The sequence below is a fragment of the Pyrus communis genome, chromosome 4 (assembly GCF_041283825.1).
Source record: "Pyrus communis isolate YQ-2024b chromosome 4, ASM4128382v1, whole genome shotgun sequence".
Classification (NCBI taxonomy): Eukaryota; Viridiplantae; Streptophyta; class Magnoliopsida; order Rosales; family Rosaceae; genus Pyrus; species Pyrus communis.
In genome coordinates this window covers 17741989-17849949 of record NC_142568.1, presented here as the reverse complement: position 1 = coordinate 17849949, position 107961 = coordinate 17741989, and the positions used below count along the sequence as shown (strand labels likewise).

At 36.7% G+C, this 107961-nt stretch overlaps 15 protein-coding genes and 2 pseudogenes across 31 annotated transcripts; 6 read left to right on the top strand and 11 right to left on the bottom strand.

Moving 5' to 3' along the window:
* The first annotated feature begins 4830 nt into the window (after positions 1-4830).
* On the top strand, positions 4831-9767 carry PHT4;2 (phosphate transporter 4;2). Its single transcript, XM_068462764.2, has 8 exons — positions 4831-5559; positions 7538-7764; positions 8018-8366; positions 8453-8497; positions 8691-8837; positions 8979-9116; positions 9267-9300; positions 9411-9767. The coding sequence occupies exons 1-8, from the start codon at positions 5107-5109 to the stop codon at positions 9578-9580; spliced, it is 1563 nt and encodes a 520-aa protein (XP_068318865.2). The 5' UTR covers positions 4831-5106; the 3' UTR covers positions 9581-9767.
* Positions 9768-15045: 5278 nt separating this feature from the next.
* LOC137723599 (uncharacterized) lies at positions 15046-16020 on the top strand. The gene has a single exon (XM_068462796.2). It carries the CDS (start codon positions 15425-15427, stop codon positions 15749-15751), a length of 327 nt encoding a protein of 108 aa, XP_068318897.1. The 5' UTR covers positions 15046-15424; the 3' UTR covers positions 15752-16020.
* Positions 16021-17029: 1009 nt separating this feature from the next.
* LOC137722373 (protein DEFECTIVE IN EXINE FORMATION 1) lies at positions 17030-22630 on the bottom strand. Its single transcript, XM_068461358.2, has 13 exons — positions 22033-22630; positions 21775-21885; positions 21556-21638; positions 21348-21465; positions 21080-21234; positions 20298-20875; positions 20088-20158; positions 19152-19411; positions 18803-18984; positions 18281-18564; positions 18069-18186; positions 17762-17944; positions 17030-17617 (listed from the first exon to the last, which is right to left on the bottom strand). The coding sequence occupies exons 1-13, from the start codon at positions 22170-22172 to the stop codon at positions 17303-17305; spliced, it is 2598 nt and encodes an 865-aa protein (XP_068317459.1). The 5' UTR covers positions 22173-22630; the 3' UTR covers positions 17030-17302.
* Positions 22631-23378: 748 nt separating this feature from the next.
* On the bottom strand, positions 23379-31767 carry LOC137722820 (uncharacterized). Of its 6 annotated transcripts, none has more exons than XR_011066798.2 (18): positions 31413-31721; positions 30727-30972; positions 29889-30024; positions 29112-29263; positions 28751-28834; positions 28602-28664; positions 28289-28420; positions 27973-28182; positions 27540-27662; positions 27329-27378; positions 26439-26601; positions 26178-26315; positions 25430-25552; positions 25239-25337; positions 24980-25069; positions 24632-24827; positions 24044-24174; positions 23379-23959 (listed from the first exon to the last, which is right to left on the bottom strand). XR_011066798.2 is itself a non-coding variant. In XM_068461915.2 (18 exons), exons 2-18 carry the CDS (start codon positions 30850-30852, stop codon positions 23813-23815), a joined length of 2052 nt encoding a protein of 683 aa, XP_068318016.1. In that variant the 5' UTR covers positions 30853-30972; positions 31413-31767; the 3' UTR covers positions 23379-23812. The 6 variants fall into 6 exon arrangements, 4 of the variants coding, with proteins under 4 accessions (XP_068318016.1, XP_068318018.1, XP_088548837.1 ...); XR_015961726.1 differs by having other exon boundaries at positions 30727-30867; XM_068461915.2 differs by having other exon boundaries at positions 24743-24827; positions 31413-31767.
* Positions 31768-39033: 7266 nt separating this feature from the next.
* On the top strand, positions 39034-39985 carry DET2 (3-oxo-5-alpha-steroid 4-dehydrogenase family protein). The gene has a single exon (XM_068462747.2). It carries the CDS (start codon positions 39148-39150, stop codon positions 39931-39933), a length of 786 nt encoding a protein of 261 aa, XP_068318848.2. The 5' UTR covers positions 39034-39147; the 3' UTR covers positions 39934-39985.
* A 1252-nt stretch (positions 39986-41237) lies between these two features.
* Positions 41238-46402, bottom strand: LOC137722480 (acetyl-coenzyme A carboxylase carboxyl transferase subunit alpha, chloroplastic). The gene is made up of 12 exons (XM_068461489.2): positions 46077-46402; positions 45333-45740; positions 45165-45239; positions 44936-45043; positions 44625-44785; positions 44400-44514; positions 44156-44310; positions 43758-43809; positions 43611-43679; positions 43061-43138; positions 41850-42987; positions 41238-41627 (listed from the first exon to the last, which is right to left on the bottom strand). Exons 2-11 carry the CDS (start codon positions 45657-45659, stop codon positions 41851-41853), a joined length of 2277 nt encoding a protein of 758 aa, XP_068317590.2. The 5' UTR covers positions 45660-45740; positions 46077-46402; the 3' UTR covers positions 41238-41627; position 41850.
* A 1722-nt stretch (positions 46403-48124) lies between these two features.
* LOC137722960 (Cysteine proteinases superfamily protein) lies at positions 48125-50569 on the top strand. The gene is made up of 7 exons (XM_068462095.2): positions 48125-48354; positions 48467-48554; positions 48761-48824; positions 49086-49191; positions 49486-49540; positions 49882-49935; positions 50279-50569. The coding sequence occupies exons 1-7, from the start codon at positions 48194-48196 to the stop codon at positions 50420-50422; spliced, it is 672 nt and encodes a 223-aa protein (XP_068318196.2). The 5' UTR covers positions 48125-48193; the 3' UTR covers positions 50423-50569.
* A 1056-nt stretch (positions 50570-51625) lies between these two features.
* LOC137723126 (ataxin-3 homolog) lies at positions 51626-55126 on the top strand. The gene is made up of 2 exons (XM_068462295.2): positions 51626-52068; positions 53955-55126. Exons 1-2 carry the CDS (start codon positions 51823-51825, stop codon positions 54915-54917), a joined length of 1209 nt encoding a protein of 402 aa, XP_068318396.2. The 5' UTR covers positions 51626-51822; the 3' UTR covers positions 54918-55126.
* Positions 55127-56306: 1180 nt separating this feature from the next.
* On the top strand, positions 56307-58128 carry LOC137723659 (reticulon-like protein B12). 2 transcript variants are annotated; one of them, XM_088692710.1, is made up of 4 exons: positions 56307-56498; positions 56765-56968; positions 57294-57505; positions 57602-58122. In XM_088692710.1, the coding sequence occupies exons 1-4, from the start codon at positions 56428-56430 to the stop codon at positions 57769-57771; spliced, it is 657 nt and encodes a 218-aa protein (XP_088548836.1). In that variant the 5' UTR covers positions 56307-56427; the 3' UTR covers positions 57772-58122. The 2 variants fall into 2 exon arrangements, with proteins under 2 accessions (XP_088548836.1, XP_068318959.2); XM_068462858.2 differs by having other exon boundaries at positions 56328-56494; positions 56788-56968; positions 57602-58128.
* A 1578-nt stretch (positions 58129-59706) lies between these two features.
* Positions 59707-62924, bottom strand: LOC137723271 (putative F-box/FBD/LRR-repeat protein At4g03220). 2 transcript variants are annotated; one of them, XM_068462428.2, is made up of 4 exons: positions 62750-62924; positions 61476-62528; positions 61007-61186; positions 59707-60238 (listed from the first exon to the last, which is right to left on the bottom strand). In XM_068462428.2, exons 2-4 carry the CDS (start codon positions 62514-62516, stop codon positions 59867-59869), a joined length of 1593 nt encoding a protein of 530 aa, XP_068318529.2. In that variant the 5' UTR covers positions 62517-62528; positions 62750-62924; the 3' UTR covers positions 59707-59866. The 2 variants fall into 2 exon arrangements, with proteins under 2 accessions (XP_068318529.2, XP_088548835.1); XM_088692709.1 differs by having other exon boundaries at positions 62667-62836.
* A 2624-nt stretch (positions 62925-65548) lies between these two features.
* On the bottom strand, positions 65549-68886 carry LOC137722070 (F-box/LRR-repeat protein At3g26922-like). Of its 2 annotated transcripts, XM_088692012.1 has the most exons (4): positions 68757-68886; positions 67368-68482; positions 66997-67176; positions 65549-66118 (listed from the first exon to the last, which is right to left on the bottom strand). In XM_088692012.1, the coding sequence occupies exons 2-4, from the start codon at positions 68430-68432 to the stop codon at positions 65756-65758; spliced, it is 1608 nt and encodes a 535-aa protein (XP_088548138.1). In that variant the 5' UTR covers positions 68433-68482; positions 68757-68886; the 3' UTR covers positions 65549-65755. The 2 variants fall into 2 exon arrangements, with proteins under 2 accessions (XP_088548138.1, XP_068317159.1); XM_068461058.2 differs by lacking the exon at positions 68757-68886 and having other exon boundaries at positions 67368-68528.
* Positions 68887-70998: 2112 nt separating this feature from the next.
* Positions 70999-73768, bottom strand: LOC137722069 (putative F-box/LRR-repeat protein At4g13960; annotated as a pseudogene).
* Positions 73769-75739: 1971 nt separating this feature from the next.
* Positions 75740-78336, bottom strand: LOC148697565 (uncharacterized). Its single transcript, XM_088692708.1, has 4 exons — positions 78126-78336; positions 77575-77873; positions 77173-77352; positions 75740-76323 (listed from the first exon to the last, which is right to left on the bottom strand). Exons 2-4 carry the CDS (start codon positions 77827-77829, stop codon positions 76072-76074), a joined length of 687 nt encoding a protein of 228 aa, XP_088548834.1. The 5' UTR covers positions 77830-77873; positions 78126-78336; the 3' UTR covers positions 75740-76071.
* A 697-nt stretch (positions 78337-79033) lies between these two features.
* Positions 79034-90054, bottom strand: LOC137722742 (F-box/LRR-repeat protein At3g26922). Of its 8 annotated transcripts, none has more exons than XM_088692706.1 (6): positions 89867-90006; positions 88938-89774; positions 88570-88832; positions 88124-88303; positions 87626-87691; positions 86058-86588 (listed from the first exon to the last, which is right to left on the bottom strand). In XM_088692706.1, the coding sequence occupies exons 2-6, from the start codon at positions 89614-89616 to the stop codon at positions 86244-86246; spliced, it is 1533 nt and encodes a 510-aa protein (XP_088548832.1). In that variant the 5' UTR covers positions 89617-89774; positions 89867-90006; the 3' UTR covers positions 86058-86243. The 8 variants fall into 8 exon arrangements, 7 of the variants coding, with proteins under 7 accessions (XP_068317923.1, XP_088548832.1, XP_088548831.1 ...); XM_088692705.1 differs by having other exon boundaries at positions 88938-89777; positions 89867-89999; XM_068461822.2 differs by lacking the exon at positions 86058-86588 and adding an exon at positions 79034-79213 and having other exon boundaries at positions 88570-89777; positions 89867-89999.
* LOC137722743 (F-box/LRR-repeat protein 25-like) lies at positions 80517-81599 on the bottom strand (annotated as a pseudogene).
* Positions 90055-92051: 1997 nt separating the features above from the next.
* On the bottom strand, positions 92052-95291 carry LOC137723162 (E3 ubiquitin-protein ligase HAKAI homolog). Of its 2 annotated transcripts, none has more exons than XM_068462336.2 (5): positions 95125-95291; positions 94957-95049; positions 93906-94269; positions 93663-93721; positions 92052-93337 (listed from the first exon to the last, which is right to left on the bottom strand). In XM_068462336.2, the coding sequence occupies exons 3-5, from the start codon at positions 94155-94157 to the stop codon at positions 92230-92232; spliced, it is 1419 nt and encodes a 472-aa protein (XP_068318437.1). In that variant the 5' UTR covers positions 94158-94269; positions 94957-95049; positions 95125-95291; the 3' UTR covers positions 92052-92229. The 2 variants fall into 2 exon arrangements, with proteins under 2 accessions (XP_068318437.1, XP_068318438.1); XM_068462337.2 differs by having other exon boundaries at positions 94957-95010; positions 95125-95226.
* Positions 95292-95884: 593 nt separating this feature from the next.
* LOC137722954 (mitochondrial uncoupling protein 1) lies at positions 95885-99469 on the bottom strand. Its single transcript, XM_068462087.2, has 9 exons — positions 99179-99469; positions 98450-98668; positions 98252-98333; positions 97830-97963; positions 97622-97720; positions 97435-97539; positions 96850-96924; positions 96371-96457; positions 95885-96148 (listed from the first exon to the last, which is right to left on the bottom strand). Exons 1-9 carry the CDS (start codon positions 99260-99262, stop codon positions 96113-96115), a joined length of 921 nt encoding a protein of 306 aa, XP_068318188.1. The 5' UTR covers positions 99263-99469; the 3' UTR covers positions 95885-96112.
* Positions 99470-107961: the final 8492 nt, after the last annotated feature.

Sequence of the window (107961 nt, the reverse complement as noted above, 5' to 3'; positions counted from 1 at the left end):
ACCCAAATCAAATATTAGAAATAGAACTGGAATGTATCTATAAACAAGTAATCTACTAAAATAAGTAGCAGAAGAATACGTGTACAAAATAAATTTTTGAACTAATAAATATTTAGGGTTACAACTTATGTGGTTTATTCTCTTACAAGAATATTCTTCTGATTCGATTTCCAAGGTAGAATTTGATTCAAGGGTGATGAATACTTGGTCTTGAATTAGGCTTGTCGTTTCTTCAAGGGATGGTGGGACTTGATCTTGAATGAAACTAGACCACGTGTGGTGTCATGTGGTGGGTTATAACCTCTGAGTACAAGACTTTATCCTCTGATTCGATCTCCAAATATACAAAGTGTGCATATAGGGGTGGTTGATCTAAGAGTCATAGAAACTTGATCTTGAATCAACGGCCACTGCAAGAGTTTAGCTTGTGATGTGTAGAATGTTGGCTTGTAGTGATGGAGGAACAAGGTGGTGCTTGGTGGTTATTCACGAAAGCAATGACGAAGGCAAAGAGTTTTTTTTAGTCTTTTGAGTGTTTAGTGTGTCTAAGTGTTTAGTGTGTTTGAGAGTTTGAACGTCTGAGGATTCCTTTCTTCGTCTTGGAGCCTTGTATTTATTGGCCTCACTATAACTTTTTGCATTGAATCAATTTATTTGCTAAGCCTTGATTTATAGAATTTGTCTCCATGATTTGTCTTGATTGGAGCCTGATTTGGTATTAAGTTGAACCAAATCAATTAATTTGTCCATTTGACCACATTATTTAATTGGTCTACCGTTTTTTTAAGTCCTAAAAAGTATAAATTCAGCAGATGACACTTTACCACAGTGACGTAAAATAATTATGTCTATGCACCTGGGCATGGGTTCAATCCTTCCATCGATTCTTCTCTCCCTTAACAACTAATTATTTAACCAAATAACGATATTGCTCTACTAAAGAAAAATACAAATTTCAAAATACATTGGATTTTTTTAGCTTAAACAACAATGTTCGACATCATGTTCAAATAAAAAGGATATAATGATTAAGGAGACAAAAAAGGACTCTCTCCACATATATTAATAGTATTGCCGTTAGCAGTATTACTCTTCAATTAAAAATGAGAAGTCTTAAATTTGAATTATAAATGACTAATTTTGTACTTAATTATCATGGTTTACTTATTATGCAGCTTACCAAATCTCTCTCTACTAAAAGTAGAAAATCTTTAGGGAACAATTTGAAAACAAATTTAAAATGAATTGGAATACAATTTGCATCCGGAAGAATTTTGGATTAGAATCTGAAGCCCTTAATTCCGATATAATCTGTTAGAAACTTCAAAAATATCATTCATGCATATATTACCAAGTGGTATCGTCTTCACTTATAAGATCTCTTACTAAAAACGATACCACTAAGAGTGGTATCATCCCCCGCCCTCCCTTTCCCTTAATGTAAATAATATAGTTCGTTCAAAAAAAAAAGAATCAACTAGAGGGGCTAGCTAAATCGATTCCCTCTTTCCCATTTATAAGTTCTCATATTCCTTCCTTCTCCAATTTCTTTTGACTAAGTAAACAACCCCCATATGCAATTGGAAAGTGTGGTCATTTATTGCATAGGAATCAAACTTTTAACTTATAAGTTTAATATATTGAACTCGTAACTCGCATTACCAGCTTATAGCAAAATCTAGCTAGGCCCAGTTGCGTGGTGAAATCTTTCTCTAATACAAATGATTAAGAGCCCATGAATAGAATTTGTCTTTAAAACCGACTCTTAAAATATGCTATTTTTCCGATGTCCAACAATTGAAACCTAACAGTGACTCCCAACCGGCCAGCTAGAACCTTTGAATCCTGAGCCTCGGCAGCATCCGAATCCATCAACTTCATCAGTTCCCCACACAACTCCCCTACTTCTTTAACCAGTCGGCGGTCCCATCATCGCCTATCGTTATCATCCTCGGAAACCGTAGGCTCATGAGCTGCATGTTATATCATCACCAACCATGCACGTGATATCCAACAAAATGCAAAGTAAAGTTCAATATTAGAGCAACTTAAATCTATTATTTTGTTATCCGTACGTTCATATGCACACATCTATTAAGATAACTAGAAGATAAACTCAGCAGCCGCTACAAGACACTTTGGGGGACAAACTGTAAAATTCAAAGAACAATGAAGTATGGTTTGCATCTTCGTGCTTCATCACCTCTTTGTACAAGGTGGACTCTCAGGCCAACTTGATGCACGGTTTAGGGGTATTCAATCAAAATTATAGTGTTTACAAAAGTGTATAAAAATTTAGGTGTATTTTATCAAGATTCTTAAAGAGTCTATGACTACCACCGTCATGTTTCATCCCACTAGTATAAGATCATGTGTAGAAAGTTTATACACATGATTTTGTATTAATGGCTCGAGACACTACAGTTGCGGTGAACTAATTCTATGAAAGTTTATCTCTTATAAAAGTCTATGTATATTCCGTTAGGATCTGACTTTAAATAATTTTAAAAAGTGATAGATTTTGGAAGATTTGGAGAGATTCTCATTGTGTACGTTGGGCCTTATCAAAGTTCTGCCTCTTTCTCTAAAATATTAAAAGAATCCACTCAATTTTACATGGAGCCTAGGAAGTCCATTAAACTTTCGTCAAATCCTCTAAATTTATAACTCCATTAAAATCTTTTAAAAATCTCAATCGAATCTATCAAACTTGAATATATCTATTACAAAATATAATCTAATTATGAAATATTCTCTTCTTACACAAAAATAGTCTAATTATTGGAGTTGGCATTGTTCTCAGAAATTCCACAGGTGAAAGGTGCTTGGATTGCAGGTTTTTGTGCCAACCTTGATCGAGGTGAGATTTTTTATGCTGAAAGAAATATCATGTGCGTTTATTGGTTTGCAATTTGCACGAAATAAAGGTTTTGAAAAGATTTTGGTTGAATCTGATTCAGCCCTAAAATTAATACTTGAAATCGCCTAAGACCATCTTCAACCCTTGGAGTAAAACTTAAAAATGTTAACCCATAAATAGCTTTTTTACTCCAACCCTTCTAACCTAAAATTTTAGCCCTAGATTATTAAAGAATGAATATCACCCGTTAGATTTAAAGGAGATGGAAATATATGCCGTTTGATAGAAATAAAGGAGATGAGATTGCATATGGGTGGCTGACAACCCCATCAGGTTGGGCCCCACTTCCCTTCAAAGTATCCCATTTTCCTTGCTTTTAGCGCGTTAACTAGCGCGGTTTTTCCTTTTTTTGCAGCACGTTTATGCACACAGTGGGCCAGGATATTTAGCCCAGGCCGGTTTTTTGGCTGGTATTTGAGTTTTTTTTTTTTAGTTTTAGCACTTAACCCAATTTTAGAACAAGAGTTGGAATGAAATGGAAGGGAAGAATGGAAAGGAAATTTTAGAACTTACTCCAAGGATTGGAGTTAGTCTAAGAAACGCACAATAAATACTTGAAATCTTGAAGTTTTGGTTAGACAATTAGAATAATATTTTTCACAACTCTACCATTCACGTGAGGAAGCAAATGAAGGGTTGGTGCGTTTATACTTGAGCATGACCTTACATGGTCCATGGCTCACATTATAATAATATTCTGTATTTATTTGTCGACCGTCGAAGTCCAAATCGATTGCTTTCAACGTCTTTGTTGTTGGTGTTGCATAATTTTCTTCTATAAATTGCGGGTAAGTGAATGCACCACCTAAACTTAAATTTTTGGTTTGAATTATGACCAACTTGTTTGAGTGGAAGACGTAGGTGTGTCGTTTCTAAGTTTTTGGGTCTTTGGGCATTATAACAAGAGACTCAATACGATGAATTTGTGGTGAGCATCGCCATTGAAATAATGTTTGTGATTGGTCGACTTGTTTCCTGTTTTATTTGGAATTGCAATTACGATTTTACTCATTAGCATTTTTTGTGAAAGAATAACGTCAAAAATTGCCAAATACAATTGTTTTGTATGACATGGGAACAATTTTCCTTTGCAATATCAAAATGACAAGATCGCAGTAAGAAATTGTTCTGTATGGCATGAGATTATCGGACAAAATTAAAAAGTAAATACTCAATAGGTTGTTAAACGATCTTCAACTTGATTGATTCTTGTCACAGAAAACCGGTAAACGACGACGAATAAAAGAAACATTTTTTAAACATGTGTAGCCTAAACAGTCGCTAATCACAACATGGTAAACAAGTGAATCCAAGCATTGTTCAATAAATTAATGAGGCACTCCCATGTGTAATATATGAGTTACACACTCAATGTTTAAAAAATGGGTATCGGTGGAAATATCGATATGTAAATTTATTGAAATATCAATGGATATATCAATATTGATATTTGTTACCTTCGATGGAAATGATGAAAATTTGCTCAAAAATATGAAAATTTAAAATGAAACTTCAGGGAATATCATATGACAATTTGTCAATATTTAACTTATATATCGAAAAATATCGACGAAATCTATCGATTTTAGCTAAAATTTAACTGTTTTTCCAATGTGGGTGAAGTTACTTCACTCTCCCGCCTTCTATATCTTTTACTAATTTTTTCAATACCTCTACAAAAATATTCGCATCAAAAAAATTCCGGTTACACCTAACTTGGGACTTCCTAAGAAATGTGGCATCTCCTATGCATGACACATGATATGTGGTTTGGTTGCCACTTACCACCACCAAAAGCAGAGCCGTACGTGTTGCCACGTATGATTTTATCGACGTGGACGACACCATCGGGTGACACGTCACCCATATTTTCCCTTGACAAAATTTCCATACTGGGACCGAGTCCAAGTGCCATTCTCGATCTCAATTCCCACCAACCCCCCCAAACCAAACCAAAACAAAACAATCTTCTCCTTCACCTTAAATTTCTCTATTTTTCAATTCTTTAAAATGCCAAAATCTTCCCACGATTCATATAAAAACTACGTAGCTAGAAAATGTAAGATAATCCCACTTGATCGTTTCTCTTATTTAAACAGCATACAAAGTCGGTCATTGTTTGAAATATTGTATATCAATATGCACTGTTTTATTTAATCTCTCTCTCTCCTCTCTGTCTCTCTCTCATGGCGGCTGCAACTCCCATTAAATCTCAGCTGCATTCTGACCCTTCTTCTCGATTGTTGAAAACCCAATCGAGTTTGATCAGCACAAAGAAAACCCAGCTGGGATTTGAGCCCAAAAAATGGGATCAGCTGGTTATTGGGTTTGGAAAAAACCGAGGAGGATGGAGAAGAAGAACGGACGAGGCTCAGAGGGGGCGCCGACGGGGGGTGGCGGTGACGTGTACGGCGGAGGGGATAGAGAGAGGAATACTGATGGGGAAAAACAGAGGAGGAGGAGGAGCGAGAGAGGTAGCGGCTGAGGAAATAGTGAGCGTGCCGGAGAGATTCAAGGTGGCGGCGTTGGTGGCGTGCGTGATGTGTTTGTGTAATGCCGATAGGGTCGTCATGTCGGTGGCCATCGTCCCTCTTGCTGCTAAAAATGGCTGGTCCAGTTCTTTCCTGGGCGTCGTTCAGGTCCGTTACTCTCAACTTCAAACTTTAAACCCGTCTTCTCTATGCTTTCTTTGAGCGCAAAAACCTAGGGCGTGTTTGGGAATGCTAGTAGAGCCAAAATCACTTTTTTATAAAAAAAAATAGGCTTATGTCAGAGCTTGTTTGTGACCGCATATGTAAGAAGCACTACTAACTTGACGCTTTTAAGTTCAGGAACGCTTTTGATCATTCGAAGTAATTTTAGCTATTTTAAAAGCAATCGTAAATATTATCTTAGGAAGCCTTTTAATTTTAATCAAAAGATGTGAGAAGCTTATGAGATTTAGCTCTTCTCCCTTCTGGTCAATTTCATCTTTTTGTTTGTTTGTTTGTTTGTTTTTGTTAAAAATTTGACATTTTATTTGGAACATCGAAATTAACGGCGATGATAGGATTACCAAAAGGTCCATAGCATCCAAACTAGCGCACACACAGTTTGGTTAGTGTTTGGAATGTGTTTTTGGGAGTGTAGGTATAAATTTTCTTTGCGTGCTGTGCCTCTATGCGCAAATAACTTAACAAGATTGTTAAGCGTTCAAGGATGAGTACCGTTGTAACATTTATTGCGGAGTGTTATTATCAGTTGTGCTTCATTGTTGTCATCTGTTCATAAAAATGAGTTAATAAGAGATGCCTCTAGTGGAAGGGAATTGGATCTCATCCGGATCCACTTGTGGGGTCTTAGGGATTCTCATATTTTAGTCATTCATCGTGTATTGTACGGTCAGAAATCATTTGATTTTTTTATTTAAAATTAAACACATATAGTATCTAATGAAAACTGATCGCATGATGTACGATTAACGGTTAGGATGTGGGGATTCCTAGGATCTCTACAAAGTAAATCCAGAATGGACCCTCCTCCTAATGGAAAGATGTGAAGTTTCCATCTTTGCACCTATTTTTCACATTTTTTTGGAGGTAGGGCCTGCCAAATAAAGAGATAAAAGTAAATGAAATATCAAGTTTACATTATTTTAAAATGTTTTTAAAATGACTACAAGCGCTTTTGGTGAAATTGTTTTGGGTTCTAAAAATACTTGAAGTGCTTTCTGTAGGAAGTTTTTCTACAGGAAGCGCTATGCGCTATTTCAAGATTCACCTTGTGCTTTTTCAGAATTCATTTTGTACTTCTTGCATGATTCACTTGCATTTTTACTAAAGATTGGTTTTTAAAGTACACTTTCATCAAAAGTTTTTTCAATCATTTTAAAAATAATTTCCAACAAGCATCTAGTTTTTATATCTCAAATTTGCTTCTCACATCATCAATCATCTGTCACTTATTGGAGAGATTTTTCAGTGTGATCGAAAAAATAAAAATTATGGGATATGTGTTAACAAGTTAATAATTTAAAAAATAAAATTTATCATCACTTATATAGAAACACGTGATGTACCATCCGTGTTCCGATCACAATAAAAATTTTCTTTCTTCTTGTGCTGTTGTGGAAAAAAGCTTGCCCCTTATTCGTACCCACATCAGATTACACTGCTGAAATATGTCACCCAACCTCATCTCAAGTTGGTTCAATTGTGTAAGTACAAATTGGGCTTGGATGGGGCTCTCAAATAAAAGTTCTAATTTTTGGATTTTATTGCTAGAAAATCTTCTTGCACAAATGTTTGATTTTAGCAAAGTTTTTGTAATTAGTTGCAAATGGGGAGGGCAATGGATCCCCGTTTACACTCAAGTTCAAACCTCCCTACTCGTAGACTAGAATAGTTAAGAATGTATATTGAAAAAAATTATTTTTATCAGTTGGTAAGTGTGGTAGACAAAATAATCTATTACACGGCTCTTTCTAATGAGTTGTAGGGAAAACAGACATAACAGAAAAATTAAAACTAGAAATTAAAAATGAAAAGGTTACAAAATGGGCAATTTGTTTTTATTGTTTGGCATTTTTTTTCCTTCTCATTGTTGACAATTTAGAATTTCGAATGATTCATTTTGCAGTCATCCTTTCTATGGGGATACATATTCTCATCAGTGATTGGAGGTGCCTTGGTAGACAGATATGGAGGAAAGAGAGTGATGGCATGGGGTGTGGCCATGTGGTCTTTGGCAACTCTCCTCACTCCCTGGGCTGCCAACCATTCCACCACCAGCCTCTTGGCCGTCCGTGCCTTCTTTGGTCTCTCTGAAGGTGTAGCCCTCCCGTCCATGAGCACCCTCTTATCAAGGTAATATAATGTCTCCCCAATCCTTGCTCATAATTATTCATTAGACCTCTAACTGTAGTTACAATAATGCTTGGGTCACCTAATTTGTTAGCAAATGATGTATCAGTGTACTTGTTTTTGGTAACTTGCAGAGCAAGTAAATCTATAGCAGAATTTAGAGAGTTCTTGTAAACAACCTATCAGACACGTTCAACTTACAATACTTAAAAATTTTAGCTGAAGTCAATACTCATGTCGCTTGTAATATGAGCAGGTGGTTTCCGAGCCATGAAAGAGCAAGTGCAGTTGGAATCTCTATGGCTGGATTTCACCTCGGCAATGTCGTTGGCTTACTACTAACTCCAATTATGTTGTCAACAATGGGACTTTCCGGTCCCTTTATTCTCTTCTCCTCCATTGGACTGCTTTGGCTGACAATATGGGCATACACAGTCACAAATGATCCAAGTGAGAGTCGTTACATCAGCAACTCGGAGATCCGAATGATCCAAGCTGGTAAATCTGATTCTCCCAAAAAAGGTGGAAAGCTCCCATCTATGCGGCTCCTGTTTTCAAAATTACCAACTTGGGCCATTATTTGTGCCAACGTAACTAATAACTGGGTGAGTTTTTCTAATATCTTTTACTGTGGATTTCATCCTTTCTTTTCCGCTGCGCAATTGATTCTTAATCATGGTCTACCTTACAGGGGTACTTTGTTCTGCTCTCATGGATGCCAGTTTATTTTAAGACGGTAGGTTCATTTTTCCTAGATCTTTGTTTACATTAACACCATTAATAGCGTAAAAATTGATTGATCGCAAATAAATTTATCATGTTACTGGTTTAGTATTTGTGTGCAAATACGTGTTCACATTGAATTACCAATAGTGGTTTGTGGCAGTGTGCTCTAGGAAATGACGATTTCTATTTTTCTATTGTTATAGGTATTTGGTGTAAACTTGAAGCAAGCTGCATGGTTTAGTGCTGTTCCATGGGGATCAATGGCAATTTCCAGCTACATTGCTGGTGCAGCATCGGATTCATTAATCAAGGCAGGCTACTCGTTGACTACAGTTCGAAAGATCATGCAGGTAGCCCTTGAATTGCCGTCTGTCTCTATAAGAACTTATATAATTCAATCAAATCAAATTAAAATTCAGCTGCACTTACCCGAACATTGTAGTATATTTTTGTAACAAATCACTATACTGAAAAATATTTGTGCGTAACAGTCTATTGGTTTTATCGGCCCTGGAGTGTCATTGCTCGGCCTAAACTATGCCAAAACACCCGAGGCTGCAGCGGTACTCCTCACAGCAGCCTTGTGTTTGAGCTCTTTCAGTCAAGCCGGCTTTCTCCTTAATATCCAAGTAAGTTCCACCCATATAAGCATATGACAGAACTGTCAAACTAAACTAATGGAGCAGATAGTTAATTACCAAATAATCCAATCATAGCCATTAGATGTTGGACATTTGATTTCCAATCTGATCTTAGCTTCTGCTGTTTTATTTGATCAGGATATAGCGCCACAATCCGCGGGATTTCTCCATGGTGCGTTATTTCCCATTAGCCCGCCACGAAGGGACTGTTTATATTATGTTTTCTTATCTGTTAAATTGGTTAGCTGACTACAATGATTCAATTACATTCTTTGTCAACAGGGATTACAAATTCAGCCGGGACAGTGGCGGCGATAATCAGCACGATAGGAACTGGTTATTTTGTACAATGGTTAGGATCGTTTCAGGCATTCCTAACGGTCACTGCAGGGCTATATTTCGCGACGACAATCTTTTGGAACCTATTTGCTACCGGAGAGCGCGTCTTCTAGACCGAAATTTCCATCAGTTTGCGCAAGTAAATCATTAGCTTACGTTTGTTGGTAAATGTCCGATGTTTATGTTAGGCTAGGAAAATGATGAACATAATATATTCACTTGGGAGTTCAAAATTAGGGTCATTCGATCATTTGATCATGTAGAGAGTTCAACTTTTGATATGCAAAATGTTTGTCTGAAGTGCTTCTGTATTGCATTTGTTATTTTCCATTGCTCTTAAGTTGTATATTTGTAGGTAGTACTATCCACAGACTCATTTTTACTTCTCACACATTCTCTCAATTTTTGGTTGCTGGATTGATGTATTGAAGAAGATTAATAGAAAAAAATTAACAAAAGTATTGAAAGGTAAAAAGAGATGTGCGGATAGCACTACCTTACTTTAAATTCATTTGTAGGTGGAAATATATCATTATTTTGTTAATTCTCAATGTGAAATATTTTTTTTTCCGTTAAAATTCTCAATGAGAAAGTGAATATTAACAAACGGTTAGTTCACCGACCAAAAACTATGTTGAGCCACTATTTATATGAACCATTACAAATATATATATCGTCATCACATTTATACAAATCGAGACATGCTGGCCAATAATTTTGCAAGTTTTTTATTCACTCATAACATTTATTTTTCTATTTTATAATTTTTTTTTTTTAATCCTTAATTTTCTTTGTTGAGTCCTCCAATGGATTCCAAGCATATGTTACGGGTGGGCCAATAGGAAAACAGTGGCATTTCACAATCAGATGAATGTGACATTCAGACTGACATGGTGCTGCTGATATTATTGGGTGTGAATAACTATTATAAATTAATAGTCTTGTGGTCAAGAAAAAATTATTAATTTAGTAAATATTAGAAAATTGATAAATTATAAGTTTCTAATTTATCAAATGAATTAATAACTTATTAATTTATCAAGGAATTCCGTACTTTCTTATATGTTTTATATTGTATTAGTTTATCGTTTTACGAATTAATAATTGTATGTATTTGATTAACCAAGTAAATTCATGGATCTACTTTTTTTTATTTTTTATAAACATTTAACCAAGCAAAAATTCTAGTTAAATAAACAAATGTCATTGTAAATGGGAATTATTAATTTATATATTACATAGGACCTATATAAAAAAATTTATAATGTATTATCTTATAAATTTAGCTAATTATTAATTTAACATATTATCTCGAGTTGGGATCGGCCAAAAGTATTGTTATTAATTTATCAGATATTCAATTCACGAAGTTCTACTTTATCTTCTATTTGAATTCTCTGGAGATATATATATAACTGTATGAGTTCTTCCAACCGGAAGACTAAATTTGAGATCCTTTTTTGGCAATCTCACCTTTAAAGACAAAATTTATACATTTCAATCAAGATGAGTATTTCACGTCCTTTTAAAATTTGTTTGCTGAAGACTTCTCGGCCAACAATAGTTATAAAATGCCTATTCCAAAGCATTCTCATCTCCGAATCCAGCTTTCTTGGTCACTTCGTAGTGAGCAAAGATTTGTGATCACGGGCCCTTGAATTGATCTTAAAGGTTTTGATTTAAACATCAAAAGCACATCGATTAAATCTCTACCTTTTATATCAAATCGATGGTTAAGGTGGTCAATGACACACCCCGACCCAGAATGTCCACTAAAACTCCGAATCGAGCTGTGCTGGCCGACACCTAGGAGATGATGAAGCCATAAAGTGTGATGATGTGGAAAAATGTGAATAAATTTAAACCTAAGAGTGCCTAAATACCAGAGTGCGATGGTGAGCAGGAATGAACCAACTTCACACGTGACGTTAGAGCATAAGTAAGTACAGTGGAGTGGATAAGAATTATACCCTCAAAAGTAACCACCTATCCTGAGATTGGCCAAGAATCCTTGTCGATACGAACTTCAGCAATTAAAACCTGGAGGGGCGCAAAACAGAAAGTGTGAGTGGACAAAAACAAAGCTTTTTAAAAACCATTTCAATTATCAAAGGCAGTAACCCCTTGTCGTAAAACCTATATAATTTCCCAGAAAATAGAATATATACATATATCGAAACCATACTCAAATTAGCAAAATCCACATATATGCCATGTCAAATATTTCAGCATAAAATATGTAAGTCGGGTGATATCAATCAATGCAAATGATATGTTAGCCAGAGTCACCTAACGTGACCTGTATGGCTGAATCTAGAGCTCATCCATCTAGCTGGAGTCACCTAACGTGACATGTACGGCTCAAATTCACATCTCAACAAATATACCTACACACGAGTCGGAACCACCTAAAGCGGTCTGTACGACAGGACTAGGTGTAAAGAAATACGCTCAAGTGCTACGATCACGTGAAGACTGTGCGGATAATTGTGGGTCACCTACGAGTCGGAACTACCTATAGTGGTATGTACGATAGGACTGTGCACCTAACTTGGATTCAAGATGAGCGTATGGTGCAGGAGGTGAACATCACGTGAAGGACTGTGCCCTAACTACGGGCGGGAGCACTAACACCGGGGTGCAGGTTTATGAGCTCTCAATGCATCTCAACATACTCATCAACTCACATTAACAATCTATAACTCACCTGGTACTTATCTGAGCGTCCACATCGTCAAATCACAATATGCATACTATACTAACTCATAATCCAAGTATAAATCATGAGGCATGGCATTTCAAAACATAATTACATTTAAACGCATTTTCTGGGAAAAATACCAAGCATACATATATACACTAAAAACAAAAGCCCACTCACCTGGAGTTCACGCTACAACTCCCTAGCACAACCATAGAGGCATCACGAACAATTGGCGCCTAGAACAATTATCAAATCACAACTCAGAATTCTTATCAATAAAATATGTAACTTACATAACGCACATCCGTAAGTAGTTCGATTCGAAAGATCTGCATCACGGATCTCCAATCCCTTACTTCCAAAGATCCACGTTATACTTCTAGACAACATCCTAAAGTTCCATTACGATCCAACGGTCAGATGCCAAAACCAAGTGGCGGTTAATATTTTATTTTATGAACTTACCAATCCAATTCGGGAAGATCCGTAAGTTCCTATGGTCCTCAAATATTACATAATATAATGTATTAAAGTTTGGTGACAATCCAACGATCGGATCGTCAATTCACATCTTTACCGAGTAACGTATCTTAATGAATTTAGGTCCAAACGATCAACCTACGTTATAAAATTACCAAAACTGAACTCAAGACATCTAATTTAGCCTAAGAATAACATCGACAACCCCTAGCCACGTGCCACCGTGGGTGGCGGTCAGTCGCCCCGACTCGTGGGAAAATCCAACTATTTTAAAAAATTACCAAAATTTAGTGGAATGAAGATCTCAATTAGTAGAGTAAACATTATACCTGCGCCCAAGTCTAATTTGGCCGGGAAAAGCTCCCATTTTGCTCAAACCCGCCGGAACCCTAGAAAATGGTGGTTGTCGATTCATCGTCTCCGAAGATCCACCGCCCCAACCACTGGTTGGGTCTTATTCGTGGGTCCAAGGGAAGGTTAACTGTGGTGGTAATCGAAGGAAATGGTTGTATGAATGGCGGATTCGCCGTCGTGCAACCATCGGGTTCCCAGTTTGATTTCTACGAATTGGAGCCCCAATTGACTCAGGTTTTTGGTAGAAATAGGAAAGTAGAGGTTGTGAACAAGTTCCCAGGTGAAAGCTCGATGAATTTCGCATGAAAAATTGCTAGAGGACCCTAGAATTTGGATTGGAGTCGTCGGGTCTACATGCGGGTCTTGGTCCGAAACGGGTCAAGGAGAAAGGGTTCTTGATCCCCTATGCTTCGTTCCATCTTTGGCCCTCTCTTCCAACCTCCCGATTGGCCATCTCCTCACATCCTTCTTCTGGTTAGTCACTCACTCCCTCTTCTTTCTGATTGGGCAGTAGCCCTTCTTTCTTCTCTTCTCCCGTTCCCCACTTCTTCTTTCTCTTCTTCTTCAACTTAAAAAAATAACCAAATGATAAATAAATATAAACATTATAAAAATATATAAATAATGGCTAAAACAAAAGTACTTCTCGAGTTTACCATTTCGTAAAACTTTAACCGTAACCCCAAATCCTCTTCTGTTTGTGCCTACGAGTCTGTAATGTTGAGTACTTCAGGAATACGCTAAAGGATTAATTCATACACCTCACTATACGTTGATCAACGAAAGTCAAAACCCCCGCCTCTACGGGCATTTTTGTAAAATCATGCTTTTAAAATTTGTAAAAACATAAAATTAGGGACGGATCGTCACAGCCAAGCATCTCTCTTTGGGCTGGTTTGATATTGATGTGCTTTGAAAAAAAAAAACTGATTATGTTGTGCTATGAAAATAAGCAGCCGTGAATTAAAGCAATAGAGTGTTTGGTAAACTTTTTTGTAAAAGTGCTTTTGGAAAAAAAAAAAAAAAAAAAAAACAATATTATAGTGTTTGGTAAACTTTTATGTAAAACAATTGTGACTGTGTGAAATGACCAAAAAGAGTATAATACTAGATGTGTCATTAATTTAATTTTCTTAACAAATAAAGGTGAATTACTAAATATACTTTATTTTTAAAAGAAAAATATTTATAAACTTTATCTTAAACATATATCCAACGTTTAACAAGAAATCATAATCCAACATTTATGCTGCTTCACGTTTTCAATTTTTTTCAAAGCTCTTTTTTGCTACTTCACATTTTCAGCTTTTTTCACCCAAAATTGTGAAAATAAGCTATTTTTAAATGTTTACCGAACACCTTTTTTAGCTCAGCTTTTTTTTTTTATACCCACTTTTTATAAAAGTACCTCATTACCAAATCAGTACTTTATCAGTTGGTAGAGAACATTTTTGTTTCATCTCTTATTCATGGTTAAGGTGACAAAGCATATCAGCATCAATGAAATGAAGACGATTTCCACGATATCCTTCTTTTTAACATTGTGGTTTCATGATCTAATACGACAATATCACGTGTAAGTTTATCTTCACATTGCACTGTATTTTGACGGTACACCGTAAACTACAATGTCCATCCTATGCAAATTCTCGAAATGAAATATCAATTTGGATTTAACAAACTCTTCAATCCCCCTTGTTCTTTTCAATTGATCAACATGTTAAATCCAAGAAAAAAAAAACAAAAAACCGGATGATAACTACAAAGTCGCTGCCGTGGAGAAGACTTTAATGGATTTGGATCCTCTCGGGATCTCTTCCTCGGGGATCCCGGGGATCAAGACACAAGGATCGTTCATCAAAGATTGTGCAGTCATAATTAAATGTTTTTTACGTAAAACGAGATTACTTTACTTTTAAAAATATAAAACAATTTAATTATGACCGTACGATCATTGATGAACGGTACTTGTACCTTGATCCCCGAGATCCCCAGGGAGGGGATCCGGAGAAGATCCAAATCCGACTTTAATATAACCTACTTGCATTATTCAGACCACACACAACGCACACACAGCAACTGTTCACCTTCTCATACTTTTCACCCTGCTCTGTTTCATCCTCCCACAAACACCAACCACACAGCGGATAAAACTAAGATCCATCACCCAAAACTCCAGATTTATATTTTCATCCCATCCTCAACCTCAAGATTCCCCCCACACAAAATTTAATTCAACTCCCAAAAAATTATCCAAATTCAGATTAGATACCAGCTTCTTTTTCTACTTTTATTTTTCTGGGTTTAATCTCAAAGCTTCCAAAATCTTTCCCGAATCCGAATTCTGATCATTTTCCCACTTGGGTGCTCACAAAAACCAGAATCCTGAACTGGGTTGCTCTTACTTTCACTCCAAGATATGAAATTCAGGAGCTTGGAGGAGTTCTGGGCCTTCTACATGAGCCAGCACTCAAAGCCATCGACGCGGCGCTGGCATTTTGCAGGAACCCTGGCTTCTCTCTCCTTCCTCCTCTACTCGCTGCTGTTCGATTGGCGGTTTCTGGTTTGTGTGCCTCTCTCTGGGTACGGACTCGCGTGGTACAGCCATTTTTTCGTGGAGGGGAATATTCCGGCGACATTCGGGCATCCGTTTTGGTCTCTGTTTTGCGACTACAAGATGTTTGCTTTGATGCTTTCTGGTAATATGGACAGAGAGATTAAGAGGCTCGGAAAGAGGCCTATCTAGCATCTCTTTTTGCGCTCTCGTTTTTTCCCAGAGAGCTCCGAAGTGATCTTCGCACTCTCATTTTCTATTATGTTTGTTCTAGTCTTCGGATAGAAATAAAATGCGAGTGCAAAAGAAGAAAACGAGAGCGTCACAATCACTACTGTATCATGTGATCGTATTCCATTCTGCATATTGGACCTGTATTTCTATTTTTGGTCTGTATTTCGAACATGTTTATTTACTTTTAAGCATTATTGAGATATAAATGGATTAGTTTTGTGGGATTATATAGCTTTGGCTTAAATCTTTGATAACTTTTTGCATCAAATTAGGAGTCTGTTCATATTTGGACCGAAGCTTATAGTACAATGTATTCTATCTTAGGAATGGAAAAATATTATATCTGAAACCATTCACTTTAGGGCATGTTTACTTACACGAAAACGGTATTAGTAGAATGAGAGTCATTCATATTCCGAATTACTCCGCTGTTTACAAAACCAAGGGGAACGAAGTGTAGCGCGGGCCTCACATATAATCAGGAGTCTGATTCCTGATTCTGAGGGAATCGAAATCTGGAGGGGGAGGTAGTATGAATAACAACTGCGAATAAAAACTGCCTTGCATATTAGCTACAAGGTGGTTCTACTCCGTCCGTTTTTAGTCTGGTAGTATGAATCCAACGGGAGTATGTATTTGGGGAGGACTTTCATGTCATGTCGTTGTGGCGTCTCGTGTCAATAATATAAAGATATGTGTAAATTTATGTTCACATGCTATTGTATCATTACTATAGAACGCCAGAGTAGCAGTGTATCTGTGTTATGTAAGTTGCTCTTGTAAATGAAACACGAGAGCAAACCCATTTATGGTAATTTAACTTAGGATGGCCAAAGTTATGAACTGATACAGCTAGGTATAGTAAAGACGGAAGGAATAAATTTGGGATCAACTAGTCATCCTAATTCTTTTCTTTTTTTCAAACAAGAAAATCCTAACCTAGAGACGAAACTGATACCGAGCAAACAGACAAACAAAAACTGATACTCATCAAAAGCAGATTCAACCCTATATGATCAAACCTGCTCTGATGCCAAGTTGAATATCAAAGTACGCGACGAACAAAATTACAAAATAATAAGAATATATTAAACAAAAAAGAATACCGCAACGGCTAATAATTTGATATGTTTTAGTAAACAGATAGAAAGTCGACGAGTCGAAATAATTTCAATACCAATTCTTTTCTAGTAAGCATGTCTAGTGATCCAAACTTGGAGAGGCCTACTGAAAGTATTAAGGGGTTGAATGAAAACTGAGATTGCCAATTTATAGAGATACATATAGAATCATCCTCTAAACAATTATCATTGAAAAACTTGGATTTGGTACTCGTTCCTTGACTCATATTCAACTATGTTACAAGTTCCGACATCTATCTTAGCTTGATCATAAAAAATAGAGCGCACATTGTTGTCATATCCGCCACGGTTTCTGGACTTTTTCGGGTGAGAATGGCCGTCACAATTCGTGAGCCTTAGCATCTTTGTATTGATAAAGGTTGAACGTTTAGTCGGTGTTTCGCGAAAATGATGGCAAAGGCACAGCTTCTTGTGGACGAAGGATTACAAGCACGCCAAACATTCCAAGCATTGGTAGGACAAGCAGCCACTTGAGGAGTCTATAGTAATACATGTGGAATGTGAGGGAGAAATCGTCTGAAAAGTAGAGTCCGTTCTTGTCAACCATCTCCACCAAAACAGTACCCGTAGTCCTTACACCAACTGTCGGAAGCTTCATACGATGCTTTCCAGGACGATTGAAGGTCTCGTTTATTCTTATCCTTCTCTCTCCTTGGTAATTACCTGGCACTAACAGCGTTGCCTGCATAGTTCAAAAAATATATATATTGACTGAGTTTTGTATATTAGACTCACAAGCTACTTGCGTGTGTATACAAGAAACAGAGGGAGAGAGGGCCATGTAGTTGACTTTGGCCAAAATAATCGGAAGGAATGAGCAACTTACTGTCACATTATATGGTGCTTGCAACCCAGATGGGTATCTATAGCTATCTATAATCTCAATCTCCACCCAAAAGTTCTTGCCCTCTTCATCACGGAAAGCTCTTGATGAATGCGAAACAAAGATACCTTCACGGTTATACCTATTTGCAACATGGTTTCTCCCTTGATTTGGTGATCTCCATGCCTGCGAAAGGATACACAACAAAGAAGATTAAAAACAAAATATTATCACCCAACAAAAAGCAAAAAATAAAAACTGAAGACAACAGAAGAAACTATCAACAGATCAAGCTTGAGATCTATCATGCCTTGAGGGGATGCTGCGAAGCAGGAGTCGAGAAGCAAAAGACATTGCCATTCATGGTTGAAACAATAAGATCAAGATCATCCCCACCATCAACATTGTCTGCTAAGACCATGCTATATCTGTCATGCAGGGATTAATGTTTCAGGTAAACCATGGAAAGGGGGAGAACTAATTAAAGATGTAGGGACATTGAAGAATTTAAAAACATCTTACGAGGTTTCACCAATATCGACCACATCGGCGCATGATGTTGGTCCATCAATTACATACAGGTAACCATCAAACGAAGTTGTAACAAGGCTAAGTCCCTTCTTTTTATCTCCTTTTTTACTTAAATCAACTAGAAGAACTTGATTCATAACTCTCCCGTGAGTTCTATATGGATAAGGACGAACAATTGACCCATCTTTGCCACTAAGAACGTATATGTTCCCGGATAACGTTGGAACCACAACATCAGTATGGCCGTCCCCATCAACATCACCAATAGTAGGACCCTGAGGAACAAAACTCTGCATCAGATTCGCTAGGAATTATACAAGCCAAGTTGAAATTTACCGGGTTCTTGAAGAATGACAAGCAAAAATTTGTGCATGCAAGTTTAAAATTGCTAATCTCTCCAGAAAATGGTAGACTAATCTCACCAGGTCCAGAGCAGAAAAAGAAATCAGTAAACGACTGAACCAACTATTGTACTAGTACACAACTTAATATCAAATCAAACATTTAACGTACCTGGGGAACTAGACTCTTAAGATGCCTTTCCCAAATTTCTACTCCTTTAGTAGTCCATGCAGCAACATTTCCATGAGCATCAGCGGTCACTAGTTCAATTTTTCCATCATCATTGATATCAGCAGCAACAACAGCTCCTTGAATTTCAGCCATTTCAAGAGGAAATTTTTCCCTGATCTTGCCTGAACAAAAGAAACCATTCAATTTCCATATCACTAAACAGAATGCATTCTATGTAACATCAAAGATGATTCAGCGTCTTGTATGCCAGGGAACTTAAAGCAACTCATGCACTCTGAGGTAAAAATGTCAGCAAACGTAGCAATGAGAGCAAGAAAAATTAATTCACCATGATGGTCCAAGACATAGAACAAGCCAAAGGAAGTTCCAACAAGAATGTCCAGATTCCCATCACCATCCAAATCCACCACAGTTGGAGAAGAATATATATGAGCATGGAACTTCTCAGTCTCTGTACTCAGATCTAGTTCCGCAGTCCACTTAACTTGCTTTGTGTCGAGATTAAAAACAACTACTGAGCCAGCAACATATTTTGTAAGATCAATGTCACCCAGTTCCTTCCGATGATCTTCATTGGACTCGTAATACCTGCGAACGTACAAGGTAGGAATTTACTTTCAAGCCATTAATTACTAAGCAAACTCCAACACACAGTTCACATGGTTCACATTTCAATCTTGGATGATGCTGCACAACAAATGATAAAGAAAATGCACCAAATTGATTTTGCGGGAAGTGTAACTTAAAGGGTTATTACAATTTATTGTATGGATGAAGGAAGAAACCAAGAGCACAGTAAATTTCTAGATCAAACAGAATCTACCTACAACTTAAAATAATCCTTCTATTTCATTTACATCATATCTACTGATCTCGTGAGTGTCTCCTGGTCAACACAAATAGTGCTATAGTTTTGAGATCATTGGCGGCCATACCAGGTCATTACAACTACTCCAAATGCAGATATAACTCCTACAGTCCAGATTGTATACTGCTTGCAGTATTTACATGAAATATATACATATGGTACTTATTTGTCAAACTTACAGAAATAAGTTAAAAGATATGCTTGCTTTGATAAATCCTATAGTGTACACCATGCCTAGAAAATACTTGCTTTATCAGAGTCTAAACTGTATAAATCCTCTAAAATAAGAAGGTAGACACCTTCAATGGGAATTTAAAGTGAAACTTGATGTGATTTCATTCCACTCCAAAAATATTAATAAATAAGTGAAATTTGACACTATGGAAGAGAGCTCACTCGTGATCAAAGAAGTAAGATACAGCAACAACCATTTCTGATACTCCATCATTATCAATGTCCGCTATGACCTGACAGAAAAAAGAAATCATCAACCAAATATAACTTGCGTATGGCAAAGGAGTGAATAAGTATCATGCCTACATACATAAATCCATGTGCAGTGTGCCCATACATGTGTATAGAAGAAACATTAAAGTTAGAACTCACAGGAGTGCAGAGGATGTGTGCATCAACATTGACATAATCCTCCATTTTCTCGTGCTGCCCTTCAGCCCATTCCTCATCTCCCCACATTGATTCATCAACATAATCATCGTAGTCATAACTATACTCATCGGCAAGTTCCTCACTGTCACGGAACAACTCAAACGATGAATCAGCATCTGCTTCCAAGCTTCCCTCATTTTGTACAGTTGCAACAGGAACATCCTCCTTATTATTCTCTTTGGATCCAGAACCACCATCCTGTGATTCGCTTGAATTTTTATCTTCTAAAAGCCGTCTACCAGATCTAGTTCCATTCACTACATTAACAGTTTCCTCTGACACATTTTTTACAGCAGAATTGTCCGTGCCCGTAGGCAGCTTGATGACTGTTTCCACCTGACTTGAATTTGTTTCCCCTTTATTCTCTGGATTTGATGCATTTACCATGCCAAGGTTGCTCTCTTTTGAAATAGTTGTTGAATTGTTTAAATCAGGAGTTGAAATAGTAGCTGAAGTGTTGGAATCGGGAGTTGAAATAGAAGCAGAATTGTTTAACTTAGCTGTACTTCCATTTGTTTCTACAAAAATAACCAACAGTTGCAAACATGATTAATTCCCGTTAAACTTAAAAGGAATACTTTCACAATCATATAACGTCAGAACTGTGTCAGGTGACTCAGCATGCTCTTCCTAAAGGTCTACTAAAGTGGATTATATGAATAAGGACACTCAAAAACAATAGCAGTAGCAAGAAAAACTACTTTAACGTGTAAATGGCTTACGATGAGCTGATTCCATAGCCTCCATGACAAGAGAATCATCATGGACATCTGGATGAGTCCGATCCACGGGATCCGAATGCAAACCCCCATACCAGTTCTTTTTAACTTTCCTACGAGGTACTACAAGTTTATCTACCATCATGTAACCTGAGACCCTAAAAGAACACAAAAACTTTTATGAGCTTGTGGATGCTGATATAGGATTGCAGACAAGAAAACAAATTGTAAAATATTTAGTAACATCACACGGGCAATGTAACTGAATTACCTGAAAAATAAAACTTCCCCATTGTAGGTTGCCAAAGTTATTTCTCTCACACCATCCTTGTCAATATCATACAGGAGAGGACTAGCATGTACCGTTGACTGGTGGAATGCAGGCCAACCTGATGAATCATCAAGCAGGTACTTAGAAAATCACTTCAAGAAAATTCAAGACAGCTTAATGTAATGAAAGAAATGAAATTGGGTCATACCTGGATGTTTGTCTCCATCAGCACCTTCAAGAACTTCAAGATAGTGAACGAAAGAAGGAACCACGATCTCAAGCTTTCCATCACTGTAATAAGCGAAAACGAATACCCGAAAAAAAGGCCCCAAAAATCAATGCTGGACACAAACTTGATCTCTTGGTAATCTCAAAATGCACAAGTAAATACACAGAATTTCCATCCAAAGCACAATCTTTTTCGTACCTATTGATATCGGCGATCAAGGGTGTAGCATATATACTGGAACTAACTTCCGTTTGCCATCGGAGCTCCAATTTCGCGGGGCACCGCGAATTCAACAAGGCATCCTCATCTCTAACCAAACGCACACATCCAACAACAGAAACCCATTAATCAAATGCAAAAACTCCGAACAGAATTAAGTAAACATTTACACAAATCCCAGCGATTATACACTAATCAAGGCAAATAAGACGGATTAAGAAAAACGAATATGCATACATGTTCGGATATCCAAGGGCGTCGTCGCTGGCCTCTCGTTCTCGGAACTTATTCTTCGCCGGCTCCTCGCCATGAACGAAGCTCGAACCGGCGCAGAGAATTAGACAGATCAGAAAAGCCCTAATCGCTGCGGATTCCATATGATCCGGTTTGCTTCAATCGGATTGGGGAAGAAATTGCGGGGTAGAAGATAAACCCCAGCTAGGGTTCTAAAAACGTCTCGGCGGTGTGGATTTAGGACATGGATGGCTGCGCGGAGTCAACAGTCGAGGACTGCGATTGGAAATGCCACTCGGGTTTGAGAAAATTACGATTACGTGCGAGAAGTGTGAAGGGAGCTGTTTTATAACTTAGCAGAAGATGAATTGAACGCCGATGATGTTTGAGGATTCTGGGTCCGGTGACCGGTGTGTGGGTATCACGCGCGAAATGAGACGTCTACGGAGTGAGACAGTTAATCGTGATCCTTGGAGACTACCAGTGTGGCAGTGTCTGCTCTCTGCTGCCTCTGGTCATTGAAGGGACCTGCATCCCAATCCAACTTAACTAGGACTCGTGCTTGAGAGCTCTTTGGCAAGTGCTTTTATACGATTAAAATAGTTTTTTAGAATTTAAAAATATTTTTTTTTAAAAACGCTTTAAATTGTTTAAAAGCATTTGTCGAACAAGTAATTTAAAAGCACTTGTCAAGCGGGCCTTAATATTTTGCTACCAGAACGTTTGATAACCATTTCGTTTTTAATTTTTAGTTTTAAAACCAGTTTTGTAATTACATTTTCAATTTCAAAAAAGAGTGAATTATAAGAAAAATTGAAAACAAAATGGTTCTCAAAAAGTCTTTAGGATGATGGTTCGGGCAATGAAATTACACTAGAAAGTGAGCCGAAATAAAATGATGTTGTGCCACGTTATTTACTAAGAAAAATAATTTCCGCACCATTCTGACCTTATACGCTCTTTTGCTCAATCTTGTTCGTTGATTTCCTTTTTATTCAACACATTAGCACTAGGGCATAAAACTAAAATCACACGAGCTTAAAATGCCTCCAGAGTAGTGAAGTCTTGTACGCCAAACAACGCTAGGAGAACCGAAAGGTCACCAAGGAGCCCACAACAATAAGCATGCAGTTTACGGACTTGATCACATTGAACTAGGAGATGCATCATCTCTAAAACAATAATTAGCAAAAAAAATCTCTCAAGTAATCATATGAAGCCCGATGCTAATAGACGGTGACGAATTGCGCATCTACGGACAGACGACTGCCAAATCTACGGTTAAGAGGACAAGTAGGCAGCATGTCTCAAACAAATACAACGTGGAAAACACAGAAAGTAAACCAGGATTTGGGGAGAAAAGGGTGTTTACCTGTTCCCAAAGTTGTCTATTCACATGAAAAGGGTAAGGCAAAACCTAAAAAATGCCTACCTTTTTAAACAAGTTAACAACATAATTCATCATAATATACAGATCTGACTCTAACCCTACTCCTCTTCATCTGACCTACCATCAGAACCAAATAAATGTGACAGTAATCCCGGGGACTATCTGGCGGCGTATCAAACTGGACCAAACAACTCACCAGCACAGCACTCAGTACGAATTATAGCCAGGATTAGGAAGTTACACAGTAAATATGTGATTCATCAGCTGATACGCCCAAATTATACCCAGCTTCGAGCAAAGAGAACTCTGAACGACTTGCCAAGCAGGTGTCTCTGGGCACTACTATCAGCAAACCTCTGCAAGAAAACCCGGTGATGATAAAACCTCCGCAAGTCACCTCCTTCGTGCTGCATTTGCATGCTGCTGGGCTGCTTTGCTATCATTCCGTATCCTATCAGCATACATAGGCAGACGAATGATCTCATAGATCTCATTCAACAAGATGTCCTGCGTGATATTGTCTTTTATGCTTCGCATGACCTGTTTTTCAAGTCAGCAATCAATGAGCCCAAAGTGGGATTAAACAAAAAAATACTAATTTATTTAAAATATGTGGAGAAGGACCTTCTTGTAGGTATTGATATCATTTGGAGTTGATTTGTCAGTCCTGATGCGCATAAGGACCCATTCTTGTTCTTCACCATCCCAAGAACACTCGATTATTTTTCCGGAATAAGATGAGGGGTCTTCGCCATCTGCTACATAGGAATACAATAAAAATAAAAAAAATAAAAGCATTTAGGTTAAACGCAACAGGATCATACCAAATCACACCCAGCGAAACATAATACTAGATGTTAGTGCAAATTAGATTGTGGAAGATGATATGATGAAGTAACCATTATTTTATCTAGGTTTCCCAGAACACTTCAAGCAATAAAGGGAAGCTATAAAAACAACAAAAGTTCTCATCCATCAATTTCTAACATTCCCTTTTTTGGGATCAATCCACATGTGTATGCATGCAAGTCCTTCACAGGTTTAAACAAAAAGAAACAAAATAAATGTTCTTATAAAGTTGGGGCCTATTGAGACTGCTTCAGGAAGGGCAAAAAGTGCTTTCTGAAAACCACAATACTTCTATATATATTTGACAAAAAATAAAACTTCAAAAATGCTTATGGGTCATAGAAATGCTTTCTGGAGAAGCACCTGCCAGGTTCTTCTTCAGGAAGCACCCCAATGCAAAACTTCGGCTGTACCAACAATGATAAAAACAGAGTCACGTTTTAAACAGAAAAATCTAAAGATATTCATGTCGACCTTTAAACGCAACTCTATTTCCATCCATTAGTTTCTTCTTTCCACGTTCAAACAGATAAAGATGCTGCCGATCATCACTGGTTACCTGTCCACACAAGCAACTTCATATGAGAAAACAAGCACGGAACAAATTTAAGGTAGATATGGAAGGGAAATGAGAGATTCAGAAAACAATAGCTTAAGTGACACAATAGAGTTTTTATAACAAAAATAACTACATAAAGTTCATAGCACAACCTCAAAGAGAAAATCAACCGAGTTCATATGAGAATATTTCCACTTTAGAAGTCCTGCATGTGTGCGGGGAACATATGGATCATCCCAACCCTAGCATATCAAAAATATACATTATTATTCTATGCAAACAAATCAGAGAGAGGACTGCTAATTTAGAACCAATAATAGGACCTGACATGGCAATAAACAAATTCTATTGCCAGCTAACCAAGTAATTTGATACCAATAAAAAAGTTCAAATGATATTTTATAGAACTACCTGAAAGATAAGACCATCAGCATCATGTGAAAGCCTTGGAATAAATTCCTTCAAAAGCTTGTTTACTGTAGAGAGCAACCAAAAGTCCTTCCTCCTCACCTGATTGAACACACTGAGAAAATTAATCTCGGCAAAAAAGTAAACAGTGGAATGAAGTTCAATGCCAGAACACAGATCTTATTGATACATACCCTGAATGGTTCCAAGTCATATCTATAGTAAGGATTCCTACTTTGGTAAATATTGTGGCGCTCATGATTCCGGGGTTCAATGACTTCTTTCTCAAGCATCTTCCACCGTTCATAAAAAGGCCGCTGCAACAATTCTAAAAGATTAGATTGTATAATGGGTAGCTTAACATTACCGAAAAAAATTAGGGATAAAATTGTAACCAAATATGATAACAATTCTATAAAAAATCAAAGGCAAGTGATAACCTATGCACTCATATGGTTTGATTAGGCCAACATAATATACTAACGCAATTTACAACCTTGACACACCATCACAATGCATATATTGAAGTTGGATCCAACTGTTATTTTACAATTTAAGACAATATAATCTTGCAGATACCACAAATTATGATTATATGGGTGTCATAAAATCACAGTGCAGATACCTCTTCAAGTTGATTGTACCATACCTAACAAAACAAGAAGCCTACAAACAGTTTTGTGCACATTCCCAATACTCAAAATCTAGGTCTCCCTTTATTTCTGAAAATTCACTCCCTATGTTCGGTTTACAGTGTGTTACCAGTCACCAAATGACTTACATTGGCTTGCACAAAAATCTAGCCCAAGTTTGAAAAATGAATTAAATGATATAGTTGTTATACCTTGTGATTATAAATACAATATCTTAAATTCTGAAGTTTGTGCAACATAATTTAAGGGGTAGATCACCCAACAAGGGACAGATAAAGGGCAAACCCACCTCTATGATAGGAACGTGGTTGATTGCCATCATATCATAGATCAGGTATCTTCTCTCCTGCTTCTTTGAATCAGGCACGGTATCAATTACCATCTCCCCATCCAATAACGTGTAGTGGTGAGTCTTCTCGGCTAAACCCTTAAAGACAAAAAAAGAAAAATAAATAAACAGAGAGAAACAAGGTCACTCCAAGTTGTCAAGGATGCGCTACATGAAATCTTCCTGATATCATTAACCTTCCAAAAGTAAGTGCATACATACATCATTTGTGTGTTTGCAGGGAAACCTCATTTGGACCCTTCTAAAATTAAAATTTCTATCAACCAAGTAACACCCATCCATGGTTATTAACATCATATATCGTGTTCCATCAGCCTTCCATGTAGCATAATAATAACGTTGCCTCAACAGCTGTAAGTTGTCCCTGCATGAATGAGAAGGAAGTCCATTCAGATGACAATATCAAGATGAAGAAGTATGCAACATGTATAAAGCAGTATATGAGAATAGAGCAAATATGTGATATGCAGTACACGAGGAGTCTTTACAGATGCACAAGTAACTTGTCATCTACCAGCCAACAATTATTAAGAAACCAAGCACGTTACACCACCAAAGGTCTAATAAGATGCAATCAAATTTCATGCCACACTGGGTCTCTTTTAAAACTAACACATTATTACGGGACATGATAGTGAAAAAATAACCAGACAAAGCTAAGCTTCAACAGTGCTCTAAATATATCTTTCTTAAGCAGAAAACAAACACAAACTGTGCTTACATACAAAAGTTCAAATATCAATTCGAGAAGCATCCACCAATATCAATAGATTCATTGTCGATAATGCCAACGACTTTGAGTTACCATTTCAGTTATCATTCCAAATGAAAAATTGTGTGATGAATGCCCACCAAACTTTTCTTTCAGATCAAATGTTCCCACTTGCTAAATTACACAGCAAAAAACATGTTAACAAATGAGAGTTCATTTCAAGATATTGTTCGCCAAGTTATGTTGAAATTTTACAGCTTATTGCATATATCAATACTGAGTCAAACAAAGTTACAATTGGTAAATATGATGAAATTTTATATGCTCAAACTATTAGAAAAAAAATGCAACCCAAACCAAAACAAGGAACAAGGAGCACCTGTCAAGAGAAACTGGGTGCGACCCCGGGAATTGTGAATTTCCTCTAGGCTGAAATGAAAGAAAATAAAAAAGTAAGATGTTATGCAAGTAGGAAATAAACTAAAATATGTGACTGAAAATCAAAACAGGCTAACTCAAGATCTCAGGTATCTGTGGATTTAGAAGCAAAAGCCAAAAACCATCAAGAATATAGGTCTCAACATGTCTACCCCAACATTAACCAGCTTAAGAGTTTGATAGCAGAACTGCCGCATTGCCTCCTGCTGGTCCCAAGGTATCTCATCGCCCAAGATATCATCATTTGTCATTACTCCACTTGTATCCAGACTCTCCTGAAATGGCAGAGGTATGTCAAACTACAGTGAGGACAACATAAAAAAAACAGGCATGTATGAAGATACAGAAGCAAAAGGTCATTTGTTTCAGTTACATGATCAAAACAGAAATACGAGGTGGATTACAAATAATGAAACAACATTACAAAAAGTTTCTTGAGCAAAAAAATTACTCCTCCATCAATGCCATGCAAAAAAAATCAAAAGACCACTTGTCCTTTGCTAGACTGTTCTATCTTCGAGTCATTCATTTGGCAAAGAAATACATATCCAATTAAAACAGTTCCACTATAAAAATTATGCATACATTATTTACAGGAGCAGCAGGACCTCCATCATCGTCATCGTCGTCTGCAACTGCTTCGCCATTAAGATCAAATTCTGAAGTCTTCCATTCAGGAGTTGAGGGACAGACAACCATATCAGGCTTTTTTTCATGATAGAATGAGTATAAAGCATCAATATAGTCAGGTTTGTAGATTCCTGGAGGACGTGCATCCGCAAAAAATTTTATTGCCTGTGTAATACAATGCAGCATCAGAAAAATAATAAGAATAAGAAAATAAATTAAAAGCAGGCTGATTTACTCTACATTTAGACAGTTAAAATAAGCTCATAATTACCTGAGTGACAGAAATTGGTAATGAGCGCATTAGGTAGTGGATGATCATATACCCTGTGCGATTGTGCCCATGTGTACAATGCACAAGAATATATTTCTTCGAATGCTTTTGACGTGACAGGAACTGTATAACCTGAAATGAGAATAATTAATAAAGTATCATAACCAGAAATATTTTACGTACATACACCATATGAGTATATATGATATCTAGAATAAATAAATAAAATCTGTCTTCCTCATATTTAAATAGGCAAGCCACTGGCTAAAATGAACATATAACTTAAGAGGCAAGTGTCAAGTATGAAACAAACCTCATATACAAACTGATTTACGGAAAGGTTGTCTGGCACAGAATCCCGCCCCTTGCACGCAATCTACATTATCGAACAGGATTCCATAAATAATAAAATACAGGCAAAAGCACCAAGGAATACAAATTGTACAATAATCTAGTACTCACCTTGACATGCTTAATACCCTCTTTCTTCAAATCTGATGTTAGATAATAGCGAGAAGTATTCGTCAAATCAATCACCAAACCTAGCTGAAAATGAATGAAGATGATCTTAAAATCATTTCAACCGTTGAACAAGACAGAATGACTCTCATAGAGTTACTATTTAGTCCGTTGTCCAAAAAGAATTATACACATACAATAGCCAAGCTTTGACAGCCAGTGCATGTAACAAAAACTACGCTTCAGTTATCAAGAGAAATTTGTCTGAGTGTTCGTATGGTAGATATTAAATTTCAATCCAGAGAAATTAAAAAATAATAAAATAAGACTAGAAGAAAAAAGAGCATAATTTCAGCGGGCTTACTTTTCTTCCCAAAACTCTTTGCTGATGAATCACTTGTTTAAATGAGTATCTTTTACCAGGAGGAACACAATCATTGTAGGATTCACCAAGTGGCACCTTAGAAGGTATCATGCAATATATTTCTTGACCAGCTGCTGGGCAATCCAACCAACCTGCATTATGAAGAGAAATGTGACCAATGATGACAGAAGTTAAGCTCTAAGAAAATGGCAATTGAAGCTAAAAACTAAAACACATAACTCTTTAGATGCAAATTCAGGAAACAAACTAGGGTTCTTAAAACTAGTCAACTTCAAGATAATATAACAATTATAAAAACAAAAATAGTACCAAATATGCACACTCCTGAGTTGTATCAGTGCCACAGACAGAAACCTATTTCCCCAGATAAAGGTCTACAATCCCTTATCCATACTAGTATATAAAGGGAACACCAGTTTTTTAGAGCCACGGTCTTCAAGATGAAGAAAATTTTATTTATTCCAAAATTCAAATACATACTTCCCTTCCACATCATCCCAAAACTATGGAAGAACTAAATGATAGGGATAGCTAGGTAAGCAAACTATCAAACTCATCCAGAGGCAGTTAACCAATTACTTTAATTTCATCCTTATAAAAAATGTAACAGAACATGTAAATGGTAATAATTCAGTTAATGCTTAACATGGAATTGATCAAAATGCAGTTCTATAAATAACTCTACCAATAAATGCAACTTATGGAAATGAAAACGCATTAGCAAACCTAATAACATGCTACAAACAGCATACTTACCATTGGGAAGCCTAGATTTGTCATAAACTTTGGGGTTTTTTGTTTGATATGAATCGTATGCAGGGGGTTGAGAAACATGCACTGGTTTTTCATCTGGGCGTTCTCGTTTCAATCGCTTACGTCTTTCTTCACGCTCCTAATACAAGAAAAACACAAGATCAGCAGCCAGGCACTTAAAAATGTTGAGAACAACATATATACATATTATATAAAAGAAAATGAAAAGATTTCACGGCTAATCTTTGTGTATGTGAACCGGTGTGTATGTGCTCCCAGGTGTATGCATGGGGGACTCTCTGTGCACACACATGAGAGAGAGAGAGAGAGAGAGAGAGAGAGAGAGAGAGAGAGAGTTGTAATACTTCTGAAGGCATAATATTCCCCATATATGATATATTAATAAGCTAAGTGGACCAAAAAAAAAAAGAAAAAACCTGTTTGCCCCACAGCAAGGAAGAAGCAACTTATTAATTTCAAAAAATTCTAGATGCAGTTGAATATAGCAGCATAAAGTATTTTCTCTCTTCTGTTATTCTAAATTTCTAAATCCTCGTCTTTCCACCAAGTTTTTGGTTTCCATACAACCGTTTGCAGACAAAATAATATCCATCAATTCCAAAGGCCATGGAAGGATAGAAGCTTAAGCAGTAATGAATGCCCCAAACTACAATGGATCAAAACAATGCAAAATGCCCTGTAATGATTTCAATCTCATTGGAGATCCAGGACAAACGCGTATATGGCCAGACCAATAACTACACAAACAAAAGAAATGAGTTGATCCAGTTGCCACTAAACGAGCAGGAGATAGGGCATTTAAACGAGAAAGAAATAGTACCCGGCGTGCTATATCAGCTCCACTCTCTATGCGTTCTTCTGGTGCAATGTATTCTATATGATTCTCAAAAATATCTTCATCTTCTTCAGGTACTGGCGAGGCATTCAAGTCCATGACAGCAATCATTCATAATCCACTACACTACATTACCAACACACAATCTCAAATGGTCAGGGGGCTATCTCTCTCTCGATAACTTGTAAGAACTAAACAACCTTTCATTCAAACATTGCTTCAAACTGTCCGCTGCACAAATACGCACATTGTCAATAAATAATCCATTTATGCAACTAACAGCTAATAAGAAACATATAGTTTACAAACCGATACAACTACATCCACGTAGAACTTTAAGTGTATAAACCCAAAACACAAAAATGCAGACTACGGCCCAAAGACGGCATTTGCCTTGTATGGGAAAGCAGAGCTAAAGTGTAAAATGTAATGTACTCCTAATCAACTTAATCTAACTACAAATTAGCTTAAATTTGCTTCACCCAAAGCCCTAGCGAAATAAAACACCCTCCATTTTGTTCATCTCCCCTCCAATTTCTACCCGGCACCCAAATTAGCAACCCAAAACCACAAACCCTAAACCACAAATTTCCCATAAAATTTTCAAATCCCGAGACCCCAAGAGCTTCACAGTTTCAAAAACCCAAAACACAATCGAGAAGAGCTCAAACCTCACGAAACTCCAATCGGAAGCCAATTCACCGTCCCCGTAGCCGTAACAAATTAACACTTCCACGATCAGCGCAAACGCAGCGGCTTCCTCCGGAAGTCGAAAGACAACCCTAACGATTGTTTATCTTGCTCCTCGCAACTGGGAAGCTCTCTGCGAAACCCTAAGAGAGAGAAAGTCCGGGGTGCGTAGGTTTAGAGAGAGAAGTAAAAAAATTAAAGACGGTTTGTCATGAGAGAGAAGAACACGAACGGAGGAGAGAGAGAAAGAGGAACTATTCAGTCTGGAGAATCGAATAAACAATGCAGATAAAACCCTCCGGGACAACGATGAATTTATAACAAGCGTATGACTCTGAATTTAAAAAAGAAAAAAAATATTATATTATTTTTTACTATTTATATACGTGTGAAACTTGAAGAAAATGACCCAAGAGTAAATTATCAAAAACCGGATAATTACTTGTTTGACCATAAAAAAAAAAAAAGGAAAATTAGTTGTTGTGAAAATTACTTTTATGGGTTTTAGGGACGGCCACGTGAGAACAGGCACAAGCGGCCTGTGAGCAAAAGGAAAATGTGGTTACTGTGTCGGGTGTCCTGATTTTTTTAGTAGGTTTTCAATATCAATTTTACTTTGGTTTGCTAGTCACGTAATAAGTGAGATACTTATATGAGAATATATGTCGGGTAATGATGTGGAATCTCTCCGTGGCTAATGAATGGTAAAGTTATGCAAAAAGAAGTTTGGAACATAATTTGAGAAGTAATCAAATAAAAAATGATTGAAACAAGAAAAGTATTTTAAGAAAAATTTTAGTGTACGTACATCAAATGTGTGTCACATTATTTGGTGCACAAATTTAATGTGTGTAGCACCGCTCTTTAAATATAAAGAGAAAGAAAACTTGGTAAGTATATTGAAGCACTCATGTGGTTAGCCTAGGTTTTGAGTACATCGATATTTTTACATTAAAGGGATGGAGAGTTCGGCTATGCCACACAATGGGTAGCCTAATTTAGTATCAAATTCATCATCCACGAGATTCGAACCTAAGACATCTCACTTCCAAGTGAAGAGAAATACCACCGAACCATAGTACTGAGTGACTAACTTAGGTTTTAAGTACCTTTTCTTTTTCCAAATCAAAATAGTTTTTGGTGCTTAGTTAATAAAATTTGTAATGCATCCTTAAAACAATTAAGCCCATCAAACCATTTTAGGGTGCAACTCATTTGGGAACAAAAAAAGGTTGGAAACTTGTGAGCCATTTTCTTTTGAGAGCTACAAAACTACTTACTTGTCACTAGAAAAAAGAATTACATGATAGAACACTGCTACAGTGACGTTTTGTGTTAATAATATAAATACATACGTAAGTTTTCGTCCATATTGTGTTATATTATGGACACAAACGTTACAACAACAGTGTAACCGTGACATATAAATTGTTCCCGTCACGAGAATATACTTCTTTTATACATATCTAAATTGAGTGAATAATTAAGGTTAAGGTAATTGTAAGAAAATATATCCGATGCAGGTAAGTCTTTTTCAAAATTAAATTAGTGTTGGTAAAAAGGTTAAGGGATCACATGATGACAGTAAAAAGGAATGTGAAAATTGGAAAGAAGAAAAGGACGGGGGAGTGGAGTGTGAGACATGCTTTGTGTGCCCAGGATTGGCAAAATCAGGAAAACGACAAAAGAAAACGTGGCTAAAGGTCCAAAAATAGGATCCCATAAAGTGGTATGGAGAGTTCAACTCTTCGGAAAGCAAAGATCCTCCCTTCCCCAACTTCCCTCCACCACAACCCGCCACGTGGGTTCACTTGGTTGGTATGTTTTTCAGAAGATACCTGGCCAGTTTGATACTCTTCTCTTCTGGGTGGGGGCTTCTTGATCCTTCTTCTGTCCTTTTCAGTTCCCCGAATGAAGATCGTGAATGTTAAGATGACCAAAAGGTTATGTTACGATCAATCACTTACTACTGTATATGTGATTTTTGAGTGTTATTGTGAAACACATACTTTATTACGTAAACTCTGGTTTATATAACATCAAAGTTGGTTCATTTGTAACCATAATAAAGTTCTCGTATGTTTTGTGTGTGTGTAACATCTCACATCGTCCAGGGAAGTGATCTTTAAATGTATATTCTCATCTCTACCTAGCACGAGGCCTTTTGGGAGCTCACTAGCTTCGGGTTCCATCGAAACTCCGAAGTTAAGCGAGTAGTGCGTGAGAACACTCCCATGATGGGTGACCCACTGGGAAGTTCTCGTGTGAGTTCCCAGAAACAAAACCGTAAGGGCATGGTCGGGGCCCAAAGCGGACAATATCGTGCTACGGTGGAGTCGGGCCCGGAAAGTGGTCCTGCCCAGGGCGGGATGTGACAGTGTGTGTGTGTATGTATGTATGTATAATTAAGAAAGTATACAATTATAGATGGCTAAAACTCTCTAGGTTCATAGGGAAGTTATTGAAGTTATGTTTGACGAAATTTCAAGCTTAAATGTGAATAAGTTTAATTAGGTAATGTGAAATATGTGTATTTACTAAACTTTACACGTGAACAACCTGCTCCTTGACGTCGTACAAAAAAGTTAAGATTCGAGTACAAGCACTCTCAATCTCAAAACAAAGTTAAATACCAGGTGGAGTTGAAATGATATAATTCTAGTACATAACCTAGAACTCAACCGAACTGTCGTGGATAATGGTCCAACGTACTAGTAGTGTCATATAAAATAGGCCATTCGTTAAGGAACATTCGGCTCAAAAGATCTAATAGTGTCATATAAAATGGTAAGTTTTGGATCGATCGTCACATTAGGTTGTCACATTTGATCAAAAGTTGTAATGTAGGTAAAAAAAGGTATGAATCATAAATGCGTTGGTAATTTCTGACCATTGAGACATGTAAGCTCGATCAAGTATGTGAGTTTAGTTAGATTTTAATTATATGCAAGTGCATGATACGCATGATTGACGATGGCTAAAAATTTTCTGGTAGTCAATTCGATCAAGATTCATCTAAATCCAAAATTGGTAAGGTTTATGCTACAAGCAATCATTTGTGCACGTGATAGTGATTTTTGACTATTAATGCATGTGTAATCGATTATAGTTTATTACATATATGTATGTGAATAACGTTAGTAAAATTCTTTCAGAATGTCAATAGAATGCACAATCGATGGATAACTAGCAGTAAAAAACAACAAATAACAAATCTACATCACAATATGACACTAGATTTAAAAGTTAGTTGATAACCATTGGTTGTTCGTTGTTCGAACTGGACCCTTAAATGACAACAAAATTGATGAGTTACTAGTTACTCCCAACATTGAGAAAGAAATGCCACTAGATCAAAAATTAGTTGATAACCAATAGTTCTTGAACTCAAAGGCCCTGTTTGGTACACCGTATAAGGCACCGGATAGGACAAATAATACGGTGTACTGTGTTTGGTGACCGTTTGGATTAAATAAGCACCGGATTAAATAATCCGGGCCCACCTTTTTTATCCGATGCTTACCTGCTTAGTAATACCGTGCAAATACACGGTACAAATTAGTCGGGCTTCGGTTGGAAAGAGCAGTCTTCCTCACCATCTCTTCCTCTACAGGTGCTCTCCAGTGCTCTCCAGGTGCTCTTTCTTCCTCTCCAGGCACTCTTTCTTCCTCTCATCCCAGGTTCGTCTTCTCAACTTCTTCTTCTTCTTCGTTTGAATCACAGTACTTTTCAGATTTCTTCTTCTAGGATTCCGCCCCTCCCTCTATTCTTCCCCCTCCTCCTATTTTTCTTGCAATTTTCTTTCAATTGATTGAATCTAGTTATCATTTTCTCTCTAATTATGCAATTGATTATGTAATTTTGTGTTTTAATTAGAATTTTTGAAATTTAGGGTTTTCTATTGGGGTCGAATTTAGGGTTTGTTGTTGGTGTTGAACTTACAATTTTAACTCTGTGTGTGTGTGTGTGTGTGTGCGCTTGCAATGTGCGCAGATAGTGTGTGTGTGTGCAGGGTGTGTGTGTGTCTGTGCTTGCAATGTGCGCAGATAGTGTGTGCAGCGTGTGTTTGTGCAACGTGTGTGTGTGTGCAGCGATGTGCCCAGATAGTGTGTGTAGCGTGTGTGTTTGTGCAGCGTGTGTGTGTGCAGGGTGTGTGTGTGTGTGTGTGTGTGCAGGATGTGTGTGTGTGTGTGTGCAGGGTGTGGGTGGGTGTGTGTGTGTGTGTGTGTGTGTGTGTGTGTGTGCAGGGTGTGTGTGCAGGGTGTGGGTGTGTGTGTGTGTGCGCGCGCGTGCGCGTGTGTGTGTGCGGGCTTGCAATGCTAGAGAAAACCAAGGGCAGCATGTGTTTGTGTCTGTGCTTGCAATGTGCGCAGATTGTGTGTGTGTGTGTGCTCGCTTGCAATGCAAGAGAAAACCAAGGGCAGTGTGTGTGTGTGTGTGTCTGTGCTTGCAATGTGCACAGATTGTGTGTGTGTGTGTGTGTGTGTGCTTCCAATGCAAGAGAAAACCAAGGGCAGCGTGTGTGTGTGTGCTTGCAATGTGCGCAGATTGTGTGTGTGCGTGTGTGTGCAGCGTGTGTGTGTGTGTGTGTGCAGATTGTGTGTGTGTGTGCAGCGTGTGTGTGTGTGCAGCGTGTGTGTGTGCAGATTGTGTGTGTGTGCAGCGTGTGTGTGTGCAGATTGTGCAGATTGTGTGTGTGTGCAGATTGTGCGTGTGTGCGCAGATTGTGTGTGTGTGTGTGTGCAGATTATGTGTGTGCAGCGTGTGTGTGTGCAGATTATGTGTGTGCAGCGTGTGTGTGTGCAGATTGTGCGTGTGTGTGTGTTAACATGCTTCCTTCCGTTTTCAGTGTTATTATGCATTCATGCTCCATTTACTTAATTTTTTGCCACTATCTAATAATGTTATTTTATATTATCACTAGACATGGATCAAAGAAAGATTGTGGCATGCTTCATTTCTTCTTTGGACGGTGCAATGAAAAAAGGAGTGGATCCAAAACCTGAGATTGTTTCAGAATTGTCAAAGATGGATTTGTCTATTGAGGATCAATGAAAAAGCCACAGAATGAGAGGACATTCTCGTCTTTGGATGGTGCAATGAAAAAAGCCTTTGTAGTCATGTTACTTGGACAAAGTAACCCCAATTGTATATTTTATGAACTTGGATATGTGGTTGGATTATATATCGTAACGATTGTAGTTGTTTTTTGTGAACCTTTTTTTATGTTATTAGAAAATATTTTGAATTTGATGTATGAAATTTACTATTTTTCTTTGTTATTTGAAAATTTATGTGGTTTTCAATAGGAATAAATATGAGAAAAGTTCAACAAATAAAGAAAGATTTGTTAAATTTTTTTTTTCTTTTGTCCTATCCGGTTCAGTACCAAACACAGTATAAATAATACGGTCATTAATCCGATACTGCACCAAACGCCCGACTAATTTAGTCAGTACTATCCGGTGGCTATTTATCCTATCCGACAGAAATAGTCAGTACAGTCCGAGCTGCCAAACGAGGCCAAATGGCAACAAAATTGATGCACTACTAGTTCCTACTCACTAAGTGATGGATTTCCACGCAAATTCAATTATACGTATGAAAATTTTGAGTAGGAACACTTCAATCACAATATTCGTAAGACCTTTCTAAATAACATACATTTTTGTCCCATCAGTAGAACCAAATGTAAGAACTGCTTTAATAAAACAGTTCAATTACCCACCTACACTTGTGTAAATATCATCAAACTAAGGGCTGATTTGATATTGCTGTGCTTTGAAAAAAAAAACTACTTATGTTGTGCTGTGAGAATAAGTAGCTGTGAAATAAAGCAGCAGAGTATTTGGTAAACTTTTTTGTAAAAGTGCTTTTGGAAAAAAAAAAAAAAAACAGTATTTTAGTGTTTGGTAAACTTTTATGTAAAATATTTGTGACTGTGTAAAATGACCAAAAAGGGTATACTACTAAATGTGTCATTAATTTAATTTTCTTAACAAATATAGGTGAATTGCTAAATATACTTGCTTGATCTTAATGTACTCTTTTTCCCTACGATTAGGAGCATTTTTCCCACTAAATTTTTGCTACGTAACGAGATTTTGTTATTTTTTAATCCTTTTATTAGTATTTTATTATTATTAATTTAGATATTTTCCCCCATTAAAACCCTTTGCACCAAACTCATTGAAAAAGTCCAACTCCTAGAGAGTTCCCCATGAACGTGCATCTCTCCACTCTCCCTAAAAACCTCACCGACTTCACCAAAAAAATATGATTTTTTTTGTCCATCAATTTGCGTCCAAATCAAGGCACGAACCAACTACAAAGCCCACACTCTGCTGCTGCTACACACATCGAATTAGACACAGTCAAACCCAAATCATCAAATCTGCAACCTCTAGTTTAAAGCCATACCTGCAATCTCTGCCATCGAACCTAAATGAAGCTCGAATCGAATAAAGCCTGAATTGCTTGCAACTGCACCACGAATCTGAATCTCACAAACCTAGTTCGCATTCTAACGAAGTCCCAATTGGAGTTGCGGAGGCATATGCTTAGAGACGACGAGGTGTTGGAGACGGTCATGGAAGTTGGGTCACTATCGCCCACTCCGACGGTCGTGGATCGCCGTGTCAAGTTGAAAACGGGCGTTGACGATTTTGTCAATTTGCCCAATTTGATCTCCATGAGTCAGTTGATTTCAGGTCCTTTCCTTGGATGGTAACAATTACTAATTTGGTTTTTCGGGAACAAAAATTGCTGCTTTTATGTTTTTAATTAATTTATTTATCTTTTGAAGTTTGAGAATTTGGAACTGGTATGCAGGATGATTCGATCTTCAAACCCAGTAAGAAGGAGAAACGGAGGAGGGTATTTTTGAGATTGTGAAAGTTTCATTAAAATTCTACTGTTCACCTGCCTCTTGAAAAAAAAAAAAGCCGGTTTTGAGAAGCAACATTCTGCCACTTTTCAGCTTAAAATGACAGTGATTTTGAAAATAAGCAGAGTTACCAAACACAAATTTTGCTCAAACTTTTTTTCATTCCTATTTTTTTTTTAAGCACCTCAATGCTAAACTAGGACTAAGTTTTAGGTGAAAGTTGCCTGTAAGAATCAACCATGCGGAGTTATTCAAAAACATCTTACATAGTGTGCAGCCCATAACGTGTACGCGTAGCATATAATTCCTTCCCTATTCACCCAATTTTTGGTTTTGGGCCCAAAATCCAAGAAAGGTGTGCATCCAGAAGAACAATCCCCTCCAAAAGACCCACCAACCTAGGCGATGTACTTGCCAAAGTCAAATCATCATTATTTGATAATCACATCGTCACAAAATCACTCTCAAAATTTAATCTATGCTAAAACCCAAAATACTTTGAAACACGAGAAATTTTTCGGTGTGATTAAAAACAGATTGTACATTATGTGTTATTATACAAATAGTAGAATATGTATGTTAAAAAATTAATAACTTAAAAATAAAAGTTCTCACAACTTGTATGAAAACATATAATGTATCATCCGTATTCCGGTCGTAATAAAAAATTTCTCCCCATAAGCACAGTGTGCTTCCTGTTTTACCCCTGCTAGGTTTGCACATGAAGAGGGGCTCATGTTAGCAAACAAATCTTATCTTAATCCAAACCCATCTGCCTTCTTATCCCTTCTCCCACTTCACTGCAATTCCTGATCCTCCTCCATTTTCCAATGGCATCATCAGATCAGACCTTCTTCCACAACTGCCTTATAGCTCTCTACCTCATAGCTCCCCCAACCTTCATCTCCCTCCGCTTCCTCCAAGCACCCTACGGCAAGCACCGCCGCCCGGGGTGGGGCCCCACAATGTCCCCGCCCCTCGCCTGGTTCCTCATGGAATCCCCAACTCTCTGGCTAACCCTCCTCCTCTTCCCCTCCGGCCGCCACTCCTCCAACCCAAAAGCCCTTTTGCTCATCACCCCCTTTCTCTTCCACTATTTCCACCGCACCTGCCTTTACCCCCTCCGCCTCCACCGCAACACCGCCAGTTCCAAATCCTCCGCCGGCGGTTTTCCGGTGAGTGTGGCGGCAATGGCATTTGGTTTCAACCTTTTGAATGCGTATCTACAGGGCAGGTGGGTTTCTGAGTACAAAGATTATGAATCTGACGGGTGGTTTTGGTGGCGGTTTATGGGTGGGTTGGCGGTGTTTGGTTATGGCATGGGTGTAAATATATGGTCTGATAGCGTCCTTGTGGGGTTGAAAAAAGAGGGTGGGGGGTATAAAGTGCCGAAAGGAGGGTGGTTTGAGTTGGTGAGCTGCCCAAACTACTCTGGGGAGATAGTGGAGTGGGTAGGATGGGCAGTGATGACGTGGTCCTGGGTAGGGCTGGGGTTTTTTCTTTACACGTGTGCAAACTTGGTGCCTAGGGCACGTGCGAATCACCGGTGGTATTTGGAGAAGTTTGGGGAGGATTATCCCAAGGGTAGAAAAGCTGTCATCCCATTCTTGTATTGAAAGGCCTTTGAGTTGATCTAAAAAACTAATTGAAGGGCTTTTTTTTCGCTTATTGGTATTATTGTTGTACTTTCTTTGTCAATGTGAATGCGTTCAAGCGTTAATTAGTTAATAGGACTCTAATAATTTGTTGGCGCTCACTTTCTAGTACATCTCACGTATAGAATCGATCATTTTTTAGATCACCATTCAAATAAAATCCCAACAAAAGTTCGCTCAAATTGAAATGGGGACGGACACAATCTTGAAAATAACAAAATGTTCACATCAATGAATAAATGACTGAACGATTTTTAATTTGGGAGGAGATTTATGAGGATGATATCGGATGAAACCTGAAGAAAAAAAAAAATTAACAGTTTAAATCATGAGGTTAGAATGTGGACTTGGCACAAACAATGATTGACAGTAGTCACTAAAATTAGTTGTACGAAATGAGATTGATAAAGGGTGGATATTGCCTTTACCAATCTCACTAGTCACTTAGAGATCTTTATTCACCTTATTCTGTACAACTAATGTTAATGACTTTGTCAACTTTCTTATAGTGATTTGAAGTGGTAATCAAAATGAATGATAATCCACAATATTCCTTCTTCAGTGACAAAATTGGATATAAAGGTAAGTTACTAAGGCATTTCGGAATAATTTGAGTAAGTGTCGGAATCAAATAACCTGAATTTGATATGTATAACACTATTAGTACACTAATGTGAGTTCAATATATTGATCACTCGCATGAGTTTAATATACCACTCATGAGTTCAATGTTGGTATCACACTCAAATTTTCCTACCCATGTAAGAGTGTGATTTCTATGAATTCAATATGTTAGTATCTCACTCACTTTTTCATTTATCCGGCCTATTGTAAAAGGGCTAAAAACACAATATCTTGTAAGTTTTTTTACGGTAAAAATGTGGAAAGTAAAATTCATCTCCAACCAACAAAACGTTGACGGGAAAAAGAGGAATCAAACCATCTTGGACATGGATGTATGACTGAATGCGATATTTCGAGAGAATAAACTCAAATTGATCTGAGTCAAACGAAACTTGGTTCTCAAGCAATCAGATAGCAGCCTACGTATGCTTCGGAACAAGAATTTCGCTGCGGCCAATATGTATGGTGACCGTGATCCGCTTCTGCCGTCACAATATTGACCAGAGCGAGATTCTTGTTCCGAAGAACAGAGTAGAAGAGTTCAATGAAAGAAAATCTTGAACAGCAAAAGATCTATTCAGCACTGCAACTCAGGCATATTGCCTTGAAGATAAAAGCAGGAGGGGTTAAAGAAAGAGAAGTATCGAAAACGATTTATTAGCCTCCCCACACAATCTATACAGAGCGATCCGAATCTATAAAAAGAGAAACTCAAATTATTTGGTGTCTATTTATAGAAACAGAAATTGCACTTAATTGAAAAAAATAGAGGGAAAAAAAAAAAAAAAACAAATAGATTATAGAAACCTAATATAAAAGTTCAGGCAGAAAACTATGGAGCTAAGATGTGTCTCCTTGTTCCTCGAAAAGGCAAAACTTTTACGCTATTGCAAGATGTCAACAGATGCTAAAAGGCAGTTCACAACAGCTTAAGGTTACCCCATTTGTCCACGTTTGGCACTTCCATCTGTTTCGAACAAGATCCTCTTCCGGGCACCATATCAGCAAACAAGCCGACTAAAAGAGAAGTACTGCAGAAAATCATAAGCTAATGAGTGTAAATCGAAAAGGCAGACTCCCCAATAAAGAACATGTCGAACTACAACTGAAACAGTATAATCCACTCAGTTCTGATCATGCATACCCTTAAAAATTGTTATTTCATAATTCAGAGAGGAAACATATCAAATGATAAGCATAAAGGAAAATGTAGTGCCTCACTCATTAAAGAATGGGAAAGTAGATGAACTCACATTAACTGAAGGTGCGATTTGCACCCACTACTCTAGATGCATCGAAGGAGAAAGAATCTTCATCGTCCTTCTTCAGACTTCCATTCGATCCAACACTTTGGGAAATCTCGGCCTTCAGCTTCTCATGCTTCTCTTTTAAATTTGAAGATTCCACAGCTGCTGCTAAGCTTTGTTTGATTTGTTGCTCCAATGCCACGATTCTATTTTTGGCTGCTGAATCGGGTGTTTTCCCTGCCTTTGCTATCTCTAACTTCAGTAGCTCAATTTTGTCCTTCAGGTCTGTCGAATTGACAACACTTTCAATTCTCTCATTAATCTCTCCATTCAATTCTTCGATCTTGTTCTTAACTTCTGAGGGCAAAGTTTGCTCAACTGGGTCTTTTGCTTTTAATTCAACATCCAAACCCAATGACTTGAGGACATCAATAAATTCAAACTCCAACTCTTTCTTCAATTCCACGATTTTCTCCTTCAGGCTGGAATCCAAATCATCAAATTTAGACACCCCAGAGTTTTCAACCTCAAACCTAAGTGCCACAACCTGCTCCTTAACATCTTCCTGATCCATGATCTCGCTGAATTTCTTGTTAACTTCCTGCTTCAGTTTTGCAGCCTTCTTGTTGCTCTCTGCAAGATCATATGCTTTTGATAATTCCTTCAACATGTCGAGTTTATATTTTAGGTCTTCATAATTAGGAGCCGTCAGCAGCCCCTTGTTGAATTCCTCCCTAAGCTTATCAAGCTTTGCTTTTAGAGCTGGATGCAGGAGTTGGTTCTGTGCATTTACTTTTGCAAATTCTTCTCGCAATGTGGCAAACCTCTCTTTCAAGCCCAAGGCTTTAACAGCCTCAGAAAATTCAGTATCCACCTCCTTTCTCAGTTTTTCTATCGTCTTAGTCAGTGGCACCAATGGAGGCTCATTAGAAGATTCCTTGGCTTTCAAGATTTGCTGTTTTACCTTTTCAACCTCACCCTCCAAATCTACAACCGGAGTCTTCACATGGACAGGCTCCTCTTTTGGTTTCATGTTCTTTTTCTTCTTTGGATCTATAGGAATTCCTTCTTGGAACCCACCAATTTTCCGGAACTTCATCATGCGATGCTTTAGTAATGCTTCTGTGTCCAACTTATGGAGCTCCTGAACATAACCAAAGACATAAGTTAGAATATGATAGTGTAAATTTAGTTTTTGTCGAAGAGAAGTCACTTACATCCATTTCTTTGTTAATTGCATTTTTGATCTGTTGAGAGGTCCATGCAGGATCCGCATGCGCGCCGCCAAGCGGCTCCTGTTAAAGGGAAACAAAATTGAATCTTTAGATACCACATTAGCAACACATAAAATTTGCATAAATCAGGGAATGTTCTTTCTTGGAATGTCAATGTTTCCAATGAGATAGGGTAAGCTGGGATAAAGAAACAAAGAAAACAAGTGAATTTGAGTAAAAGAATCTGTATCAGGTTCCCGCCAAAGGCAAAATAATAGAAAAGTTTATGCCAGACTGACAAAATTGAACAAAGATTAACAAGAAAAGAAAATTCATAGCTAGGAATGACCTTTTCTAATATATCAACGATTCCAATGACAAGGACGAGTTTGATAAAGGAACAAAGGAATATTATCAAGCACACCCCAAAGAACACCGCAGAATTTTTTTAAACAACAATGTCATCAAGCTACCATGTTTCTTCGAGATATCCGCATTCTTAAAATAAAAGAAACATATAGCAAGCTAAAATGGTGGGATTTGCAAAACATACAGGGATGATTCCATCTGCAATTTGCAGCTTGCACAACTCAGTTGCAGTAATTTTCAGCTTTTCAGCAGCCTACAGAAAAACGTAAGTTTTAATAGTCTATAATCAACTAATCAATTAAAGATAGCCAATGGTAAATTTTGCGTAGACCTTTGGAGAAGCTTTAGAACTCTTCCACAAGATTGCTGCGCATGCTTCTGGACTAAAAATAAGAAGAAAAGAGAAAACCCAAAAAGACAATAAGTTATTTTGATGCTTAATGGAACGTAAAAAGAAAAACAAGCCGTAAATAAATCGCTAATCTCCTTATATATAGAACTCAATATATCTCAGATTAATCTGGATATATGGCATGCCTACAGTCTTTGCCTCCTTCCAGGGAAGTGACCCCTTTAGAGATATATCTTACACAGTTAGTATACCTAGTACTCTGTACACCACCACATGAGAATCATCTGGTGACTCAAACAATGAAGAAAAGACGAGCAGATTTCAATTTGAACAACTTCCCCAAGAAACTGAACCAGACAAAACCAAATCCAAATTACCTGGCAACATAGAAAACTGCATTTTCAAGCATTAGTAATGTATTAGCACAGCCAATGGCAAGGGCACCACCAGAGCCACCTTCTCCCATGACAATAGAGACAATAGGTACTTTCAGACCAAACATAGTCCGCAAGTTGTGAGCTATGGCTTCACCCTGAATGTTTGTAAAACAAACAAATTATATGACCTAGTACAAAATCTAAATACAAACCATTTGGAATTTAAAGTACAACTATGACATACTTGGCCCAGTTCCTCAGATTTAAGGTCTGCATATGCACCAGGGGTATCGATGAAAGTAACAATTGGGAAACCATGGTGATCTGCATAGTACATCATGCGCAAAGCTTTCCGGTAACTGCATGTTGATAGCATTCCAAATATTAAACTTCGTAAAGCAGATTAAGTTGGACATGAAAGCTAATTTTATATCTTATCAAATGCACAATTATCTGTCATTTTGCGTACCCGTGAGGAGTAGGCATCCCAAAGTTACGCATAATATTCTCCTTCGTATTTCTACCTTTCTGGTGACCCATGAACATATACCTTCTACCATCTATAGTTCCTATACCAGTGACAATAGCAGGATCATCATACCCTGCTCGGTCCCCATGAAGCTCTACAAACTGTATAAGTTAAAATAAAGAAACCATTTAGTGTGCAATTATTTCCACCACTTGCAAGCCCACTAATTGACTCATTTTTTCAAAAAGGGAAGTTTAGGATCAAATTGTATACAGAAAGTCCGTAAGCATGTAAAGAAATCAGTATCAGACCTTATCAGTAATGTTAAACACATGGTCAAGGAAAGTTGGCCTGTTAGGATGTCGTGCAATATTCACGCGTTGTATAGGAGTCAGATTCGTATATAAATCCTTTAAAGCCTGAAATCAAAAGATGTAGGTCCGGAGAAAACATCAGAACCAGAACCGGACAGGAATCAAAATATGTACATTAGCTACTAATTCTATAACTGAACAAGAACCATGCATTTATTCATCAAACCTGGTTGTATTTATTCTCCAGTGAAATAATTTGATCACTGAAGTCCAGCCCAGTTTCGTTCGCCATCTTCCGCACCTGTGATCAATAAATGTCTCATTAAAACAAAGCTTCCAAAGCATGACAATTTGTCAAACAAACAAAAAAACTTAAACCAGCTAGAAGGCTTACATCAATGATCTTCTTTTCGATATCAACAAGCGGCTTCTCAAACGGCAAAGTAACCGGCTTGGGCTTCTCCTTCAACGGCTTGAAGTGAGAGAGATGAGTGAGGACTCCACCTTTGACATTCGGATCGGGATCCTCGGGCCAGGGGTACTCGTGCTTCTTCACCTTCCTGAGCTTGGCGGCCAACACAACGTTCCTCCTCATGCCCATCCGCACCTTCCCTAAAGCTCTCAACGGAACACCGCTGACGCCATTACTGGAGCTCCGGAAAAGATCCGAAGCGGTGCTTGTTCCAGCAAACGCCAGTGGAGAATGAGATATCGAAGCCATTCTCCGAACCCGAAGGCTAATTCCTCCAAGTTACACACTGATCTCGCCAATAAGATCAACGATTTCCAAATCCAAGATTATCTAGAACAAAAAGTACCAATCCATAGTTTCTGATTCTAATTAGCAGCTCCCCGCCAAAACAAAATCCACATAATTAAACTTAAAAAACTTTAAAATCGAACTAATTGAGCTGATTTTCCATGATTTCAATGGCAAGATACAAACCTTCTCCCCCAAAACCCAATCATTCCTCCATTTTCCAGTAATCAAGCAGAAAAAAAATAATCGAAAACGAAAAAAGTGAACCAAATATTCAACATGCATGAAACAAAAAACCCAATTCAAGTGTTCCAATTGATAGAGATAGTGAGAAATGAAACAAACAGCTAAAATTTTCTCGGGAGAATCGAACTTTACCGGAAAGTAGCTGATTGGAGATCGCGCAGAGAGAGGATGATCTGAAAGAGAATGGGGGCGGAGAAAGATGAACGAGTGTTATTATTGGCAATGCGAGGGAGGAGAGAGAGAGAGAGAGGAGAGAGAAATGGCGCTTCGTGGAGATCGCCAAGGAGAGCGACGCAGTTTTCGTTTGGGATTTTCTTAAGAGCCGAGCGTGCGTGTGTGAATTGGGCGATACTTCTTAAGACTTCCGAGTTGGGAGTGAGTTGACTCAGTGGGGGAGGGACCTGGTTCGAGTTAGGAAAATTATAAATAAATAGCCAGCATTTTTCGGTTTGGCCGTTGAGGGGAGAGAGGATTCTGAGGCAAGTGTGGTTCTGGCTCTTGCGCACGTGACTTGGGGCTCGATGCCGTCAATGTTCAAACTCCTAGGGCTACACTCCTGAGTTCGGTTAAACCACATGATGGGTAGTCTAATTTAGTATCGAATTTGACATTCACGAAATTCAAATCTAAGACATCTCACTTTCAAGTGAAGATGAATATTTAGAAGAACGGTACAATGGATACATGAAAGAATCTATTGTGCATTCCTTTTACCCTTGGCCCTTGGGCGTATGATAATAGTAAATGTGAAGGCGATGGTCAAGACTTTGTATATGTAAAACTATTTTTCACACGTTCAAAATAGATGAAAACTAAATATCAATTTTATTTTAAAAACGATTGTGATTTTTATTTTATAGGTGATGCACATTTATCATATTATGTGATCACATATACCCACAATGTGTTACTAACCTTTTGACTCGTTTAGTAGTGCTTCTGTAATGATAAAGATGTCATTGTTTGATATAAAGAGTTCATAAGGTGTTTAGATTCTAAAGGCACATTAGTGTTTAGATTCCAATAACAAATAAAATGCATGTTTGAATCCAACAACAACATGCTTCTAATAAAAACATTTTCTCCATAACGCTCTGTGTCTAAAAGTGCTTTGTGGGCGAGTATTCACAAAGCCACCCTAAATAGTGTAAATTAAGACATAAAACAAAGACAAGAAGATGGACCAGATATTGCCAGCCGGCCCCTCCAAATTCCAAATGAGCAGGAAATGGCGTGACGTGAGTGGAAAATATTGGAACCTCCCTCTCTAATTCTTATCGTTGTTAGGTTATAGGTTGTTGGTTGGTGGGCGGTCCCATGCTATTGGTGTTAACAATTAACAAGCATCAAATTTCTCCTCATACACAACAAGAACTTCTACAATATCATGGCATAGAAATGAAGCTCGAAAGGAAAAGCAAATGGAGGGTTATATATAAGTGAAGAAAAAAAAAAATGAGAATACGAGGATGTCAAAACCAACTAAAAATTGGAGTTCATCATGAAAGATGAGATAAATGGTAATTGTTAACTTGTTATCATAGTGAATGAAATAATCTATAATTTGATTAATTTTTTGTAAGGATGGTTTTTTATTCTTTATTTTGTTACATTGGAGGTTTCGAATCCTGATTCTAGCATACTCTTACTTATTACCTAACTCATTCTCACCACTACGCTAACCTCAATGACTTTAGCAGCTTGACTCCTAACTGGCTTATTGCATTGCACATTGTTGGGCTAGTTGAGATGTAGGTTTCGTTGAGCAGCGCTGAGTTTAGCTAATATGACGGTGTATGAGTGGTAATTAGATTGTATTTGTCGTCATGCTGCATTGAATTGTCAGCTCATACCCCATTTTAGTAATGCATCAAAAAAAGTTTTGTACGCGTCATGGGTTGGGCTACCTACTGAAAATGAATGTTGCCTCTCATCGTCCCCCGCGGTACCGGCGTCAAAGAGGAATGCTACCTGAAGCATGAGGTTTACCATGCATGCACAAATACTTTCCTCAAAGAGGAGAGAAGGAAAATGAGGGATAAAATGGAAAACGATTAAAAAGCCCAGGCCCAATCTGTTTATAGGCGGGACTGGGCTACGTGAGCGTAGGAAATTAAAAAGCCAAGGCCCAAACTACAAACGGCTTCGTCTCACAGACTACGACGCCGTTTCAACCCCCACGCATTTGCTTTATCCTGTCTCAGCCTTCACATCCATCCACTGGTCGTCGTCCCGGAGCAGCTTTCTCCATGGCAGAGTCAATTCTCGAGCAGCTAAGGAATGGAACTGCTCGGTTCGAGCTCGCCGCCTCCCCCGTCCTTTCAATTTCAACTTCCAATTCTCCGGGGAAACCAACGGCGTCGTTCGGGGACCACAGCCACCGGTTCTTCGCTAGAATTGGAGCGCCACTGTTAATTTCCCACTCTATTTTTCAGCATTTCGTCGTTTTTAGATTTTCGTTTAATTTTGTTTGACTTCATAAGAATTAAACCCTAAAGTTCGTACCTTTTCGTTTTTTACAGAGGCAGAGGATCGTCGGCGATGAAGAAAGTTGAACGTTTTTCGGTTCAGAAGGTTACCGGCGACGGACGCTGTTTATTTCGTGCTCTGGTATTTTCTGATTTTTTTACATTTCAGACTTACAACCAGTAAAAGTAAATTTCTTCACTGTCTATATTTTAGACTACTCTAATGTGCTGGAAGGGGATTCAAACTTAGGTGGGGGCGGGCGCATTATCCTGAACGTCCGCTAAAAGCCTAAAACTAGTAAATTTTGAGCTCTATCCCTTTCTCTCAAAGTTCTAAAATTTATTCAGGTGAAAGGAATGGCTTTGAATAAAGGGGTTCCTCTTAGCCCAAGGCAAGAGAAAGATGATGCAGGTATATGCTGGATTTTTACACAAAACTTCTCAATTTCAATGTGGATTTCAAGGATTTTGAACTTATCCGATGAACGTCAAGAAAAGAATTGTCGAATTTGTTTGAATTTATTATATCAAACAAAATGCTCGATAAATTGGTTGCAAGGAGAATGTTTAGGACTGGTATAGGTTGCACTAATGTTTGGTTTGGAATTTTATTCTTATTATTTTTGGTGGGCAAACTGGCAATTGAGAATGACCAAGTATTGTGAATTCATAGACGAACTACGGATGGCTGTGAAAGAGGTTATATGCGAAGATGAGGAAGAGCGTGTTAAGTATGAACCTGCTCTGGTTGCAATCACCGTCGATGAGTCCTTAAAGCGGTAAATCTCTATCATTTTTTTTTCACTACAGAAGCGGTTTCAGGTTTTGTTGTTCTGGCAGGTGCCTTAGCATGTCGTTATAATGGAAATGGGGTGTGCTATTCACACACTCCTTTTTACTTTTCACACACCTCTTGTTAATTTCTGTCCTTTGATCTTCTTCAATTCATTCAATCCGACGGCCAAAAATTAGAAGGGTGTGTGAGAAGTGAAAAGGGATGTGTGAAAAGGGATGTGTGAAAATCACACCCCAATGGAAATTAATCTCCTATATTTGTAAATGTCTTTCCGCAGTTACTGCCAGCGCATCAATAGACCAGATTTCTGGGGAGGAGAGTCCGAGCTGCTGGTCAGTCAGATTTCTTGATCAGACTATTTCATTTCTAACACTTTGTCGCTGTGTGTGTATTATAGAAATAGTATCATTGATTGTCAGCTGTACATATTATCAATCAAGTTTTGTTTTAGGTGGTATCTGAAGTTATCTAATCATTGTAATTTAGCCTTCAATTAAAGGCTTATATTCCCCAATAGATGGAGGGAGTTGATGTTTTAAACCAAATGCTATTATTCATATTTGTTGCTGTAATTCGTTTCTCGCAGTTGTTTATGTGAATGTTGAGTTCTCTTTCTCTCTCTCACTCTATCCTGCGTGTTTTGTGTGACCTATCACCCTCTTCAATACTGCAGGTTCTGTCAAAGTTATGTAGGCAGCCAATCACTGTTTACATACCGGAGCATGAGGTATATTTCTCACTTAAAATTCTTATCTTTATTGATGCCAATGTGTCTTTTATAGTTTTGGAGATAACTCAAAACTAACATAAGAAAAGATCCAAATCATCGACTTGCTAACTATTTGTGCACAGAGCATCTTCATTCATTTCTTTCCCCACCTTATAACCCAATATATAATCTTCTTACGTTGGCATTTGGATATTGTTATAAGGTTGGACATCGTTGGCATTGCACATTTTCTTAGCGTGTGTTTATATATCTATTCTAGCAGCGCGTTTTCTCTTCAATTAATCGTATTGTGACATTTACTGTGTTTTAGTTGTGATCCGTTGGTTCAAATAACTTGCAGCATACAAGTGGTGGACGGGGTTCTGGTTTCATTCCGATTGCAGAATATGGAAGCGAGTTTACTAAAGGTTCTAGAAACAAAAAGCCCAGAAAGGTTGTGAGACTCCTATACAGTGGCAGGAACCATTATGATCTGCTTGTATGAGAGAGAGAGAGAGAGAGAGAGAGAGAGAGAGAGAGAGAGAGAGAGAGATGCATTTTGTTGTTGTATAACTATCAAGAAAGATTTAGAATTGAATACAAACTGTATTTTTGTTTTAATTTAATAGCAATGTGTCTTCTTTTGTTTGCCTTTTTTTCTTTGTTTGACACACAAAATTTCGGTTCTTTGACATTTTCGGTTGAGTTACCAAACCGAAACCAGCCCTGTGTACCATATGGCCAAGTCCCTAGTGCTTTCTTTTGAAAGTTCAAAAAGATTAGAGGGCTCAAAACTAAATTAAAATTTAAAGAGGCGAGTGGGAAGACGGTTATAAAAGTTCAAAAAGCATCGGCAAATTTTTTCCACTTTACAAAGAGAAATCGTAGGGATAATTGTCGAAACGTGCATGAGTGATTGCCAGTCGTAAATATATGTAAATTTCTTATGTGACTACATATTAATAGTTGAGAGTTGTTTGTCAGAGCATAACCACATTTATATCATGTTATTGGCTTTCAAAACATAAATAATTAAAAAGGTTAAAAAATGGGTTACTGACGTAAATTATTGCTGAATTTAAAAAAAAAAAGTAGTTTTATGAAAAAATTGAGGCTAAAATTGTGTTTGGGAAATGGAAAAAAGTGCCATTTTTTAAAATTATGAGTCCAAAATAGCAAAAAGCAGAAGCAACTCTACATCTACTTTTGAAAACAACCTTCTTTTCACAACACAACCCCAAACTAGTCCTTAATTACTTGTCTTAACTGAATCAAAGCCAACAGGATCCTCTTCGGATTCTTTTGGTGAGGATCTTGGGGATTCGTAAATCGTGTCCGTTCATCGTATATCGTACGGTCAGTTTTTGTCAAGTACTGTTTGTGTTTAATTTTAAATAAAAATATTTAAAATAATTTCTGATCGCACGATATATGATGAATAAACACAATTCACGAATTTTTAAATCTTCACAAAGAGAATCTGACGAGGATCCGGAGTTGAATCAAAGTACAAAATACATTGACATATTTGGGTCCTTGAAATGGATTGGATTTAGATCTTCCTTCCCACTTTGAGCAAAAACTTAAAAATACAAAAAGCAGAAAGAAACGAACCTTGTCATGGCGCGTCTTTACACGTGTCATGCACGTGGTTTCTCACCAAAACGCTCTCGTCGCATATAAAACGTTAAACTCCCTATTCCATATTATAAAATAAATAAAATGTAAATAAAACGCAAAATTTGTATTTTTCCTGTCAATTCCTCAATCTTCAATCCTTTTATGCCTTTCTCCCGCATATCTTCAGTCCAATTTCTGCTCAATTCTCAGACACGAAGATTGTGAGAATCTAGGGTTTTCGTCTTTTGTAATTTGGGGATTTTTTTGTAGTATTTTGTTTTTGTGATGGAAGGGGCGAGCAACGGAGGGATGTTGTACCACGAGGTACAAGAGTCGAAGCTCTGCGCCGTGCATTGCGTGAACACGGTGCTGCAGGGTCCCTTCTTCTCCGAATTCGATTTGGCGGCGCTCGCCTCCGATCTCGATCGGAAGGAGCGGCAGATGATGCTCGTCGAGGGCGGCTCACACGCCGGCGATTTCCTCTCCGAGGAGTCTCACAACGTCTCCTTGGACGGCGATTTCAGTATTCAGGTTAGGTCCCAATTCTAATTCTAATCCTCAAATTTCAATTATTTCTTCCGTCTTTAAGCAAAATTTCGATTTTTCTGTTTGGAGGTATCGACATTCTCTGTTTTCATTTTTCACTGTAACTTAAATTGGCTTTCTTTTTTTTACTGATTTATTGTATAATTTGGAACACTTTCGACAGAGTTAGTCTGTGATTTTATCTAGTAATCTTTGTTGCGTTGGGTTATTGGGTTTCTGAATTTAACGTTTGAGCTAGATGGAAGGGGGAAAAAGTAGAGTCTTGTTTTTTGAAACATTTTGAATATATGATTCTCTTTTTGTTAATTGTTCGATTTTACAGAGAGATGATGCTTTCCATCTGGGTTTTGCTGTCATGGGATTTGTATTAGTTAATTCCATTATTCCACCAGGAGAAAAGCACTGGGATTTGGCTTTACAAAAGATTGATTAGGTGGTTCTTGAACCTTTGTAATGTTATAAAGAGGAATGGTGTGGTAATTTTATTCTTTGAGTGCGAGGGAGGGTTTCTGGAATATAACTGGAGCCATGTTGAATTGAGGTTAATCTTGGCATGGCTTTCCGTTGGACGTATGCCTTGAATAACTTTTGGCCAAGAAAAGCTTGTCACGTGGTTGTTTCATACTAGAGCTGATACTACCGGTTAACTAGCAGTACCAAACAACTTGATTATTGATTACTATGATTAGTTCTTGGCTTCCATGTGTTTGTGTGTGCGGCCACGTGTACCAAAGGACTCGATCACCAATTACTTTTGATTAGTTGTTTACTTTTATGTGTGTGCATGCGTGTGCGTGGCCACGTGTTTTGCGGTTTAAAATATCCAAGTTTTTCGTGGTATTAACTATCTAGGTTTAAGAGGCAATGATGAAGCTGTATTGTGCTAATATGCCAGATCTGTATTTTAGTAAGACTAACTTGGATGAAGGGCTTTTCACTTGATTATTCCCCTATGTATGCGTGTCTGTACAAATTGGATATGTATACATATGGGATGTTTTAAATGAGGGATAGAACAATTTACGGGTGTAGTATTGTATGAATGGTGAAGTTGAGGTCATTACGATGCCTTAGTGAGTCAAACTGTTAATGCTGAGTGAACATATGCAAATGTTTGTACTGAATTATTCTTTTGTTCTTCAGTTTTATTATTTTTCACTTGCAAGAAAAATTCAAGAGTACCAATACTACTACACTTCACTTTGTCATGGCCTTAACCCCCTGTGTCTCCCAGTCACAAATCTCTGGTGGAAAATGTGCTTCCTCCAAGGGTATTTTTTGATTTTCATGGCGGTTTATTTCACCAATGGAAGCTTGTAAGTGACTTGGTCATATATACTTTTTGATGATTACGCTTCGACATGTTTTGATACACCCATGGAGAGTACACCTTCCCCCAGCATGAGCAGATTGTGGTTACCCTAATTGGCGATGAACCATATGGATATATGACATTGACAATGGAAAAGCAAAACAAGCTATTAAATTAGGTTCTTTTATATGTACTTATTTTATATGTTATTACGTTGAAATGGATTTGCCTTCGGGTTTCCTCATTTGCAAAATAGTAATTACTAAATTTGGAAATATTTTTAGTTCCGTCGCATTTTATTTTGCTGGGTGTGATTCCATTCCATACCGAGTTGATATATTAGTAATTTAGCTTTGTACTGAATTTCCTTATCATTTTGTGCTGCCAAACAAAGTTAGTGGTTATATACAAGTATGTAGTTGGCTTTTTTGGTTAATTTACTTTTAAGCTTTCATTGTAACAACAGGTTGCAGTTTCATTATTTTCGATCATGATTATTGCTTTGCAAGAGATTCCAGAATTTCCATGATTTGCAAACCATTGAAGTTTTCCTTTGCAGGTTCTACAAAAGGCTTTAGAGGTTTGGGATCTGCAGGTCATCCCCCTTGATTCTCCGGTTGCTGAGCCCGCCCAGATAGATCCTGAGCTTGAAAATGCATTTATCTGTCATTTGCAGGATCATTGGTTTTGTATCCGGAAAGTGAGTGGAGAGTGGTATAATTTCGACAGTCTTTATGCGGCTCCATTGCATCTCTCAAAGTTTTACCTATCAGCCTATCTGGACACACTAAAAGGCTCAGGTTGGAGCATTTTCCTGGTGAGAGGCAACTTCCCAAAAGAGTGTCCCATCTCATCCTCCGAAGCTTCTAATGGTTATGGGCAGTGGCTTTCACCTGAAGATGCTGAGAGGATAACTAAATCCTGCAACTCCACAAATGCTCAACCTGAAAGAACAAATTTGAATCCACAATCTTCCGCACAATTTCTATCAAATGAGGAAGCAGATTTGCTTTCAGAAATGGAAGACGAGGACTTGAAAGCTGCTATAGCTGCCAGTCTTATGGATTCTACCCCTGCCATTGCCTCTGCTCAAGCCGGAAGCCCACATTATAGCAGCAGAAACCCTCAGGACAGCAACGACAACCCTCAGAACAGCACCCAAAACCCTCAAAACAGCACCGACAACTCTCAGAACACCACCCAAAACCCTCAGGACAGCAACGACAACCCTCAGAACAGCACCCAAAACTCTCAAGACAGCACCGACAACTCTCAGAACAGCACCCAAAACCCTCAAGACAGCACCGACAACTCTCAGAACATTACCGGAAACCCCCAGAAAATTACCGGAAACCCTCAGAACATTACTGGAACCTCTCAGAACATTACCGGAACCCCTCAGAACATTACTGGAAATCCTCAGAACATTACTGGCAGCCCTCAGATCAGCGCTGGCAATCCTCGGATCAGCACTAGCAACCCTCAGATCGAAAGTTCAGAGAGCCTTGAGAAAATTGATTGAGCAAAGGAAAAGTATATTCTTTCTTAAATTTTATGTTTATGGTTGAGGGCAATGATCTATGTCAGGTTAGACAGTTGATTTACAATCCTTGGTGCAAAATCATCGCACTTTGCCGCGTATACAGCACTGTTATACTTTATACTTTCGTCAACTCAAAATGTATAAACTTGAAGAAATAACCTCCCAGTTTTTCCATTGGATGATTGCAATTTTTTTGCATTTTGGTAATGCTTCTTGGAGGCATAAGTCATTTGGGATAAGTTTCTGTCACATTTTCTCAAAGGTCTAGTTTTCTTGCCTCGTCTGTTGGGGGTAGTTTTTGAGCGGAAGATTCTTGGCTGTCCTCCAACGATACATTCCTCTCCTATACTGCTCTTCAGGTGACTAGGAAGAGAGGAATGTATCGTTGGTTTTATGCAAGAATCTTTCCTTCTGAAGTTAAGCATTTTCTTTCCATTCCCAAGTTTAGGAGTAGACCAGAAAGAACTAACGTTGACAAGTTTAAACATAATTAAGATAGTTATTTAGTACTACGGTATAGCAGTATTCCTCTTCACTTATAAGTGAAAGGTCTAAGGTTCGGTCTTGGCAAAGACGAATTTGAATAACATTATTGCTAGCTCGTTGTGAGATTAAGCCCATCCCATCTCTCTTAGTATAAAAAATATCGTTTGTTCAAAAAAAAAGAAAAACATAATTAAGATAACAAACAAGTACTTAATCAATAATTAAGTTAGCTAGTACTTTGATTGAAGGACTCCTCGTATATTACAATCATCATTGAATTAACTATTTTTTCATAATTATTAGTTTATTAAATAATGAACTAAATTTAAAAATCTGATTAATTCAAATGATGTGGTTGTCTACATCAAATATCACCTAAAATGATATAAAAATATGATGCGGTATGAAGAACATTATTTGTATTATTTACCAAAAATAATCGATAAAAAAAAAATCCAACAACGGAGTGATCGATGGTGGTCACAAAATGGGCCCTCAAGAGCCGACCAACGAACCTAAGTGGACGAGAATATCCTCGAAATGACAGTAGTACCCTTTAAAAGTAGACTCACTGAAGGGTGAAAATGACAAACCGGATATTTAATTTAAGAAAAGCAGTTTCCAGCCAACCTGAGCAGAGCAGCAGTTTGATCCCTCTGTTTTCTGCGTAGACAGTAATTGACTAATTGTTGTATATAAATCAAGGAAAAATAAAACCATTTAATAGTTGTACATTTTGGAAAAAAAATTAAAAGAAGCGAGGTAGAAAAAAGCAAGAAAAAGCCATGGGAAGACGCTTTTCAGCTGAAAGCCACGACTCTCTGTCTCTGACCACCACCGCACGCAACTTTTAACACCCGTCCGTATACACACACATATATAATATAATATAATATATATACATGGAACCCATTATTTCTCTTTTACTGAGGACTCAAAGCCAACATCTTTATTTGTGTCTTGGAGATCCAAACTGGAATTCCAGGCTGTATTTTTTTGGAAAATGGGTTCATCCGATAGGTTGTTCAACAGGCACAGAACCCTTCACGAGATCCTTGGAGGAGGTCTTCGTAAGTCTGATTTGTTTATCATTCTACTTAAATTGTGATTAAAATTTTGATTAAAATTGTAATCCAGTATTTTGGAGCTCTCAAAGTTAAAGTATAGACTTGATTAATGTAGTTCGATTTCACTTTGATATCCGGTGTTGTACTGTATGCCATTAAGATGCATTATGCATCAGGTGTGCCGGTTTTATCTTAAAAGGTCTCGTTGATCTCTCCACACTGCATAGTTTGCATTTGATCCGCAATTCCTTACAAAGTTTTGATCTAGTTGAGATCGGATCTTGTGGTTTTTACAGTTGCAGATGTGATTCTGTGGAGGCGGAAGAATGCGACTTTGGGGATACTATCAATAACTCTATCTGTTTGGCTGGTGTTTGAGAAGTCTGGTTACACTCTGCTATCACTTGCATCAAGTGTTCTTCTCCTCCTCATGACAACTCTCTTTCTTTGGGCTAAATCCGCCGCCATTCTTAACCGGTACACGCAAAAATTTGTTGCTTCTTGATTTGAACCGGGCTTCTTTTCCTGAATTGTAACATTTATGTAGTTAAATCGGTTGATTATTCGTTCAGTTCATGTAAACTCATCGTTCTTCATCGAAAACAACTGAACCCCAAACAGGTTTCGTTGTAACTTATAAGAAAAACACGAAACATCCTGGTTTGTAGCATTTTTTTTTTCCTCGAGATGTTTCGTGTTTTGCTGTTTTTATCCGAACACTGTCTTAGATTTCGGAATGGCTAGCGTATGTTTATATGTCAACATTGCCACTCTCAATTCACGTTCCCTACTTTGTAAACAGACCAGCTCCTCCCCTGCCTGAATTGCATTTATCGGAAGAAATGGCAAACGAAATGGCATCTTTCATCCGCATTCGTTTAAACGCTTTGTTCTCGGGTTTCCAAAATATTTCTCTGGGAAAGGACTCAAGATTGTTCTTCAAAGTAGCTACATCCCTCTTGGTGATCTACTTTGTTGGCGGCTTGACTGATTTCCTAACTTTGAGCTACACCAGTAAGTTTAAAGCTTCATTTCCATTGGATTGAAGCCATCACCAGATTCAAATGTCGTAATTTCTGTCAGTTTATGTTTTTGTTTTCCGATGTGCAGGTCTTGTCACTGTTCTAACAATTCCGGCGCTCTACGAGAGGTGTGAGGATTTTGTGGACAAATATGTCATGATGGGGTACAGGAAGTTGCTGCAGTTGTATATTAAGCTAGATTACGAGTATGTAAACAGATTTCAAAACGAGGATTTGGTGAAGACGAAACTAAGTTGATTTCTCTTCTCTCCTTTCGGGTTAAGGTCACGAGAGTGCTAAGGCGAAGTGTCAAGTGCGATTGGCTTTTTTTTTTTTTTTTTTTTTTCTTTTCGAAATTATATAATACCCCCCTTATCTTTTCTTCCCCAAAGTTTTAATTTTTGTGCCTTGCAAGACAAGTTAGGTTTGAGTGAAGTTACAATTTAGGTTTGAGTGAAGTTGTAAGGAGATAGTATCTGAGAGAATTGCAGAAATGTCCAGTCAAAGAACCATGAGCTTTTGTAATCTTTTTTTTTTTTTTTTTTTCTTTGAACGAACCATGAGCTTTTGTAATCTGATGCTGAGTTTTATACCAGGAGTTGAGTCTTACATGTATCCTGAGTTTCATTTCGACTCGTACAAAATATCAAGGACGTATATAAAAGGTCTCTGAACATATGAAAGATAATTCCTTTTAGATACTACAAAAACCTTTGTTTGCTCAAAAATCACGTCTTTGAATCTCAATCTCAGGTTGATATGTTGTTTGGTGTCGGCAGTTTTTTGGAACATTTGGTTGGAGCGTAACAAAAGAATTTTTGAGGATTATTCTGGTGTGGGGGTAGCAGATCTATGGGGAAGAGTAAGATATTGGGCAGCCCTCTGGGCTTCAGTTTCGAATGATTTTAAGAATTACTCTCTTTCTCACATACTGTAGGATATGTTAGCAGCCGTAAAGAGATTTTGGTTGAGGTTTTGCTACTTGTAATCAGATCCTCTTGAGAGATTTTCTTATTTTGTTCTTGGTGGATTTCTTATCCACTTCTGTGTAATTCCACCTTCTATTTTAATAAAATGTTATAGTTTCTTCTAAAAAAAAAAAAAAAAAAAAATGTTGTCGATGAGCGAACGTTGAACGAGAACCGTGGCAGTGGAAACCTTCTTGCTTGTACTCACCATCCCCACTACAAGATGAAGCTCTTCAACATTACACCTTACTGCACTTTGAATCCACGTGTGTACTCGATAATCATCATCACAAAGCTTCTTCACTCTTTCTGTTGTAAAGAATTTCCAACTAACATGGAAGCGCTGCAACCTGTTATGACCACGATCAAGCAAGTATCTATCAAAAGAACTCATCAGTCTCGCACGAAACTGGTTGGTTTTTGTTCGTGGCCTCCAGTCTGAACCAAAATCCACCACCCGAACTGATAGATGAAATTGTCTGCATCTTTTGGACAGAGCACCCACTCGAGTGAGGTCTTTGAACTTGAGGAAGGAAAGAATATGATGAGCAACTTCATCCGGAAGAACACTAAATCTGTCTATTCCACTTTCAGAACAAATTTCTTCACCTGGACAACTTGGAGGTGTCCGGAGCTTACGCCTGCGCGCCATGATAGCGACTGTTGAAGGCGGTGGTTGGAGTTGGAGTTGTCCTTCGTGATAAAATGCCATTCTTATTGATTTTTTTTACTATCAACTTGGGCATTATATTCTTGATATGTGTTCAAGTAGTGATTTTTTTTCAATTGAAAGGAATTGGTAGTCGTATGAAAAAAATGTTAGAGACGAGGAAGAATAGAGTATATAATAATATGTATTTGCTAATTCCATTAGCTTTGATTCTACCAGTTGCTATTGCTTTAGTGGAGAAAGCCGTTTTCACTATGAATATTATAACAAGTCCATTGTGTAATCAAATGGAAAATCAATCGTTGAGTGATAGCATAATGGTTTATATTGTGAAGTGATCAAAGAGCCAAAATTGCACGGCATTTCCGTATAAAATCCCTCATAGCTTTTTTTTTTTTTTTTTTAGTTTTTGAGATCGATTGATTTTTCTATTTTTGGGTATATTTCAAGTTAAATTAATGCAAGTTGCCTTGCTAGACAGTTTGTGTGAAGCAGATTGCAAGGAGATATTGCCAGAGAAAAATCCTGTCAATTAATGTAATGCAACATGAGAGCTGTAATCCAATCTTGAGTTTGATTTCAAAACCTGATTCTTAGTTGCATCTTGAGTTTAATTTCTACTCGTCCAAACTGTTAAAGACATACATATTGTTTTTTTTATTTTAAAAATAAATAAACATTCTTCCTTTTCGATCCCAAACAAACCTCTTGTTTGCTAAAACATTGAACTCTGAGTCGCTATCGAAGATCTCAGAGTCACTATCCCAGATTTCAATATGTCCGGTCCCCAATATGAATCGCAGGATCCCCGACCACGAAATTTGTAAATCTGGTGTGGATCCTGCCGAATGAGAACCGAGGCAGTGGAAATCATCTTGCTCCTACTCACCATCCCAGCAACTTTCGATGGAGCGTCATCATCCCGATGAACAATGACCATTTTCTTCAAATTTTGAGCATGCTCGAGAATATATCTTGCAAACTCGATTTCATTAGATCCATAGGAATTCTCTATGCTTACCTCCTTAAGCTGATGAATGAAAGCAAGGTTTTGCCGTTCCCAGTATTCATTACCAAAGCGACTTGCCTGAAAACATAAAAACAAATGAATTTGTTGTGCCAAAAAGAAAAAGCAAATTATTTCAAAATTACCAAATAAAAACATAACCCCGTTACACCCGAATAAGGATGTACGGTAGCACACTGCCGAAACTCTATATTGATGATCAGTAGAAGTTACATTACACACTAAGTGCTGATTTGTCAAACATGTCTGAAAATCACATAAATTTAACCTCAAACTCAAAAATTATATTCATATCCACAAAACACAATTTGAGAATATATTTGATTTGTCTTAACTTATATCTTTACACTGTAGTGAAGCTAGTTAAGTTTCACTTAGGATTTTAGTTGGAGATAAGTGATGACTATGTTGAGTTTCTGGATATTGATAGCAGTTTCAGAGTTGTCTTTTTCAAACTAGCTTGTCTTATGGCCAATAGCACTACGGTCTAACGATATTCTTCTCTAACTTGTAAGTGGAATGTCTCAAGTTTGACTTACTTGGACTGCGAGTTCAATACCTAATTATTATGATTGCCTAATTGTGTGACTTACCCCAAATCCTCACTGCATAAAAAACATAGGAACATAAAAAGAAACTAGCTAACCCTTTTGCTGTAATTTGATCTAGGTTAAATTTAGAGTTTTAATTCTTGTAATAGCAGGATCTTCTTAAGAGATTGTTGGGTTTACATAAAGCTACCCTAATTACAAGAAAAAATTAGCACGAGAAAAATGTGTTTTGTGTGCATGCGAAGGAGATTAATAGGCAACATAGACTTTCACTTACTGTTCTCGGAATCAAGTTCTCACACCTAGTCTTTATGCACAAAATATTCAAATTAGGCATTCTCCGAAGAAGAGAGACCAATGCAGGTACAAGCTTGTTATTCAAGCTCTCACAATGTATACTCAAGTTACAAATATTATCCAATATTAGTGTTGGTGTGGATCCTTCCTTGTACAGAGCCTGCAAGTTTTTCCCCAAAAAAAATCTTAACTAGTGAGAAAGAGCACAAAAATTATCACAATTTAGATTAATATAATCATTAATTTGTCAAAAAAATAATTTCAAATGCTTTGTAGGTTCCTTCATTGGACAGAAAACACACACACACACATATATACATAGATGGAAGTAACACAGATGTTGCAACATAAATAAGAACTCACATTTCCCCAGTAAGTCTCACATATATCACAACAAATATGCCATCACAATAAGAATGCAATCTCCATAATCGAAAAGCGAACTTTACCTTAATGGTCTTCGCGTGTATAATAAGAACTTTTGCCGAGCATATACTGCAAAGAACCTCAACTAATTTGCCAAACTCATTTTTCTGAGGCTTTAAACAAATCTCAACTCTTTCCAAACTCTTTAATTTTCCCAGATCTTGGCTATTTCTTAAATTGCCGTCCCATTTCAGATTTTTAAGATTTGGAGCAAAAATCTTCAATGATGTGCTGCTTTTTAAACTTGTTGGTACAAAGCAACCACTCCATGCCATGACTATATTTTCAAGTTTCTCACCAGATATACCGAGATGGACGTCGCCATAATTGAAAAAAGAGAAGGATTCCAAAGACGAACTTTCAATGGAGATATTTTGTACGCCTTCGATAGAACTAAGAAGTAACTCCTTGAGGCATTTGCAGCAGCATGAGATCCATTTGAAAATACTCTCATCTACTATTTTAACATCACTCAATGATAAGTAACGCAGATTACTAGAAAAGTATAGAGACGGCGCTTCAACAACCGGTGACTTGATTATATCCATGGACACCGATAGAGAGCGCAAGGATTGAGAATGGAAGATGGAAGATGGCAACGAAAACGTACTGGTAGCAGAGTGTACGAAAAAGAGATCAAGCTCTTCAACATTACACCTCACTGCAGTACGAATCCAGCTGAGTACCACTTGAGAAAGATCATCAGAAACTTTCTTCTCTTCTTCGCTTGTAGAGAATCTCAAGCCGATGCGGACTCGTTGCATCCTGTTATGTCCACGAAGATGCAAGTATCTATCAAAAGAAGTCACCAGCCTCGCTAGATCCACTTGTTTTACATCTTTCCACCAAACTGTACCAAAATCCACTACCGGAACTGAGAGATGAAATTGTCTGCATCTTTTGGACAGGGCACCCACTCGAGTGAGGTCTCTGAAATTAAGCAAGGAAAGAATATGATGAGCAACTTCGTCCGGAAGATCGCTAAATCTGTCTACTCCACTTTCAGAGGGAATTCCTTCAGCTTCACAACCTACAGATGCCGGGGGCGTATGATTGTGCCCCATGATAATCCTTTCCTGCAACCAACATATGCAACAATTTATCAAATACCTAATTAAGTTCCCACAGAGGCATTCTATCCGGCACTACTGCTATCAACTAATTTCAGAAAACCCCAAGCGAAATCAACATGCTTTTGGTAACGAAAAGCGTACAATTAGAGAGAAATTCGAAATTGAAACCGAAGGTGAAATCGAACTTTTCAGAAAATCGGATGTTCTGCACACAAATCACTTACAGGTGGTATGGTAGTAGCTGAATCACTTCTTCTTCGGCTATGGAGTCGTCAATGAGCCGGGCCGTGGTTCTGTTTGCTTATGCCTATATGTAGGCGTTGTTCCAAAATATTACATATGTTTGCACCAAGAAATTTAAGATTATAAAGTAGTTTAAAAATGACGAAAATTGAAATGACGAGATTTTATTTTTTAGAATTTGTAAATTTTATTGTTTGGTTAACCTGAAAAAACAATGAAATTGAATATGAAATTTGTTATTTTTAAACTCTCAATCATAAAAATTGAGAAATGACACATATTTATATGGAATTTGAACTTGGGAATTAGAGGTCTCAAATTCCAAGTGATTTTTTCCCTCATTCAAACATAAATTCTAAATTTCTATATTTATGAATTCAAACGAGGAAATTGGTGCATATCAATTTATAAATTTTGATTTTTATCAAAATTTCAAATTTATTTTCCTCATACAAACATAATGTTAGTATATTCTGTATATTTAATTGTTTGGGTTTTTTCGTTAGTTTAGGATTTGAGTATAACCCGTTAGCATTAGGATTTTGTATTTATTGACTATTAAAGATTTAATTATATATAAATAGCATGTTTTGTAATTCAATTTAGAATAAGTTCATCACATAGCCTTACAAGTTATGTAGACTTTTTGGCGAATCTTTGTAGTATTGATTGTTTGTTTTCAAAATTATTTTTAGTTTTGTAATCAGTTTATTGTTAGTTCACTTGTTCATTATGCGTAATTTGATTTTCAACTTAATGTTGATCCATATACATCATGTGAATTTTATTTGCTTGTTCATTCGTTTCTTATGTGTACTATGATTTTCAACTTTAATGTAGTTGGACTCCATGTGATTTTTACATGAATTCATTAGAAACCTTAGAAAAATATGCCTGATTTACCCAAATCCCTTTAAAATCCTTAAAATCCATTATAACCCTTCATTTTTAAAATAAAATCCTAATTGAATTTTAAAATCCGAAATGAATGCACTCGATTTTCTATCGAGTTTTATAATTTTTTTTAAAATCTTAATTAATTACATTTAGATTTGTAAATTCTTTCAAAATTATTTAAACTTCAACTATACTCCCTGAAAGAGTTTAAAAAAAGGCGATAAATAAGTCTAAAATTCTTTAAACTCCAATTATACTCCCTAAAAGACTCTACAAAAAGGGTAAATAAGGTAAGAGTTTTGTAGAGAGGGGTAAAACCCTTTTTAAGAGAGATGTATATTTACAAATCCAGGTGTATGCTATCAAGATTTTAAATAAATCTATGGAAGTTCATTGGAATTACCAACAAAGTCTTAAAATGTTGACTTAGATACAGCGAAATACAAGTAAATGAACAAAGTCTAAAGCTAGAGGCTCGGGATCTCAGATTGGAAGTACCATTATATAGCCTTAAGGTTTTATTGAGCCACTGGCTCAATTCATTCTACTGATTCAATTCGTTGAACCTCTTTACTGTCCCATTCACTCCTATAACTTTAATTGTTTGTTTGATAATTATTTTGTTCTTAATTTTTGGTTTTTATTACCAACAAGTACTATAATTTAGTGTCATTTCTCTTCACTTGTAACTGAAATTTCTCAAGTTCAACGTATTATATTTGTTTTAAGTTTGATACCGAATTAGTGGTTGGCCAATTGTGTGGCACTTCCTAATTTCTTTTCCCTTTAAAATAGAATATATATGTATATATCTAAACTACATATTAATGAAACTCTCTTTGTCAACCAAAAGAGGGTGGAAAAACATATTTGTCTTCTATCACAACATAAAAGTTAAAGACAGTAATGTAATTTCACAAAACATAATTCTGTTGTTTTTTGTTTAAGCCTCATTTATATGAGATTTTATTGTACCATCCCACATTGCCCAAGGGAGTGGATCCTCTAAGCCTTATATGTATATTCTCATCTCTACCTAGCACGAGGCCTTTTGGGAGCTCACTGGCTTTGGATTCCATCGGAACTCCGAAGTTAAGTGAGTTCGCGTGAGAGCAATCCCATGATCGGTGACCCACTGGGAAGTTCTCGTGTGATTTCCCAGAAATAAAACCGTGAGGGCGTGGTCGGGGCCCAAAGTGGACAATATTGTGCTATGATAGACAATATGACAATTTGGTATCATAGCCAATCCTTGGCCGGAAGTGTGCCGACGAGGACGTTGGGCCCCTAAGGGGGGTAGATTGTAACATCCCACATCGCCCAAGGGAGTGGATCCTCTAAGCCTTATATGTATATTCCTATCTCTACCTAACACGAGGCCTTTTGGAGAGCTCATTAGCTTCGGATTCCATCGGAACTCCGAAGTTAAGCGAGTTCGCGTGAGAGCAATCCCATGATGGGTGACCCACTGGAAAGTTCTCGTGTGAGTTCCCAGAAACAAAACCGTGAGGGTGTGGTCGGGGCCCAAAGCGGACAATATTGGACTATGGTGGAGTCGAGTCCGGGATGTGATGGGAGCCCGAGCCGGATGTGACATTTATCATCTCTAATCTAAAAATTAAAAAATTAAAAAAAAACCTCGCTCTCTCGCCCCACTCTCACGGTCTCTCACTTCTTCCTATCCCCTTCAATTTTAAAAAATAAAAGTAAAAAATTTCAAACACACTTTGTATATGGGCATATACTAATATATATATACACACACACAATAGTTTTCAATTTTTTTATTTTTTTATTTTTTTGTGAGATATAAAACAATACGAGAGAAATGATGGAGAAGTGAATATGAGATGAATGATGAAAGAAGGAATACGAGCTCTTGATTCCTTTTCGGATCCCAAATTATTAATTTTTGTGCCTTGCAAGACAATTAGGTTTGGGTTAAGCAAATTGCAAGGAAGATATTACACAAGAAATATTGCAGAAATGCCATGTCAAATAGGCTTAACTCTGTAAACAATGTTTTTTTTTTTTTTTTTTTTAAATATCAAACATTCTTCCCTTTAGATCCCAGAAATCCCTTTGCTTGCTTAAGAATTTAACTCTGAATCTTTATCTGAGCTCTCCGAATCACTATCTGAGATATCAAAATCGCAATGTGAGATCCCAGGACCAATATAAGTGATAGTGTAGAAGTGCTTTGGGTTCTGCCGAATGAGAAGTGAAGCAGCGGATATCATCTTGCTCTTACTCACCATCCCAGACACTTTCGATGGAGCATTTTGATCACGATGAACAATGACCATTTTCTTCAAATTATGAGCATGCTCGAGAATATACCTTGCAAACTCGATTTCATTAGACCCATAGGAGTTCTCTATGCTTACCTCCTTAAGCTGGTGAATGAAAGCAAGGTTTTGCAGCTTCCAGTACTCATTACCAAAGCGACTTGCCTAAAGACATAAAAACAAATTAATTCAAAACCACCAAATAAATACAAAGTAATTAAAAAACAAATTGACTTTTGTGCGACTTTTCTTAACCCAAATATTCCATAATTCACCAACTTCATATGTTATTGACCCAACCCCACTAAATGGAAATGTAAAAAAATATAAGTTACACCAACACATTACAAAACTAACACCATTATATGCCCGAAGGGTTTACGATTGCACATTGCTGAACATTTAGATGATGTTCGGTGACTGTTACATTACGCATACAGCTGGTTGTCAAACATGTTTCATGAAAAACAGATAAATTTGAAATCAAGCTCCAAAATTGTATTCAGATCTCATTTGAAGACCCACAAAACACAAAGTGATAGACTATTATTTGAGTTGTTCTAACTTATTTTCCTTACAGTATAATGAATCTAGTGAGAGACTAATATAAGTATCATATAGGATTTTTAGTTCGAGATAAGTGATGACTATGTTGAGTTTCTGGATATAGCAGCGTCATAGTGGTAGTCTTATGGCAACTAGTACTATGGTTCTCTAGTTTATAAGTGGAGTCTCTCAAAATCAACTTACTTGGAAAACGAGTTCGGCCACTAGTACTACAATCAAGCAATACCCCCCCGTTGACAATAAATCGCTACATAAAAAATAGAACATAAAAAGAAACTAGCTAACCCTTTTGCTGTCATTTAATCTAGGTTAAATTTTGAGTTTTCATTCTTTCAACAGGAAAGTTTTCTCAAGAAATTGTTTGGATTAAATAAAGTTGCCCCAAATTATAAGAAAATGATTCTACAAATTAGCACAAAAAAAAAAGTGTCGTGTGCGTGAAGGGAGATTAATAGGCAACATAGACTTTAACTTACTGTTCTAGGAGTCAATCTGTGACATCTAGTCTTTATGTTGAAAACGTTCAGATTAGGCATTCTCCTAAGAAGAGAGACCACAGCAGGAACAAGCTTGTTATTCAAGCTCTCACAATGTATGCTCAAGTTCCGAACGTTATCCAATATTAGTGTTCGCTTGGAACCTTCCTTGTACACAGCCTGCAAATGTTTCCACAAAAAATCTTAATTAGCGAGAAAGGGCACAAGAATTATCACAATCCAGATTATATATAATCACTAATTTGTCAAAAAATTAAAGTCAAAATGTTTTTCAGTTACTTCATATTGCGCATAAATAAGAACTTATACTGTTTTCACGAAAAACATGCGGAGAATAGAGTGAACTTTACCTTAATGGTCTTGTCGTTTATAATAAGAACTTGTGCCGAGCATATACTGCAAAGAACCTCCAATACTTTGTCAAACTCATTTTTCAGAGGCTCCAATAGAATCTCAACTTCTTCCAAACTCTTTAAATTTCCCAGACTTTGGCAATTCCTCACTTCTCCTTTCCATTTCAAAGTTTTAAGATTTGGAGCAAAAATCTTCAATGATGTGTTGCTATTTGTGCTTTTTCTGCTCTCAAATACTTCGTAACCACCCCAGTACATATCTATATTTTCAAGTTTCTCACCAGATATATTGAGATGGCAGTCGTCATTGTCATCGTCATCGTCATCATTGAAAAAAGAAAAGGATTCCAAAGACGAACTTTCAATGGAGATATTTTGTGTACCCTTGATAGAACTAAGACTTAATTCCTTGAGATATTTGCAGCAACATGAGATCCATTTGAAAATCCTCTCGTCTACTATTTTAACATCACTCAATGATAAGTAACGGAGATTACTAGAAAAGGATAGGGACGGTGCTTCAACGATCTCCAAAGTGCGTGTACCCGAGAACACTGATAGAGAGCGCAAAGATTGAGAATGGAAAATGAAAGATGGCAATGACAACATGCTAGTAACCCGGTATATGAAATAGAGATCAAGCTCTTCAACATTACACCTTACTGCATTATGAATCCACTTGAGTACTCGAGAATAGTCATCGGAAACTTTCTTCGCTGTTTCATATTTATAGGAACTCAAGCCGATGCAGACTCGCTGCATCCTGTTATGACCACGATCAAGCAAGTATCTATCAAAAGAACTCATCAGACCCGGTAAATCCACTTTTTTTACATCTGTCCACTGATTTGTACCAAAATCCACCACCGGAACTGATATGTGAAATTGTCTGCATCTTTTGGACAGAGCCCCCACTCGAGTGAGGTCTTTGAAATTGAGGAAGGAAAGAACATGATGAGCAACTTCCTCCGGAAGATTACTAAATCTGTCTATTCCACCTTCAGAGGAATTCCCTTCAGCTTGACAAATTGTGGATGCCTGCAGCTTGCGCTTGCGCCCCATCGCAGTGACTCCTCAAGGAGGTGGTCGGATCTACAAGAGATAATCCTTTCCTGCAACCAACATTTGCAACAACATATCAAAACCACACACCCAAGACAGTTTTGCAGCTAAACAGGGTGCCCTTGCCAAATACCTAATTAAATTCTCAATCTCACGGATGCATATTATCAAGCACTTTCCAGGCACTACCACAATCACCAAGCGAAATCAACAAACAAACCCACCAGATTTTTCGAAAAGCAAAGTGTACAATTAGACAGAAATCCAAAATGAAATCAGAGTTTTCGAAAAACAAATCGCATATTCTGCAAAGGAATCGCTTACAGGTGGTAGTGGCTGAATCAATTCTTCTTGGGCAATCAGGTCTCGCAGGAAGAGTATATGGATGAGAGTAATACGTGAGATACAAGGCACTCCCTCCTGGACTTTAGGGTTAACAATCCTTCGTTTTTTTTTTTTTTATACATTTTTACATGATTAGGTTTTTCTCCGGAGTCGTCAATCGGCCGAACCGGGTTAACAATCATTCATCTTTTAAATAAAATCCTAGTTGAATTTTTAAAAAATACACTCGAGTTTTTTATGAAGTTTTATAAACTTTTTTAAAATCCTAATTGAATACATCTAAATTTATAAAATTCTTTTAAAATTCTTTAAACTCCAATTGTACTCCCTAAGTTAAAAGAGTTTTGTAGAGAAGGGCAAAACCCTTTTTCAGAGAGAGCTGTATTTACAAATTTAGCTGTATTCTATCCAAATTTTAAATAAAGCCATGGAAGTTCATCGATATTCAAACAAGATTTAAGGAATTTTATAAAATTCCACAGAAATCTAGATGTATTCAATTAGTATGTGATATCAAAAAAATTTAGAGGGGTTAGACTTTAGGAAATCCGGTCTTTTCTCTTTTGTCCTAAACTTTTACCACCTCAGTTACACCTTCCTATGTGATATTTAAAAAAATTATATATAATATTCAAAAAAATTATATGTGACATTTAAAAAAAAAAAATTAAGGGGTTAGACTTTAGGAAATAAGGTCTTTTCTCTTAAGGTTTTGTCCAAAAGTTTTACCACCTCAGTTACACCTTCCTATGCGAACACACCAGCTCCTCCCTTGCCTAAATTGCAATTAACAGAACAAATCTGATGAGCAACTTCATGCGAAAGATCACTAAATCTGTCTATTCCACTTTCAGAACTTCCTTGAGCTTTACAACTTGCGGATGCCTGAAACTTACTGTTGCGAGTTGCAACCCATGATAGTGACCATTGAAGGCATTGCGCGGACATACTAGAGAGAATCGTTCTCAGCAACCGACTGTTACAACAACTTATCATAACTAGCTGACTATATACACACACACAAGAATGACATTGACAAATATTTCATAAAATTCTCATCAAACACTTACAGTGGGTGGTGGCTAAGTTGGTTCCTTCTTCGGCAAGCAATGGCTGAAATTTTTGAAAGCTGTGACTCATTGGAGTAGATCTCTTCACACATATCGCCATATATACACCCACACCAAATATAGTCAGCTTCTAATAGTTGATCATATTGAAATAAAAATACAAATTGGAAGGATTCCGAGCACCTATATTTAGACTTTCTGCATCTACCTTTATTTCTCTAAGCTATTGTAAAAATTGTTACATTTAGTCTTTGTTTGGGAGTATTTTTTTTTATTTTTATTTTTTACTTTCCTAAAAACTAAAATTAATTGTAGCTGACGTGTAAAGTTTTAAATCATTAGATTGATCTAATGGCTTAGATACAGCGAAATGCAGGTAAATAAACAAAGTTTAAATGTAGAGGCTGGGGATCTCAAATTGGAATTACCAACATATGGCCTCAAGGTTTATTGACCCACTGACTCAAGTCATTCTACTAGTTCAATTAGTCGACCCTGGTCACATTAACTACAATAACTTTATTTGTGTGTTTGATAATTATTTTGTTTTTAATTTTTGGTTTCATTACCTAATAGTACCATAATTTAATGATATCTCTCTTTACTTGTAAGTGAGATTTCTCAAATTCGACATATTATATTTGTGTTGAGTTTAATAGTGAGTTAGTGGTTGGCCAATTGTGTGAGAACCCAATTTTTCTTCCCTTTAAAATAGAATATCTTTGTATATATAAAAAGCTGGTTTTCAGTTTTTATATTTGAGATATAAAGAAAGAATGTGAGGGAAGATGAGAAGTGAATATGAGAGAAATATGAAAGAAGGAATAAGAGCTCATGATTTCTTTAAGGATCCCAAATTATTAATTTTTGTGCCTTACAAGACAATTTAGGTTTGGATGATGCAAAATGCAAAAAGATATTACTAAAGAAATATTGCAGAAATGTCCTGTAAATGTAATGTACCATGACAAGACATACATAATGTTTTTTTTTTCCTTTAAATATCAAACCTTCTTCCTTTTGTATCCCAAAAAATTCTTTGCTTGTTCAATAAGTTAACTCTCTATCTGAGATCTCTGAATTACAATCTGAGCTATCAAAACCGGTCTGTGAGATCCCCAACCCATGATAAGAGATTGTATAGGTGTTGTCTAGGTCCGCCGAATGACAACTGAAGTAGTGGAAATCTTCTTGCTCCTACTCAACATCCCAAAAAGTTTTGATGGAACATTTTGATCACGGTCAACAATAACCATATCCTTCAAATTTTGAGCATGCTCGAGAATATACCTTGCAAACTCGATTTCATTAGACCCATAGAAATTCTCTATGCTTACCTCCTTAAGCTGGTGAATGAAGGAAAGGTTTTGCAGTTTCCAGTATTCATTACCAAGGCAGACTTGCCTAAAAACATAAAAACAAATAAATTCAAAATCACCAAATAAATTCATATAACTTGCCATTTTTTCACGACAATTTTTGTGTGCTGTTCAACCCAACTATTCCATAAATTCACCAACTTTATATGTTATTGTCCCAACCCCCTTTAAAAGGAAATGTAAAAATATGTAAGTCACACGCAATATTCCAAAACTAATACCATTCTATATACCCCCGAAGTGCTGATTTGTCAAACATGTCTTATGAAAATTTGACCTCAAACTCAAAAATTATGTTCATATATCATTTGAAGACCCGCAAAACACAATTTGAGAATCTATTTAATTTGCCTTAACTTATTTCTTTACACTGCAGGGAAGATAGTGCAGAGATTATATAAGTTTCACTTAGGACTTGTAGTTGGAGATAAGTGTTGACTGGGTTGAGTTTCTAGATATTGGAAGCCGTTTCAGAGTTTTCTTTTTCAAACGCTTGTCTTATGGCCACTAGGACCGAGGTCTAGCGATATTCTTTTTTAATTTGTAAGTAAGATGTCTCAAGTTTGACTTACTTGGATGATGAGTGCAAAACCTATTTATTATGGTTGCCCAGTTTGTGTGACTTGGCCCAAAACCCCAACCTTGACCGTAAAATATCACTAAAAAAGAAAATGTAAAAAATATAAAATCTAGCCAACCCTTTTGCTGTCATATAATCTGGTTAAATCTTGAGTTTTCATTCTTTTAATGGGAGGGAATTCTTAAGAAGTTCTTGACTTATAATAAAACCACCATAATTTATAAGCAAACGATTCTACAAATTGGCAAAAGATAAGTGTCTCGTGTGCGTGAGAGGGAGATTAATAGGCAGACTTTCACTTACTTCTTTGGAAGCCATCTTCTCACGCCTAGTCTTTATGCACAAAATATTCAGATTAGGCATTCTCCGAAGAAGAGAGACCAATGCAGGTACAAGCTTGTTATTCAAGCTCTCATAATGTATACTCAAGTTACGAACATTATCCAATATTAGTGTTGGCGTGGAGCCTTCCTTGTACAGAGCCTGCAAGTTTTTCCACAAAAAAAAAAAAAAAAAAAACCACTTAATTAGTGAGAAAGAGCACAAGAATTATCACAATCTAGATTAATATAATCATTACTTTGTCAAAATATTAAATTCAAATGCTTTTTAAGTGCCTTCATTTGACATTAAAAAAGAAAATTATATATATAAAAATGCGCGCGCGCGCACGCACATACATACATACATACATACATACATACATACATACATATATATATATATATATATATTTAGATGGATGGAAACTAAACAGACGTTGCAGCAGAAATAAGAACTTACATATCCCCATTAAGTCTCACAAATATCACAACAAATATGCCATCACAATAAGAATGCAATCTCCGCCGTTGAAAAGTGAAAACTTACACGTCACAAGATTATGTATTGCATTGTTACAAAAAGGTCAGAAGGATATGTGAACTTTACCTTAACTGTCTTCGAGTTCATAATAAGAACTTTTGCCGAGCATATACTGCAAAGAGCCTCAACTACTTTGCCAAACTCATTTTTCTGAGACTCTAAACAAAGCTCAACTCTATCTGGAACTCATTAATTTTCCCAGATTTTGGCTGTTCCTCAAATAGCTCCCATTTCAGATTTCTAAGATTTGAAGCAAAAATCTTCAATGATGTGCTGCTTTGTACATAGTAATCACTCCATGCCATATCTATTCTTTCAAGTTTCTCACCAGATATACTGAGATGGACGTCACCATAATTGAAAAAAGAAAGGATTCCAAAGACGAACTTTCAATGGAGATATTTTGTATGCCATTGATATAACTAAGACGTAACTCCTTGAGGATTTGCAGCAGCATGAGATCCATTTGAAAACACTCTCGCCTACTATTTTTACATAACTCAATGATAAGTAACGGAGATTACTTGAAAAGGATAGAGATGGTGCTTCAACAACCTACGAATTGATCATATCCAAGGACACCGATAGAGAGCGCAAGGATTGAGAATGGAAGATGAAAGATGGCAACGAAAAAGAACTAGTAACACAGTGTGAGAAATAGAGATCAAGATCTTCAACATTACACCTTACTGCATTATGAATCCACTTGAGTAGTAATCGAGATTGATCACCAAAATATTTCGTCTCGTTATTGCAATTAGAGAAACTCAAGAGAATCCGGACTCGTTGCATCCTGTTAGGTCCACGAAAATGCAAGTTTCTATCAAAAGAACTCATCAGGCTCGCTACATGCTGTTTGATTTGTTCTTTGTCTGTCCAGGGATCTGTATGAAAATCCACTATCGGAACTGATAGATGAAATTGTCTGCATCTTTTGGACAGAGCACCCACTCGATTCAGGTCTTTGAAATTAAGGAAGGAAAGAATATGATGAGCAACTTCGTCCGGAAGATCACTAAATCTGTCTATTCCACTTTCAGAGGGAGTTCCTTGAGCTTGATAACTTGCAGATGCCGGAGGCGTAAGCTTATGCTCCATGAAAGTGACTGTTGAAGGCGGTGGTCAAATCTACTAGAGATAATTCTTTCCTGCAACCAACATTTGCAACAATTTATCATAACCACGCACAAGACTGTCAAATACCTAATTAAGTTCCACACAGAGGCATTCTAGCAAACACTTCCAGGCACTAACACAATCAACTAATATCAGAAAACCCCGAGAGAAATCAACATGCTTTTGGTAACGAAAAGCGTACAATTAGACAGAAACTCGAAGTTGAAATCCAAGTTTTCAGACATGTTCTGCAAACAAATTACTTACATATGATAGTGGCTGAATCACTTCTTCGGCTATGGAGTCGTCAATGAACCGGGGCGTGGTTCTGTTTGCTTATGCCTAGATATAGGGTCTGAGTATAGGCAGTTAGTATTAGGGTTTTGTATTTATTGACTATTAAGATTTAATTATCTATAAATTAACATGTTTTGTAATTCAGTTTAGAATAAGCTCGTCGCATAATCTTACGAGTTATGTAGCTTTTTTGGCGAATCTTTGTAGTACTGATTGTTTGTTTTCAATAATATTTGAAGCTTTGTAATCGGTTTATTTTTCGTTTTTTTGTTTGTTCTTTTGTTCGTTCATTCATTATGTGTAATCTAATTTTCAACTTAATATTGTTCTATGTACTTCAAGTGAATTTTATTCCTCGCTTGTTCGTCCGTCCGTAATGCGTACTTTGATTTTAAACTCTAATTATACTCCCTAACAGAGTTTAAAAAAAAGCTAAATAATTCTAAAACTCTTTAAACTCCAATTATATGTGATGTTAAATTTCTTTTAAAGGGTTAGACTATAGGAAATTAGGTATTTTCTCTTAAGATTTTGTCCTACAGTTCTACCACTTCAGTTACACCTTCCTATGCGAACACACCAGCTCCCTCCCTTGCCTAAATTACAATTAACCGAACAAATCTGTTTAGCAACTTCATCCGGAAGATCAATAAATTTGACTATTCCACTTTTAGAACTTCCTTGAGCTTTACAACTTGCCGATACCCGAAACTTACTGTTGCCAGTTGCAACCCATGATAGTGACCGTTGAAGGCGTGGCGCGGAGATACTAGAGAGAATCGTTCTCAGCAACCAACTGTTACAACAACTTGTCATAACCGGCTGACTATATACACACACACAAGAATGACATTGCAAATATTTGATAAAATTCTCATCAAACACTTACAGTGGGTGGTGGCTGAGTTGGTTACTTCTTCAGCAAGCAATGGCTGAAATTTTTGAAAGCTGTGACTCATTGGAGTAGATCTCTTCATACATGTTACCATATATACACCCACATTAAATATTGCCACCCTCTAATAGCGGAGCATATTGAAAACACAACATATACAATTGGAAGGATTCCGAGCACCTATATTTAGACTTTCTGCATCTATCCGTATTTCGGCAAGCTATTGTAAAAATCGTTACATTTAGTCTTTGTTCGGGAGAACTTTTTTTTTTCTTTCTAAAAACTATAGTTAATTGTAGTTGACGCGTAAAGTTTTTAATCGTTAGATTGATCTAATGGCTTAGATACAGCGAAATATATGTAAATGAACAAATTTAAATGTAGAGGCTCAGAATCTCAAATTGAAATTACCAACATATAGCATTAAGGTTTATTGACCCATTGACCCAATTCATCCTACTGGTTCAATTCGTCGATCTTGTTTATTGGCCCATTAATTAAAATAACTTTATTTGTCTGTTTGATAATTAGTTTGTTCTTAATTTTTCGTTTCATTACGTACTAGTACTGTAATTTATGGCATCCCTCTTCACTTGTAAGTGAGAATTCTCAACATCGACTTAATATTATATTTGTATTGAGTTTAATAACGAGTTAGTGGTTGGCCAATTGTGTGGCACAACCCAATTTTTTATATTTGAGATATATATAAAGAAGGAATGTGAGGGAAATGATGGATGAGAAGTATATGAGAGAAATGATGAAAGAAGGAACAAGAGCTCTTGATTTCTTTTAATCCCAAATTATAATTTGCGTGCCTTGCAAGACAATTTAGGTTTGGGAGATGCAAATTGTAAAAAGATATTACAAAAGAAATATTGCAGAAATGTCCTGTCAATGTAATGTACTATGACAAGAACATACATAATGTTTTTTTCTTTAAATATCAAACGTTCTTCCTTTTCTATCCCAAAAAACCCTTTGCTTGCTTAATAAGTTAATTCTCTATCTGAGATCTCCTAATCACAATATGAACTATCAAAATCGGTCTGTGAGATCACCGGACCATGATTAGAGATTGTGTAGGTGTCGTCTAGGCCCGCCGAATGACAACTACAGCACTGGAAATCCTATTGCTCCTACTCACCATCCCAACAACTTTTGATGGAGCAGTTTGATCACGAAGAACAATAACCATTGTCCTCAAATTTCGAGCATGGTCAAGAATATACCTTGCAAACTTGATTTCATTAGACCCATAGGAATTCTCTATGCTTACCTCCTTAAGCTGGTTAATGAAATCAAGGTTTTGTAGTTTCCAGTATTTATTACCAAAGCGACTTGCCTAAAAACATAAAAACAAATTAATTCAGAATTACCAAATAAATACATTTACCTTGCCATTTTTTCACAATAATTTGTGTGTGCTGTTTACCCCAACTATTCCATAAATTCACCAACATTATATGTTATTGACCCAACCCCCTCTAAAAGGAAATGTCAAAAAATGCAAGTCACATGCAATATTCCAAAACTAATACCATTATACGCATTCAGTGCTGGTTTGTGAAACATGTTTAATGAAAAACAAATAAATTTGATATCAAGCTAGAAAATTATATTAATATCTCATTCGAAGAACCACAAAACTCAATTTGAGAGGCTGTTATTTGACTTGTTTTAACTTATTTTCTTACACTATAATGAATCTAGTGAGAGATTAATATAAGTTTTAGTTAGGATTAATATAAGATTAATATAATCTTATTTTCTTATTTTCTTACACTATAATGACTATATTGAGTTTCTAGATATTTGATAGTAGTTTTATAGTTGTAGTCTTATGGCAACTAGCACTACGGTCTAGCAATTTCTTCTCTAACTTGTAAGTAAGATCTCTCAAATTTGACTTACTTGGAAGACGAGATCAACCTAGGTCTAGCAATACCCCACCCACTAACAATATATCACTACGTCAAAAATAATTATAAAGAAACTAGCTAACACTTTTACTGTCATTTAATCTAGTTTAAATTCGAGTTTTCATTCTTTTAATAGGATGGAATTCTTAAGAAATTTTTGGCTGTAATAAAGCCGCCCTAATTTATAAGCAAATGATTCTACAAATTAGCAAAAGAAAAATGTGTCGTGTGCGTGAGACGGAGATGAATAGGCAACATAGACTTTCACTTACTTTTTCGGGAGCTAACATCTCACAGCTAGTCTTTATGCACAAAACATTCAGATTAGGCATTCTCCTAAGAAGAGAGACCACTGCAGGAACAAGCTTGTTATTCAAACTCTCACAATGTATACTCAAGTTCCGAATTTTATCCCATATTCGTGTTGGCTTGGAGCCTTCCTGGTAGAGAGCCTGCAAGTTTTTCCATAAATTCAAATGCTTTTTAAGTTCCTTCATCGGACAGAACTTGTGCGTAAATAAGAACTCACATTTCCCAGTAAGTCTCACAAATATCACAAGTATGCCATCATAATAAGAATGCAATCTCCATGATTGAAAAGTGAAAACTCTCCAGTCATGAGATTATTTATTCTGTTTTTACGAAAAACGTCCGGAGAATAGAATGAACTTTACCTTAATGGTCTTCTCGTTCATAATAATAACTTCTGAAATTGCACCAAAATCCATTTCCGGAGCTGATAGATGAATTTGCCTGCATCTTTTGGACAAAGCACCCACTCGAGTGTAGTCTTTGAAATTGAGGAAGGAAAGAATATGATGAGCGACTTCCTCCGGAAGATCACTAAATCTGTCTATTCCACTTTCAGAGGAATTTCCTTCAGCTTGACAACTTGTAGATGCCCGGAGCTTACGCTTGCGCCCGGCCATCGCGGTGACTCCTCAAGGCCGGATCTACTAGAGATAATCCTTTCCTGCAACCAACAATTGCAACATTATCTCAAAACTACACAGTCAAGAAACTTTTGCAGCTAAAATGGGATGTGCTTGCCAAATTCCTAATTAAAACATTTTCCGGGCACTACTACAATCAACTAAATTTCAGGAAACCCTAGAAATCAACAAGCCCAGATTTTTCAAAAATCAAAAGTGTAAAATTAGACAGAAATCCTAATTGAAATAAAAGTTAATGGAAAAATCGTATCTTCTGCAAACGAATCACTTACAGGTGTTAGTGGCTGAATCAATTCTTCTTGGACGATGAAGTCTCGCAGGAAGACTAAATAGATGAGAGTAATACGTGAGATACAAGGCACTCCCCCTCTAGTTTAGGGTTAGCCACCTCTCATGGGCTGGGCTTTTACAACCATGGCGGGCCAAGACAAAATGAGCATGAGGCAAAAATATTCAAATTTTGGTTTTGAAAAGTTATCAATTTGAAAAAAAAGAGATAGGTTTTAGCTTTGAAGATGGTTATTACTTTTGTACACATTGGTACGTAATTAGAATTGTTTTTATGAACTTTTAGCTTACGTTTTGACAACAGATATTAACGTTTTTAGCCGTTTACCGACCATATCAGAAATTTATCTTAGATCATAGAAAGCTTAGGGCACATTATTAAGCATGCATTTTGTTAGTTGCGCCTTCCTATGTGAACACACCATCTCTTCCCATGCCTGAATTGCAGTTATCAGAAGAAATGGTTCACGAAATTGCATTTTTGTTCGAAATCATGTAAATTCTTTGATGTTGGTTTTCCCGAGATATTTGTGTGCGAGAACCCAAGATTGTTCTTCAAAGTAGCTGCATACCTCTTGGTGATCTAATCTGTTGATCGTTGGTGGCACGATCGATTAAGAACATCACCAGATTCAAATGCTGTATGAGAGAAATATCAAGGAAATATTACTAGAGAAATATCCTGTCAATTAATGTCATGCAACATGTGATGAGAGTTGCAATCTAATCTTGGTTCGATTTCAAATGCTACGTGAATCTCTATCTGAGACATCAAAATAGCTATGTGGGATCCCCGGACCAGAGAGTGTAGATGTAGTCTAGGTACTGCCGAATGTGAACTGAAGCATTGGAAATCATCTTGCTCCTACTCATCATCCCAGCAACTTTTGATGGAGCATTTTCATCACGATGAACAATGACCATTTTCTTCAAATTTTGAGCACGCTCAAGAATATACCTTTCAAACTCGATTTCATTAGACCCATAGGAATTCTCTATGCTTACCTCCTTGAGCTGGTGAATGAAAAGCAAGGTTTTGCAGTTTCCAGTATTCATTACCAAAGTGACTTGCCTGAAGACATAAAACAATTTAATTCAAAATCACCAAATAAATGCAAAGTAATTAAAAACAAATGAACTTTTGTGCGACTCTGTTTAACCTAACTATTCCTTAAATTCATCAACCTTATATGTTATTGACCCAACCCCCTCTAAAAGGACATGTAAAAATATGTAAGTTACACGCAATATATTCCAAAACTACCACCATTATACACCCAAAGGGTTTACGGTAGCACACTGCCAAACCTTTATAATGATTTTCACTAGATGTTAGATTATGCATGTAGTGCTGGTTTGTCTAACGTGTTTTATGAAAACAAATAAATTTGAAATCAAGCTCGAAAATTATATTCATATCTCATTTGAAGAACACAAAACACAATTTGAGAGGCTATTATTTGATTTGTTTTAACATAATGAATCTAGTGAGAGATTAATATAAGTTTCATAAAGGATTTTTAGTTCGAGATAAGTCATGACTATGTTGAGTTTCTTGATATTTGAAAGCAATTTCATAGTTGTAATCTTATGTCAAATAGCATTACGGTCTAGCAATATTCTTCTCTAACTTGTAAGTGGGGTTTCTCAAAACTGACTTACTTGGAAAACAAGTTCAATACCTAGTTATTATGGCGGCTCGTACTATGGTCTAACAATAGTCCACCCACTAACAATAAATCGCTACATAAAAAATAGAACATAAAATGAAACTAACTAACCCTTTTGCCGTCATTTAATCTAGGTTAAATTTTGAGTTTTCATTCTTTTACTAGGGGGGGTTTCTTAAGATATTGTTGGGTGTAAATAAAGCCAACCTAATTTATACGAAAAAGATTCTACAAATTAGCACAAGAAAATGTGAGTCGTGTGCATGAGAGGGAGATTAATATGCAACATAGACTTTCACTTACAGTTCTGTAAGTCAACTTCCAACAGCTAGTCTTTATGCACAAAATATTCAGATTAGGCATTCTCCTAAGAAGAGAGACCAGTGCAGGAACAAACTTGTTATTCAAGCTCTCACAATGTATACTCAAGTTCCGAATATTATCCAATATTAGTGTTGGCGTGGAGCCTTCCTTGTACAGAGCCTGCAAGTTTTTCCCAAAAAAAAAAAAAAAAAATATCTTAATTAGAGAGAGAGAGTGCACAAGAATTATCACAATCTAGAATAATATAATCACTAATATGTCAAAAATTTACATTTCCTCAGTAAGTCTCACAAATATCACAAGAAGTATGCCATCACAATTAGAATGCAATCTCCATGATTGAAAAGTGAAAACTCAAGTCATTAGATTATTTATACCATTTTAAGAAAAACGTCGGGAGAATAGAGTGAACTTTACCTTAATGGTCTTTCCGTTTATAATAAGAACTTTTGCCAAGCATATACTGCAAAGAACCTCCAATACTATGTCAAACTCATTTTTGGGAGGCTAATAAAATCTCAACTTCTTCCAAACTGTCTAAACGTCCCAGACTTTGGCTATTCCTCAATTTGCCTCTCCATTTCAAAGTTTTAAGATTTGGAGCAAAAATCTTCAGTGATGTGTTGCTATTTGTGCTTTCTCTGCTCGCAAATACATTGTAACCACCCCAGTACATATCTATCTTTTCAAGTTTCTGACCCGATATAGTAAGATGGATGTCACCACGATTGAAAATATAAAAGGTAACTAAAGACGAACTTTCAATGGAGATATTTTGTATACCTTCTATAGAAATAAGACGTAATTCCTGAAGCCATTTGCAGCAACATGAGATCCATTTGAAAATGCTCTCGTCTACTATTTTAACAGAACTCAATGATAAGTAACGGAGATTACTAGAAAAGGATAGACACGGCGCTTCAACAACCTCCGAAATGAATGTATTCAAGGACACCGTAAGAGAGCACAAAGATTGAGAATGGAAGATGAAAGATGGCAACGACAACGTACTGGTACTAACACTGTGTGAGAAATAGAGATCAAGCTCTTCAACATTACACCTTACTGCATTTCGAACCGCTTGATTGCTTGAGAATGGTCATCAGAAACTTTCTCCGCTGTTTCATTTATATAGGAACTCAAGCTGATGTGGACTCGCTGCATCCTGTTATTACCACGATCAAGCAAGTATCTATCAAAAGAACTCATCATCCTCGCCAAATCCGCTTGTTTTACGTCTGTCCACCGATTTGTACCAAAATCAACTACCGGAACTGAGAGACGAAATTGTCTGCATCTTTTGGACAGAACGCCAACTCGAGTGAGGTCTTTGAAATTGAGGAAGGAAAGAATATGATGAGCAACTTCCTCCGGAAGAAGACTAAATCTGTCTACTCCACTTTCAGAACAAGTTTCTTCAGCTTCACAACATGGAGATGTCCGGAGCTTAAGCTTGCGCCCCATCATAGTGACTCCTGAAGGCGGTGGTCGGAGCTACTAGAGATAAAGACGAAGCCCTTCCCAAATACCTAATTAAATTCTCACAGAGGCATTCTATACACTTTCCAGGTACTACCACAATCACCAAGGTGTACAATCAGACAGAAATCCAACTTGAAATCAGAGTTTTCGGAAAAATAATGTTCCGCGAACAAATCACTTACGATCAAAATTCAATCCCCTCCTCCCTGTTAGGGCGGCGGCGGGAGTAGAAATTTGGTGTTGAAAGCCCAGAAAGCCGATAAGCGGCGGATTCTGCGGCAATATTTGTTGCACATCCACGTCGTCGCCGACGAGCTCAAGCAGAAGGAGAGTTGAAGATTTATATGAACGTCGACGCGCCCCACCACAGAGCGCGGAAACCAGTACCTTTCACTCACCCGTCGACGGAGGCCTAGGAGTCCGATCTCAAATAGAAAGTCGAATCCGATGGTTACAAAACCTACGTGTCCAAAGAAAATAATTTTTTCGCTTTTTGGTAATTTTATATATCACAAAATCCAAAGCAGAAGCGTTGTAAAAGAAAAATTTTATTTGAACTCATCTAGCATTACTGTTTTAAAAATCTCCGTTTAGCGCCGCCTAGGCCCCATCTAGGCATTAGACGGTTGGCTACCGCCTCGATTAATGTCTAGGCGTTTGAAAATTAAGAAAGGGCGTCTAGACCTATCGAGGCACCCGCCTAGACTGCCTAGGCACCCGCCTAGCCAGCCCAGACCAGCCTAGACTCCTGCCTAGGTTGCGACTCACTTAAACAGAAAATAGATAACTTTCATTTTGCATTTTACTTTTTTCAATAAATTGTAGAGACTTGTTGAATACTTAAAAGAACACACATTATACACTTGTTCCTCATGTTTTCATTATGTTTCAATAGTTCATAATATATATGTCATTCCATTTTGTAGTTTATGATGAAATCATATATATGTTAAGTATAAACAGACACTTATTTACACGAAATATAATAGATTTAATTAAATCCACCTTATCAGAGCCAATCCCTGGCCGGAAATGTGCCGACGAGGACGTCGGGCCCTTAAGGGGGGTGGATTGTGACATCCCACATCGCCCAGGGGAATGATCCTTAAATGTATATTTCATCCCTACCTAGCACGAGGCCTTTTGGGAGCTCACTGGCTTCGGGTTCCGTAGGAACTCCGAAGTTAAGCGAGAAGGGGGCTAGAGCAATCCCATGATGGGTGACCCATTGGGAAGTTGCTCGTGAGTTCCCAAAAACAAAACCTTGAGGGAATGGTAAGCCCAAAGCGGACAATATCGTGCTACGGTAGTGGAGCAGGCCTGGGAAGTGATCCGTCCCGGGCCGGGATGTGACACACCTAGTCCTTCCAGGCGCCCACCTAGACCCCGTCTAGCCGCCTAGGCGTTAGGCCCTATCCCGCCGCCTGACTAGCGCCTAGCGTCTTTTAGAACCTTCTACATTCAATTTACTCTCTTCACTCATATTGTTTTTTTATTAAAGAATTAATATCTCTTTAAACCCAAATTTATTACCTAAACTGCCCTCTCAAACCCAATTCAAAATGTAAAATTATCTTCACATCTATTCCTTTTATAAAATAACATCTTTAATTTTATGTTTTTTTTTTCTTTTCAAAGAGGCGTCCTTTGCCCCTTTATAATTGCATGTGCCGTATAGGGCTAGCATTTCCATGGCTGCTTTTTTTTCTTTCTATTACCACAACCCATCCATGGACTTGGGATCCAAGAGATCATTGCATAGACTTGAATTTGCCAAGAGAATGTTATGCAAGCTCCAGTTCCGTCCTTTTTAAATCGAGCATTTTCATGTATTTTTTAAGAAACTTTGAAGTGACATAGGGCTGAGTATTTTGCTGCTACGTTAATAAACAAATTGAAGCTATTTCGAATAAAAAAGGTGTAAGACATGCCACCCGCTAGTTCGTGGTTAAGGTTGAGCAATCTTTATGCACCAAGAATCAAGTTTTATGTCTTTGCAGTACCAATCAAAAGTACTTGCACTGGTTTTTTTGGGGCGCATACAGACAGCAAAGAAAAACAAATACAATATAATATAAGAAGTCTGAAATTTAATCCAAAGAAGAGGCAAACAAGCAAAATATCCATAAATCGAGTCATACCTTAGTTGGAGGATTAAAAACTTCAAAATCACCATCCATTAATAGAAAAGCTTGTTTTTCTCTGTCAGAGCTATTAGGGTTTTAGTCGAAATGAACGTAGGATAAATAAAGGGTGATGCTAGAGTTTAATTATAGTATATGGGTCTATTGATAAATTTGATTTTTAGTATGTAGGTCTATTGATAAATTTGATTTTTATTATTAATTTCATTTTGTACTTAATAGTAATTATGCAATAAGATAAAATAGACAATTAACATTTAAAATTTAAGTTGGGTATAGAAAGAGGTAAGATGGGTTTAAATAAAATTTACCATTGTAAAATTCATATAGTAACCATCGCCCGATAAGACTTTATTATTATTGTTTGTAATTTTATATGGTTTAAAAAAATTATATAAAAAAATTAATGAGTGTCTATAGATGAAATTTAGGGGGATGTAGTCAATTTGGATTTCACGGGATTTTAATAGATTTTTTTTAAGTGACAGATTTCAAAGGATTTTAAAAGATTCTCAATTCTATATGGATTTCGTAAGATTTATATGGATTTCTAATATAGATTTCTATGGATTTGTATGGATTTCTTTTGTAGATTTCTCAAGGTTTATATGCACTTCTTTCAAAGATTTCTTAGGATTTTACTCTTAGGATTTTACCCTAATCATAGACTGGTAGACATCTAATCTAAATAGGATTGCTATCTGGTAGTTCATCCAAGCAATAATGTGAAATTTTTTATTGCAGACTATGAACATTTGCTTTAGACCTACTCCTTTGAATAAAACTCAAATTTTAGTTTCTAAGCCTATTCCAACTTGCTCCAACCCTTGGGTCGAATTTGTATGACATCCCACATCGCCCAGGGGAGTGATCCTTAAATGTATATTCTCATCCCTACCTAGCACGAGGCCTTTTGGGAGCTCACTGGTTTCGGGTTCCATGGGAACTCCGAAGTTAAACGAGTAGAGCACGAGAGCACTCCCAGGATGGGTGACCCACTGGGAAGTTCTCGTGTGAGTTCCCAGAAACAACACTGTGAGGGTGTGTTGGGGGCCCAAAGCGGACAATATCGTGATACGGTGGAGTCGGGCCCGAGAAGTGGTCTCGTCCGGGCCGGGATGTGACAATTTGGGTTTGATTCCCCCTGAGTTAGTGGGTTAAGCCACCATATATGTGTATTTTTTTTAGTTTTATATTTATAAATTCACTGAATTCAATGGTTAAGATATAATATCATCATATCCAACGGTAATAAAAAAAGATGCAACGGTTCAAACTTAAATCCAACAACTAAAATAATTAAAAACAATTCTTTCATGTTTTCATATTCTTTCGTCATGTTACACGAGTTTCATGGTGTCAGTTTAGTGATTTTACAATATTTATTAGAATCTAAATATTTTTAAGTTAAAATGTTCATAAAATTAAATTATGATAGTCTACATAATTTTTTTTTTTTTTAACAAAAAGTTACTTAAAAAAATGATCATAAAATTCATTATTTAATAATTTCGAACTAAAAATTTAACCCACAAAGTTTGGAGATGGTCTTAGATAATTCTTTTGGTTTGGTTTTGGGCATGATAGCTTAATGGATTCTTTGAGATTATATTTTGTGCACATTTGCTTTAGATGATTTTTTTGGTTTGGCTTTGGACATGATAGCCTAAGCGAATCTTTGAGAATATATTTTGAGGAAAACTAATGAAAATGGTTTGAAAACTTTGAGTTTTAACGATAAAGACAAAATAAAGGGTAAAGTGAATAGTACCAAAATTGACTTTTTAGTGTAAAAATATAACTTTTTGTTAAAGTGAACAGTACCGTAGACTTCTCGTTAAAACTCCCTATATTTTGTGCAACTAATCTAAGATTTATTTTATTTTATTTTGTTATGGGTAATTTCGATTAGAACGATATCTTGAAATAGGTGAGATGTTTCCTTTTGTTGTAACGAGTATTTTTCGAGTGCAAAGTTTCAAACGATTACGTTAATTCATTGCAAGTGCAATGTCTCTAGGAACAAAAATGTAACCCTTATTTCAATAGGGATGTGATATCCACACACACCCCATTTTACTTCACACACATATTTTCAATTTTCGGTCGTCGGGTCGGATGAATTAACGAAGATCAACAGACAGAAATTATCAAGAGGTGTGTGAGAAATAAAATGGGATGTGCGAATAGCACACTCCATTTCAATATTATTAATTTTTGTGCATTGCTAGACAAATTAGGTTTGGGTGAAGCAAGAGAAAAATATCCTGTCAATTAATGTAATGCAACATGAGAGTTGTAATCTGATCTTTGGTTTATTTCCAAAAGCTGGTTCTCAGTTGCACCTTGAATTTGATTTCTACTCATGCAAACTGTTAAAAGACGTACGAAATGTTTGTTTATTTACCCAAAAAAAATATATATAGATCAATCCTTCTTCCTTCTAGATCCCGAGAATCTCTCTTATTTGCTAAGTCACTGTCTAAGATCTCATAGTCACTATCCCAGATTTCAATATATCAGGTCCCGAATACGAAATGTAAGATCCCGGACCACAAATTCTGTAAATCCTGTGTGGATCCTGCTGGATGAAAATGGAAGCACTGGAAATCATCTTGCTCCTACTCACCATCCCAGCAACTTTTGATGGAGCATCATCGTCACGATGAACAATGACCATTTTCTTCAAATTTTGAGCACGCTCGAGAATATATCTTGCAAACTCGATTTCATTAGATCCATAGGAATTCTCTATGATTACCTCCTTAAGCTGATGAATGAAAGCAAGGTTTTGCAGTTTCCAGTATTCATTACCAAAGTGACTTGCCTGAAAACATAAAAGCAAATTAATTTGTTGTGCAAAAAAAAAAAATGAAGCAAATTATTCAAAATTACCAAATAGAAACATAACTTTCTAAATTCATCTTTTGACGATAATTTTTGGGTGCCTCTGTTTAACCCAACTATTCCATAAACCCGCCAAACTCAATATGTTGATCTAAACCCCTTCCAAAAAGGAACGTAAATATATTCCAAAACTAACCCCATTACACCCGAAGAAGGATGTACGGTACCACACTGCCAAACCTCTAGATTGATGAAGTACATGGTACATTCCACATTAAGTGCTGATTTGTCAAACATGTCTTATGAAAATCAAATAAATTTAACCTCAAACTCAAAAATTATATTCGTATCTCATTTGAAGACCCACAAAATACAATTTGAGAGTATGTTTAATTTGTCTTAACTTATTTATTTACACTGTAATGAAGCTAGGGCAGAGATTATACAAGTTTCACTTAGGACTCAGGATTTTTAGTTGGAGATAAGTGATGACTATGTTGAGTTTCTGAATATTGATAGCAGTTTCAGAGTTGTCTTTTTCAAACTAGCTTGTCTTATGGCCAATAGCACTACGGTCTAGCGATATTCTTCTCTAACTTGTAAGTGGGATGTCTCAAGTTTGACTTACTTGGATTGCGAGTTCAATACGTAATTATTATGATTTCCCAATTGTGTGACTTACCCCAAATCCTCACTGCATAAAAAGTAGAACATTAAAAGAAACTAGCTAACCCTTTTGCTGCTATGTACTCTAAGGTTACATTTTGACTTTTAATTCTTTTAATAGGAGGGTTTTCTTAAGAAATTGTTGGGTTTAAACTTTAAATAAAGTTTCCCTAAATTATAAGAAAATGAATCTACAAATTAGCACAAGAAAAATGTGTCGTGTGCGCAAGAGGGAGATTAATAGGCAACATAGACTTTCCCTTACTGTTTACTGTTCCGGGAGCCAAATTCTCACAGAACATACATTGCAAACTCAATTTCATTAGACCCATAGGAATTCTCTACGCTTACCTCCTTAAGCTGATGAATGAAAACAAGGTTTTGCAGTTTCCAGCATTCATTACTGGAGAGACTTGCCTAAAGACATAAAAGAAATTAATTAAAAATCACCAAATAAACACAAAGTAATTCAAAAACAAATTAACTTTTCTATGACTCTGACTAACCCAACTATTCCACAAATTCACCAAGTTTACACGTTATTGACCCAACCCATTCTAAAAGGAAATGTAAAAACATGTAAGTTGCACCAATATATTACAAAACTAACTATTATGCATAGTGAAAATATATCGCTACATAAAAAAATTAAAAGAAACTAGCTAACCCTTTTGCTGTCATTTAATCTGGGTTAAATTTTGAGTTTTCATTGTTTAATAGGAGGGTTTTCTTAAGAAATACATAAGGTCGCCCTAATTTATTAGCAAATGATTCTAAAAATTAGAACAAGAAAAATGTGTGCCGTATGCGTGAGAGGGAGATCAATAGGCAACACAGGCTTTTACTTACTTTTTCAGGAGTCAAATTCTCACAGCTAGTCTTTATGCACAAAATATTCAGATTAGGCATTCTCCTAAGAAGAGAGACCATTGCAGGAACAAGCCTGTTATTCAAGTTCTCACAATGTATGCTCAAGTTTAAAATATTATCCAATATTAGTGTTGTCGTGGAACCTTCCTTGTACAGAGCCTGCAAGTTTTCAAGAAAAAAATCTTAATTACATAGAAAGAACACAAGAATTATCACAATCTTGATTAATATGATCATTAATTTGTCAAAAAATTAAAGTCTAATGCTGTTTCAGTTACTTCATCTAACAAATATCGCATCAAATATAACATCACAATAAGAATGCAATCTCCATGATTGAAAAGTGAAAACACTCTCAAGAGTCAATTCACAAGATTACTTATAGTGTTTTTACAAAAAAGGTCCAGAGAATAAGTGAACTTTACCTTAACGGTCTCCTCGTTTATGGTCATAACTTTTGCCGTACATATACTGCAAAGAACCTCCAATACTTTGTCAAACTCATTTTTCAGAGGCGCTAAGAAAATCTCAACTTCTTCCAAACTCTTTAAATTTCCCAGACTTTGGCTATTCCTCAATTCGCCTTTCCATTTCAAAGTTTTAAGATTTGGAGCAAAAATCTTCAATGATGTGTTGCTAATTGTGCTTTTTCTGCTCGTAGATGCATCGTAACCACCCCAGTCCATATCTATATATTCAAGTTTCTGACCCGATATAATAAGATGTATGTCACCACAATTGAAAACATAAAAGTTAACCAACGACGAACTTTCAATGGAGATATTTGGTATACCGTTGATAGAAATAAGACGTAATTCCTTAAGGCACTTGCAGCAGCATGAGATCCATTTGAAAACCCTATCGTCTACTATTTTAACAGAACTCAATGATAAGTAATGGAGATTACTAGAAAAGGATAGAGACGGCGCTTGAACAACCTCCAAAATGCTTACACCTGAGGACACCGATAAAGAGCGCAAAGATTGAGAATGGAAGATGAAAGATGGCCACGAGAACGTACTACTAACACGGTGTGAGAAATAGAGATCAAGCTCTTCAACATTACACCTTACTGCATCACGAATCCACTTGAGTACTCGAGAATGGTCATCAGAAACTTTCTTCGTTGTTTCACTTTTACAGACACTCAAGCTGATGCAGACTCGCTGCATCCTGTTCTGACCACGATCGAGCAAGTACCGATCAAAAGAAGTCATCATCCTCGCTAAATCCACTTTTTTTATGCCTGTCCGCTCATCTGTACCAAAATTCACCACCGGAACCGAGAGACGAAATCGTTTGCATTCTTTGGATACAGCACCCACTCGAGTGAGGTCTTTGAAATTGAGGAAGGAAAGAATCCGATGAACAACTTCCTCCGGAAGATCACTAAATCTGTCCATTCCACTTTCAGAACAAGTTCCTTCAGATTCACAACTTGTAGGTGCCTGGAGCTTACGCTTGCGCGCCATCGTAGCGACTCCTCAAGGCGGTGGTCCGATCCAATAGAGAAAAATCGGATGCCCTTCCCAAACACCTAATCAAATTCTCACAGAGGCATATCATCAAACACTTTCCAGGCGCTAGGACAATCAACTAATTTCAGAAAACCCCGAGCGAAATCAACATGCTTCTGGCAACGAAAAGTGTAGAATTACACAGAAATTCGAAGTTGAAATCCAATTTTTCAGAAAATCGGATGTTTGCAAACAGATCACTTACAGGTGGTATGGTAGTGGCTGAATCAATTCTTCTTCGGCAATGGAGTCGTCAATGAGCCGGGCAGTGGTTCTCTTCGCTTACGCCTAGATATAGATTAGATTTAAGAAGTTGAACAAAAATAGAAGTTTCGTATGTTATATAGTTTTCTTTTTCTTTTTCTTTTTTAAATTAGTTGTTTGTATTTTCTTGTTAGTTTAGAATTTGGGCCTAGTTCGTTAAAATTAGGATTCCGTATTTGTTGCTTATTAGAGATTTCTATAATGGTATGTTTTGTAATTCAGTCTAGAATTAGTTGGTGGCATAGTCTTACGAGTTATGTAGATTTTTTGGCGAATCTTGTACTATTGTTTCTTCGTTTTTAATAATATTTGTAGTTTTGTATTTGTTTATTTTATTTGCTTGTTCGTCGTTATGCGTACTATGTGAATTTTGTTCGTCGTTTGTTTGTTTGCTTGTTATGTGTACTCTGATTTTCAACTTAATATAGTTCCATAGACTCCATGTGAATTTTAGTTGAGTTCATTTGAAATCTTAGAAACGATGTCTAATTTCTCAAAATCCCTTTATTATTCCTTCAAATCCATTAAAATCCTTCATATTTTAAAATAAATTACACATAGAGTTTTATGAACTACTTTAAAATGAGGAATTAATATACTCGGATTTTTATAGAGTTTTATAAACCTTTTTAAAATAAAATCTTGAATGAATATATCTAGATTGGTAAATTCTTTTAAAATCTTTTAAACTCCTTATTGAATATACCCTCTAAAAGAGTCTACAAAAAGAGAGAGGGATAGATCAAGAATGAGAGGGTGAATATACCCTTTTAATGTAGAACTGTGAATAATATCGTTTGTTTCATAAAAATAAATAAAAAATAAAAAAACTTAAATTGGACAAAAAGATCCAAAGACAGGGAGTCGTAGGAGTGTGAGAAAGAGATGACAGGAGATAAAGAGAAGGATGAGAGAGAATGAAGAGAGCGAACCATTGGAGACAGAGGAGGAGAAAAAAGAAGAAAAAAAAGGGATAGATAAGATTGGGAGCAAGTGAGTGGGGAGGAGAGAGTAAAAAAAAAGAGTTTAAATTTAAAAATTCTAAAAACTCACTTTTGGTGTTTTTAGATAATCGATTATTTTCTTAAGTTAGTCTTGAATTCAGTTCTTGAAAATAATTCTACCAGCAAGTTTTTGAAAATAGTTCTACCAGCAAGTTGTCTTAACTTTGGTGTTTTTAGATAATAGGCGATTATGAGAAAAACATAATACATCTTGATTTTGTTGGAATTTAAAAAAAAAAAACAGAAATCCAAATTGAAATCAAAGTTTTCGGAAAAACTGCATATTCAGCAAACGAATCACTTACCGGGGGTATTACTTGAGATACAAGGCACTCCCTCCTAATAATACATTTATACATAATTACGTTTTCTCCGTAGCTTGGAGTCACCAAACATGCCCTTAATTGTTCTGCACGTTTTTTTTTTTTTTTAAGTACATCGATATTTTACACTAAGAGAATGAGGAGTTTGGTTAAGCAACACAATGGGCAACCTAATTTAGTATCGAATTCGCCAGCCACGAGATTCGAACCTAAAACCTCTCACTTCTAAGCGAAGATGAATACCACAAGACCTCTCCCCTCTCACTTCTACACGTTACAATATTAGTTTTTAGCTTTTGAAATGGTTTATACATTTGTACATATTTAGATTTGTTTTTATGAAATGTTTTGCCAACATGTCTCGTTCGCAAGAAGCTTGGAGAAGGCCAAAACTCACAGCATGTCTTGTTAGTTGCACATTCCTATGTGAACACACCATTTTCTCCCATGCCTAAATTGCAGTTACCAGAAGAAATGGTAACACGAGGTTGTTACGTTGTCTTCGAATCATGTCGAATGAAAACTGCAACAGTGGAAAACATCTTGCTTGTACTCACCATCCCTGCTACAGCTTTTCAGTGGTCATCGTCATCATTTCGGCAACTGGGATTCATTTGACAAATGATGGCTTCTTAGTTGCTGAAATGATGGCTTTCACCAATTTCCCCACATATAGTTGCCTCACTCTTTCATTTTCTCCAAAGTCATTTATCTTATGGCCATTGCGAAAAGCCATCTTCATTAATTTCGACTGGTGCAAACTATTGGAAAAAAAAAAAAAAAAAGAAAGAACAAAATGTAAAGACCTGAGCCAGGGAAAAACAACACTCAGAGAGAACCTTGGACCAATAATGCCACCAAGCAACGAGTTACAGGGAGGGAAAAAAGAGGAAAATTACAAATATTAATCTGTTCTAGACTTGGCCATCAACAGCCATCATGGGGTGGTCATGTTTCCGGATCTAGCCCTGTCCATCTCATCCTGTATCGCCTTGATAAAACTTACGTTTGAGTTGTGACATGTGAGGTGGGGGTGGAGGTGGCGGAGGAAGTGACATTGGCTGTGCTGCTAAAACACCCTTGCCGTCCCTGGGATCCATGATATTACCACCCTGCACTTGTTCCATTGCGGTGTTGCTCATTTGCGGAGAATTGAAGGGCATACCACCAGGATTCCGTCCATATTCTCCTTGATAAAATGCAGTTTGTCCTTGAGGCTCTGCAGAGTTAGAGAAACTATCTGCATTTCCTTGACCCCCTGCTGCAGCTTCAAAAGGAGCACCAGCTTGTCCTGCATTCCAAGAGTGTGGATAACTAGCTGGAAAGTTCATTTTACCTACCGAACCAGGGGGGAAACCCAGTAATGACCCCTGTTCTGGTCCAACATCTGGGGCGGAATCCTGTCGTGCCATCTCCTCATAGGGAGCACCATAAACTTGCTGGGATCCATCAACTAGAAAGGGAAGGCCAAATGGAAGAGGCATCCGCACTTGATTGGAATTAACAGGCATTGCATAATTAGGGGGTGGAATGGAATGCATGGGTGGATATTCAGAAAAGGGAGTCTCAGATAAAATTCCTTGCTGCTTATCAGAAAATTGGCCAGATTCCTGCATTGGGGCACCCATTGAATCATAGCTTTGTTGATGGAAGAGACTGAGGGGAGCAGGCCTGTCAAAGCCTGGGGGGCGACTGGGGTCTGGAGGGTTACTCTGGACTTGCCCAAAATCTGGGGCTGGGTTGGGCTGCATGACTGGCCTTGGAAGTGATTGTTCTCTAGTCTGTTGAAGCCGAGCTTTGTCCTCACGATCATAGAGCTGAGAATTTGAACCAGGAGAAACTAATGGCCTTGGTGGAGCTCGAGCTGTGGATTCAGATACTGTACATTGTTTGGAATTCTGAGATTCTGATTCATTTCCATCCATTTTGCCTGCAAATGGCTGAAGAAGGTAAGCATGGCTCTCATGGATATGAGATTCAAATTCACCCCTCTTCAGAAAAGATTTCAGACAGTGAGGGGCTGCACAAATGAAGATCCCCTCCATCATTTTGATTGTCTGAATCTTCTGGATGCGTTCGTCGCAACTGTGTAACATAAATCATGAAAGTTAGATGTTCAAATGACTCATCAACTAATTCCAATACTTGGTGGTAATCAATGATTTATTGATGCAAATTTAGCCCTAAAGTGCAATATCCCTCAATTTAAGTCCCTTAGATGAGCACTCTTCTAAATAATAGAAGTACACATGCAAAAGTCAAAATGCTCGTTGGGTGTTATGCCGAAATTCTACAACACTACAAGCCCAAGAAAATCCTTCCGCTCCTTCACTGGGCGAAAGAAAAGGAACAAGTTTGTAGATAACAGATTGATGCACTAGTCTGAGCATGTAAAGTTAAGAAAGCTTACAGATAGCATATTGAGTAACTCCTAGCACAATCCAGACAAAAAGCATGCTCACAAGGGCTCTGCAAGAACACAGGCTAGTTAATATATATGAAGTTTATATCATGCAATTCAACACTTGACTTCTGGTATAAATTTCAGAGTTTCCAAGGGCAAAATATATGAAGCTAAAATAACACCAAGACATGAAATTTAAAAGTAAAAGCAACTAACACATGTGGAAAAACAGGTTTACTCGGTCAATACCAGGCGTCCATAGATAGCAATTGGAAAATCACAGCTAACACAAAAGTGGACGCGTTCTCCAAGCTGGCGACGGGACCTGCGGCCTACATTCTTGACAAGAGTAGTGGTGGTTACTGCACCAATGCCCTTTGCCACAGGAAGATCAGCAAGTACAAGGTGGTCAGGGCATGCAACGGTCACAGTCTCTGCTGGCAAGTGTTTTGCCCCTGCAGCACCCTCTGTTGGTGTAAGACTCTTAAGCCGGATCAGCATCTTTCACCCTACTGTTACCCTCTTCCTTGGATGTATAAAGTTTGCGACTTACTATAGCATGCTAAAATTTCCAACTTCAGACTCCAATTACGAGACCAAATATCTTCTCCTCCTGTAGATGAATTGAAAATAACAAGTCCTCGTGATGGGGTTATTCAAATGAGTGTATTACGCACTTACATATGGATGAAAAATGATGTATAACTAAGGATGCAAATGTCTGGAGTTGAAAAATAAAATTAGATTGACAAAAATTTGGTTTGATATTAGTGTTTTTGTTTCTCACTTCTATGACTCAAATTAAGGAAATTCTGGAAGATTGATAACAAATAGACACGAGAAGGCGCAAAGACTATAGTTTTATCCACAAACCTAGACAAGCGATACACGAATCTAAAGGTAAGCAGCCACAAGGTATTTCTAAGTTCCAAGAACCAAACACAGAAACCACACAGGCAGAATGTCACCCAAAAAAACGAAGGTTAACCCGAAAAAATTCTCAACTCCGATAAACTAACCTAAAAGGTTCAGGTGCCACAAAAATAATAACACCAACATGTTGAATGTTCACATGTTCTCTTCAGACTCTGTATCAAGCAGGAAATAAACTAAGCAGGTGAACCTAAATATTGGAATTTGCAGCATAAAATCTCTGTTTGGTTCCATGGAATCCAATTCCGAATGCAACTATTTGGGGTCATAGCTAACGAAGTTGGCATTGCAATCGAAGTGTGCCCAATTAATACACAAATCTGAACCAAATTTCTTTGCACTGATCGTGGGGAGCAAATACACTAACCGGCAAGTCGTCCATACGACGTCGTCGGCGATCGCAACCATCGAGCGGTCAAGTCTGAAAAGGGTAAATAATATTCAGTTACCGCCGCAAGCCCTAATAAAATCCGATTGAAATTGATTAGATGTTAAGATGTGTGAAAAATTAATGAAAACGGAAATTAAGGAGTACCTGAGCTAAAATGGGAGAAAATTGGCGGAAGAAGAAGAAGGAATTCTGAAATTTTGTTAAATGGCGGGTGGATTTCGGCCGAGATTTGGAGCACGAAGAAGAAGGGAACTCGTTTACTGGGTTTTGGGTTGGTAACAGTTAATGGGCTGACCGACTTGAGGGCCGGTGTGGGCTTTTGGACTACTGTACAAAAAAAATTAAGGGCAAATGCTCTATTTGGAAAGAACAAAAAAAAACAAAGTTCGTTGTTGGAGGACGTCTCACGTGGTTAGCTTGATTGAATTTGGGATCTCAGATGCAAAAGCAAATACTCTTATCTGAACTACAAAATTTTTAACATAACGAAAAATTTTTGTTAAGATATCGTGAATGCATTGTTCAATCATGAGAGAACTTAAAAATTAAATAAAACGTGAGACTGGATTAGCTATGTCATTCCAATTAAGTGATGAGAGAGACGTACTCATGATTAAGCCTTGTTTGATTCCGATTTTAAACACAAGCACACATATGGTAATCGATAATTAGAATCAAAACAAGGAATCAGATTTGAACACAAAGTATTCTTGTGTTTAATTAGAATCAAAACAAGGAGACGGATTCGAACACAAAGTATTCTTGTGTTCACAAAATATGGAGAATCAAAACAGAAATGGTTCCCAAACGGAATAAGAAATTCAATCTCTTATTTTGGAGGAATTGAAAAATAACATTAAGAATATTAAAACCAAAAGTCATGAGTACGACAAGAGAGATAAGATTGTCCAGAAAACAAATTATCATTATTTGTAAAACTTCATAGTTTCGAATACATGTTTTTCTTGGGAGGAAGAGGAACCTTCTCCTCAGTTAGCAAAAAAAATGCCACTAAAAATGTTTAATCTAGGCCTTATTATTCTCTAAAACAACTATCAGTTGCTGCAGATGCTACAACCCCTAAAAAACCCCACATTGTCCTTGATCCTCGCGACCTCGATCCTCGTTAAGCTCACGATGACTCTATATTTCTCACAACCTTCTTAACCTGCCACGAGAAATAAAAGATGAGAAACTAATTCAGGATAGTTACTGAAGACAATCAAGAAATCTAAAGATTAACTGGCTACAAGACTGTTTTCCAAATACATAGCTACGTTATCTATGCTGCAGCCCCCACAGCTGTTGACACAGGGAGTGGCAAGTGCATGCAAAGACCAAAAACACGAAATGGTGAAGAACAGGAAAGTGGAGGAGTTGCAAAATGTACCTGCTCAAGGGTTAGAAACATGATGACATTCCACGATCCTAGCCGTCCAAAATTTGGGATGAAGCCCTTGTAAAAGGCCAAAGGTCCCTGTAAAACATTGAATGCCGTTAATAACCAGTATCTTTTGATGAGTCTCTTCAATTAACTAAAGTTGGAAGTTAGTGTTGGGTTGTGGCAGTTAGCACCCTATTCAGTCTGCAAGTAGATTACACAATGCAAATACACTAATGCTTAAATGCCTTTAGATATTTCACATCGCAACTACAGAAACCAACTGCATAATTTGTTTCAATCAATAACTAGAATTCTGACTGGCTTTAGATTCTACATCTCACGACTCTCACCCACAAGCTAATTTGCTTTACCTCTGAATGCAAATACACTTATACTTGATTTGCATAACTTCTTAACTTATTAAAGCAATTTTAAAGTGTAAATTAAGAATAGGCTAGAAGGTATTGGAAGAAATTAATTTGTACATCATTCTTCAGAGTTTTGAGGAAGCAATCCATCGTGTTTTTGTAAGCAGAATCTCCCATCATCCTTGACTTAACCTGAGAAAAGATGAACAATAAAAAATAAATTAAATATGAGGTTGTATGATGCAATGAGAATAAAAAATGCAGCTCAATCAGTACATGAAAATAGGTAAACCATTTTGACAAAAAGAAAAGAGCGACCACTTATTGAGTCCATGCGTAGCTAAAAAAGGACATAAATCAACTAGTCAATAATAAATGTGCTTGCATAACAGATACAAGACTAATTTACATCTTTAATTGATCAGAGCTTGAAAAAGAGTTTCATATCATATAAAAGTATAGGATGAGAACATGAAAAGAAATGGTAAGAACTAACTGTTTGCATTCTCCATAAGAACTAATAAATATGATGGATGCCTTCCGGCAAATACACATGTGCCACATGCTCTTATCCTGAGTTAATAAGATCATCAATTCACTTGCTGCCAGAACATGTAAGCAAACATAGTATGCGCTAGATACCAGATATACTTAACTAGAGACCAATCAGATAGATTTCACATTTGAATGTAGATAAATTACCACATCAACTGGTGAGCCAATACAGACAGCAAAGAAACCAGCCCCCAGACCAGAAAGAAGATGAGTGACAACATTATCCGAGAACCCTGGAAGTTTTAGAAGTGTCTGCATTGAAATGTATACACATTAAGATAAGTGTAAAGAATGCTGCTCCAAAAGAACAAAATAAGACTGTTAGTGAGCTTACCTCCTTCACTTGATCATAACTGGCTAGTTCGGCAGCATTAATAATAGAATTACGTGCAATGTTGGGTCCGATCCCAGTCCAGAGTGCCCCAACTCCCTCCTAATTTTTCAGATGTGACCCAAGTTTAAAAAGTCAGAAAGAAAAAATTATATATATTTGAATGCCATCCCCTCCTTTTTATCTTAAATTTCTAGGATAGATGTTCAACCTGTCTCACAATGGTGGAATACGCATTCAGTGATCCCGAATAACGCCTTGGTGCACCAGGTGGTAATTTTCCTTCAGCTTGAAGTCTAACTTTCACAAGATCAGTTGGATTTGCCACTGTGATTGCTAAAGCACCTATTTTTTTTTTATCAAAAAAGCAAGTTTGAAAAGTCAAATGTAAATCCAAAATTAACAAGGACCCACTTACATATCAAAAAAGGCAACACACAGGTCTTACTGCCTATCTTTCCATCTTAGAAAGAAAAAAAGATTAAAACAACTATGGACTTCCAGCCAAACTATAATATGACACCACTAGGATACTACAGACAGTAATGCAGATACAGCGCACAAGACTACTTTTATTCCACAAAACCAGCAGAAACGAAAGGTAAATCGAAAAGCAACCACAACCATGCTTACCAGTTGTTAAGGCAGCAAGTATTTTCTTTGTTAAAGGAACATCACCAACAAAGTCACTGCCTCCGCAATAGAAGGACTTGATCTGTAAAGCATACAATTTATATGTATTAGACATCAGAAAGCACAGATATCACATACACTAAAAAGAAAATTTCACAATAAGTTTGCGTTTTCTAAAAAATAAGAATCGGGACGTACAGGATCATACAACCCAATTCTTAAACCTCCATATAGGCATTGACGATGCAATCCAGGTATAATTCCTTTCCAGAGTGCCGTCAGACCTTCTTCCCTGGCTATGGTAGCAACTGTGCCCAGCATACCCCTGTATTTAGGTAAGGCCACTCCATCACCTGCAACAGCTTTCTTCTGGAGTTGAAGCCTGACTTTAGCCGTGTCCAACGGAATAGTACAAATCTGCACCAAGTTAATCAAAAGAACGTCAAACTTAACAGACTCTTCGAAACAAACAGTTGGAAGACATCACAATCAATTGTCTCCTCATACTCAATTGTGTGTATAAACAGGAAGGTCTGATCACAACAAACTAATTAAGATTCAAGTGCGGCACCGGGTCACCTAATTACACGAAAAACTAACCTTAAAATGTTAATTATCAACACATTATACAGCAAAACCAAAACAGCTACATATTTTTTCAAAATTTCCAAAACAGCTACATATTTTTTCAAAATTTTAAGCGCAATTTCTGGGAACAACCAAAAACCCAGATAGCAGAATCATGAACTCAACATATCCGATACGCCAATATAAAATTCATCACAATTTAGGACATGAGTTTCATCTCTCATTTGACTGTTGATATAAAAAAAACAGTCCACAGGATCCAAACACAAAAATCCGTATCGATTCAATTTCGCATAGAAAATAACGTGATCACCGATCAGAGTTCATTTGATTGATTACCTCAGCAAAACAGGCGGAGAAGGCGCTGCTTGCAAAAGTTCCGGCGAAAGAAATGTCGGATTTGGACTTGCTATCGGCCACCATGGCTGAGATGATTGAAACAAAAACGATGGCCGACAGAATCAGATGCGAGTAGGGTTTTAATAGAGGAATGGGAACCCAAATTGCCCAATTGGGTTTCGCTGGAATGCGATTCCCGGGAAAAGCGAATCCCCAATCGGAGGTTTTGCAATTGGGTTTTTGCCTCTACGAGTCACGAAGCGCTCTTCTGCTTCTCCATGTCATTGCTCATTGCTTTTATCAACGCTTTCGCCGCTTTTCCCACCTTTTCGCTTTTGGAATCTCTGCGGGTGCTTATTCGGGAATTTACTGCAGTCGCGGTATTTCACGAATTGGGTTTTGCCACGTGTTGTGATTTTGGGCATAAGGGTCATTTTGCAGTCGCAAGTTTGGAAGTTGGTGATGTGGGCTGCTTCTATTGGTGTAGAATTTGGTGGAGTAATTAAAGGCCTTACGGTTGTTATGGAAAGGAAACTTTCATGTAACTAGTGACATCATATACACAAATATATTAGATAGTTTGGATAATTTTTAACACGTGGAAAATATTCAATTGACCGGTGACGTTATTAGAAGGAAAATGTTATTAAAATACTTATTTTTACCTCTCACACATTTTTATTAATTTTTTGTCATTAATTTGTTTTAATTTATTTGATCTAGCGACTGAAAATTGAAAGATATGTGTGATAATTAAAAATGGGCGTGTGAATAACACTACCTTCTTAAAATTATGCATTGGTTTGAAGATAGAACCTCTTGCTAATTCTTTTTTTAACAAACGATATTATCTACATTAAAGGTGAGAGGAGCGGGGTAAGTAGCAATAATATGATTTAAATTCGTCTTTATCTAATAAATAAATATTTGATAATGATAGGGAGACCAAAATTATAAATCAAATTTTGTAAATCAAATGATGTGAATGTTGATGATTGACTTATTACTTAAGTGTTAATTAACGTGTTTATTTTCTATTAGTAACAAATAATTTGATTTAAAAATTTGATCTCCCTAACATTATTCAATATTTATATATTAGCCTGAATTTTGGGGGTGATTAATTAAGGCAAATACAGAGAAGTTTTATGGTTGGCTATCTGAATCAGTGAACCAGATAAGGATTTTGAAGGGTATTTTTCTAATCATGGTGGACTAATTAAAACATGATCAATTAAAGTAATAGTAATGAGATTGACACATATGGTTGTTGAGTAAACAATTCTTGTGGCATGGCCTGGTTATGATTTGCTGGTGTTTAAATACAAATATTATTTTAGTGTTTAAATACAACATTAAGGATGGTTAATGACAATTATTTTGAAATCGTTAAATAAAAAAATACTAAAAAAAATCATCTTTTTAGACTATTTTTTATAAATCACATAATACAATGACTGATACTTAGAAATCCAAATAGTGGTTTCTCAAACACGACTCCTGCTGAATTGATAACTTTAAGAAAAAGTGAATTGAAAGGCATAAGATAAGAATATAAATGGAGTCCAAATGGACCACTTCTGTGAGGGGCAGTGGCCAATTGGACCAATTTGAATAGGTCAGGTCAGGTGGGTTGATGAAAGTTTTCGGGTACACTCGGAGAAGACAAAAAAGTGATGTTAAATGTTAATGTAGGGCGTGTAGATGGAGTGTGGAGAACAATTTGTATAAAACGAGTTTATTATTACGTGTCTTTTTTTATTTAATAATATCTTGTTATGTAAAGAAAAATTTACACAGTAATGCATTACTAGATAGGAGCCACTACATGATGACAACTCATTTTATGTAAATCTTTCTGGTGTAGGTGAGGATATTCTACGGTGCACACTATGATATTTTACCGGTTAGATCATTGTTTAAAAAAACAAAAATCAAGTTCTAACCATTGCATCGGTTAAGATATCTGGAGCATTTCATTTTCCGCATTACTTTAAAATTTTTTGTGTAGGTGATTATTAGGGTTGGATGCAAGTAAGGAATCAATATTTTTTTTTTTGCCAAACGATAGATTTGTTAGGTTAACTGTTAGATTAGGAAGCCGACATGATTCTAACTCATGTGTGATGAAATGACAACACTCCTCTCCACCACTGTAGTAGAGGGTCACTTGCAAGGACTCAATTAATATGTTAAAAGGGTTTGGGCATAATTGGTATTACATTTTAGAAGGTTTATATGCTAATAAGCGCTTTTATTAGAAATATTATTATTAGAAGCACGATAAAAGTTTGTTAAAATTGAAAGGTGCTTTTTCATAAAGTACTTGTATCAGTCAAAAGCATTTACAAGTTTGTTTATTCTAAACGCAATCAAAAGCGTTTCTTAGCTATTGAAAGCAATTTTGGCTTTTCAAATGAAATATCAAACATGACTTTAAGGCACTTAGGAAAAAGGAGAGAGTTAAACTCGTTGTCTACAAGCATCTGGGTCTGTCCACCAATGAGGTAAGTGGACCATATATTGGATCAACAAATGATAAGACTCACAAACGGGTGCATAAACGATTGTCACTAGCATAACTATGAAATAAAATAGATGAACAATTGAATATTTCAAAAGGTGAAAATTTGGCTTCTTAAGATTGAGGAGGGAGTTCCTCTCAAGATGTTTTGTTACTGATCTAGATAGTTTCGTGTTTTTTATTAGAATTGTTCAATTATAAATTACTTTGTAAAGATAATCTATGGAAAAAAAATCATAAAATAAGGTTGTTTAGTCAATCAACTGTAGCAAATAAATAGACGGTTTGTAATGCTTTTATTGTACCGAACTATTTATTCTTATCTAGTTCATGACTAAACGATCTCATCTCATTTTTTATTAATTTTTTGTAGAGATGATCTTCTAAAGTGATTTATAATATGAACGGTTTTGATCATAAACAAGAAGTTTCGTAAACCAATAACAAGACATATTAAAGGGAGTAGGATTCTCTTCCTTCTAAATCTCTCTCCCCTCCAGTCTCTTCTCATTTGAACGATTATGTTTTAGTGTTAACATCTTGTGTTGACTTTTTTATAGAAATAGAAAGATAAAAAAAGAAAATTTGAGAGGATGAGAAGTAGGGGGAGAGAATTTAAAGAGAAAAAAATGTTACTCCGTATTAAAAAAAAACTCCTCCTCATATATCGGGTGAGAAGCTAAGTTAAATTCCAATCCAAAATAGGTAGTTGCATGATGAAAATGATGAGTATTTGTCAAATATAGCCAAAAATTAACCCTTAATTTCAAAAATGTCACTTTTTATAAAATCTTTCAAATATATCTAAAATTTCACCTAAATAAACACAAATACCCTCAAATTTAACAATCAAATAAATTAAAGGTTTTTTTCGCCAAAATGATTCGTGACATTGATATAACTCCTTAATTTGGTTCTTAACAATTAATGCTAATCAATAATAGTGTTCTTGAATTTGTCTATCGTGAATCATTTTAGTCTTTCTTTGAATTTGTCCATCGTGATCATTTTAGTTTTTTTGTGAAAAATCTGTCAATTGCTCTATTAGTGTGATGATGTGGAGCCACGTGAGTCTCACAAATACAATCATATAATGACATGTGGATTAACTTTAAAAACTATTTTTATATTTAAAACTAAAAATGATATTAGTAAGAAAAAAGGCGTTGAAGGCATGATTGAATTTCTTCTGCTCCCACTTACAGTAATCATGGCGGCGCTCAATGTTGGTGATGAAGGGGTCGAAGTGGAAAGGGTTGTGGTGGTGGAGTGTAGAAGCGAAGGTGAAGTTGGACCGGAGCTTGAGGCGACAGTAGCTAGAAAGCTTTTAATTTATTTAATTGTTAAATTTGAGGATATTTGTGTCTATTTAAGTGAAATTTTGAATATATTTGATTTTTTTTTATTTTATAAAAAATTACATTTTTGAAATTAAAAGTTAATTTTTGGTTATATTTGATAAATACTCGAAAATGATTCTCTCCAGATCCAATTTGTGGGGATCCTAGGGATCCCCACATCCTAGCCGTTCATCGTATATCGTGAAATCAATTTTCGTCAAATACTATTTGTGTTTAATTTTAAATAAAAAAATTAAATAATTTCTAATCTCACGATATACGATGAATGACTAAAATGTAATGATTCATAGGAACTCCACAAAATAGATCCGGATCGAGTCCAATTCCTTTGCATGCATCACAGCGCAACTGTTTGCTTGCGTGAAATCTTTTCATTCATATGTGGAATCGTGCCAACATGAAATGAATGGACGTTTGCTTTTGTCATGTGTATGGGTTTGCAAATTCGACAACAAACTCCTTTCACTGCCTTCCTTGCTTTCTCCTGTTTGTTGTTTGCCTCTTCGTAGGCTCTCTTGTCTTCTCTTTGGCCTTTGTGCCCTAGAATGCACTTTCCTTGTTCTCAAAAAAAAAAAAAAAAAAAAAAAAAAAAAAAACTTTCGCGTTCAGGTCTGCTATTCCCAAAATTTCAACGCCCACCCCTGTGCGTTGTGGATTATTATTATTAAATTTTTTTTGAAAATATAAAAGTAAAAGAGTTTTACATTTCTGAAAGAAAAAAGTTTACAAGCGTTTATAAAAGGTTAAGTTATTCTTTATATTGTTAATTAATTTATAGTGAATCCTCAAGTTTCTTATGTCTGAAGCCCAAAAGGTTACATGTGCTCCACGTTATCCAAATTGTGTTGTCAACGAATTTAGCTTGAAAATTTACTACATGTGAGGATGTGTGAAAATGTGAAAGTAAAAAGAGCCCGAGATCGATGAAAGAATAAAACATACAAGGGCTTATATGAAGTTGGACTCCTATCTATCTTGCAATTGGATTTATGATAAAATCGGATTTCAAAAGCCCAGTTTGGCAAGCTGTTAACAATCCTTTCTTGGACAAATATAGCAACTTAAACGGCTCCATATTTCATGCGTTTATTACTGTCGAATAAGGATCCTCTTCGGATTCTCTTTGTGCGAATTTGGTTGATCAATCAATGGTGTTCGTTCATCGAACATTGTGCAGTCAATTTTCATTAAGTATTGTTTACATTTAATTTTAAATAAAAAATTTAAATGAATTTCTTGCTAAAAAATATACTATAAACGGACACGATTGATTAATCATTCAGATTCCCACAAAAAAAATTCGGTTAGGATCCTAATCCATTTTTGTCATCACATTCACATGATAATAATCAAAGTTTGTTTCGTATATAACTCATTTACTCACTAGGCGCCAAGCCTGTCAACTTTCCGTATCCTTTTTGTTGTGGTTTTATGTTACTCCCTCGAGATCACATCTAACCCATTAGAGAGTTTTGAATCTGCACTACACGCGTTCCACCTAATTTTCGAGTTGTAGCACAACTTCATATAAGTTATTACTAAGGTTCTAAAAATCGTTAGGCGTTAGTCAGGCAGTGGGTAAGGGTCTAGCACATAGACAGATTTATGTAAATTAATTATATATCTTGTAAATAAGTGTCTATTTACACCTAAAAAAATATATACTTGTATGGATAATAAAAGAATGATAAAATGAAAAAATAGAAGTAGAAGAATACACAAATTATATACGTCTAAAAAGTTCAATATTTAAAAAGAAATAAGCGTATAATCATAATAAGGAGGATTTGGATGATAGACTAAATTCTTCTTATTCATGAATCATGATCCTTGCATTGGATTGGACATAGACAAAACTATTTAACCTTGTTGTATCTAGTTTATTTATTTTCTTTGTATGTATCCCCTCAAAAGTGCTCCAATTCGTTTCACTATTGGATGAACTTGTAAATCCATTATTTGCAAATTAGGTACACCATTTCCATAAGGTATCATTTGGTACATGGGACGAGACAGAATGCAGTGGGACGAGACGTTATGTCCCATGTTTGGTGCACCAAAAATCGTGGAACGCGCTGTCCTAGGGAACGAGTTTTGGCTGATTTTTCATTCCACCTCACCCCCTGGAACGACTGGTTCCACATCCGTGGAACACAAAATTATAACATTTTAAGACAAAAATGCCCTTTATCTTTTTCAATATTTACACCATCAACAAACCCTAAAATTCTATCTTCTCTTCTCTGCTGCTGCCTTTTCCCCTAGCCTTCTTCCTCATCCTATCCTCATCCTCTCTCGTAGTAGCTACATCTCCAGGTTCTATCTTGATCTTCTCCCGTAGCCGTTGCATCTTCAGGTTCAATTTCAATTTTCTTCCGTAGCCGCTACATCTCCAGGTTCGATCTTGATCTCTATAGATCTTTAATTTTGCTTGTTTAATTGGGTATTTCTTTTTCGTTTTCTTGATTTTTCCATGGAAATTTTCAATTTTCTGGGAAAATAGGATGATTATGAGAAAATAAGTTAGTTTTCTTGGTTTCTCTGGTTAAACTTGTGCTTGAGAATTGTATTTGATTAGTGGGATGTTTATGTTTTGGTTGTAAATCTACACAGAGTAAATGACCAGAGTAATTGTGAAATCCCGTTTCCGGATTTCACTGTTATAATCTACGTATTTGTATTATTGAGATTTTATTTATTTTTCGAGAATTTATATTAATTTATTTGGAATTAGATTTCAAATAAACTAGTTACGAAGAGTGAAGTTTGGAAAATTATTATTTACTCGTTGACCTTTTGAGGTCACAAGTAACGTTTTCAAATAGGTCTCGAAGCCACGAGTGCATAGGCGAAAACCGTTTGCGAGTCCGAATTATAACAGTATAGTTACGGACGTTTGAAGTTGTGAAACCATAGATTGTGGGAATTATTTAATTTTCCACTAGAGGGTAAAAGGCCCAATTATATAAATGGGGTTAAGGGAACCGGCAAGGGGATTAGAAAAAGAAGGAATAAGGAGAGGAGAGAAAAAGTTCTCCGCCCTCATTTGTCAACCCGTGCACCCACATAAAAAAAAAAAAAAAAAAAAAAAAAAAAAAAGAGGGTTTTCGACCCGACCAATTTCAGGCCAAAATCTTTCATTTTTCAGGCGTTTTGCACCCATTCATCACCTGCAACCTACTCATCTATCTTCCTCCTTCCATCTCCACCAAAAATCAAGGGTTTTTAAGGTCTAATTCAGGTAGAACTCCACCGGAGAACCCGGGAGTTCTCGATGGCGATTCGTCATTTCGGTGAGTATCACCATGCACCATCACCCTTAATCAACTTTCCTTGGACCCAGGAACAAGACCCAACTGGTGGTTAGGGCGTAAGAACACCGATGAAGTCGAATTGAAGAACACCCACCTTAGGGTTCCGGTGGTTCATGGCCAGTTTGGGATGTTTTCAGGCCAAATTGGCCCTAGCCGCAGGTTTAAAGTTTACTCTACTTGTTGAAATCTTCATTCTTGTGAAATTTGAGAATTTTTGGGAAAAGTCAAATTTTCTGATATGTGACATTTGATTTATGAAATGCTTCTTTCGTTACCAAGCATCTAGACCTAGAAGGGAATTCTAGTTGAAATAACATCCTTGTTAATTTTGTGCTTATTTGAGTGTGTTTGGTTGGGGTTTAAGAGTTTAGATTGTTTACGAGTATTTATATTCAAATCAATGGTAAACGAACCAATTTCTCTTATATATATATATATATATATATATATATTTGCCGCTTATACATGTCAAAAAGGGGTAGTGGCAAGAGTGAAGCGATAGTGTTTTGAAAACCATTAACTTTAGGTTGGTTTATTAAAGGATAGAGAAAGAAGGTTACGAAGCATAGGCATAGAACCTTACGATGTTGATTGCATAGTTGAGAAATAATATGCATGTTTACTAGTATGAAAATGTGAGTTGGTTTTAGAATGTGATTTCTATTGAAATGTGAATTTTATATACTTAGCCATAAACCTATGGTAATTAACTATGATTTGGCTTGTGTTTTAATGATGTTTGTGATATATATATATATATATATATATATGTTTGATTATCTTTTTAATAATGTGAACGATAATTATGATGAATGTTATGACGATTATGGTAGTTAATTATTGTTTGATAATTATTTGGATATGATTACCAACTGTATATCTATTTGAACTTGGCATTCTACCTAGCATGAGATGGAGATGGAAGGCAAGAGATGAGTTAGTTACCTTATTAGATTTTTAGTGGACATAGTAATTGAGGGAATTCCTTGTGTTGTGCTCCATCTGACTTGATGTTGGTTGATATGTGGAATCGATAACATGTATGCATATAATTATGTGTAATGTGTGATGATGAGATTGCACCACGTAGTTGTGGTACATGGATGGTCCTGCTTGGTATATTCGTGATGGGGGGACCATATGTATTCAGAGGTGATCATGCTTGGTATACCCGCGATGGGTGATCACTGCCTGCACGATGAGTTTATGCCTATGGTCCTGCTTGGTATATCCGTGATGGGGGACCATACGCATTCTAGAGGTGATGAGGATTAGTTGTACATGGTACATTTTTAGGCGATCATATTTGGTTTGGTTTCGTTGAGTGGTTCGGAACCCAAGGTTGTTGAATTTCGTGGAGTGGCCTAAAAATCCCATTGTTTGGAGAAGTGGGCTTGGCCTAATTGTGTCACTCTAGCCTTAGTTATATATATATATATATATATATATATATATATATATATATATATATATTTGTGTCAATGGTTTTGAGAGTCTTGTGAATTGAGTTAGAAAAGATGTTGGACGTCTAAGTGACTCATTCGGGATTTTCTATGATTCGATTATGATTTCATAAGGTATGAA

Coding starts and splice junctions, on each gene's coding strand:
- LOC137722373 (XM_068461358.2), bottom strand. CDS start 22,172: ATGGAATCCGCAGCGATTAGGGCTTTTCTGATCTGTCTAATTCTCTGC. Junction 21,886..22,032: donor GCCCTTGGATATCCGAACAT/GTATGCATATTC, acceptor GCGTTTGGTTAG/AGATGAGGATGCCTTGTTGA. Junction 17,618..17,761: donor AAGCACCATATAATGTGACA/GTAAGTTGCTCA, acceptor TGAACTATGCAG/GCAACGCTGTTAGTGCCAGG.
- LOC137723659 (XM_088692710.1), top strand. CDS start 56,428: ATGGGTTCATCCGATAGGTTGTTCAACAGGCACAGAACCCTTCACGAG. Junction 56,499..56,764: donor CTTGGAGGAGGTCTTCGTAA/GTCTGATTTGTT, acceptor GATCTAGTTGAG/ATCGGATCTTGTGGTTTTTA. Junction 56,969..57,293: donor TCCGCCGCCATTCTTAACCG/GTACACGCAAAA, acceptor CTTTGTAAACAG/ACCAGCTCCTCCCCTGCCTG.
- DET2 (XM_068462747.2), top strand. CDS start 39,148: ATGGCATCATCAGATCAGACCTTCTTCCACAACTGCCTTATAGCTCTC.
- LOC137722960 (XM_068462095.2), top strand. CDS start 48,194: ATGGCAGAGTCAATTCTCGAGCAGCTAAGGAATGGAACTGCTCGGTTC. Junction 49,192..49,485: donor GTCGATGAGTCCTTAAAGCG/GTAAATCTCTAT, acceptor GTCTTTCCGCAG/TTACTGCCAGCGCATCAATA. Junction 49,541..49,881: donor GAGGAGAGTCCGAGCTGCTG/GTCAGTCAGATT, acceptor TCAATACTGCAG/GTTCTGTCAAAGTTATGTAG.
- LOC137723599 (XM_068462796.2), top strand. CDS start 15,425: ATGAAATTCAGGAGCTTGGAGGAGTTCTGGGCCTTCTACATGAGCCAG.
- LOC137723126 (XM_068462295.2), top strand. CDS start 51,823: ATGGAAGGGGCGAGCAACGGAGGGATGTTGTACCACGAGGTACAAGAG. Junction 52,069..53,954: donor ACGGCGATTTCAGTATTCAG/GTTAGGTCCCAA, acceptor TTTCCTTTGCAG/GTTCTACAAAAGGCTTTAGA.
- LOC137722480 (XM_068461489.2), bottom strand. CDS start 45,659: ATGGCTTCGATATCTCATTCTCCACTGGCGTTTGCTGGAACAAGCACC. Junction 45,240..45,332: donor TCGAAAAGAAGATCATTGAT/GTAAGCCTTCTA, acceptor TATTGATCACAG/GTGCGGAAGATGGCGAACGA. Junction 43,680..43,757: donor GTTCTAAAGCTTCTCCAAAG/GTCTACGCAAAA, acceptor GTTTTTCTGTAG/GCTGCTGAAAAGCTGAAAAT.
- LOC137722820 (XM_088692711.1), bottom strand. CDS start 30,852: ATGATTGCTGTCATGGACTTGAATGCCTCGCCAGTACCTGAAGAAGAT. Junction 26,316..26,438: donor CCTGCAAACACACAAATGAT/GTATGTATGCAC, acceptor TTTGTCTTTAAG/GGTTTAGCCGAGAAGACTCA. Junction 23,960..24,043: donor ATATCAATACCTACAAGAAG/GTCCTTCTCCAC, acceptor CTTGAAAAACAG/GTCATGCGAAGCATAAAAGA.
- LOC137723271 (XM_068462428.2), bottom strand. CDS start 62,516: ATGGGGCACAATCATACGCCCCCGGCATCTGTAGGTTGTGAAGCTGAA. Junction 61,187..61,475: donor TACACGCGAAGACCATTAAG/GTAAAGTTCGCT, acceptor AAAAACTTGCAG/GCTCTGTACAAGGAAGGATC. Junction 60,239..61,006: donor AGAACTTGATTCCGAGAACA/GTAAGTGAAAGT, acceptor TTATGTTTTCAG/GCAAGTCGCTTTGGTAATGA.
- LOC148697565 (XM_088692708.1), bottom strand. CDS start 77,829: ATGGCCGGGCGCAAGCGTAAGCTCCGGGCATCTACAAGTTGTCAAGCT. Junction 77,353..77,574: donor TGAACGAGAAGACCATTAAG/GTAAAGTTCATT, acceptor AAAAACTTGCAG/GCTCTCTACCAGGAAGGCTC. Junction 76,324..77,172: donor AGATGTTAGCTCCCGAAAAA/GTAAGTGAAAGT, acceptor TTATGTTTTTAG/GCAAGTCGCTTTGGTAATAA.
- LOC137722070 (XM_088692012.1), bottom strand. CDS start 68,432: ATGGGGCGCAAGCGCAAGCTGCAGGCATCCACAATTTGTCAAGCTGAA. Junction 67,177..67,367: donor TAAACGACAAGACCATTAAG/GTAAAGTTCACT, acceptor AAACATTTGCAG/GCTGTGTACAAGGAAGGTTC. Junction 66,119..66,996: donor ACAGATTGACTCCTAGAACA/GTAAGTTAAAGT, acceptor TTATGTCTTTAG/GCAAGTCGCTTTGGTAATGA.
- LOC137722742 (XM_068461818.2), bottom strand. CDS start 89,616: ATGGCGCGCAAGCGTAAGCTCCAGGCACCTACAAGTTGTGAATCTGAA. Junction 88,304..88,569: donor TAAACGAGGAGACCGTTAAG/GTAAAGTTCACT, acceptor GAAAACTTGCAG/GCTCTGTACAAGGAAGGTTC. Junction 86,589..87,625: donor TCATTCATCAGCTTAAGGAG/GTAAGCGTAGAG, acceptor TTATGTTTTCAG/GCAAGTCACTTTGGTAATGA.
- LOC137723162 (XM_068462336.2), bottom strand. CDS start 94,157: ATGCTGATCCGGCTTAAGAGTCTTACACCAACAGAGGGTGCTGCAGGG. Junction 93,722..93,905: donor TTGCTATCTATGGACGCCTG/GTATTGACCGAG, acceptor GTGTTCTTGCAG/AGCCCTTGTGAGCATGCTTT. Junction 93,338..93,662: donor AGTTACTCAATATGCTATCT/GTAAGCTTTCTT, acceptor TATGTTACACAG/TTGCGACGAACGCATCCAGA.
- LOC137722954 (XM_068462087.2), bottom strand. CDS start 99,262: ATGGTGGCCGATAGCAAGTCCAAATCCGACATTTCTTTCGCCGGAACT. Junction 98,669..99,178: donor TCTCCGCCTGTTTTGCTGAG/GTAATCAATCAA, acceptor AACTTGGTGCAG/ATTTGTACTATTCCGTTGGA. Junction 96,458..96,849: donor TCAAAACTCTGAAGAATGAT/GTACAAATTAAT, acceptor AATGTTTTACAG/GGACCTTTGGCCTTTTACAA.